Genomic DNA, 104,194 nt, shown 5'->3' with positions numbered 1-104,194 from the left:
ATATATGTACATGTCTATAAAGTGTTTTGATATATTTATGTTTATCTATAAAATAAAACTACTTACCTTGATGTGATCTTGTAGACTTTCAATTATTGCCTTCAAGACCTCGGGTAGCATTGATGAAATAAATTGCTTGGATACTTTGAATAAATACATTAGAGACATAAATGAATCTCCGGTCGCTAAATATCTGAGTGTGATTGCCAATTTGATCTCGGCTGGCACTGCCTCTCTGAAACGAGTATTCTGTTTAGTTATTTTTAGTTCCACCATTCGTAAAAGCTCATAAAAATTTCTTTTAGACATTCGTGTAAAGTTTTTGAACAAAATGTCTTTATTCAACTCTAATTCTTTTAGTATCCCGAAGTTTCGCGATTTTAAATAATCTTTCATCCAAACTTTTCTTCGTTTTGCGCTCCTTTTTTTCACATTTTTTAATATCAGAAACGCGCCACTAATTCCAGCCAAAAGAGCTGCATCTGTTACGTCCATAGCGACTGATTTCTACTGCGAAATGAAGGGTTTTGACGCGCAGGTGAAGACAGAAAAGGCATTTCAACTAACGCATTCATCTCAGGCATCACGAAGTTAGAAAAGTAAAGTGAGAGTTGAAAATGAATTGAAAAGACGAAAGCGCACCAGTGAAGACATAGCTAATATTTAGAGACCGAACTGTACATTTCAATGGGGAAATTGCCAGGCGGGAAGTTTGTTTTGGCCGAGTGACGTGATTTCCTAGCATTTGATGTCGCTGCAGTCGCGGTGGCTGGATGCTCCCTCCTGTAATATAATCTCTGTCGTCTGCTTCTCTCCAGGTCTTGTTTTGGGCGTCTCCTTGTGTCCTGAAAAAATAACTGAACTGGCAGTTCTAACTTCCAGTTCTGTTTGTGAGCTTGACTCGTAGGGAACCGACTTCTTCTCTGTCGTCTGCTCATTAAGAGGCTCTTCGTTTTGGACGTCTCCTTATGCTCAAATAAAATAACCGAACTTTCAGTTTAAATTTCCAGTTCAGTTTACGAGTTTTGTTTATAAGGAACTGAGCGGAATAAAGAATACAGTTTTTTACTTTGAACTTCGTTATCACCACATGAGTCGCTTTTAAATTTGAGACTAGATGGCAGCACATTACTTTAAAGTGGAATGTGGAAAAATTCACTTTTTACGATCTTACCTGACGTCTCCTTGTGTGGAGATTCTTGGTTTTGGATGTCTCCTTTGGTCTTGAAATTACTGAACTGGAAGTTTGATCTTTCAGGTCAGTTTATAAGCTTTGTTTATAAGGAGCAAAGCTGAATGAAGAATTTAGTTTTTTGTATACCTGAGCTTCGTCATCACCACATGAAGCACTTCTAATTTCGAAAGTAGTTAGCAGCACCAACAATATTTTAAAAAATTAATGCCTTAAAGTATACTTGGAGTATAAAATCTATTTTAATTCCCTTAAAACTGTGTTAGTGCCATTGTGAATTCGCTGTAAAAACTGCTTTAGCGGACGGCGTAAAATTTCGAGTCAGCCGGTATATACGGGTTTTGTCATTGCGTAACGCAGTGACAAAACTGTTCATGTGAACATAATAACGATTCATTATCAGTATTTCAAGCCCATCGGATAATATAAATAAAATCAGATTTTCAAATAAGAAAATTATCAGTTTGTTGACTTCAATTCTGTGGTGTTTGGTCAGAACATGATAACTCCAAAATCACAGTTTTGAGAAATTTGCATTTTCATTGTCATTTAAAAATCAAAAATAAAGCATTAACACAAATGCAAATGAAAATATCATACATCAGCATGTTTTTTAGCCGTACGCACGTATTTGTGCATTTATCTCACTTCTAATTAGTTATAATTAGCAAGACTTACTTTTAGATCAAAAAGCCATTTTTTGGAGATATCATGTTCTGACCAAACACCACAGAATTTCGATACGGTGAAAATCTGATATTTCATTGCATGACAAGCTGCCTTCAAGTGGCTTTTTGATTCATAATGTGGCCGCTCTCTCGCAGGCGAATAAAGCAACGTGCGAGTTGGCTTAAACACAACACGATATTTTTCACATAATAGTCTGTACTATATTTAATATACAGGGCGCATAGGTAACGGGGCATATGGCATTTTACTGGCGAACCATTGGTCCTAGAGGCATACTTCCAGTTGGAAAAAGTACCCGAATAATGTGTAGTACTCAGATATTTGATTCATGTTGCCAGGGGTTACATAGTTATTAAAATAAAAATGTTAACTTTTTATGCGGACACACTTTTTCCCGGTCTCCAACAAAAACATTCATCGTTTCTAAATGCAATATTCACTGAAATATTCGAAGAAAGTTGACAAAAAAAAACATCATTAAATGCGAGGAAACCATTCTACCCGCATTTAATGCTGTTTTGCCCCAAATTTCCTCATTTTTTCGAATTCGCATATTTCGGCGAATATTGCTCTTAGAAACCTGAGATTATTTTAGTTGTCATCGGAAAAGATAGAGAAACAACTTCTTAACTGTGTTCTTTGGCACACGGGGACGGTATAAAGAGTTGTTTTTTATTTATTTTATAACTATACAACCCTTTACAACATGAATGACATATCTGAGTTGGACACGTGATTTGGATACTTTTTTCTGGTATGTCTTTAAGACTAACGGCTCGCCAGTAAAGTGCCATACGCCCTGTTACCCATGCAGTCTGCATATACACGTAAAAAAATAGTTTGAGGCGAAATACAGTCGACTCTAGTTTTAACGAATACCGTTATAACGGAAAAAAAATATCGTTTTAACGAAAACTTTTCTAATTCCCCGGATAAGTTTACATAGAAACAATATAAAAATCTGAAATTCCTTTGTAACGAAATTTCTTTATTAATCCGGTCTCTTGGAGTTCATTATATGGGGTTTGATTGTATTCCACCAAAAAAATCTGACATTTTTGCAGTAAAGTAATTGAACTTCGGCAATTTGATCTGAAAACAGTCCTTTTTATAATGATTATGTCCTTTTTACTTTTATAAATTTAGGAAGGAAACAAAAGGAAGAAAGGGTGGAGAGAAAAAAGGAAAAATGGTCAAGAGGAGTTCGGTTGTGCGTAAATGCCTTGAAATTCCACTTGTGCGCAAGGGGATTCGTGCCTCACTCTCAGTTTTATGACAAAATTTCACATTTATGAGACGTTTGACTACGGTCACGATTAATCTCTATATATAGCTTTCAATTTCATTTATACGAAGAACAATTTCAATTATTTGACATTTTCATTCGAACTCCAAATCTTTGGCATTTAGACATCATTTATATCTATCAAATCCACGCAGTTTTTGCAGATTGTGAAAACGCGTCGCTGAATTGGTTTTGCATGCGTATTATCAACACTAAAAACCATAAATTTTAGGTTGACAGATACGCATTGAGCGGGTTATGGACATTCCAAAGTGAAGACTTACGCGAGAATTTATTGCACTTTTCTGAGAAATCAGCAGACGCACTGTCTCAAATAAACGGATTTAAATTGCTTTAAATGTGGTCACATGCCATTTTAGAAATTTTTTTTCTCATATCCACAACATTGTGCTTGTAGGATTACTACTACTACACCAAACACTGGCCATATCGCTATACACTGCCATTAGTGAGATGGGTTGGAAGTGAAGGCGCTGTCGATCGGTGGTCGCCTCGAGTTCGTTAGGGGAAAATATCTTATCTGTATCCTCCCTTGGGTTCGAACCCGGGACCCCAACAACAACCTTCACGATGGTAGACGAACATCTTACCACCATGCCACTCGGGCACTTCTTGCAGGATAGGAAAATTGCATTGACATTATTTGGGATGCTGCAGGCCAGTAGTAGGCCAGCAGCAGGCTTACGTAGTAGGGCAGTTAATAGGAAGCATTACAGTATAGATTTAAAAAACTTTAAAGATGTGGTGTCAATCTTAGAAGAAGTCCCAATACATTATCTGCTTGGATTGCATATAGAAACCAATCAGCACAAACCAAATGACGTTAAGACCGTCTTAAATATGTTTAAAACCCCGTTTTTCCTGCTCAATCTTGTTCCAATGAAACCAACAGTAGTTATCGAAATTGCCTCAATAAAACCGAAACTACCTTGCGCTTGTTTTTACGTAAACGAAAATAATTTCCAGTTGTATTGAAATGGATTCTAGGTTTAGAATTCGTTACTACGTTGAAAAAAAAATTACGTTGGCAGGGTAAAGTAAATTTTTTTTTTCAAACTTATTTGGATGCAACCAAAAAACATGTTTAGATTTTTTTTAATTCAAAGAAATGGGGCTTCCGACGTTGTAAGTGTGAAACTAAGACTAGTTTGATGTGAAATCAAAACCAGCTATGCTTTTGTTCCAATATTTACCTTTGATCTTGATTTAGTGAAACCGAAACTAACTTTGGCCTTGTATTAATGAACCCAAAACTAGCTTTGCTTTTATTTTAGTGAAACCAAACTTATTTTTTATCTTGTTTCAGTGAAACCGAAAATATTTTCCATATTATAGAGGTATTTAACTGATATGATGTTAAACTTGCGAAACATACTGAAATGGAGAACCTTCTTATGCAAACATAAATATTGACTGAACAGATTTTCTATCAGGGTATTTGCCTTTCTCCAGTACCCATTTTGTACCATTCAAAGACCCAATTTTGAAGAAGCTCGTCGTTGTCTGTTATCAAATTCGTTTTGCGTTTTTATGGTTCTTTGCACATTTACCGCATTCCATTTGCTGATAAAATATTGCACGACAAAAACAATCTTGTTTTTTTCACAATTTTGGCCCATGCACAGGGCTCCAGCTCTGGGGCAGAGATGATTCTAATAATTTTTTTTTTGTTTCTTGACACTATAAGTTCACTATAGAGGGTAAAAACTATAAAACTAGTCTCAGTCATAACAAACCTTTTTGTTCATAGTTCCAAAAAAACTAGTACATGAATAAGCGGTTCATCACAAAAAAAAGGCGACGAAAGTGAACAAAAGGGACAGTAAATATATGCTTTTTTGAAAAGTTTCGGTAGAGAAAAATAATCAATATCGAATTTTTTCTATTGCGGTAAAAATGACCGCTGCCGTCGTTCTAGTGTTAAAAAATTCTTGTTTCAACTTTTCAGTAACAATCCAGTCATGTGAACCGCTAGCGTTTTTGCTGTACACAACTCTATGATTAGGAACCAGCAAAACATTTCACATGCCGATTCAGCATTACATTTTTCTTCAGTGAATACTTATCAATAAGACATTGGGCATCTTTTTCTCAATCACCTCGTTGGGCATTCTGCCTGTTGTGGCGTTGTTTTTGTATTTGTATTTGACAGACAAGTAGTCTAAAACCTTAATGTGCTTGCCCATAAGAGCACATGGAATTTTTTCTCAAGGCAGTGACCACAACTGCATAAAACTATTGCCAAAAATAGGTACTTCGTAATTTATAAATAAAAAATGCAGTGTGTGAAACCTCACTAATACGTCATTTCTATACATGAAAACAGCGTGATATAAATATTTTTCACAAAACTTGTTTGGATTGCCTACAGGATAGTCAGATGTCTAATTCTAAGGGATAGTCTATGATGAACCCCCCCCCCCCCCTTTACAACGATATATCTCGACGAAAAACTAATACAAATACATAAACTTATACTGATACATGGTATTCAAATCATATCTTACAGACTGCTCAAGAAATGATTGCAACTGTCCTAATGTAAATAGAGTTTTTTCTTGGAAAAATCCGGTTAGACTCAAATTTGAAATGGAAATCTCACGTTGCTATACTAACCAAAAAGCTGAGATATTTCCTCAACAGGTTCTATCATCTTCATAAAATTGTCCATCCTTCCTTTTTACGAACATTATACTACGCATGGATACAATCTTCATTACAATATAGAATAACAACTTGGGGATGCGATTATAAAACCAATCTACTTCCTATCATAACCTCTGAAAATAGATGTTTTAAACTTTTTTTTAAATCAATCGGTTTTCACTTCTGGTGCTACCGTCAAAGACATCTTTGGTTTGCGACACTTGGTTGTCTACAAATCGATATTGACACTTCATAAAAATAAGAATTTATGCTTTCCTAAAAAATTAATTTCTCTGAGGAGACCTGGTGAAATATTTAAAATCCCTTTACATAGAAAAGAGGTATTTAAAAAAACACTTCTCGTCTATTTACCCAATAGTATAAAAAAGAGAAATTTTTGTAAAGTAAATAATGTATGCATGTAATTCAAATGTGAATGCCCAGCACTGTCAACGGAGGCTCTGTTTTATTGTTCCAGTCGCAGTGCGGGCTCTGTGTGTATTCTGTGTGTGTGTATATATATTGCATGTTCTGTAAGGGGAAGGGCGAGCAGAACTGCTCAGCGCTGTGGACGGAGGCTTTGTTTCTTCGTTTCCCGTCACAGTCGAGGTACTGTATATATGTAATCTGTATGCATTGTGTATTTAGACCATTCTCAAATCTCTCCCACTTCAACATGCCAGCTTCCTTTTTTTTTTTCTTTCTTGCCCACAAGTCTTTTCCACACTTCTTTCGAAATCCCAGGCTGTGGTCTCCGGTCCTTATATGCCGCCGATCTCCCCATTAAAAAGTCTCGCCACAGAGAGCAACAGGCCTACAACGATTAATTATTCAATCATTACACTTCACTCGTATTTAGAAAAACTGGTGGCAGATGGCAGCGCTACACATAACAAGCATTACACAGAAACAAACTTTACGTCAGGTTTCACTACACGTACACACACATTCCCGCATGTACCAATTCGTTAGAGGTTCCGCAGAGGAATATGAACGAGGTACATGTGTAGTTTAGTAGTAGTAGTAGTAGTGGTCCTTATGTACCACTGGGCGCACGTGCAATTTTTCTCCCTAGACATTGGATTCAGTCACCCATTTTTGTCAAATGGCTTGTACGTTGCATCGAGTTGATGGCTGTCTTCATGGGGAGAACGACGCGAGTAATTCGAAACTTGCGAGCACGGGGCAAGAGGAGCCACTACTATAAATCTTTACTAACTTTCCCGACACAACTCTGCCTCTTTTGAGGTTTACGGAAGTAAGGTGCTTTGCATCAGTCCGGGGCTGTTAGTGATTCTATCTATCTCGTCTATTTAGCTCCGAAAATTCCCAATGCCTTGCCATTCGAATTAACAAATATAGCTTCGTATTATAAATTTAAAAAGGAATTATTTAGTTACGTTGCTGTTATCACTAATATCGAAGACTACTTTTAAATGTATATCAAGGGACTATTCGAATACGGTACTTGAATTAAAATTGCCGCTTTATGTTTATGACTATTATTGGCATGTACATGATATATGACTGTGAAAATTGTTATGACTATCATCATTAGTTTCATTGATTGGTTGTCAGTACGGGCATAATTACCCCTTGACAACTCATATATATATTGATACACTTGCATATGTTTAGATAATGTATATCGCATTATACATTATATTGTATTGTGTTTTTGAATGAATTTGATTGAATAAAATTTAAAGTTTGTGATTTTTTTTTTATATTTCATTCATTCAACCATCTTCAATATAGCAAAAATTTGTAAATTCAACACCAGATTTTTTTATGGTGTTTAAAACACCAGTGTTTTGCCATATCTACGTACCTTCCGAAAGTTAAAAATGCCATAATGCTCCTTTTTAAGTAGTAGAAAAACTGCAGTACAGAGTGAAACAAGCAACTCTGCTTTTTATTGATTGACTAATCGATTCGTATTTTTGTTGCAAATAAATATGTACAAATGCATTTTATGATGGTACTAGCGAACGCCAATTCATAAGAGGTGCCAATGTGAACCGTGATTTCCAACGCTTGGATTAAAAAACAATTAACTATAGTATGTTTTACATCATTATATGCTGATTTTTATCCTGTATAGTATTCCAGTCTTCATCTTCAGTCCAAGGGATCCTTCAAGGGCCGAAGCGTGACTTCTTCGGGCCCCCGACGCATATATTTTTGAAGGCCCCCTTAAAAGGGGAAAACAATTATTTAAAAAATATATGTAATGATTTGTGAGGCCCCCATTCCGCTCGGGGCTCCGGTTGCCCCAGCTTAGTTACGGCCCTGGGTTCTTGACCCGCCTAGCCTTCGTCCAATTCGCACAAAGCGTCTGTGGAACACAACGGGTTAATTGGTTTCCTGCTTAAACCTGAGTCAAAACGTGAAGAGTAACTGAAATATACGTTAATACATGCCAAACGAGCAATATGCCCCCTCAAGGTTGAGGCTGAAAGGGCTATTGCTCGTTGCGCCGAGACAATATTCATCATTTTTTGCTTTTTCAGGCTATATATTGACGTGAAGGGCCCCGCAATTTAAAGTTCGACCGGGGACACCCGCGCAGAAAATCCCAGCGTGTGAGCCCTGTTCTAGGATGTGAGTGCCATGACGAGCACCAGTAAATCCCTGACAGATTCTATGGTGAGGTTCCACCATCGCCTTTGGTGACTTATGCCTAAAAAGCTAACTAATAATACTAAAAAATAATAATATCAAATTTATTCAGGCAACTTGAGATTTGCTGGCATGAGATCAACTATAGACATACCTTTTAGCGCCGTATTCACCGACTTTGGTTTAAACCGTAGTTTCCCAACTTTTTTTGTCCCATCGCCTCTTCAGAAATTTTTTTCTCCCATCGCCCCCCCCCCCAAACGCAATCTGGGATCAATCAACCCATAGGATCCTATGTTATACCCGTAGCTTCTACCCCTCCCCCTGGAACATTCCATCACCCCCAGTGGGCGCTAACGCCCACGTTGAGAATCACTGCTGTAAACTGCAGTCACGATTTTTAGATAAGAGATCGACACGTATTGGTTGAATTCAGGTTTTTAACCAATATATGTTGCATGGGCGAAGATACGGGGGCGGGGCTTTGCGTGGGGGGCATTGCCCCCAGCGTCAAAGGTGGAGTCGACTGATCTAATGTATATGTTACCGGCAAAGTATGAAATCCAGGCATTCTATAGAATGCCTAGGCATTGTATAGAATTCCTGGTCGTTTCAGGCAAAGTATGAAATACCGGTTTTATTCTATACTTTGCCTAGGCATTCTATAGAATGACTAGTCATTCTATAGAATGCCTAAACACAATCCAGGCAAAGTATGAAATATCTTCTTCCAACAAATCTCTTTAGGGGGCGGTATAAAATATTACATAAAATTAAAATTTCACAGAATTTTCTTTTTTTCCCGGAAACGTTTCGCTCTCATGAAAAAGGATCTGTTGAGGGGCGGTATAAAATATTACAATTTCTTCGAATTAAAATTTGGCAGAATTTTCGTCATTTTTTCCCGAAAACGTTTCCCTTTTGCTCTCGTGAAAAAGGAGCTGTTGAGGGGCGATATAAAATATTACAATTTCTTCGAATTAAAATTTGGCAGAATTTTCGTCATTTTTTCCCGGAAACGTTTCCCTTTCGCTCTCATGAAAAAGGATCTGTTGAGGGGCGGTATAAAATATTACAATTTCTTCGAATTAAAATTTCGCAGAATTTTCGTCATTTTTTCCCGAAAACGTTTCCCTTTCGCTCTCGTGAAAAAGGATCTGTTGAGGGGCGGTATAAAATATTACATAAAATTAAAATTTCACAGAATTTTCTTTTTTTCCCGGAAACGTTTCGCTCTCATGAAAAAGGATCTGTTGAGGGGCGGTATAAAATATTACAATTTCTTCGAATTAAAATTTCGCAGAATTTTCGTCATTTTTTCCCGAAAACGTTTCCCTTTCGCTCTCGTGAAAAAGGATCTGTTGAGGGGCGGTATAAAATATTACAATTTCTTCGAATTAAAATTTCGCAGAATTTTCGTCATTTTTTCCCGAAAACGTTTCCCTTTCGCTCTCGTGAAAAAGGATCTGTTGAGGGGCGGTATAAAATATTACAATTTCTTCGAATTAAAATTTCGCAGAATTTTCGTCATTTTTTTCCGGAAAAGTTTCCCTTTCGCTCTCGTGAAAAAGGATCTGTTGAGGGGCGGTATAAAATATTACAATTTCTTCGAATTAAAATTTGGCAGAATTTTCGTCATTTTTTCCCGAAAACGTTTCCCTTTCGCTCTCGTGAAAAAGGATCTGTTGAGGGGCGGTATAAAATATTACAATTTCTTCGAATTAAAATTTGGCAGAATTTTCGTCATTTTTTCCCGAAAACGTTTCCCTTTCGCTCTCGTGAAAAAGGATCTGTTGAGGGGCGATATAAAATATTACAATTTCTTCGAATTAAAATTTCGCAGAATTTTCGTCATTTTTTCCCGAAAACGTTTCCCTTTCGCTCTCGTGAAAAAGGATCTGTTGAGGGGCGGTATAAAATATTACAACTTCTTCGAATTAAAATTTCGCAGAATTTTCGTCATTTTTTTCCGGAAAAGTTTCCCTTTCGCTCTCGTGAAAAAGGATCTGTTGAGGGGCGGTATAAAATATTACAATTTCTTCGAATTAAAATTTGGCAGAATTTTCGTCATTTTTTCCCGAAAACCTTTCCCTTTCGCTCTCGTGAAAAAGGATCTGTTGAGGGGCGGTATAAAATATTACAATTTCTTCGAATTAAAATTTGGCAGAATTTTCGTCATTTTTTCCCGAAAACGTTTCCCTTTCGCTCTCGTGAAAAAGGATCTGTTGAGGGGCGATATAAAATATTACAATTTCTTCGAATTAAAATTTCACAGAATTTTCTTTTTTTCCCGGAAACGTTTCGCTCTCATGAAAAAGGATCTGTTGAGGGGCGGTATAAAATATTACAATTTCTTCGAATTAAAATTTGGCAGAATTTTCGTCATTTTTTCCCGAAAACGTTTCCCTTTCGCTCTCGTGAAAAAGGAGCTGTTGAGGGGCGATATAAAATATTACAATTTCTTCGAATTAAAATTTCGCAGAATTTTCGTCATTTTTTCCCGAAAACGTTTCCCTTTCGCTCTCTTGAGAAGGGATCCCTTGAGGGCGGTGTCGTCAAATTAAATTTTCACACGGTTTTCTTCGATTTTTCCGGGAAACCTTAACGTCTGGCTCTCTGGAGAAGGGATCTGTTTATAGGGTCGGTATTCTTATTCATAGTTGTAATTATAGTGATATAATTTATGCGTCGAAAAATAATTTCAATAGTTGATTTTAATAAAGTATAAAACTATAAGCATCTAAAAGTAGGCTTTGTAGATTCTACAATGTAGAACATTCGCGACAAACCACGGCATTCTTGCAAAAAAAGTCGGGACAGCCAAAATAAAGTGAAAATACGGGAATGTCCCGGGAAATGCGTGACATATGTGTCATATGCATAAGGTCACCACAAAACGTTTGCTAAGTAGGCCTATATTTTGCTATTTATCTTTTATTTTCACTGTCCCGAATTTGTTTTTCTAAATGTCCCGTATTTTCGACTAAACTCACTTGACTCGCTGAAACTCGCTCAATCTTGACTGAAAACGTGGAGGAAGATAATTTTAATTTCTTACAAATCACGGTACGATTAATTATGATTGTAAACATAAACGTTCATGTCGTATATATATTTGTGACGTGTTTCTTTTTTACATAACAAAAACAAGACATTTTTAAATAAATATCAATAACATAACATTTATTTCGTGAAATACATTTTTATTTACAGCAATTTATTGTAGTCCTTCTTCGTACTCCTTTTTCACGATCCTTTTTCACGAGAGCGAAAGGAAAACGTTTTCGGGAAAAAATGACGAAAATTCTGCGAAATTTTAATTCGAAGAAATTGTAATATTTTATATCGCCCCTCAACAGATCCTTTTTCACGAGAGCGAAAGGGAAACGTTTTCGGGAAAAAATGACGAAAATTCTGCGAAATTTTAATTCGAAGAAATTGTAATATTTTATATCGCCCCTCAACAGATCCTTTTTCACGAGAGCGAAAGGAAAACGTTTTCGGGAAAAAATGACGAAAATTCTGCGAAATTTTAATTCGAAGAAATTGTAATATTTTATATCGCCCCTCAACAGATCCTTTTTCACGAGAGCGAAAGGGAAACTTTTCCGGAAAAAAATGACGAAAATTCTGCCAAATTTTAATTCGAAGGAATTGTAATATTTTATACCGCCCCTCAACAGATCCTTTTTCACGAGAGCGAAAGGGAAACGTTTTCGGGAAAAAATGACGAAAATTCTGCGAAATTTTAATTCGAAGAAATTGTAATATTTTATATCGCCCCTCAACAGATCCTTTTTCACGAGAGCGAAAGGGAAACGTTTTCGGGAAAAAATGACGAAAATTCTGCCAAATTTTAATTCGAAGAAATTGTAATATTTTATACCGCCCCTCAACAGATCCTTTTTCACGAGAGCGAAAGGGAAACGTTTTCGGGAAAAAATGACGAAAATTCTGCGAAATTTTAATTCGAAGAAATTGTAATATTTTATATCGCCCCTCAACAGATCCTTTTTCACGAGAGCGAAAGGAAAACGTTTTCGGGAAAAAATGACGAAAATTCTGCGAAATTTTAATTCGAAGAAATTGTAATATTTTATATCGCCCCTCAACAGATCCTTTTTCACGAGAGCGAAAGGGAAACTTTTCCGGAAAAAAATGACGAAAATTCTGCGAAATTTTAATTCGAAGAAGTTGTAATATTTTATACCGCCCCTCAACAGATCCTTTTTCACGAGAGCGAAAGGGAAACGTTTTCGGGAAAAAATGACGAAAATTCTGCGAAATTTTAATTCGAAGAAATTGTAATATTTTATATCGCCCCTCAACAGATCCTTTTTCACGAGAGCGAAAGGGAAACGTTTTCGGGAAAAAATGACGAAAATTCTGCCAAATTTTAATTCGAAGGAATTGTAATATTTTATACCGCCCCTCAACAGATCCTTTTTCACGAGAGCGAAAGGGAAACGTTTTCGGGAAAAAATGACGAAAATTCTGCGAAATTTTAATTCGAAGAAATTGTAATATTTTATATCGCCCCTCAACAGATCCTTTTTCACGAGAGCGAAAGGAAAACGTTTTCGGGAAAAAATGACGAAAATTCTGCGAAATTTTAATTCGAAGAAATTGTAATATTTTATATCGCCCCTCAACAGATCCTTTTTCACGAGAGCGAAAGGGAAACTTTTCCGGAAAAAAATGACGAAAATTCTGCGAAATTTTAATTCGAAGAAGTTGTAATATTTTATACCGCCCCTCAACAGATCCTTTTTCACGAGAGCGAAAGGGAAACGTTTTCGGGAAAAAATGACGAAAATTCTGCGAAATTTTAATTCGAAGAAATTGTAATATTTTATACCGCCCCTCAACAGATCCTTTTTCATGAGAGCGAAACGTTTCCGGGAAAAAAAGAAAATTCTGTGAAATTTTAATTTTATGTAATATTTTATACCGCCCCCTAAAGAGATTTGTTGGAAGAAGATATTTCATACTTTGCCTGGATTGTGTTTAGGCATTCTATAGAATGACTAGTCATTCTATAGAATGCCTAGGCAAAGTATAGAATAAAACCGGTATTTCATACTTTGCCTGAAACGACCAGGCATTCTATAGAATGCCTGGATTTCATACTTTGCCGGTAACATATATATCTACACTGGTGTAAGAAATTAAGAGAATTTGCGGAATGGTCGATTATCTCTGGAACTACTGTACCGATTTTAATGAAATTTGATATGTACATACATTAATACAATACAAAACAAATAACCATCCAATAATTGTAATACAAACGCATGAGCGTGCGTAACACTCGTTGAAGTCGGAAGGTATGAAACAGTGGTTGCAGAATAAACAAAAAAATGGGTTAATGGGGGGTATGGTCCCCTCTTACAGATATACAGGTCTCGCAGCGTGATCTACTTGAAATAACGCAGTTTATCATTTCCTGTGGCATTTGGTCCCACTCGTTCAGCAACGCTGTTTTCATTCCCTGGATGGTTTCCGGAGGGGGGGGGGGGTGTGGTTGCGAGTTGCAATTGCCCTCCCCAGAGCGTCCCAGACATGCTCTATAGGGTTAAGGTCTGGAGATCTGGCTGGCAAATCCATCCGGCGAATATCCTCACCCTCTAGAAAATCGTCGAGCAGAAGAGTGGCCTCGCGTTATCGTCCATTAAAATGAACTTAGGGCCAACTGCACCCCTGAAAAGGCGAAAATAGGGCCCCCAAGACCTCATCCCTATACCTCACACCAGTCACAGTGCCTCTTTCAAAGACATGGAGAGGTGTGCGGCCATCCAACATGATGCCTGCCCAGACCATTACACCTCCTCCGCCATAATGGTCGATTTCGCGGACATTGGAGGGTAGGTAGCGGGTCCCTGGTTCTCTCCATATGAACGTACGGCGAGAATCGGTGCTTAGACTGAACCGGGACTCATCAGTGAAGAGAACGGTCGCCCATTGATCCATACTCCAATCTCTAAGCTCTCTGTACCATGATAAACGGATTATCCTGTCCGTAGAAGTGAGCGGGACGCAAACAGCAGGTCTTCTTGTAAACAACTCTCTCTCATGATGTCTTTTGGAAACAGTCACCCTTGATACACGGGCTCCTGTGGCTGCATACAAGTCACGAGAGAGCTGAGAAGCTGTAGCACTCCTGTTACGCCTCGCTATAATCGACAAATGGCGATCTTCTCTGGCCGTCGTGGCTCTTGGACGACCTTGCCCAGGCTTTCTCTCGATGGATCCGGTATCCTGGAACTGTTTCCATAAGTTACACACGACGCTGGGCGTTAAATTGAACTCTCTACAAATCTGGACTTGAGATTAGCCTGCTTCTAGCCTCCCCACAATTCACCACCTCATTCCATCATCTAAACGTTGGTGGTTACTCATTTTTACTGTTACAATTTGAAATTAACCGATTGCTGCGAAATAACACCAAGAAATTCGCCGAGGTGTGCTAGCGAACGAAATGCGTCTTAACTTACACGCGCTTTTAAATCATGTTTCTCTACTGGCTCCGCCTACTCACACGTGTACGCTTACGTTTTTGGCGTACAAGATTTGCATTTTTGTTTAGAAGCAGTGGTTTTACATTCAGTTCAGTTCTTTTCAGGAAATTCGATAAAATATGCAAATTCTCTTAATTTATTTCACCAGTGTATATATGAACTGACATCGTCATCATCATACCCCCCAGCAATAATGACCGTGCCACACAGACTTCCAAGTCTGTCCGCCTATGCTATGTTGATCTCTTAGGCCCTCCGCTCACGAGCGATCGCGGCGAATTTCCAACGATACGGGCGATCATACGATTCATACGATTGGCATCCGCCAATGGGCCGATTTTTCGCCTTGGTACCAGTGCGCTTCTTATTTTCCTGCCACTACTTCCCCCTGCCTTGTGGTATTTTTTTCTTCGTTGTTATTCCGTGTGCTACATTATTTTTTTTTCATATTTTATTTTTCGTTGCGTTAAAATATGGAAAGTTCAAGAGATTAGAAGGCTATCGATATGTTCTATTTCTACAAAAAAAAAGGATTGGATCCATACCACATTGAAAGAAATCTGCATAGCAGGCTGTTTGTAGGAACGAGTGGCAAGAACTGTAGGAAAAGTGATACAACAATTTTAGAATTTTATAGAATGTCCAAAGTAAGTCCGGAAATGGTGGGGGCGGGGGGCGGCAGAAAAATTTAGGGGGGGATGTGGAAAATTTCCGCTGGAAACAAGGAACACTATTATGGAGTTATCAAATTTTAAATTGGCGGGGCGGCAAAAATCTTAGTTACAGCCCTGTCCAAAGAGGCATACAAGGAGCTAATGGAAATTATTTTGCCAGCCATAGAAAAACAAAATTCTAACATGCGAGAATGCGTGGGTCCACAATCACATTTGAGGTTAAGTTTTATACATTAATTCATATAAAATCAAAATTGGAACAATGAATAGAAACCGTAATTTATTCAAACATCAATTTATTAATTTAGGAAAGGACATAAAAAACTTTTTTGGTACATAAAAAAAAAGTAAATATTTCTCCAAAAGGGCAAAAACTATGTTATTAAAATGGTTGTTAAAAGGCACATAAAAATAAATTATATATTACACAAGTAGGAAAAAAATATTGATACATAAAAATTCAATAAAATTCACAAATCGGTATAGACTTTCTCCTAGGAGCAGCTAGATACCTACATTGGGAAATTGCGAAGTGCACAATCTAATATTACACACACAAAATGAAAAACATATGTTGGTCATTATCCTATATCTGGACAAGAACTTATCGAAATTAAATGACCCATATAATGGGGTAAACAGGTCTGAAACACACTGTTTTACAACTAAAGTAAGCATTCCAAAACCTATTGTTGAGGCCCATGAAACTATTGTACTCAACTTCCAACACTTTTTTTTTTTTTTTTTTTGGCTAGCTCTGACAAACTTTTACACTAACCTATCATTCAAGTCTGGTCCTGTTTGGTATATATGCATAATCATGCATGGTCAAGTCAAACAAGCGAATAGAATGTTTGGTTTCATTTTCAAAAGTGTCTCTTCGCGTTCTCCTAAAGTCATTCTTCCATTTTCTGAGGCTTATTTTGTCCTGGACTAGAGAATGCTGCAAGGTTTTGGAGGCCATACCTACAGAGGGACATAGATTTGGTTGAGGGGGTGCAGAGAAGAGCTACAAGTGCTCTTGTTAGCGCCATCAGTATCGTTTAGGGAGGGACAATTCCAGGTCATGGCATAGCAGGGAATTTTTTCCATAATAGGGTTGTCAATAAATGGAATAGTTTAACTCCGGGGATCGTTAATTCCAACACAATTGACACGTTTAAGTAATACGATAACAAGTTGGGATAAATTGAGAAGCTATCCATACTTAGTTAAGACAATCATAATCATCTTTTTTATGGACAGTGTTTTATATATTGGTAAATTTTTTTAGTGATATGTGCTTTTATATTGGATTGTTATGTATTGGTTATATTTAATATCCATATTTTTTGTGGATAAATTTTTTCTGCCACCTCGTTGGGCAATTTGGCTGTTGTGGCCCTCGTATTTTTATAATTTGGTGCCGATTAGTATAAAATTATTTCGAGAATGTACACACAGAGCAGATGAAAAAACCAATGATACATACAGATCATACTACTTTCTAGTATGTCAATTTAAATTTGCTTGATTTGAATCATGAAAAAAATTCATGAATCAAATCAATAGTAAATATAGAACTGTTTTTAAATTGCACTCCTCTGTTTTCTAATTTGAATAATTTTGATTTTTTAGTTGATTATTCTGTTTTGCATACTAATTTTTACCAGCATTTACCAGAATGGGTCATTTTTTGATCGACTCCTTAGTAATTTTTTTCTTTTTTTTTGTACTACGTGATAACAATAAATTTTATTTGATTTGAACGATTCAAATTACCCAATATTTTTTTAAACATCATACATTTGAATCACAAAATTCAAATGTCAATCAATTCAATATCCAGAAATTGTGACTACAGTTTAAATCATGTCGGTGAATACTGTCCTTAGTGTTGTACTGTATCTATAGCTCCGACAGACCAGACACGACCCGGGCTCTGTCCCTCCTGGGCTCCTTTACTGTATCTATAGCTGGCACATGCGGACATCGTAATCTACTTTATTCTTTTCAAATGTTTAATTTATTGCAAAAGCGTCAGCTACCGTTAGAAATTTGAACCACATTCTTCATGTTATTTTCCTATTTAAAAGAAAGTAACATAAAATGAATCATCCATAATTTAAAGCCTAGCAGGAAACGGAAGAAGAAAACTTCATATGCCAATCAAAGTTCATGACGTCAAAAACCAGAAAAAGGAGGAGATAAGGGCAGAAATCGGGATGTTGCAGAAACGTCTGTTTTACCGCCGTAACTGTGAAATTCGATTGCGCAGTATTGTTTTTTGAGACAAGGTGACTTGAGGATGTCTCAACAACGTGATTTACCGGAATCCATGGCATGGCGTGTTATAGGCAGACTGGAATCCGGGCAAACACAACGTAGTGTCGCGGACGCTGTTGGAGTCGCCAGAAGTGTTGTTGCAAGGCTGTGGAATCGATTCCAAGAAACAGGAAATGTTATACGTCGACCAGGGCAAGGTCGGCCACGCGCCACTACAGCAACTGATGACCGGCATGTACGGTTAACAGCCCGTCGAAACAGAACAGAGAATGCTACGCAGCTGCAAAGACGGTTGCTCTTGGCAACAGGACGAAGGGTGTCCAGCCAAACAGTACGTAATCGGCATCATGAGGGAGGGCTCTATGCACGTAGGCCAATGGTCTGCATTCCGTTAACCCCACGCCACCGTGCGGCCCGAAGAAGATGGGCTGCTGAACATCGAGATTGGGAGCAAGATGGCTGGAGCCAAGTGCTGTTTACAGACGAGTCCCGATTCAGTCTGGAGTGTGACACCCGACGTGTTCTGGTATGGAGGGACAGGGGCAGTCGAAATGACCCCGCATTCGTTCGTTAAAGGTCACAATACAGACGAGCTGGTTGGATGGTATGAGTTGGAATCAGCATAGGCGGACGTACGGACCTGCATATCATTCGGAATGGCACTTTGACGGCCCGAAGGTATGCAGACAAGATACTGCGACCTCATGTCATCCCCTACGCTGGAGCCATTGGAGATTCCTTTGTTTTCCAGGATGACAATGCCCGACCGCATAGAGCTCGTCTGGTGGAGAACATGCTTGAAGCTGAAACAATACAGCGTATGGAATGGCCAGCGTGCTCTCCTGACCTGAATCCAAGTATTCCCCAAAGTCTGATCGATAACCTCATCGCATCCGTGGCAAACAGGTGTGCAGCAGTCTTAGCTGTTCGAGGAGACCACACGCCCTATTAAAACTCATGCATCATGTCTAAACAGTACTTTTTTTTATCGTTTACGTGTAACCAAATTGTTGCCCTAAATCATCTTTTCATGTTTTTTCCATATTTTCAAAGAATTAAAGCTTAATTCCAAATTTTTTTACGTCTTTTTTCTGTATTGCGCATTGATACGCGTGTACTATCCATTGTATGCCAATACGTGGCTGCCTCGCACGGTTTTTTTCACTTTTTTGCTTGCTCCCCTAATTGTTTTGAGCAGTGTATATGCAGATTTGATAAAGTTCATATGATTCAACAATCTATGAAGTTTCTGATAATTATATATTAATAGCAAATATAAATTTTCTAAACTGCAATTATCGTAAATGGTTCGATTATTTTAAGTTGAAGTGTGTAGTAATAGTGTTTCCTCCTGTCGAACCGGTATATCGACTTGATATGACATCTGCCCGTTTTGCAGACCCTGCTGTCGCCACAGAAATATAGATGGCGACACTAATTCACGCACAACACTATATATATACTCAGACTGTTAAGTATTCATGCACACTCAAACTTCCGTCACAACATAATCATATAGTAAATTGTCCACGGCCATAGACCGGAGTTGTGCTCAAGTTAGAAAGAAAGAAAGTTTTTTTTTGCAATTTGTGGGAAGTGAGGTTTTACCTGTGCACTTGGTGACCGTGACAGAAAGTTTAGCACAATTATAAATGATAATAATAATGATTACAATAAATGAAAGTTGAGGGGTAGACGGAAAATACTGTACATAAATATTCTATATCATAGGTGCATAAACTTTAGACTTGGAGTCAATTCGGCCCATCTGCTTATCCATCAGGCCCGCAAAACCATTGAAAAAAATATATTCCATTACATGAAAACATGATAAAGGACTTAAATTGAATGCATTTAAAAAAAAAAACGAAATTATATAAACTACAGATATACTAGTCAACATCCGTGGACTAATTGAAAACACATTGAAACTAATTACCACATGAACTTGTGAATTTATATGTTCATACTGATTTTATCCGCATTTTTCACATCTATATTTGGCTTTTAAAGAAGTAATTTAGGTTTATTTATACTAACCGGGACTATTATACAGGAGTATGAGCCGCATTACCTGCAAGTGCTAATGCGGCCTTTATCTCACCAACCGCCCGTCGCAAAGGTATATATTCGATTTGAAAAAAAAAAAAATGTTCTAAACGTGTTCAAAAATTACCCTGTACCGGTTTTGAGAGTGAAAACAAGGTGTGTGCATCGAAGTAAGAAATATAAATTTCATACGGTACCCCTGGTGTTCAGTGATGCAATGCTACACTGATTACGAACTAGAACATAACTAAACTTTAATGATGGTCCAGCAGAGACATATGTTGCCGAGCCGAAATTCGTATGTCATACTGTTGCCATTCCGCGACTCGTTATAATAATAATGATGATAAATTAATAACATAATTAATAACACCTGCACTCTAACTTTATATTAAAATGTTGTTGCCATGTCTCTCCTGCGGCCAACAAAAAAAAAAATCCACGTTTCTAAGTGCAATATCCGCTGAAATGTTCGAATTCAAAAATCGGAGAAAAAGTTGGGAAAGAACAGCATAAATGAATGAAAGGCGCGTTGTCCGTTAGTTTTTGCTGTTCTTTCATAACTCTTCTCTATTTTTTGAATTCAAATATATTAGCGAATATTGCACTTAGAAACGTGGAATTTTCTTCTGGTGTCCTCGGAAGATACAGGGCAACAACTTTCAAATTGGAAGTTAAAGGGAGAGGAAACCGTATGAAAATGTAGATGCTTCATTATGCAACACACTGTATTTTCACTCTCAGAACTGGTACAGCGTAATTTTTGAACGCTTGTTGAGCATTTTTTAAATTGGGATCATATCTCTACGACGGACGGTTTATGAGATAAAGCCCGCATTATCACTTTCAGGACACCCTGTATATGATACGGTAAATGTGATAAATCAGGTTAATATGTATAACTGCCGAGCATTTAAGTAAGTTTGTTAAATTTTCTTCCGCGATTATGCATAGTTCCCAAGCGTCGTTGGTAAATTCGATAAATTTTCCTAAATAAATCGCTTTTACTTTCAATCAGACATACCTGATAACAGAGGCGAACATTTTTTGAGAATTTATCAAATTTACTAATGACGCTTGGGTATCATGCATATTCGCTGGTAAAAGTGACAAATTTATCAAACTTGCTGAACTGATTGGTAATTCCCACGTCATTATGCATAATAACCGATGTATTACATTTACCTTAACTATCATATGCACAACATGGTCTTAAAAAATTATAATACAGTGGAACCTCTCGATAACGAACACGCTTGGGTCCGACAATCTTGTCAGTTAACGGAAATACATTGGAGCACGATGATGTTTCTCTTTTTTAGGAACTAATGAGAGAATAATGAAAAAAAAATTATTTGATGAAAAAGTAGTTACAGAATCCATAAGAAAATTTCAGATTTAATTAGAAGATGAATTCAGAATACACAAGAAAATTTCAAAATTAATGAAGAGATAAATTCAGAATCCACAAAAAGATATTCAATATTAATGAGAATATAATTTCAGAATCCATAAGAAGATTTAAAAATTAATGAAAATGAATATTTTATTCAAAAATAATATCAGACATAATGAAAACTTCTATTTATTGGGAAAAAAATCTCAGTATACATTAAAAATTCATATTTAATGAAAAGATTTGAAAACAATGAAAATTAATATTTGATAAAAAAAACAACTTCAGACTCAATAAAAGAGACAATTTCAGAATCAATTTGAAAATAGTTTCAGAATCAATAAAAACAGTCTTAGAATTTATGGAAACACAGATTTCATGAAATTTCACAATTAATGAAAATTCACATTTGATCAAAAATATTTTCAGAATCCATTAATTTCATATCCATTATCCAATTTCAGAATTAATGAAAATTCGTATTTTATGAAAAAATAATTTCAGAATTAATGGAAATTCATATTTTATGGAAAAAATAATTTCAGAATTAATGGGAATTCATGTTTTATGAAAAAATAATTTCAGAATTAATGGAAATTCATATTTTATGAAAAAATAATTTCAGAATTAATGGAAATTCATATTTTATGAAAAAATAATTTCAGAATTAATGGGAATTCCTTTTAATGGCTGGAAATTCTCAGAATTAATGAAAACTCCTATTCAATGGGGGGGGGGGGGGAATCTCAGAATATATTATTAAAAATTCATATTTAATGAAAAGATTTGAAAACAATGAAATTTAATATTCGATGAAAAAACCATTTCAGAAAATCAATTAAAATAGTCTTAGAATTTATGGTAAAACATATTTCATGAAATTTCACAATTAATAAAAATTCACATTTGATCAGAAAATGACTTCAGAATCCATTAGAAAATTTCAGAATTAATGAAAATTCATATTTTATGAAAAAATACATCCAGAATCCATAAGAAAAATTCAAAATTAATGAAAAGGTGATTCCAGAATCCATAAAGAAATTTCAAAATGAATGAAAATGCATATTTAATGCAAAAATAATATCAGAACTAATGGAAACTCCTACTTAATGGGAAAATCTCAGAATACATTATTAAAAATTCATATTTGATGAAAATATGTTAAAACAATGAAAATTAATATTTGATTGAAAAAGAATTTCATAATCAATAAAAAAATAGTTTCATAATCAATAAAATATAGTTTCATAATCAATAAAAAAATAGTTTCATAATCAATAAAAAAATAGTTTCATAATCAATAAAAAAATAGTTTCATAATCAATAAAAAAATAGTTTCATAATTAATAAAATATAGTCTTAGAATTTATGGAAGCACAGATTTCATGAAATTTCTGAATTAATGAAAATTCATATTTGATGAAAGAACAATTTCATACTCAATAAAAAAATAATTTCAGAATTAAAAAAAAATTAGAATTTAAAGAAACTCATATCTCATGAAATTCCATAACTAATGATAATTCATATTTTCTGGAAAAAATAATTTCAGAATCCATAAGAAAATTTCAGAATTAAGGAAAATTGATGGAGATAAAAATTCTCAAATTCAAAATTTATAGAAAAAAAATTTGTAATACAGTGTAAATTAATATTTGACTAAAATATGATTTCAGAATCAATGAAAATTTATATTTTATAAATAAAAAATAATTTCAGAATGAATTTATTACGAAATATTGCATAATATGAAATAAGTAATTATGAATTAATTATGAATTTGGTTAAAATAGCATTCAAAAGGTATTTTCTTTCGATGCATTAGTATTTTTTTCAACGAAATATGAAGATTTCGGTGAGGCGTACGCCTCAGGCCCTGCATATGAGCGGAACGATAGGATAGAACCAGTCCAGGCCGAATGGGTACAAAACCTGTGCAGCCATGCCAGGTGGACCTGTACGTGAGCCAACGCAGGATTCCGGCCGATCTCATGCGAGCTCTCATGAGCAACGGACTCTGAACATTCATGAATTCGATGTGGCTGGATTCGAGTACATAATTCACGCTGACCCCTTAACATGTCACCCCTCGCAAGAGTCGCCTTACAAAAGTTAAACTCGTGCCCTACACTTACACATCTTCTTCCCCAAATTTTCGCCACATAGAGACAGACCTACAACGATACAATTATTCAGTCATTACTAGGGCGAGGATTTTTATGCTCAAAACACTTCTAAAAAATGCTCTATAAAATATGAATTTATGCTCTTAATAAAACTGTAAATATGCTCTATAAAACGAAAAATATGTCCTGAAATTTTATTCATTCCTATCTCAAATAACATTAGCTTCAGCAAAATGATATGATAATGAGAAGTGTTGATGCTATATAAACTATTTTGAACCCTTACTTATTGCGTGTAAATTCTTCGTTTTACTAACTTTATCCGAGTCAAAATTTCCCTCAAAAATTTCTCATTTATGCAAGTTTTTTACTCCAAATTCAGCACATTAATTTTGAGTAATTAATGTGCTGCCATCTAAAGGTATCTATAGGTAAAAATACCTACCCAAGTGGTATATTTAGCTTTAGAAAAGCACATACAATTAAATAAATAAGTAAATAAGTCTTTTTTATTCAATAAAAACTCAAAATTTCCTACAAACGCTAAAAAATCCCTCCCCCCCAAATCAAGCAATTTTAGCCAATTTCTCCCGCGAGTTACCATCACCGACACCGATTCAGATGATTAATCTATTTACAGCCACACACCAGTGTCTTGAAGGGCTAGTATTTTTATGCTCTAACAACTCAATGTCATTGCTGATTGGTTGAAAAAACTCGAATTTCAGGATTTTCAACGACGTTCCATTTTTTTAGTGCATAAAAATCCTAACCCTCAGAGCTCTCGTCAGAAGCGGGAACCGCAAAAGCCAGTTTGAAGCGGAATTGGAATAACGAGGGAAAAATTTTACTTTATATCGAAAACCATGAAATACGCAAAATATGCCATAAATTTTTGAAAATATGCTCCGAAGCCCTAATCATTACACCTCACTCATAGTCAGAAAAATCGATGGCAGATGGTAGCACACTACACATAGCAAGCATTGCACAGAAACAAACTTTGCGCGAAGGTTCACAACACGAACATTCCACCATGTGTCAATTCGTTAGAAGTTCCGCCAAGGAATATAGACGAGGTGCATTTATGGTTTAGTAGTAGTAGCTTCTTCCCCCATATTGTGTGCCCCTTCCGCGTCTGATATAATTTTGGACTAAGCTTCGCAGGGTTCCGTGATGTTTTATGTACCTAGTTCGATTGTTATCATTTTCTGTTACTTGTTTCTCTATATTTTTCTCGCTTTTCATTTCTCCTGTTCCTTTGATTAACCGGCCGGACTGGCGTTTTTACCGGCACCACCGCGTCCTCCGCGGCGTTAATGCGGCACTCAAGCATTAATGCTTATCGCTAATGCGACAGAGCCTGGTCGCATTCGGTTTGTTCAGTTCAGTTGGCACTTGGGCTTCATGGATTTTTTCTTTTGGTCTGCTATGAGCTCTGAATGATCCCTACCTTATCTCAACAGATAGCGTATGAAGCCATGGCATGGTTTGTTGTTAATCCGATTGAAGTTAACCAGAATCATAATTAGTGTGCTGGGATCCCGATCGCCACTGTAGTAGCGACCCATACCCCCTTCCGTCTGTTTTCGCCATCTGCATAGCGAGTTCGCATGAAGCATTTAACGTTTGTGCACACTGAATTACTTTCCTTTCGAAAGTTGGCGCCCGTTAGGGCATTGCATTTGCATGCCAGTTCATTCTGGTATTCAACGCTTAATCGTTTTATGCCGGATAGCGTGGATAAGCGATTTCCTGTGATCTCTATCGATATTATCAAGTGTTTTTCTCGTGTCCTTGAAATCGAAGCTTTCTCCGTGTCTGACGAACTCAGTAGGTGAAGGGTTGCCCGAGTAGCATGGTGGTAAGATGCTCGTCTAACCACCGTGAAGGTTGTTGTCAGGGTCCCGGGTTCGAACCCAAGGGAGGATATAGATATTTTCCCTAACGAATTCGAGGCGACCACCGATAGACAGCGCCTTCACTTCCAACCCATCTCACTAATAGCAGTAAATTGCGATATGGCCAGAGTTGGTGTTTGGTGAAGGGTGGGGGTTTAAAAACGGAATCTTCCATAGGCCAGCAGTACATTGTACTGTTATCGTGTGTGCAGATTGTATATTACAATTATTATTTATAATCCGATTGAAGTTATAAGTTCCTGTGAGAACTGTTTTGCTTTGAACATTATGTTCAAAACGAAGATTATTGGAGACAAGGTACAAAATAACACGAATTAAAGTTAACAATTTTTTTTAAAAAGTCATACAAATTTAAAAATATGTGTAGTCTTTTAAATTTTATCAGAGAATAGTCGCAGAAGCAGGTGGTATATGCATACGAATTTTGAACAATAATTCGGGTTAAATTTGGCAACGGAAGTTATTTATGTTTATATTTTATTTTGTTTTTAAAGTATCACCGACAGATGACACTTTCTCATCTTGGTTTACATCGTCAAACTACAGTCGAATTCCGTTTTAGCGAATATCATTACAGCGAAAAAATCTCGTTTAAACTGTTTTAATCCCCCAGATAAGTTTACATAGGCCATAGGGACATTTTTAAATAACCTGGAATTCTTTTCTAACGAAATTTCGTTATAACGAAGTGATTTCTACGGTTTCTTTGAGTTCGTTATAACGGGATTCAACTGTATTAGCATATCAGACATGACTTTATGAATCGATTGTACAACATTTTACCTAGAATTTATTTACCTTTCGTTAAATGTCATCAATATTTGAACTGTTTTTGTTTTTGCTAATAATGTAAAATCAGAATTCGGAACGAATTCTTGTCAAAATTTTCAACCTTATTGTACATTTTTTTGGATTTTTACAAATTTGAAGGACAAGACTTTATGAAAATAAAAATATATCGAGACTATTGAATCCAATCAAATGGACAATTTTAAAGTACTTTCAAACTCGGTTATAACGGGATCGAAGATTCTGCGATATTTTGTCGTTATAAACGATGTAGACGTTTTCGAGACATTGTTTTGACCAAAAAATATAATCAGATGTAATCAAATAATGTCCACAAAGCTATTTTTTTGTATTTTATTAATTGTTCCATTATTCTTAGAGGGTTACCATATTTGAACGAGAAACATACGGGATATTCGGATGATAGATAACGTACACCCCTGATTCTTTTCGGAAATGCTGCTGATTGTCAGCGAAGGTGCCAAATATTGCTTATAAGTATCCCTTCACGACAAATATAGTACGTACTGCAATATCCATCTGAAATGAAAGGAAAGCGACCAGTACAACAGTATCAGTAGTAAAATGCCTGGCCATATTTTCTTGATAAAAATATGAAAAATCAGGATGAATATGTGATCATTATCGTCAAAAATTTGTCAAAGTTAACATTTATGGGGGAAAAAATATCAAAGGTAAGTGAATATGTCATTTATAGTCAAACTACGAAAAGTGTGTAAAGTTGCAAATTATAGCCAAAAAGTTGCCAAAGGCAAGTAAAGATAAACTATCGCTAAGATTGCTGAAAAATCGCCAATCGCGGGAAATAGAGGGCTACTGCAAGTCGCAATGGCTCAAAATGTGGTTCCACTCAAAGGTTATGAGTCTGGAAAATATGTGGGATGAGTATATTAATTTATAAAAATTATATTTATAAGAATGATTATAATTGGTGTCATAATTGTCAGAGAATATAATTTATAAGTGACTGAAATAATTTCATTCCGATTTCAGTTAAGAATAAAAAGTAATCTTCCTTTACTGTACGGGACATTTTATTATTTATATTTACAATAATAATAAAAGAATAAATAATTTCAAATCGGGGAGACTAAAATTACGGGAATGTTCTTGAAATACGTGTCATGTGGTATACACATGACGTATACATATCCGGCCCGCGCGAGCTGCAGGTATATCGCATACTCGGCCCTTGGACTGAAAGAACTGTGCACTCCTGATTTGTAATATGCAGGGTGTCCCATCAAGACCGCTCAAAATCTGCAGGAGGAGCCAGATTCCTCGCTTGGAATACATAAAAAATGTCCAAAGAACTGTGCCTGTAACGACCCATAGTTTTCGAGAAAAATGCGAGAGAAAAGTATGACGTCATATCCGGTGGTGGAACGTGTGCAGTCAGCCATTCCACAGCTTCGCGCATGCATGGCTTGATATGGGCGGTGGACATTTTGAACACCTTCCTATGCTAATACCGATGTTCATATTTCGAATAAAGTTTCCTCCCCCCCCCCCTTGCACCGGATATGACGTCATTCTTTCCTTTCGCATTTTTCTCGAAAACTATGGGTCGTACAGGCACAGTTCTCTGAGCATTTTGTATGTATTCTAAGCGAAGAATCTGGCTGTGCCGAATTTTGGCGGTCTTGATGGCACACCCGGTATATTTCACGAAAAATAACTATTGAAACAGGAAAATGTTTGAGATTGATATTTACAGCCGCAATTCACCGAAACACAAATTATAAATCATGCAAATCTCACCTTCGTTTCCATTTGTAGTAAAGATTATGAATTGAAGCAGGCAGGGCCGCAACTAGGGTCTCGTGCCCCGGCCGCTAGACTCAAGGGGGCGCAAATTTTATTCTGAAACCTCTCCTTCAACATTACAAGGGGGCGTCAAAATGCCCGCTTGCCCCGGGTGACGAAGCATCTGGTTGCAGCCCTGGAAGCAGGGATATCTTCAACCTTTTTCAGACGTCGCAGAAAAAATTGAACTTTCCACGAAGGACGCGGGCGGGCCACCAATCTATGGCTGTACGGTTAAACCTTTTTTTTTTTTTTTTTTTTTTTTTTTTTAAGCGAGTGATTGGCGACCGAGATCCCACGGGTCCATCTGCAGATGGATTGGTGGGGATGGAGTGCGGTGTTGGCATGGACGGGCGCGGGCTCCCGGAAGGGGACGGACGTTTGGTTCCGTTCTGTTGCTCCTTTGAGCGATGAGTGGCGGACGGGGGTGTTCTCTCGTGGACTGGGGGAGCCGAGTGCCTCGGAATGTTTTTGCTGGGTCGGAGATCTGGCGGGCGGTCCACCTGTACTCCTTCTTGACCATTGGAGGTTTCCGGGAGCTTCCCGGAGTGTGGCTGCTTGGAATGGAGTGGGGTCCCGGCGGGACGGACCCGGTGGCTTGCGAGTCGGGGGATGTTCGCCGGGCCCGGATGTCAGGAGAGTTCTTCCAGCATGGCCCAGCCGCAAGGTAATCCACTTATATCCCGCAAGGGACAGAGCGGGGGCCATGTTTGGTGTTATGTTATGTTATGTTAAACCTTTTGAGAATCGGCTTGATCTTGAGACTATTGGGTTGGATCAGCACCTCCTAGAGATAGAAGGCCTCTGCGGTCTACTTGTGAAGTCAGTAAATCGTCCATTTTCCCTCGGAATATTCAGGGGAAAAACTCCCTACTCCTGCCAGTATCATCGTTGTGCGGAAAAGGAATGATCACGGGCTCAGAATTGGCGATTTTTATGCCCCACATCCAATCACTATGCGGTATTTGAGAGCCAATCAGGAAGATTCTACGCCAAAATAAGAAGAAACGAAATAGGATGTGTTTCAAAATGTGGCAAACTTGCTAGGTAGTCTAAATGACGTTTATGGCAAACAGTGCATAGGCCTTCTATCTGTAGGAGGTGCTGGTTGGATCGTATGGTATAACTATACTTTGATTGAGTGGCTTCTCAGTAATATTTTTCAAAGTGGTTTTTCTTGCTGGTTTCATGAATTTTCTACTAATTTCGTCAACAATCTTGGTGTTGAACCCCCTGTCTTTAGAAATTGCTCTGATGGTTCAAAGTTCACGGTGTTTCGATCTGAGCAGAAGTTAAATGCTCTCGCGACATAAATACAAAACGCTGAGAGTTTCCGTTGCATCGGATGGCAACCTAAAATGAGGTGGTAGTGAGACCGAGAAAGACTTACGATTGACCGAGGTATGAAAATATGATGTTCGTTTAGTTACTAGTACGTCTAAGAAAGGCAGTTCATTATTCGTTTCAAATTCAGCTGTGAATTGAACATGACGGTCTATATCATTCATAATGAGTACCAATTGCTTCATGTCATGTTTGGAACCGTCCAAAAGCACAAAAGTATCATCCGCATATCTCCTATAAAATGAAAAAAAGCACGACATTCAATAGCTTCCGTTTAAACTCATCTACTATATACGTATGTATCACACAAAATCGGAGAGATGGGATTTCCCATTGCTGGCCATCTGTCTGTATGTAAACCTATCATCAAAACTGAAAGCTGCTTTCAGTAAATTTTGTAATTATGTATACGATTTGGATGCCGAATTTGGCTTCTAGAAATATGTAGCCTAAATGGAATGATAGGTCTCGAAACTGTTTTGACTCAGGGTCCCTCGAATTCGTTACATCGACGTCCCTTTGAATGTACCAACTTCGCAGCATTACAATTGAATCTGGAAAGTATCTGACAGTTCTAATACACCAGTACACAGATTTCATTAGCCAGATCTCTAACGATTTTTTTTTAATGTAAAGTAATTATTTTCGAAAAGTGGTTAGTGGGCCTTAGCTCGGAGGGCCACATTTAGGTTGAAGATCTTCTGAATTATATGTAGTAAGATTTGCTGACGAAACGGGACATTTTCATAAAAAAAAGCGAGGAAAGGAAAAATTTCGGGAAAATACTGGGGAAAGTCGGAAAATACGCGTGATGATTCCAAACTCGGTTATAACGTTACTGAAGATTCCACAAAAAAAGCTTTGTCGTTATAAAGACGATGCCGCTACAACCAAGGTTGACATGACAAAGACACAATCAAATAATTGCCTGAAGTTGTGGTGTCAATGTATTTGGGGGTTGACTATATCTGATCGAGAAGAATATAGGAAAGTAGTTCATAAGAAACGCGACATTGTCAGTTCTTGCAAAAATATTTCCAGCTGTCGTCAAAACTGTCAAATATTTTTTTACAAAATACAAATGATACAAAGGCAACAACAGACAAAACGCTCAAAGTGGTTGAAAAAAAAATCCTATAAAAAATATGGATGTCACATGTATCTAAAACACAGAATCCAAAATAAGAGAAATTATTAATAAATAAACTAATAATTATGATAATATACGGGGTGATTATTTGATTTCTCTGCCGCATTTTACTGGTGAGCAGTTGATCCTGGAGTCATTTTTCCAATTTGGAAAAGGTATCCAAATAACGTGTGCAACTCTGCAACGTCATTCACGTTCTAAAGGGTTGTATGCAGTTACTGCAGTTATGAAGTTATTAAAATAAGAAAATTACCCTTTTATACGGACACGCCTATCCTCAAAAATCCAATTAGAGAGTTATTATCCGAGGATGACGTCACTCTCCGCTATCCATACAAAGGTTTTTAACAGCTGGCTGATGGGAAGATATATTATGGAAAGAGAGAAAAAATTCAACTGTGTGCCCCTGCGGGGAATTGAACCAACACCACCTATAGAACAAGGCCTCCGCACGAAGCTCGTGACGGCACTGCCGACGAAAAGCCAATTCACCTATTGCCATTGGATATAGCAGGCATTAACATTTTTTTGCAGTATATCCAATGGCAATACGAGAAATGGCTTTCTTCATTGACGTCACAAGAGCTTCGTGCGGAGACCTTGTTCTATAGGTGTGGTGTTGGTTCAATTCCCCGCAGGGGCACACAGTTGAATTTTTTTTCTCTTTCCAAAATATATCTTCGCATCAGTCAGCTGTTAAAAAACATTTTATAGAAAGTTGTTTCCCTGTTTCACCTGAGGAAAAATAATAATACCCCCAATCCTAAGTACAATATTCGCAGACATAGTTAAATTTAAATATCGGGGAGAAGTCGGAAAAAAAAAACCAGCTTAAATTGGAGAAAGAAGCATTGCTCGTTAATTTATGCTGTTATTTTCCAAATTCCTTCTATTTTTGGAATTAAAATATCTCAGCAAATCGCAATTGGAAACGTGTATTATTATTATTTTTTTTGGGCTTCAGCAGAGACAGAGCAACAACTTTCCAATAAGGATTTTGGGCCTAGGTTATCCGTAAAAGTAATATTTCAATATTTATACAACTTCTTGGGATATATAAAGACGTATCTGAGGTCCACACGTTGATTTTATATTTTTCCCTGGTTGCAAGTATACGTATGGGATCAGTTGTATTACTGTAAATTTCGGTGCCAACTGTTAGCTATGCACCCTGTACATCATGCAAACACCAAACATGGCCCCCGCTCTGTCCCTTGTGGGATATAAGCAGGCTACCTTGCGGTTGGGCCATGCTGGAAAAAAGAAAAAGCCCCGCCAGCTACCAAGACCACGGGCCGTCCTCCAACCCACGCAATTCATGATGTACGTTCCTGTACATCATGAATGAACACAAAAATTTGGGGGTTCCTGTATGTTCCAAAGCTATGTTAGAGTTGGTATCCACCCCTTTCTCCCGACTCTGTCGAACGGCAGGATAGCAACCAATAATTTGACGTTGAGCTTACCGTGTATATTGCATGGAGAGTTTCCAATTTCTATGAAATATTTTAAAGGTGTACGTTCACAAATGTGACCCCGTGACACCTTAAACAGAGTTTGGAGACGCATTATCAGGACTTTTAATAACATGAGCAACCCGTAGAGGACATTCGACAATCCAAAGAAGTGACCCGGTGAGCGGAGCAACGCGTTATCCAAGTGACCCACTGTACTCATAACACTCTTAGTCCATATTAATATATACAGTCGAACCCCGTTTTAACGAATACCGTTATAGCGAAAATCTCGTTTTAACGAACACTTTTCTAATCCCTCAAATAAGTTCACATGGGAACAATGCAAACAACCTGAAATTCCTTTATAACGAAGTGATTTCACCGGTCTCTTGGAGTTCGTTATAACGGGATTCGACTGTATAAATGTTCGTGAATAAACATCGATCATGAAAGACAAGTCCAACTAAAAAGATTATCGCTTTTGCTTCCATTGTTGACGTTATAGCAGAGGTATCGATACAACCACGATCATTATAACCGAGTTTAACAATGTGTACACTAAACCACTTACTATCGGAAAATCTCTCTTGTTCGTATTCGGGATATGTCAGGGTTCTGCCTGGATATGTCTCGAGACGTACGAATTTGCGTCAAGCTTCGCGACCTCTTGGGCCGAAATGACCTATTTTCTGATTTGCGCGAAATTAATGAACTTCGCTCTTCATGCCTATTGAAATGACTATGCTTTCATAATAAAATCCATGCCTTGCGGGCTGTTATGCCGTGTTCCAGGCTTCTTTGAAGCAGACGTTTCGTCAACTACTGCGGTGGCATCTTCAGTGCAGTTTTCGACAACTAAGGAGACGAAATGATTTCCTTGGATGACCGTTATCAGTGTTGCCAACAGTCAATAATTTTCCAACCTGATTCTTCATTAGAAAGAACTAGAAACCGGGCTTAAACAACCAGAATTAATTTTTAACATTATTTTGATGACCATACGTTCTCCTCTTCCTCCTAACCAGAATATGGCCCCCGTCACACTGTCTCAAAGAAGAGATAGAAGCAGGTTGCCAAAGACCTGGACCATGCTGGAAGATCACCAAACGTATCGTATTTCTCGGGACGTTCCCGTATTTCCCCGTATACTGGTTACGAAATAAAAATAACAACTAGCTGCTGGATGAGTATTTTCCCAACTAAGTCTCGAATAAAAAAATCAAGATCCAGTTTAGAAATAACCAAGTTGGCAACACTGACGCGAAAGGATCAACTTCGCCGTTGTGATGTCGAGCGAGTAATGCGTCGATGTTGGTGGAAGGTGTTAGTTGGAAAAACTACCCATACAGATGCTAGTTGTTGTTTCTAGTCTTTTTCAAAAATTTTCTGTGTATCGGTATTCTATTATTCAATCACGTGAAAATACGGGAATCTCCCGGAAAATACGTGATGTATGGTCATCAAAATAATGACTGAAATTTATTCTGGTTGTTCCAAACCCGGTCTCTAGTTTTTTTTTTATGAAGAATCTGAATTTTTTTGGCATTTGGCAACACTGATCAGTCATCCAAGGAGTTCGTTTTGTCTCCTTGCTTGTCGGAAACTGCACTGAAGATGTCCACCGCAGTAGTAGACGAAACGTCTGCCTCAAAAGCCTGGAACACGGCATATAACAGCCCGAAAGGTATGAAAACTTTAATATAAACGCATAATAACTTCAAATGGACCAAGCGCTTATTAATTTCGCAGAAATCGAATAATAGGTCATTTCGACGCAAGAGGCGACGAAGCTTAACGCAAATTCGTACGTCTCGAGACATATTCCGGCAGATGTCCGTAATCCCACGGTATCAGCATCGTATGGCGGCGGATAGCTCAAACGGTATCTCCATGAAAAGGATTTTGCATTGTCGCACAGATATTATAATATCAATAACAAAAAAAAATAAGATAACATCCTGGGTTTAAATATTATCTACCCGAAGCCAGGCGGTCTTTCTGGACGATAGGCGCGACTACTATAGGTAGTGGGTCCAGAGCAAGTGACCGCGAAACTAATACCACAATAGAATTTAGTCACGAAGACCATGTCAAAAAAACGGGACTGTTTGGTGTTTTTGTTGTTGTACTTCGCTGCGGTCGCCACAGTATGCTTCAGTGCTGTACTCACGGATGACGCCTTGTTAGAGAGTGACGTTGAATACGGACAAGAGAGATTTTCCGATAGTAAGTGGTTTAGTATATATATTGTTGAACCCCTTTATAATGACCGTGATTGTATTGATACCTCTGGTATAATGCCAACAATGGAAGCCAAAGCTATGATTTCTCATTTAAACTTGTCGTTCATGTTCGATGTTTATTGATGAATACTTATGTTCATGCGTGTTCACATTGTTTCAAATTATCTTATGTTTTAAAATCATTTTAAGATTTTAAGGTATATATACTAGCTGTTATCAGCGGTTACGCTCGCGTGGATTTGATAATCTGAAAATTGCTTGGCGATGATTTTTCCACTCTATACCATTAAAATCCCCCCATGACTCCTTTGAGGAATGAATTTTCAGAATTCCCGTTTTAGTGCGTATCCACATTATAAAATGTAATGTTGCCTAAATTTCATATTTATGGCTTTTGCGATTTCGGCTTAGTGATGATTACCTCCACATAGGTGCCAATTCACAGACGTGAAAAATCTGTAGTTTATCACGTGATGCCACATTTCGCATCTAATAAAACAAGTCACACCAATAAAAGGGGAAACCCGGACTTTTAGAATTTCAACGGGTGACCATATATCAATCCCGTTTTTTCCGGGACGCATTTTTTGCTGTCCTAATTTTTTTTAGCAATAATTGGACACTTTGCATGGTTTCGGCATCATATTTGGCGACAATTACCGATTTTTCGCACTTGAATTCTTCATTCCCCATATTCTTCCTCAGAAACCGGGGTTAGCCTGAAATTGTAAGGACCGGAGAGAAGAGTATTTTCTATTCAAACAAAACACAATTTCAGGACATTTAGGGATTTTTCTATGAAGATGCGGATAATCGGAAGAATCCGATTTACGACCGGAAGATTTTAATAAGGCTGAAAAATCGGAATGCTTCCGGGTAAATCGGAAGCATTGGTAGGCCTACCTATGCGCACGTCTGCATAAAAAAACTATTAATTCCCTCCTTGGGGGGGGGGGGTTGAATTTTTAAAATTCCCTTCTCGAGATGCGAGTCTTTACATTAGAATACAAAAACACTGACCAAATTCCATATTTTTAGTTTCAGCGGTTTCGGCTCAGCGTGATTTCTCCATATGCCCCCCCCCCCCACCCCTAGAGATTGAATTTCGAAAAAAAAAACCCTTTCTTAGTGAGTCTTTACGTCATGAAATAAAACTACTGACCAAATTTCACGAATTTTCTTTGATTAAATTCGAATTTCTGATTTACCATTGAACCCCTTAGGAGTTGAATTTGGAACAACGCGTTCTCAGTTAGTTTCTACGTCATGAAATAGAGCTTCTGATAAATTTCATTACTTTCAGTGGTTTCGATTCGGCGTGAATATCATTTTACCTTTGAATCCCTTTATGACCCCCCCCCCCCCCGCTTAATTGGGGAATTTAGAAAAGTTCCCCCTTTTTACTTAGTCTCATGATACAAAACTTCTGACCGAATTTCTTGAATACAGCTTCAGCGGTTTCGGCTAGACGAGATTTCTCTACGTAACTTTTGATCCGTCTTGAGGGTTGAATTTCGAGAGAAAAACAAAACGTTTCTTACATAGTCTTTACGTAATCAAATCTGTGATCAGATGGCAAAATGTCACATGTCACTTTTCCCAAATAATTGAGTTGTTCGCATTCTGGAGTCTCATTCGTGAAAATTATGGAAGGTGACAAAATTTCGTCCGTCTCTTTCGGTTTTTTTGAATAACCAACGGATGCAAATTGCAATAAGTCAAAAAGCCACAGTATCACATTTTTGCAAAATATTGTTTAAAAATTTGCTCTCGTGAAATTTTGAAAAAGTGACTTATTACATTTTGCCATCTGAGTATAGAAATAATATTTCTGACCAACTTCTATGAATATAACTTCAGCGGTTTCGACTCGGCGTGATTTCTCTATTTACCTTTGAACCCCCTTATGAGGGCACCCCTATTAGGGGCCGAATTTCGGAAAACCCTACTAAGTTGGTTTTTAAACTTTAAAACTGGAGTTGTGAAAACTCTGTTGCAAAAAAACCCATTGCTTTTATTGCATGTGACTTCATTCATCTACCAATAATTTCCTAATAATTCCCTAAATAATTTTTCAAATTTTTTTAATCAAAATAGTCTAGACAAAAATAGTCTTTTATTAAGACACAAATTCGAATGGAATTGGGGGATACGTGACTTCGTTTTTTTTTTAATTATATAAAATATTTATAAAAAAATTTTCAATTATATATTAAATTTTTTAAACGCAATTTTCATGATTGAAAACTGAACAGATATGACTGAAATATAATCAGAGAATGAGACTAACATATTAAAATAATGTTTACTAAGTTTTCACAGGCACAAAAAAATTCTGAATTTCCACACCTTGCGGAGATTTTGTCATACGACAGCAGACATAAAGCACGATTGAAAAGACCTAAAAATTTTCTGCACGTGCCTCGACCTGCACTGCCAGGTCTAAGAGCATTGTTTGAGAATTTACTGAATTATATAGCTCGGCTCTTGGAGACGAGATGATACTGCATGTCAGTACATTGTAAATACCATTATCTAACTGTATGCATATCATTTAATGGTGAAAGTCTCACCATGGCCCTGATAAGACTCCTTTTTTGAGAAAAAAAAATCTGATCCGTGCGACTTGACCCTCTTTTTTGGCTTATGTAGAGGATGATGTGATCCTGGTTTTCTTGTTGATGCTGCAAAATTGTAAATACATTTATACTCATTCTCACTACTCGCAATTAGTGGAATTTACTCGTAAATATTGTTTTTGTATAACTCTTTTCGCTGAAGAATGCTTTTTGAACAGAACCTAACTGCACTGGTATCGGCGTAATCTTGTATCAATTGCGAAAAAAAAATACCCCTTGGGTCTCAGGTGAACCTACGTTTTCACCCACCTCACTAGTATCTAACTATCATTGCAAAGCGCACTATTGCAGCAGGAATGGGCAGATTCATGATAAAGGGGGTTTGATGGGTTATGACTACCCATTGGAACCCCGTTTCACCAATTATGGTTTTCGGTCCTTAGTTTACCTTTGGCCCGCATGCTAAGTGCAGTTGAACTTAATTTTGCGAGGACACAGTTTGATTACGCCCTTATTATTATCAATATGACGTAATGTTCTTCTATTACTTTATTACGATATTCAGAAGCCGGTGAGCAACTTCAATCGGAAAATTATAACAGTTTTATTGTTATAAGGTTTTATTGTCGGTAGCAGCAAAAGTTCCAGTAAAATGGTTTTTCTTTGCATATAATACAACTGTAGTTCGCATCCTGATGCCATGTGGCCCGTTTGTGACCCTGGGATACTCTAAAATTGGGGTATAAATACAAAGGGGAGCTAGGAAAAGTGCTGAAAGGAGCAACACACAGAAAGAGGTGAAGAATCAGAGATTTCAAGTGAAATATCTACAGTATATATAGTGTAATAACGCCGTATACAAACATGCGATACGATAATGTATACAAATTAGCTTACTCTAAACAACGAGGGAGAAGAGGACTATCTCGTGTTGGACGATTTACTGACTCCCTGTTGTTTGCATTCTTATTCTTTTTTGTGTGATTTTAAAAAGAACGTATTCAATGACACTTGCTTTTTGCCTCCTTTTTAGGATTTCTCGGAGATGGGAAATTGCATTGTCGTTAGAAAGATTTATTGCTTGCTTTACTGTGCTTCTATTTCATTGGTACTTTTCAACAGAATTTTGCACGGATTCCCACTTTTTACACATCTCTCTAATCACATTTGAAAAGTGAGGGACTTCTCTCTCTCTTCCTCAGAAATAGATACCTTCAATATAAACTATTGCTGTTGCATGCGATGGAGATCCATCAGTTCGTCTAACGGTCAACTCCTGGCCAAGCAGAATTCATATAAAAAAACAAGCGCACATACGCGAGATTACAATGCGACATAGTTTCGTATTGTACTCACACTCAATTTTTCCAGTGAGGCACGCTGACCGGACATTTTTAGGGTAAAATATTACCTACAATTCCACATTACGTGTGCGCACAAAAGCGCAAAATCATCAGCTTCGTTGTGGAAACGTGACAATGAATAAACAAAGCGCAAAATTTTTGCTCGTAATGCGAGTCATCGCACGTTAATCGAATCATTTTTTTTTTTTTCAAAGTTTTTGTTCGCTCGTTATGCGAATTGCTCACTAACCGAACCGCTCGTTGACCGATGTTCCACTGCAATTCGATTTCATATGTATTCAATGTTACGTCCTTCATCGTGTTTTCATATATGATATGGAGTTGCTCTTTTTTTCCCCCCATTGGCTTTCCGGGCCTGATAAATAAATGTATTGGTCGAATCGAACCGCTGGCTTTAAAGTTTTTCCACCTATCGCATAGAAAACTTAAGTACAGTATTTTGTGTCTACCTCCACAACTTTCATTCATTGCAATCATTATTATTATCCTTAATAGTTATGCTAAATTTTCTGTGAAATATACCGGGTGCACAGCTAATACTTCCCTTCTCAAATTAAAGGGGAGTCGTTGATCCTGAAGGCATACTTCCAATTCGAAAAAAAAAAATTGTCCAAATAACGTGTAGAACTTGGATACGCCATTCATGTTGCAAGGGGTTGTATAGTTATTAAAATATGAAGATGAACTATATTTATAACGACAGCCATACTCACGAATACCCATTTAGTAAGTTGCTGCCGTGTCTTTCGTGAAGCCAATAAAAAAGTTCCACTTTTGTAAGTGCAATATTCGCTGAGATATTCCAATGAAAAAGACAGAGAAAAATAGAGATAAAAAAAACCAGCATAGACGTGGTAGAAAAAGTGTTTTCCGTTGGTTTATATATGCTGTTCCCCCCCCCCCCCCAGATTTTTGAATTAGAATGTCTCAGTACATATCGCCTTTAAAAAACGTGAATTTTTTTCGGCCTCCGAAGAGAGAAGGAAACAACTTTATCATGGGGGTTCTTGGAAACAGGGTGTCCGTATAAAAAGTCGATTTCTTTTGTTTTAATAACCATCCATTCCCTTGCAATATAAATGACGTATCCGAGTACTACAAGTCATTTGGATATTTTTTCCTCATTGCATGCATGCCTGTAGGATCAACGGTTCGCCGGTAATTAGCGGTGCGAGGTGCTAGCTATGCATTCACCCTGTATGGTCTATAATATCGTGATTGCCAGTAAAAAGCCAATAGCCGTCTTCTTGGCATCCCCCCCGTTTCTTGTATAATATAATGATGAATAAAAAAAATATATATCAAGTTAAAAAAAAAAAAATCATAATATGTATACTTATTTTTGAAATGTTCACAGAATGCCGATGCAAGAACGGGACGTGCGTTCAAGTCAGTAGGTGGAAATGGGAATGCGTCTGTCCACCAGGATACGGCTTTTACATCAGGGAAGGCATACCAGGTGACGGGATCTGCAAACGTAAGTTTTGGTGTTTTTTTCCATAAAGAAAATAGCAATAGTCTGTTAGGGGGGCCATTCAAGTATGACGTAAGCAGATTTTCAGCCATTTTTGACCCCCCCCCCGTCAGCAAAAATCAGCAAAGCACTGACCTCCCTTCCCCCCCCCCCCCCCCCGCCAGCAAAATTTCGTCAGCAGCTTAGAATATTTGATATCTTCAAAGAGGGGTGGTTGATGATGTAAGAAACCTTAAAACCTCCCCCCCCCCTTGTCATTAAAAGTCAGCAAATCGGAAACCCCTCCCCCCCCCCCTCGATGCGGACGTAGTACTTGAATGACCCCTTAACCCCTCTTCGCTTACAAGAAATTTGGATGATCACTATTTGGTGAATGGGCGATAAATATGGTAACCTTGCCAAACCCAACCGCACGTTAGAAAAACGAGAAGAAGGAGAAAGAAAAAGTAGAAAAAACGGAAGGGGAAAAAAACAGTATTAACCGGTAAGTACAGATAACAGAGATAAAAGATAAAAGAGTAGGTATACGAAGTAGATTTCTGTTCTCACCCACTTACCCTACCTGCTATCGTTCGCTCTTATGTGTATAATCTATATAGTATGAAGATACATCATATTTGGGGGGTGGGGACACAAATAATTGTATAGAAATTGAATGTTACAAAAATTACAAAAGGTTACAGAAATGACGTGAGGTTACAACAAAGCCTCGCGATGATGAGGAGAGAGGAAAGAAAACATAGAGAGAGAGAGAGAGAGCTTGTTTGAATTTATTCCACAGGTGTTTGGACACAATATTACGTTCATGATCGTAAAGTGGTTAAATACAGTAACAGCCCTCTGAACGGTCACCCCTATTTTACGGGCTAAATAATAATAATATAATAAATGTATGCGTTTCAAACCCATGATTAACGGTCACCCATCTTTTAATGATGAATCCCCTTCCCGCGGTGTCAGCAAAAGATTGTTTTACCGTTTTACACAGAATACGCAATAATAACTGTCTAATAACAAATATACGATACAATAAATCATCTCAATGAAATTTAAGACGGCCTTCGCTGATCCTCTGAATATCAAATTATAAAGTTTGCGAACAAATTTATATAAAAAACTTTGCAGTATCGACCGTACTGATGTTGCACTTCACGAGAGTTAGAAAAAGAAATGGTGCCCGGATGCCCGAGAAACTTCATCATCTAGTATGCTGCCATCTATTAACAATATAATCAAACTTTGGAAAAATAATTTTTAACTTGTATATTAAATCACACACAACGCCCCAGCGCATATATAAGGTAAACATACTTAATTATCTTTTTTTTTTAAATGTAAATCACTTATTTGCGATAAAAATGTTCTATATATATATATTTTTTAAATTATTAATTAATTAATTAATCGTCACACACATGAGAAAGGAGGCGTGTAAATTCCTGCAAACAATTCCTACAACACACTACTACATAAAACCGAAACACTCACGGAGACCTTATTTTGAATGCCTTTGCTATAACGACCTCAAGTTTACGAGATCACGCTTTGTTTGATCATTTTTGTCGCACCACGGTCATTTTCTGCACACAAGGGCTAATTAGACCGGGACCTACAATTTATTGCCGATTCCGAACGGCAGGCTTGTTTTTTATACTCATCGAGAGGTTGGTGCGCTAACCCCTCGATGGGGGAACTCCCTGCGGTAGCAATTTTTATCACGCTTTGTGCTAGTGCAATTCTTGTTATCAAAACGCTGATACCGCAATCGCTGCTGTACGCAAATTTGAGACTTTGAAGGGGTTTTGAGAAGGTCCAATGAATGTTAACCGCTTTACGATCAGGGTCGAAATATTGCGTCCAAATGCCAGTGGAATGAATTCAATCCAGCTGACTATTTCTTCAACCCCTTTTTTTTCCTCATCGTGAAGCTTATTCTAACCCTATGAAATAAAGTTGTGTGCTTGTTCACCCCCGTGTTCTCTCGCCAGCTATTTCCCTCCTCGTTCCTTACGGCATTCCCCTCTCTCTATACATTATGTATCTTTCTCAGAACTAATCCTATTATATACTGTACAATGTACAGTGGACATGGAAGTGAGAAAGAAAATATGTAGGTGATTGATGACCACTCACGCCCAAATGAGACAACTTTCTCCCTTGACTTCCTAGGGGGTTGATTCATGTAGAAAATCATCTATTTACTGAACAAACGGAATATGTATATATATATATATATTCTATGGAACAATTCATTAGAGAACATTGAGCACGATACAATCAGGATTTACATAGGATAAAAATGAAAAAGTAATGAAATATGCACCCAGTGACCAAAAAATTAGGAACACCCTGCTGTTATCGTGTGGGACCTCCTCTGGCTTTGATGACAGCAGATATTTTTCTAGGCACGGGTTCTACAAGTTTCGGATACTGTTGAGGAGGAATACTAGCCCATGCTAACGAAATGACAGCTCTTAATCCCCTCACATCAGGTCATGTTTCGGAGCTTCTAACAGACCTTTCAACCTCGTGTTCAATTGGGATGAGATCGGGTGACTGGGGGGGGGGGGGCATTGAAGCAATTGAAACTCTGAATTATATTCCTCAAACTAATCTGAGATAATTCTAACGCCGTGGGAGGGCGCATTGTCCTGCTGGAAATAGCCATCATAATAAGAAAACATTATGACCATAAACGAATGCACGTAGTCAGCAACGATGTGGAGGAAGCCACTGGGATTAGCGATATTTCCAATAGAGATAAGGGACCAAAAATCATGTTCATTACAGGGCATGGCCCTTTTGTTGTCAACTTGCGAAGGTTGAAGGTGGTACCGTCAGGCGGATGCGGCCAGATATGCACGAAAATGCACTACGCAACAGCCCCCGCACCCGCATTTTAACGCACCAGCCGGGAGATGGATCGTAGCTTGGTCAAAGAAAATCCTGGACAAACCGGAGCTGACGAGAAAATTGACAGATCTTGTTACATTCCTGAAGAACAACCCAGAAAAAAGCCAGGTATATGGGTCCAGAGAGACAGAAAGCCGAACAGATGCAACAAGAACCGACACCGCTAAGGCGATCGACGAGACTATCTATCAGTCGCCGATACACGGAGATATCTACCGCCACGTCGGAGTCGACCAGCGAATTTGAAGTTGAGAACCCACGTGAAGAGAAAATCTCGAAAATGGGGAAAGAGGCAGAGGCCCACTAACTGGACCGCAGGGAAAAGAGGGACGGTGCCGATCAGTTAGCCCAATAAAAGAGTTGACAAGCCCACACGACATAAACAGCGAAAGAGTACGAGGCCCCATCGCCAGCTTAAACCACACGGTGAAAAAGGAAAACAGGCTAAAAGCCCACTAGTTGCACAAGAAAAGAGGCCAAGAACTCACAGCTTGCTCGACATTAATATTTTCGTATTTTATTTTCTTATTATTTTATTATTACTTGTTTTTAATTATTATTTTCTCTTCCTACCATTTATTTATTTTTTCTTATTTTATAATTATTATTTTCTTCTCTTTTTGTACTACTATGATTTTCTCTGTTTTTTCTTCTCTTCCTGTTCCCTCGTTTATCCGGCTGGACTGCCAGCTGGAGTTTTTCCCGGCACGACCACGCCCTCCAGTGTACAGAGCTTCTATCGCTGGTATGACAGAGCCTGGTCGTACTCGGTTCGTTTAGTTTGGTTTAGTCAAATTAAAGGTCGCCGGCTGTTAAAACCAATCCGTTTCAAGATCCGTCACGTAGAGCGTACCGATATGCTTTGGGATGATCCTGAGTTGTATTGCGCTGCAATTTGTTGCGTTGTATCTCTTCTGTGGCTGCACACAATGAGTGTCAGTCGCCTGGCACCTATTTCGTTCACAAGCGATTTCCGCTCCAAGTCTTTTGGATTAGCTGCCATTATTTTTGAAGACTCGAGATACCGTTGTACGAGAAAAGCCAAGAAGAAGGTTAGTGGCTTCCGTGATACTGAAACTGCCCCTTTTGGCACCCACAATCACGCCGCTTTCAAAGTCACTCAAATCTGTTGTTTTCCTCCTGAACAGGCAAACAGCAACGTTTACTGGTTACTTTGACCAGGAAGAAAGCGTTTTATCAGCAAATCCGGCTAATCACGTCAGCGCATGTGCTGCACGGACGAGTCAAAGTTTGATTGAAGGGTTTTCCTGATTTTTTGGCCACCGAGTGTATATATATACACACCAAAAAATTAAGATTAAACGCACCAATTTACAGTAATAAACTATGTATATTTTCATCTGGATGCTGTAATTCAGATGTAGAGGGTAGCTCCGAGAGAGGAAAGGCTTCCTGTATAGATTTTCCCTACTTCTGGATTATTGTGATCATTGGATGCTGTATGGAAATTCATGATCTAGATTATGAAGTGGTACATTCGGAGTCATTGGAATCGTCAGTCCTGTTAATTTGACACCTGAATTTTGTTTCGCATGTTTCAAGATGTTTCACAACTTTTATCAAGCGATTTACATTCATGTGTCTTCTGATAATGCGTGGTTTCCAGATTGTCAGCTTGACCTGGTGACAAAAACAAGTAATTTAAAGTGGGAATATGTGGTCTTGAGGCACTTTGAGATGAAATGGAAATTGTTTTCTCTTCTTCGCAGAGAGCGGCTGACACTCCTATTTTGAATCTTGAATCATGCCAGATAGGAAGGGAATAGCCCGTATTCTGTGATGTTTCTGGGCCATGGCAATTAGTGACTACTGTCGAAAACGTCATCTTGCGATTTGTAGCGACTTGGTAGCTGACAATGATGGCCATCATATGGAACATAGTTTTGCTGAAATAAAATTTGTGCCAGTAAAAAGTGTGTCCAAATGTATACTTGATTAATAAAAAGCTCTTTGGTGGCGATATTTGGATTTTTTTTTCCACTAAAAGAAATCCCTTTCTCTTTATTAAATCATCCACAAAATTTCACAATTTTCTGATGATTGGTTTTTGGTTGTAGGCAGCATTGAAATAGGGTTCTCCAAATTATATGCGCCTTGTATATTTGATGATCCGCTTACTGTGACGAAACATATGCGAAGTGGATGTCAACTCACAATTGCACCTCGAAACTTCAACCTACTAGGCTGAGTTGATTAAGGCAGAGTTTCCCCACCTGGAAATGGCGATTATTCAAGGCCGAAAGCGGAGAAGCATTCATCTCTAAATTTTGACAAGGCTGGTTGGTGGCATTTTTCAAACAGAACCACCAACATTCTGGTTGAAGGAAATCGCCTAACATGCTGAGAATACACACATAATAAGAAATCATAGACTTGGTTCCGCGTAATTTTATGGACGTTGAAGCAGCAGATTCGCTCTCTCTCTCTCTCTCTCTCTCTCTCACACACACACACACACACGCACACGCACACGCACACACACACACACACACACACACACACACACACAGGGTTTTCTGTCTCTTCCACATTATGTTAGTGCCATCACGTCTTTACTCATTCCGGACATCTTCGAGGCGGATAGTCAACACGATCAATTCCTTGACATGTTTTCCCCGCACAGGATGTCGCAATACGAAGGTGCCAAATCAGTGGTAAAAAGAAAAGGAAATAATTGCAGAAAAATTTGGAAATATCATTTTGACACTGAAATTTCAACTGTGAAATGTTGTTAGGTTGGAATAAATTTGAGAAGAAACTGCAATTTTTTATTCATGGCATTTAGCTGGGAAAGCAACCAGACAAACTATGAAAAGGTGGGGTTTTTTTATGGCAAAAGGAGAGCTGCATATTCCAGGGTAAACGTTTAACCATTATTTACAAATCTGCGAGTTTTCTAGATCATTTGAATTGTGCGGGTTATACACCGGAGAATCACCCTTGGTGCAGCCTGTGACACTGCAGCAGACCTTTACGTTGACCCTCGAACAGAAACAAGCTCTTCACTCCTGACTTTGATGATTAAATTACGAACAACAGTCTGGATAAATGCCTTACACCAATCAGGGAAAGATTGTAGCTACGGAAAAGTTAAAAGTCACTACACTCATGTCCATAAATTGAGGATAATGCCAGCTCCGGCAAATAAAGGTTCAGAAACAAAACAAACGTTACTTATTCATAAATCCCATTTATTAAACAAAAGATAAAGAACAAAAACGATGGTGTATGTATGATACCATTCATAAAAACTACGATTTTTGCTCCCTGGAGCAATTTTAAAAAAATATCTCCTTTACAAAAACTTACTATTACATGGTTGGTTTGATGATTAATACATTGTATGTCTCCCATGCGATGAAATACAGTCCGTACAACGCCTAGGCATGCTGAGAATCAAACTATCGATCTGATCTTGGGGAAGATCACTCCACTCAGCAAGCAATGCACTCCGGTACACATGTAGGAGGTGGTTGACGGGCTGCAACTCGTCGGCCAAGCATGTCCCACACATGCTCTATCGGATTCAAGTCAGGTGAGAATGCTGGCCATTCCATGCGGGTTATATCCTCAGATTCAAGGCATTCGTTCACGATGTTTGCTCGGTGAGGACGGGCGTTGTCATCCATAAACACAAATTCTGCGCCCATGGCACCCCTAAACAAACGTACATGTTGTTCCAGAATGATGTCCTGATAAATTTGGGCTTTCATGGTTCCGGTTTGAACATGCAGATCTGTTCTGGAACCCAGTATAATTCTACCCCAAACGAGCAATGCTGCACCACCGTAACGGTGTCGTTCAATGATGTTGTCTTGGTGGTAACGGGTACCTGGCGTTCTCCATATGAAAGTCCGACGTGAATCAGACTGCAAGCTAAACCTGGACTCGTCGGAAAACATCACACAAGCCCACTGTGACGATGTCCACATTGCATGTTCTCTACTCCAGGCTAATCGCTGCCAACAGTGAGTTGCCGTGAGCGGAACACATCTGACAGGCCTGCGAGCATATAGACCAATATTTCCCAAACGTCTGTACAGGGTTTGCCTTGAAACTGTGGTACCCGTGGCTGCAGATAGCTGACGAGACAGGTCGGCTGCTGTGCTCCGTCTGCTTCTTTTGGCAGTTACTGCCAAATACCGGTCTTCATTCGGCGTTGTAACTCGGAGGCGACCTGTATTGTAACGTCTACTGACATTTCCGTTATCTTGGAATCGTTGCCAAAGCCTAGAGATGACACTTTGGTCAATTCCAAGTTCCTCGGATACTTCCATCTGAGTATGCCCACATTCCATGCTGCCGATAATTCTACCATGTAAAAAATGATCCGCACGCGTCCTCTGTGCCATAACTGTTCGCTTATGGCACTGAGCGCCTTACAGAACTCTTGTGAACAATTTTACTTTTTCGCCACCATTCCTTATATACCCCCCCCCCCTCCCTTACACTCTCGTCACTGTGACGTACTATCGGCATCATCTGGTGGCTTCCTGAAATTCGCATATCATTCTTGCAGAAGTGTGTGATAATTCTACAGGTGAAATTTTTACTTTAGATTTCGATTTCCGTGTGATTCTGAATTATCTTTAATTTATGGACATGAGTGTAAATTACAATCACCGGATAAGCACTTTGAATGGTTGTCCTGTTTTGATCACTACGTTTTATTTCAAGCTTGTGTCCTTCATGAAAGTCTCATATTTGACGAAAATCAAGCCAAATCGTTGTAGTCAGTTGAACACATTCATCGCACACCACCGCTCTGTTACTTAACCTTCAAACTGCTCCAGTCGCTTTTGGGTGATGTAGGCCTACTTCAAATTACCTCTGATGATTTGTGAATCATTTTTTCTTCAGATTTAATTCTTGAAATGACGTACAGATGGCACATACACGGATTTCAGCTATCCCTCCCGTGAATTGATAAGAGGGAATTTTTTCTCGCCTATGCAAAAATAGAAGCGTATCTTCGGCTGTTTGCGCAATCCAAGAATCAAACGATATCCTCTACTAAATGGACAAGAATGGCAGATTGACTGAACATGCACTTCAACTACTACTAATCAAACAATTCCGTCACGGAAATTATTTGAGTTGTTGCCCGATTCCCCAAATTTTTATTTGTAAAAAAATCATGTATTTTGAGGGAGATCCGTCGAAAATCTTACCTTTCTGGATTCCTTTATCACGGTACCTAGATCATGGTACCCACTATAGTCAACCTAGACTTTGTCATCAAATAAAGGCCCATGATGTAATATATTCACAAGTCCCTTACACAGTCGAATCCCGTTGTAGTGAACTCCAAGAGACCGGAGAAATCACTTCGCTAAAATGAAATTTCGTTATAAAGGAATTCCAGATTTTTATATTGTTCTCATGTAAACATATCTGGGGGATTAGAAAAGTGTTCGTTAAAACGAGAATTTCGCTATAACGGTATTCGTTAAAACGCGGGATTCGTATGTAATTGCAAATCTCGTCCAGGTAGAACCAGCCGATATCAGATACTGGGAGTTGCTATTTGCTAACCAGAACAAACGAATACCGTTACAAAAATGGGTATGACTTTTCGTTGTGATTGGCAACCATAGCGTGGGAAAAAGAAATTAATTCTGTTTTTTTTTCTGGTTTTCTTCTAATGTATAATGATATTAACATATTTTTTTTCCGATCAGCATGTGATTGTGGCGGCAACTACAACTGCACCTTCGATCCGGGCTTCGTCACGAATGGGAAACAGTGCAACTGTCCGCACGGGTACGGTGATAAAGATGGAGTCTGCGTCGGTGAGGAGAAAAAATAATCATTTTATAAAAATAAATAGGAACTATTATTGTTACACGTAAAAACACATAAATATTCTGTCTTTAGTATAATTTTTTTATATACTTTAATATTGATTTAGCGCCACCTAGCGAAAATAGTAGCAAAAACTTAATGAGTGATGCAGCACGGTTTCCGCAGCAAGCACTCGACCACCACTCAATTATTGCGGTTCGTAGAACGAATTCAAGAAGCCAAAATTTATAAAGACACTGCAGCAGTAGCCTTTTTCGATTTAAAGAAATCTTTTGATAAAGTTTGGCACAATGGGCTGCTGTTTAAGATGATTCGCATGGGAATGCCGTATAACATCATCAAATTTGTGAGCAATTATCTCGACTCGCGCTCCTTCCGAGTACAGATATATGACTCAATATCTAATTCTAGACAGATTCGTTCATCAATAGCTCAGGGAAGTGTGTTAGGTCCTATCCTACACAATTTTCATATGAATGACTTCCCAGTTGCCCCTAAGGGTTTCACCGCTCTTTATGCCGACGATAGTGCCCTTTGTTGCACAAATAGGGACCCTGGCAAGGCCCTTTCAAACTTGCAAGAAATGGTAAGATTGGTCGAGCGCTGGTGTGTGCGAACCCGTGTTCAACTGAATGCAGATAAAACCAAATTCATGTGGTTCACTAACAAGTCCTCATTACCACAACAAGCACACATAGAGGTACAAGGAGTTATAATCAACCCAGTCATTCACAATAAATATTTGGGGGTGATAATGGACAAGAGATTCAGTTTCTCCCGGCAGTGTGTTGATACCATCCGTAGGGCGACCGTGGCCTCGGTCATGCTCAACAGACTAAGCCACAGGCACTCAAGTCTTTCAATTCGAAATAAAATTATTCTGTATAAGATGGCAATTAGACCGATTCTTCTGTATGCTGCGCCTGTCTGGTTGTTCTCGAAGAAAATGAATATCATCGCTCTGGAGAGATTTCAGAACAAGACTCTGAGGAGATACACCGGACTACCTTGGTACGTTAGAAACGTTAATATCAGACGTGATTCCGGAGTGGCTGATGTAACGTCATATGCAAAGAAACTGGCAAAGAACTTATTTGATAAATTGAACGATTCTGAATTTCCACACCTTGCGGAGATTTCATCGTACGACAGTAGACGCAAAGCACGATTAAAAAGACCAAAAAATTTTCTACACATGCCTCGACCTGTGTTGCCAGGTCTATGAAGATTTGAAAACTTTTGAAAAAAAAAAAAAAAACCCCTTGGGTCTCAGGTGAACCTACGTCTTCACCCACCTTATTGGAATCTAGCTATCATTGCAAAGCGCACTACTGCACAGGAATTGGCAGAGTCATGATGAAGGGGGTTTGATGGATTATAACTATCCATTGGAACCCCGTTTCACCAATTACGGTTTTTCGGTTTTTTCGGTAACTACAATTTAAAATATTTAATTATTTAAAAGTGAGCCATGTCTGCATGGTATTTGGAATGGAATGTTAAGTGTGTGTGATTATATAATGAAACGCGATAGGTATCTGTAAGCTAAAAGTTATCGAAAACGCCCTCTTGTAATTCCATTGATGTAAATTTCACTATTCTTTTGCCAGATTGCGAGTGTGGAGGCCCTGAATACACCTGTATATTCAAGAAAGGATTGGTTTCACACCTGAAAACCTGCAAGAGTGAGTTTCCAGCTCTCTTTACACGACTATTTTGTGAAAGCATACATCTGAAAATCGTTGTAAAGTGTTTATGATTGAAATTTTAAGAATTTAGTACAATCTATCGCTAAAATAGAACTTATGAATTTGATTTGAACTTATAATTCGGCCAGGACTTCTGGACCACCTTTAAAAGTAGGATCCTAACCCCCGTAAAAAACAAAATTTCCGAGACATTTTTCATAAACTGAATTCGGATTTAAAAATTAGATGAAACCATGTATTATAAAGTCGTTGCCCTGTCTCTGCTAATGCCATCGAAATCAACGTTTCTATGTACATTACTCACTGAGATATTTTGATTTGAAAAACGGAGGAAAGTTTGAAAAAAAAAACCAGCATTACAAGTGGTTTCTTAATTCGAATATCTCAATGAATATTGCACTTTGATACGTGGATTTCTATTTATTTTTTTTTTTTTTTTGCATCAGGAGAGACAGGGCAACGACTTTTTAATTCCGTTTCTGAAGAGCTTAAGGTGTCCGTATAAACAGTTGACATTTTCATTTTAACAACTGTACAAAACCCCTTGCAACATGAATGGCATATCTGAGTTACTGCACGTTATTTGGATATTTCTTCTATTTAGAAGTATGCCTCTAGGATCAACGGTTCACCAGTAAAATGTCATATGCCTTGTTATCTATGCACCCGGTATAATGACATGCGAAAGACATTTTGCCGCGACGAAACAGGTTCATAGAATGTCTGGGACAGTGTTTTAATTAGTGGACGATATCCCCTTCTAGAGGGAGACTAGACAAGTGGTAGAAGCTATAGCAATAATGTCGGATCTTCTAGGAAGAGTTTCTTAGAATTTTTTCACCCATGGCCCCTTTGGACCTTTGAAGACCGGACACACCCCGCTTCCCATCGTCTAAGCCGCAAGTCGTTACAGGAATCGTCATCGAATGAACTAAGATCAGCAGAATTCATTATAGCCAAGTAAATCACACTTAATTCGTTCTTGTCATCAATGACTTAATTTATCCCCTTGCGGGTGAACTTGCTTCTGGTTTCCATTTATTGGTTACTTCTGTTGACGCGGACGTGGTCGAAGATCATATTTCCTCTTAAGATCAATCACGGGGCTCTTGCAACACCTAGAAAGAAATGATCGAGCTCAGAATTGGCGATTTCTATGCCCCACATCCAATCACTATGCGGTATTTGTGAGCCAATCGGGAAGATTCTACGCCAAAACAAGAAGAAATGAAATAGGATGCTGTGTTTCAAAATGTGTCAAACTTGCTAGGTAGTCTGAATGACGTTTGTAGCAACCATTGTGCCTTCTATGTCTAGGAGGTGTTGGCTCTTGCCGGTTTGAACTCCTCATCGCTCCCACCGCTCAGACGCGCACTGCCAGTCTTCTTATTACGTATGTGGTGTAAGTTGTTATCGAGGAGCAATATAATCCACCGCACCTGAGCAAGGCTCATAGGGCTCTTCAAAGCTCTCTTTTTGAAATACAGTCGGCCGTTCTCGGGATAGCACCAAAATGAAATTTTTTTGTATATCTCACCACACAAGCACACTTGGCGTTGTCCGACTTCTTGAAACGTTCTGGACATGTCGGCAATGGGCCGTGCTCAGTTATCATAATCACTTTCTCTCTAGACCAAATGGTACCATTCCAACGGACGCGTTTCTGTATCTTGTAGGCATCTTTATGTGCATTCTTGTGTTATAGCAGTTGCCGCTTTTGTAACAGGTCACTTTTTAGCACCTGTTCGATGTGACTGCTTGGCAGCAAGAATTGTTCTTCCGTTGGGAGATTAAGAACATCTTCGACCAATCTGTCCGCAGTTTCATTCCACGCTATTCCTGCATGACCTTTCACCTATTTGATACTGATAGACGGATGGTTGTATAAATGCTTGCGTATTCGTCGAGTATTTTCATGTGGAGCGCGCTGATCACGAATCGCATTAATACTAGACGCGCTGTCAGTATATATCGTTGTCTGCTGATTTTGCTTAATCGCCCCTTCTACTGCAGCTAGTATGGCCAGAACCTCCGCCTGAAAGATGCTGTTATTTTGACGCAACCGTCGACTCCAAGCGTCTTCAACAGATCCATCTGCATTCATAACTACATATTCACAGGCCGTGGCTGTTTCTGTTTTTGAGCCGTCCGTGAATATACTAATAGCTTCATCCGATGAACATTGTTCCGTACCAGGCAGTGGAGCTTGATTCTGGAACAAGTCCACATTGGGATGATGAAGCCAATTCCTATTGTTCCCTTCGTAGGCATCAAGTGTTATAAGAATTCCGTCCATGCAAAACCTCCCTAACCCGAATGCAGGATTGTAGATCGACGTGCGTCATAATTGAACATATAGGCTGAGTGGAGGGTTTCCCGTAGCAGTATACAGAGCATCATTGGCCGTAGTTCTGTATGCACCAGTTACATACAATAAGAACGGACGTTGGGCAACATCTAGTAATTTATTTACGGAGTCTCTGTGTCGGGTTTTTATACCAGATGGCGCTTGCGTATGAAATTTGCCGTTGTACAACCGATTTGTACAAAATGTTCCTGATATTTTGGTGTATACCCTACTTTGGGCCTGCTATGCGTCTCAATTTTTGCATGGTGTCTTGAAGCTTGTCAATTTGTTTTGCCACATGCGTCGTAAATTTGAACTGATGGTCAATATGCACTCCAAGATATTTCATGCATTTAGGTATTTGCAGTCGAACACCATTGATTCTTATGCAGGTACGCTTTTTCTTCGGGTGTGGCCATCGTAATTTAGTTTTAGTCATCTCCATGCTGAGACGATGATCTTCTAGCCATTTCGACAGTTCGTCAAACGCGGCATCTACAGTGCTGCCAATGTTGTTGGGGATTTTCGCTGGAATCACAAAGACCAGATCATTGGCGAAAGCTTGGACATGGACATCCGGTTTCCAATTCTTTTTCAGCAGTGAGTCACGCACGATAGACCATAGTAGTCTTGAGGACAGCCCATGGCCTGATGATTTTCCGCGTCTCCTCCATCAGTTGGCATCACAACCGTTCGATCTTTTAGCATGTGTTCTCCACTATACAAACGAGGTTGTGAGGAATCGGTAATTTTCGTAAAGTATTTATTATTATCTCGTGGCGGACCGAATCAAAAGCACCGCGAATGCCTATGGAAACTATGGCCGTTACTTGACCTCGTCGATGTCTAGTGGTGATCTCTTCCATCAGTGACGCTACTGCCATAATATAATATCTTCTCATACACCCCCCCCCCCAACTCGTCCCGGACAACCACTGTAGCAAAAACAGTACAAACACTCACACACTTCTGGCGCAACTCAGTAGATAATAATAATGTCTTTATTGTGCATTAGGCCGGAACCCACTGAACACTGATGTATAAAAGATATTTGAATTCACAGAATGTCTGATCTAATTTAATGACGCTCAAAAATCGGTCCGATCTATGCTTGCGACGCTATTCTATACTATACGGTAACGTCATACCAATACCAAATTTTAACCACTGGAAACTGTCTTTCTAACTAGATACTGAACACTGACTTCGCACGCGTTGTCCAGAAGTTATTAAGATTCCAAAGTCTGGCCTAGTTTCTTTAGACTTTTTTATGACGCTCAAAACTCCGGCTGATTTATAAGTCACATTCACGTCACAATATACTCTTCGGATTTTGCTCCAACAGATTTCAGCATATTTCGACCAATCACCTTTGTAATAATCTTTCGCAAAAAGAATCCACACTTACAAGCTTCGCATCCACAATCTCAGCCTTTCACAGCTGTAGACACGTTGAGATAAAATGTTGTGCTAAATGCCGATGGGAAATACGTTGGTCTGTATTTTTGTTGATAAAAAAACTGACAAATGATAGTTTTATAGTTACGACCAGCTACACACACAAAGAATTTTCGTGCTGGTCTCTATGGAAGAAAATATAACTTCATGAATAAATGTAATTATTAATTAACCCTTAAAGCGACATTGATGAGATATCTCGCCTGATTGCAAGCCTCTTATTTTAGTACTGACTAGTCAAGATATTTTGTAAAGTTGATTTCTCTCTCAATAGAAACCTTTTCCCTATACCCCCATTTTTTTTGGAAATCGGCAGAAATCCTAGTTAAAAAATGGTATGACATCTTATACGGGGGTTGTCGGGATTTTTGCTATGCCACTTATATGGTTAATATCAATTAAATGCTAATAAATTATAGTCCCTAATAACTGTAAATACATATATTCGTGAGCTCATCGTACTTTTTTTTTTGTTATCTACCGGCAGAAGTGAATCCTTGCAGACCAAATCCCTGTAAGAATTCCGGAAAGTGTACCAAAGGTGAAGGACTCAAATATACGTGCGAATGCAAATCACCATTCTGGGGAAAAAACTGCGAAGATGGTGAGTATAAAACGAGTTATAGTATTGAACTGCATGACTGATTATTTTATGATACTCGGGATTCTCATCTGCTAGGTCTATAGAAAAAGATGATTTTATGGAATGTCTTATCAAAATGATTTTTAGCTATCTTAGCATGATGCAAATTCTCACTGTAGAACGCGATAATTTCTTATCTTGAATGTTATCAGTCACTGTTATCTTATCAGCAGGACAGATGTTTCAAGTGTCTAATATTTTGATGTCTCTGTGCACAAATGTCTCGTTCGAAAAATGTTTTGAAATTTTTTTTTTCGGAATTAAGTACTCTTTGCATAGTTCATTCATTTATGAAGTCATGTTATACTTCCCAAAGTATTTTAAATGTAAATTATTTGGTATTACACGACTAGAGAAAGAGAGCGGGATCTTCGCAGGGATGACACACCTCTAACAGTGTTTTATATATTTACTAATTAGAGCATCTCGTCCGAAATACCACTACAGTAATACCCGAAGTTATGCGGTAGGAGGGGCTCTAATGATCAACGCGTAAGTCGAATTCGATCATTTCGGGATACAATTTTGCATACAAAGATGTATGGATAATAATTAATTGGGACCAAAATTTAGAAATAAAACACCTGTGTTTGGGTAAAAAATCAGTTACTCTTGCACAACGTACTAAATGAGAAAGTAATTTTCATGATAATACTTTCATTAAATCTAAGTTGGCTTAGAAAGGTCCATATCTCCTGAAATCTATGCAAACGAACGTGCTTAATGTGTAGCACGCTACAAATATTTTCATAAAACCTTGGTTTCGAAGGCAAGAATGAAACTTTCACTCGTGGGTTGGAATTAATTAAAAATCGCAGAAAACCAGTGAATTATCACTGATAATCATCGCATTTAATGAACTTTTCACAGCACACAATAACGTTGGACTTCGGGTACGAAATCGTGACCAGTCTGCAAAAAAGGCGGATGCCATAGAGACCAAGTCTTGAAATAAAATTTCTAAAAATCACGGCAAAGTTTTTATTTTTACCAACTTCCCAAGCTTATACTGCGGTCTCTCAAAAATTAGCGTAGCTTAATACATATGCTGTTCTATGGAATTATTCACGTATTACGTCAGGAGGTTTTTTAGTCATTTTTAACACCCGTGCCAGCAAACTCTTACACACTCCCTCCTTGTCAGTAAAATTTCGCCAGCTTTGCCCCATACCTCCTAACGCATGTTAGGATCACGTGAAGGACCGCGATTCGATCATAAGCGGAAACCACCAGCTTTTCTTTCTGAAGTTCGTCTTGGCATTAATAGGGGTCATAGGGGGCTCTTCCCCCCTCCCCTTACACGATCAAAAAATATTTAAAAATGAATTAAAATTTCGGAAAAAAATGTCTTTATGTTACTATAACCAATTTCTGTTAATTGCAATGTTATTTGAAGGCTAGAGGAATTCAAAATTTATTTTTTAAGAAATTCGGCCCACCTTCTAAACCATATACGCTGAACCCATGGCCCACGGACCACATGTGACCCACCACCTCAAAAATAATTTTGTAAAAATATACTGAGCGACACATTTACAAATCGCTTAAGTGGCCTGCGACACAATTCCAGAACACTTAAGTGATCCGTGGCACATTTAGAGATCTCTTGAGTGACATGTGTGTGGGACAGTTCTGGAACACTTAGTGCAGTTCTACATCACTCAAGTTACCCGCGACACATTCCCAGATTACTTCAGAGATCTGCGGCATAATTACGGATCACTTGAGTGGCGCAAGGTACAGTTCCGCAACGTTGAAGCGGCCCGCGACACATTTCAGATCACTTGAATAATCCGCGGAACGTTTAGAGATCGCTAAAATTGCTCTACAGAGGACTTATTAATGTGTAGAATGTTAGTTCAGTTGCCCACAAACTAGCAAGAGGTTTTTCTTATTTTTGGTACACCGCGTAAGATGTCACTATACAAGAATATTCCATATTTTATATAGGGTGGTTGATGACGTAGGCATTATTCAACTGCCCCCACATCGTCATCAAAAGTCAGCAAACCGGAACCCCCCCACCCCCGACCCCATCGATGCTGACGTAATACTTTAATGACGCCTAAAACCAACCAAAAAATATACTTTAATCATTAGTAATTCGCAATGAAGATGACAATACTGAAAAAATTCATACACATCTCTAGACACGCACTCATACTGTTAGGTATATGCACACACTCCTGACACAATGCACTCGGTTGTAAATTACCCACGGGGATAGACCGCAATAGCCTAGCCCGAGGGGACTGTCTGCCAATTTACAGACTGCCCTTGATGGCTATGAAGGGGGCTATAGATAAGGTTGTGCGTGTTTTTGTGTAGATATAAAGTCAATAGAAAGAAAAACATACGGTCCAGGACTAGAGCTTAGAAATTGTGTACTCTTTACACTTGAGCACATTATCAGCCTATCAGAATCGAGCTACTAAGACGTAATAGAAACATCACTGTAGGCGTAATATGAGAGGAAGCGATTTTTTTCTTGCAAAAAATCCAGCTGATATGTATGGCACCTTATCGCCAAACACCAGGGTCTATTAAAGATTTCGCTTTCAATTTGTCATGACGTCTCGTTGCTCACACGATAATATTACAATGACATAATTTAATGGTACTATAATATTACGATCATAATAATAATGATGTTGACATGCAATATCATTATTATGCAATACAGCGGCTTGCCGCAACGCAAGTTCTATGTTTCGTTTCCTAATGAATCTATTTTCATTATGAACCAATAACAAAGGAATGAGTCGGCACAGCACCTCCTAAAGATAGCAGGCCTCCACAGTCTGCTTGTGACGTCAGTAAGTAGTCCATTTTCCCTCAGAATGTTCAGCGGAAAAAATTTCGCTGCTCGTGCCAGTATCATCGTCGTCGTTAAAAAGTCTCGCCACAGAGACCAAGAGTCCTACAAACAGTACAAATATTCAGCCATTACACTTCACTCACTTCGCTTCTGAGATATAGATGGCAGCACTGAAAAATCATACACGACACTAGATACGCACTCAGACTGCTAGGTACAACACACTTACAATTCCGGCACAACTTACTAGGTAGTATCATCGTTGTGAGGAAAAGAAATGATCGGGCTTGGAATTGGCGATTTCTGTGCCACACATCCAATAACTATGCGGTATTTTTGACCCCACCGGGAAGATTCTACGCCAAAATAAGAAGAAACGAAATAGGATGCTGTGTTTCAAAATGTGGCAAACTTGCTAGGTAGTCTGAATGATGTTTATGGCAAACAGTGCAGAGGTCTTCTACCTGTAGGAGGTGCTGGTCGGCACCCCTATGAATCGCTAAATGATAGCAGCCGTGATTATTGTCAACTTGATGCAACTGAACCACACATTTGGATAAAATCAGAAAAAAATGAAATCATTTTCAGTGATTCAAGAAACGATAACTTATTATACGGTTGCTGTTTCGGAACAACCTCCTCCCCGTGTATCTGTGGTGAATTATAATAAATCACATTTATCCTGTGCAACTGTTAAAAGAAATTAAATGTTATAGGAAATTAATTTTTTCAAACGAAGATGGTAAAGACGAAAAACAAAATTGGAGGGGGTTCGAACTCACAACCTTCGTTTTGTGTATCCCTTGACCTTCCCACTGTACCAATCGTGTTACCGGATTTGAGTAGAATTTAGTATATCCAATATTAAATATCGCTAGGAAACATGGTGACGCCAAACGGATCAAAAGTCACGGTACAGCGTCGCGGTCCACTGTGATGTTTCTATGATGTCACAGTTGCTTCACTCTGATTGGCTGGTAATATGCAAAAGTATAAAGCTCTCACAGTTTCGAAGAGCTAGTCGGTGCCACCATCAGAATATTATATAATTCAGATCTTTTTGCAAAGAAACTCAAGCCCTATACAACCACAAGTTTACAATTAGTCAATCAAGTCATGCAACTGCTCTTCAGGAGAAGGGGGGGGGGGGAAGCACCACGTAAGCTAAATTTACAAATTGTAACGCAAAAAAAAAAAAAACACGTACGTTAAAGATGTAATTTCAGAACAAAATTAAAGTAAAACCAAAAATAAATGTAGGTACATGTATTTAACATGACAAAGAATGAATTTGCTTACTGTATCATTCGTAAAAGTATTCCATCAGTTATCAACTTACACACCTCAATATCTTATGACCTGCATTTACACAATCATTTTTGACAGTGAGAATGATTGTCCACAACTTACATTTGTAGTGATAAAGAAGTAGTAATAATATTTGAAAGTTTTTAATAAATATTGAGTTTAAACTTTATGAACCGTTGCATCATGTGAACTTTATGAAGTCTGCATATAGTGGAAATAGCAGAACACGAAAACAATCGATCCAAAATTCATCAAAATATAAATTATTTTTTCGAAAAACTTTTGAACTTTCTTTCAAATAGCAAAAAACAATAATGTGAAGAATTTAGTTTAAATTTCAAATGTAGATGGCGCTCTTTCAATGAATTATTTAAAAAAACGAAACGTTCGAAGCCAAAGAAATGGATTAAGATCTAGGTATAATATAACACTCTTACGTCTACGGTGCAAGCAAGTCTCTGGTTCCCTGAATAAATTTTGTTACTCTTTTTTATTATTATTTAATTTTTTTGGCATTAGTCCAGCACCTCCTGGAGATAGAAAACCTCCGCACTCTGCTTGTGACGTCAGTAAGTAGTCCATTTTCCCTCAGAATATTCAGGGGAAAAAATTCCCTGCTCGTGCAAGTATCATCGTTGTGAGGAAAAGAAATGATCGGGCTTAGAATTGGTGATTTCTATGTTCCACATCCAATCACTATCCGGTATTTGTGAGCCAATCAGGAAGATTCTACGCCAAAATAAGAAGAAACGAAATAGGATGCTGTGTTTCAAAATGTGGCAAACTTGCTTGGTAGTCTGAATGGCGTTTATGGCAAACAGTGCAGAGGCCTTCTATCTCTAGGAGGTGCTGATTAGTCACGCAACTGATTCGATGGTGGATCCTCACTACGGGAATCCGTGAGGGATTTACTTGTGCTCGTTTCGGCATGTATGACCGTGTTATTTCAGTTAATCTTCGGGTTTTGACTCTTTTAAGCTGGAAGACCTTTCTGTTCCACAGATGCTTTGTGCGAATAGGACGAAGGCCATAGGATGATATACAAAATAATTGTCAGCATATAAAATGATGTAAAACGTAGTTAATTGTTTTTTTAGTCCAAGCTCACACATGGACCCCTGAAACCCCGTCAAGGACACCTTTTCTAAAGGATCCAAAATGTGAAGCGCAATGAACTCATACGTTGTCATCCACATGACTCAGATGAAGCCTCACGTGAGACCCATTTGTCTGAGGCATGATGCGTTTTTCGTGACTTGTGATCCCTTTATAAATTAGTCACTCCAAAATATAGAAGGCGGATGACAGCACAAGTATAGCGCGAAACAAGGCCAACTTCATAACTCCAACAAACATTCCGTATTTCTCGCATCAGCCAGTATGCCACCAAACTCGAAAGGACTCTGGTGCGTTCCCGTCACGTCGGAAAAAGCGAGGTTTGATGTGGATCACATTATGAAAGCCCATCCAGCCAATTCAATGGATTTTTAATAAATATATTTAAGAATTTTCGAGAAAATGTGATTCGAATTTCACAGCATGCTGGGGTCTCTCTCGATGTTTCCCTTCACGTCGGGTAATGCAGGCGAATACGCCATATACAACTGTATATAAGTTAGGCCACGTATACATACACACGTCACGTTCAAGCACGTAACCAATTCATTTAATAGTTTCCAGAAAAATTTTTACGAGATGCATCCACGGTAAAGTAGTAGTGGTAGTTGATGCAGATGCAGTGTTAATTCACCGTTGATGTTCAGATGCAGTGTTAATTCACCGTTGATGTTCAGATGCAGTGTTAATTCACCGTTGATGTTCAGATGCAGTGTTAATTCACCGTTGATGTTCAGATGCAGTGTTTACTCTTTGTTCATGCAGATACAGTTTGTTTCCTGTTCATGCAGATACAGTTTGATCTCTGTTCATGCAGATACAGTTTGTTTCCTGTTCATGCAGATACAGTTTGATCTCTGTTCATGCAGATACAGTTTGATCTCTGTTCATGCAGATACAGTTTGATCTCTGTTCATGCAGATACAGTTTGATCTCTGTTCATGCAGATAAAGTTTGATCTCTGTTCATGCAGATACAGTTCCCTGTTCATGCAAATGCAGTTAGTCCATTGTTCACGCAGATGTAGTGAATTCACTGTTTATGCTAATTGAATAAGTTCACTGTTTATGCAAATTTAATTAGTTTACTGGTCATGCAGACTGAATTATTTCACTGTTCATGCAGATACAGTTAGTTCACTGTTCATGCAGATACAGTTAGTTCACTGTTCACGCAGATACAGTTAGTTCACTGTTCACGCAGATACAGTTAGTTCACTGTTCACGCAGATGCAGTTCATTGTCCATGGATCACTGTCCATGCAAATGTAGTTCACTGTCCACACAGTCTAAATGAATTTACGGATGTTCGGTTAACGAACTTTTGATCACCTTCTCTAGGTTGTCTCAAAACATTGTTCTTAAATAATATTATACGGTGTCCCAGACTTTTTAACTGAACCTCATATCATCCCGAAGCATTGCCTTAGAACCACAGATAACGCGATCAATTCAGAATTTGGTGAGTTGAGTACAAAAAATAAAATCACTAAAAAAACAATACGCATGCTCTGAGATTTTCTCCTCCAATATGTAGTCAAAAGCTATGAATAACATGGGTTACCATTCTGTTTCCATGCGCATAACTCAATTGGACATGCTTCTATTTCTTCCAAAAAAATCTTTCTTCAGAATGTTTCAAATTTCTTACCGATCTGGAATTTGTTTCCGATTTCATGCAGTTTTCTAACGATAATTTCCTATTATGCATACCGATAATTCAGATGAGAGTAGCTGTCTCGTCGTGCCCTGCCATAACGGAGGCCAGTGCAGAAAGATAGGCATGAACTACCACTGCGTGTGTCCTCCAAACTTCGCTGGGAAGCGTTGCCAAGAAGGTAAATATTGAACTTTTTTTATCCAAATCTGTTTCCTATACAGTGTTCCCCGGAAAGATCGCATATACTTGAAACTACAAATATCCTCGCTTGAAAGACGCATATAATGTGTGGTTGAACCATATATCTACAGCCTATACTTCTAGAATAAAAACGGATTTAGAGTAGGATCCGCTACGAAGAAGCTTTTTTGGATTCGTAAGAATTTAAGTGATGTGCACTCGGAGCTAGTTGTCTATCACGGCCTTGGTAATTCTTGGTATTACGTTTTTTAGCAGACGGCACCGGCACACAAAACGTGCTGCATTGACGTGGCTTATTTTAAATTTTAGTTGCTTAATTTAGTGTTTTAAGTGATATATTTCTTGTAGTGTTGTTTTAGATTCGCTGATATCAGCGTGGGGTATTTTTTATAATATTTTTAATCTACACGTTACGAAATGGATCAAATCCAAGAAGTAGTTGGCGAGTAATAATGGATTCTGGTATTAGCATTTAAAGAAATAGTAATAACTTCAAACATAAGTAATAACGAAGTGAACACTACTGTCTCTTGTTGGCTTCAAATCGGCCCAATCAAAATTGACTTACTTACGTGATTCAAATGAAATGGATCCGAGAAAAACGTTCTTAGTGGAAGTTATCTCATAAGCAAATGGAAAATTTCTTATTTTTAAATGTTTAAATTGTTGAATGGAGCAAGTCAATAAATAAACAGATACTAATGGCAATAATCGGAAAGATAACTTTGAAAATACAATAGAATGTCGGCTATCCGGCCTCCGTACTACTCGACTTAGGGCGGTATTCACCGACATGGTTTAAGCTATAGTCACAATTTTTTGGTAAGAGATCGGCACGGATTGGTTAAATTCAGGGTTTTAACCAATCTATGTTGATCTCTTATCCAAAAATTATAACTACAGGTTTAAACCATGTCGGTGAATACGGCCCTTAGTCTCTTGGCGCTATGACGTCGCCAAATCATCGGAGCCGTCACTAAATTTCTCGAAGTTTGTTGCTAATTTCCCGATATTTAGAGAAGAATGCGTTAATTTCCACTTTTACATAACATAATGACTATTTAATGGCGATATAATAAATGATAAATAAGATCTATTAACATAATTTTCGTAACGCTATTTATATTCTTGGATTTCCTTTTTTACTCTAATAAATTTTTAAAACGTACAGTACAGACCAGGCATTCAACATTATGTGCAGGGTGTTCTGTTAATGGACCGACAAACTCAGACGGTTGTTAGTAGATATCAAGAGAAACAAAAATTGCAATGGAACATTGTGTCGCAGACCACGTTGAATGGGTGAAAATCGCGAAAAACGCATGCAGGTTTCGACGTCACGCTGGAAGGACAAAAAGTACAATGATAACTACAAAAAGATTTATTCGATTAATTATTACAAGAGTTCTTGGAAGTGGTGGCCACACTGACGTCATTGAACAGTCTACAACGACGTAAAAACGATTCCCGGACGCGCGCTCGAAGATATCAGGTATGCTTTTGTTGTCTGACGTAGTGACTTCAATCCGCACTATGCGATCTTCCGGTGACGTAAGCGACGCTGCTTACGTCAAACATAGTGAGTGAGCACACGAACGCATTCAGCGATCAACTGGCATCCACCTTTCGTCTCCTCTGGACTCAGAGCCCGCATGCGTTTTTCGCGATATTCACTCTCTCAATGCGACACTATATTCCATTGCATATTTTGTTACTCTAGATGCCTACTAACAACCCCCTGAGTTTGTCGGTCCATTAACAGAACACCTGTACCAATAGGTCGCAAAATATGAATAGGAACGGTTTTTGATATTAAAAAAGTGTTTTGACAGTATGGGGGGTCGGGGATAGGTAGTAAGCATTTACAGTACACCGGCCTATCCGGCTTTTCTGCTATCCGGCCGCCACATTGGGGTGGATGCTGCAGATTCTATTGTAATTCAGTAAAACGAGCACTGAGGGATTGCAAATAATCGTAATTAACAAACTAGAAAGCGGGCGCACCGTTCTCTATTCTGCCAGGGCAATGACGTCACGCATGACGTAAGCTGCTGACCGACGCCAGGGTGTCATGAAACAGCGGATACTATATAGCCCGGATGCTGGACACCAATCTTTATTGTAACTGAGTCATCAAAATTATTGTTTTGCGTCCAACTCAATGATTAAGAGTCATAAGATTTATGACTCCGTGTGTGTTTGAATTTTTTTATGCTATTCTGAATGATGAATCTTTCCTACTGACTTCTAAGCGGTTTCCGGGCTATTGGGCCGTGGTCTAGGATAATATCCCTGAAACCGTTTTCAAGTGATTTAACACCGGCCATGGAAGCCTCCGAGAATACTTTTTTGAGTTTATGCGGTTTTCACGGGACACCAAATATATAAACTCATGTTTTTTCAGTTTGTCATAATTGGTGAAATCCCCATTTGTTATTGCAGCTGTAATGAGCGCAGAAGTCGATGGATGTTCAGGGAATCCATGTAAGCTAGGAGCCACTTGTGAATCACTGGCAAAAGGAGCGTACAAGTGCCACTGTCCATCGCATACCGGTATCGACTGTGAAGAAGGTGAGTAATTATGACACGATGCATTTTGGTGATTTTGCGGTGCTCCTTCAGCAACGAAAGCTCATGCAGGAAAATGTGCTCATCATATGTCTCTATTTATTTTTTAGAGTTGAATAACAGAGGTGTCTGTAACCTTCCTTGCAAGAATGGCGGTTATTGTAAAAGATTATCGAACATCTACTACCAGTGCGTTTGTCCAGCTGGTTTTACCGGAGGCTTATGTGAAACAGGTATAACATTTGATTTTATACACCTATATCAAACGATTATTTACGTGCTATGACGAGTAGCGGGAATTATTTTTTCTGCTTGATTGCAATCCATTCCGCCGTATGCTTTTTTTTTATGGATGAGGAATTAAAGTTTCAAAACTTGGAATTGATTTGTTAGTTCTATATCAAACTTAGCTCGTCCAGCACAATGGTTCACAGCCCGTACCATAATTTGTATAATGCAAGGTCACCGCATTTTAAGAGTTGAATTTAACATGGTATTTATGTTGAAAAACTCGGGCATGTGCTACTTTTTCAATATAAATTTCTCGAAATTTATCACTTTTGCCGGCAATTATGCATAGTAACCAAACGCCATTGGTAAATTCAATAAGCACTAAAAAATTATCACTTTCACCAGCTATTCTGCATAGTATTAAATCGTCGCGTCGTTTGAAAACGTGATAAATCGTACCATATATATGATATGTTATGCGTGATGGAGCAGGCTAATATTGGTTACATTAAGCAGTTTAAGATTAATGATACATGCATTGTATCATTATATCGGGTAGTATCTTAAAATTTGTAATATATATCATTATATCGGGGTCCGTGCATAGTCATCACATATTTGGATATTTTTTAAATTTATCAAATTCACCAATTACACTAGGGTATTATGAATAATCACAGATAAATTGATGAATTTCAAGTATTTATCAAATTTACCAGGAAAATTGGTAAGTATGCTCTATAACAGGTTATTATTATTTAGCAAAAACATTTCCACGTGAAGCAAAAGTAGTAGATCTCTGAGCAATTCCAAAAACTATGCATTAAAATTGTTTAATTCAAAAAAAAATTTTAATTGATGTACTCAAGTACGGATTACTTCAAAATGCATATCCTAGAATGCAATTTTATCTACAAAATTATTTAATCCAAAGATAAGGTACAACCAATGTACACTCAAGTATTCAGGAGAAGTTCAGACCTTGTGTGCGAAAGGCTGTAAACATTTTTTCATTTTTTTATAGATACCATTTATAATATTAGGTTGTTCGGAAAGTAATTTCGTTTTTTTTTAAATGAATAAATAGTGAATAAATATTTTATTGAATTATATATGTGTCCATTCTGGTCCAATACCTTTTGCCATCTTTCTGGCAGCAGCATGAGATTTCACGCTCATAAAATTTTTGTTGTTTGCAGGCAAAAAACTGATCCAGGTGATTTTTGACCTCCTCATTTGAAGTAAAGGTTTTACCGTCTAAAATATTTTGTAGAGACCGGAACAAATAATAATCAGAAGGTGCCTGGAGAATATGGTGGTGTGGCTGTATTATCCCATCCAAGTTGTAAAAGCTTTTGGCGAGTTAACAAACTTGTATGAGGTCTGGCATTATCTTGGTGGAACACTACACCTTTTCTATTGATCAATTCTGGCCTTTTCTGTTTAAGTGAATCATTCAGTTTGTCCAGCTGATGACAGTAAACTTCAGAATTGATCGTTGTGTTGTCCGGTTTGCATCAATTAATGCCTTTATTGTGTCTTCATCAGCTTCAACTGGCCTTCCAGAACGTGGTGCATCTCCAACATCAAAATTGCCGGATCGAAATTTTGCAAACCAGTTTTGGCACTGGCGTTCTGTCAATACATCTTCTCCTTACACATCGGATAATATTTTCTTGCTTGAATAGCATTTTTACCTTTTCTATAGTAAAAAAGTAAAGTATGCCGAAAATGCTGCTTTTCACTTTCCATATTTGAAAGGGCACCAACCAAAAACTTCTGCGTAGAATCAATCGAACTTTTTCATAAGTAAGCCTTGCTATATCAGCTGTCAAAATATATAATTATGCGGCTTAAGTGTGAAGTTAGCTGTGAAAAAACTCAATTGAATTCTCTGTTGTGGAAAAAACAAAATTACTTTCCGAACAACCTAATAGCATGTTATACTGTGATAAGTATGGATTGAATTTTTATGACCTAAAGATTAAACGTCGTTACTGATAGGTTGAAAAACATCAGAATTTCCTGTTTTTCAACCGATCGGCAACGACACAAGTTTCATCTTTAGGTCATAAAAATCCGACTGTCCAGGTGAATGAAAGCAATGATTTTCCTAGGGTCGAAATAAGCATTATTCTTGACTGTGAACCGTTTTTAAAGATTTGACGTTTTGTTCTGTTTCCAGATGTAAACTAATTTTTTCTATCTGTTTTAGGTTGAAATGCACGAGGAACGTTCGTAACACCTTGATGAGTGTTGTGAACTGAGAACAGCGTTTGGTATTTTGGATATTCTTTCCGACAAAAATTCCATTTCCATTGGTGAACATTCCTCTTTCCGAAATCCATTCTCATATCCACAATCGATTTCGTTCCATATCTATGGTATCGGTTTCGCTCGTCAATCGGTATTTTTAATCTCTCTCGTTGGAAACATATTCGAACGCTCACAACATTATACGTCGCGTATTTCTTGATAAGATTAACGTGAAAAATACATTCGCGTCACAAAAGAGTCTATATCGCGAGACTAGGGAGTTATTAGTTATGCTGTTGGAATTTATATTTTACATCATGATATACCAGTCAGAAATTGCGGAACGGCTTTTAAATGCTGATGACTGGGGCTCGGACTTTTATGACCTAAAGATGAAACGTCGTTGCTGATTGGTTAAACAACCCGAAATTCTGGTGTTTTAACCTATCAGCAACGGCGTTTCATCTTTGGCTCACAAAAAGTCCAAGCCCTATACTGATGCCAGTTTCCTCAGTTTCCTTCCAGCACTATGACTGATATCGTTTCATAGGCGAAAAGTCTGGCTGTATTTATCAAATTGCATTAGCAGACCCGTAGTACTTAACAATACATGATCGTATTGACAGAGCCATAAGTGAGCGTATAGGGCGCGAGCTTGAAAATACGCCATTTTACACAGTTGTTGCCATTAGCTTTTATACACGCCATTGTCTTTTTCTGAATGTAAATTCGAGTTTCTTTAGAGATAATAAAATGCCACGTTCACCAGGGAAGCGAGAAATGGTAGCCGAAGTAAACGTGAGTTGCGAAAATGTGAGCTAAAATCAACATTTTTCATCGACCCTTTCTTAATACAACGGTTATACGCGTCCACAACTGCAATATTTGTTACGAATACAGGTATACAGAATCCGTTTCCTCTTTGAAAAAATATGAGTCATCCATGCACTTCATCAATGCTGGGGGAATGATATAAATATAAGGACAGGTTTTATGCTTAAAATATGACCTAGCAGATGTGAATTTTGAAGAACAAGTTGAAATCTGATGATTTCGTGCTTTGATGGTTTCTTGATATGTATCATGTTGTCTTATCATTGTACTTATTCGATTATTCCTGGTAGCAAAGGACGCTTGCACCTCCAAACCATGCAAAAACGGAGGGAAATGCGAAGCTCACAATAGAGCTTCCTACAAATGCCACTGCCCACATTCTTATACCGGAACCAACTGCGAGTCAGGTACTTAGATTCAAAAAACAAAATATCCATGATGTTAATCAACGGTATTGTGACTTTCAACTTTTCTTAATTCATCCATTTTTAGTTGAGACATGTCCTGATGTAAATAATATTGTTAAAGTAAAAATTGATTGAAAGTATAGGAAAGAAATATTATATTGCATCCATGATATCAGGACTGTAATTACTTAATTTGTCATTAAATGACTAAGAATTTTTTTTCATATCTTATACACATACAGGGAGATTATAATTAAAGTTCACAGCAGTCTGAGTAGTTTTTCTCAAAAACCACTCATCCGAATACATCCAAATTTTCATGATATTTTAATGATACCATGAGGAAAATATTTATGGTACTAAAAACATTTTTTGACCACCAAGGTGAACAAGTGGCACTTTTATATAAAATATACTTTTTTTCCATGATCCATACAGCGTATATACCAATAGTAGTAGAGTAGTTTGGCACTGTTCAGACGTATGAAGCGCACGTTCTGATGGAGGTATTCCATCGAAACTTGCATGATCCATGTACGCTATATGGACCATGCAAAAAAAAGAGGAAAATTCAAAAGAGCCACTTATTCACCTGGTGGCAGAAATTGTTTTCTTTTTAATACCATAAATCTCTTTCTCACGGTATCATTAAAATATCTTGAAAATTTGGCTGTATTCGAATGAGTAGTTTTTGAGATAAATGCTATTGAATATATAGTGTTTTGAGGAAAACTACTTAGAGTACGCACGGGAACTTAAACTTTACTATAGCCACCCTGTATACCTATTTAACTATTACTTAACTATCTATTTTTTTCCTCAAGTGGCTGACCCTTGTTCAAACAATCCATGCAAAAATGGTGGAACGTGCAAGCGAGGTAAAGGTTTGGATTATACCTGCAAATGTTCGCACACGTTCACCGGACAAAACTGCGAAACGGGCAAGTTTTCATTTTCAAACTCTAAGAGCTAATGAAATTTTTCTAAAGCCTCCCAATCATGCAGGGTGTCCTAAAATGAAAATGGGCTGATGAATTTCGGAGAACAATACCAGGAAATGATTTCTTTGCTCTTAATATATATAATTCTTCTAACAGACTTCTAAGGTAGGCCACGGAATGTATTTCGTAAGCTGACCCATTGTTATCAGACTTCAAGAAATCCTGCGCTACCACTATGCTATGCATTAGCACCTCGTAACGTCCCCCTTAGGACTTCGTAACGATTTGGTGCATGAAAGTAAGTGTTGTGTATAGCATGCGTGGAGTCCTAATGAGGATATCAGATTTCTGTCTCGTATTTGAGCAGTGCTGCCCTCTCCCCTTTATATTGAGAAAAAGACTGCCAGAGTATTGACTTTGACTGTTTATGTATCGCTTCAAGTATTTGCTTCCACGCTGTCACACAATCAAAAACTATATAATTTTAATTTAAAACGTATAAATGTTCCAAAAATTTCACCGTAAATTTAACTGAAGGGTAATTATTATTATATAAACTCACCCATTATACTATATCATAGTCCCGCAACTATATAAAATAATTAATAAATATTTATTCGTTCACTTATGAACGCGTAAAGAGTGAATTTTTCTGCTAAATGATATCTTTATTGATGCAAGTTCATATTCCGCATGACTTTGTGGCTTTCGTCGAATCATTCGAGGCACATACATGTTAATGCGAGATGGCAAACGGTCGCTCTGGATATATTAAGTTTCCTGGAAAAACAACTCTCCATCATAATGTCGTTTGTATACAACTACTGAACCGTTCATGCACCTCGTCCATATTCCTCTGCATAACTTTTAACGAACTGGTACATGTTGGAATGTAAGTGTAGTGAGCCTCCCGTGAAAGTTATTTCTGCATAACGCTTGTTATTGTGTAGTGCTGCCATCTGCCATAAATTTTTCTAACTATGCTTGAAGTGTAATGATTGAATAACTGTCATGGTAGGTCTGTTGCTCAGTATAGTGAGACCTTTTTAAGGGGGAAATCGGTTCGTATTTGCGCTTCGAAGTTGGGAACCACAGAAAAACAACTTCAGCCGACCACCACTGTGACGTGTCGTTTGTCTACTACTACTAATAAACCATACATGTACCTCGTCCATATTCCTCTGCGGAACCTCTGACGAATTCATACATGTTGGAGTGTACGTGTTGTGAAACCTGACGTGTGTGAAGTTTGTTTCTGTGTAATGCTTGTTATGTGTAGAGCTGCCGTCGTGCCGTTTGTTTGTGTGAAATACCCTTCTCAACTAGTAAAGTCAATGGTCTTCAACGAATGGTCCGCGGGCCAGATTTGGACTTCGCAGCTTTTCATCGTGACCTGATGATCATTTTGAGAAAATGGTTGAAGAAAATCGAAAAACGATTAGTGAGTTAATGAAAGCAATAATTTCGAAATCCGTAAAAGATATGTAGTAAAACCTGTCTTTAACGGAGCCTGTATTAAGTGGAAAACTGTCTTCAACGCAAAAAATTCTTGGTGGTGATTTCAATGCCAAAATACGCATTAAAAAACCTGGATTAAACGGAACGTGTCTAACGCGGAAACGGAAAAGAAGATTCTACCCTTTAACGCAAAATTTCACGCGAACAATGTGAGTGTTTGGCGACCCTAAGGATCATATAAAACGTTTAAGTTCTCCACCGAAATTTTTACGCAATCTTTGCTTGCAAATGTCAGTTCTACATCAATCCTCCCTTAGATTAGCAAAAAACCGTTTCTGTACTTGATGCTGTGGATTTGATAAGTCATGTGTAATAAAGAAGTTGCTTTCTGAAATTGTAACAAAATTTTTCGGAAAAGCAAGTGATTTCTACGGGAGAAATCAGTGAAGTTGAATTTACAAATGATATGCAACTTGCAAAATTTTATGCAAGCTGTGTGCATTCCGTGATCGCAAGGATGAGTAGAGCCGGAATTAATTGGAGAGTTTCAAAAAGGGGACTGTCCTGGCGGAAAAATTTATTGGATGGCAAATTTTAGGTGGGAACAAACATAAAATCATCGAATTTTTACAGTATTAGTGTTGGCAATATCATTTTGCTGTGTATGTGTTTCCCTCACAAAATTCTTAGTTACAGTCCTGATCATGAGGATTACATAAACATAGACGATAATGTACAAACTCAACCTGACACGAGACGGACACTGACACCCTAATTGAAATTTTTTTAAGAAGTTCAAAAGAACAAAATGGCGTTATTGTAGAAGAAAAACAATGTAGATTTGAATTTCATACAGACGCTGTCAGAACCTAAATACAGTATTTAGTAATTATGGACTCATTATTTATTTATTTCATTTATTTTTAAATTATTTACTTAATCTTAAACTGAGTTATTTTTATTTTATTTCTATCACACACGAGATCGTGACATAATTGCACACATTATATCGATTGAACCTTTATCAAACGGAAACCTGTGTTCAACGGAAAAATTTATCGGTTCCTTGCGATTCCGTTGTGGACAGGTTTTACTGTATTTTCAGAATTGATGAAAGAAATAATTTCAGAATTACTGGAAACAATAACTTTTAAATCAATGAGAAAAATGATTTATAAGTTTCTGATAGAAATTATTTCACAATCAAAAACAGAGTAATTTTATAATTATTGAAAAAAAAAATGATTTCAAGATATACTGAGAAGAAATAATTTGTTTCAGATTTGCCAAAATAAATAATTAAAGAATCATTTAAAGTGATTTCAGATTAATCTCAGAATTAACTAACTTAATCACTAAGTCATCTAAATTTTATTTAGAATTTTGGTAAAAAAATTTAATTTAAAAAAAAAAAACTAATCGAAATTGATAATTAGCAAAGAAAATAATTTCAGAATAATTAAAACTCTTCAATTAGTTATTTTTGTTCCTCTTCAACTTAGGGCCCCCATTGGCTCCTTCTATTAGGATGTCACCAAATTACATGAGTTGTTGGCCCATGGGCTTCGTGTGAGATTCAAATTTGGCCGAAAGGTGGAAGAACCCTGGGTTAAGGTATGAAATGGCCTAAAATTCATGTGTTTTTGTTTAGGCCCCCTTGCAGAATTCCGTGCACTTCACGACAACCATCATTCTATGAATTGGTGTATATGTATCCTTGTGACCTCGAACAAGGTTATCTTACTACTTGCGGTTCATCAGAGGTTGTGAAGATGGGAATGGGAGAGGTTGCGTACGTGCGCACGCGTGTGTGGAAAGAAAAACCCCAAAAGGAACGACAAATTTTAAACCAAAATTTAATTATTTTTATCATATACTTTTACTTTTGATTGACAAATTCTAGCTTCTTACTGCTATCTGTTGATGAGACCTCGTTCTGAAAGTAGGACAGTCTCCGGCCTTCCTCGCACATCCACTGCCAGACTTATTTCTTTAACATCATGCGAATATAGTTCCTTATTCCTTATATTGTTTTCTAAAATAAACAAACCATCAGACATTTTCAGGACACCCTGTGAATACATAGTTTTGACAGCATAATTGGATTAGGTGCATTTCGATAAATTATGATTGGCACGCTTGAAAAGAATACATCAAAAACGTTTTCTAAAACCATTTTCAAGTGTGCTCTCCTAGTAAAGACATTCACTTTGATGGGATTTCGATTTCACTTACATGTTCGGATGTGATTTCCACTTCCATTACAGAATTCGGAGAGATTTTTGGTTCAATCAAAATAAGGATGGGAAGATTTTTATTTATTTTATTTATTTATAAAACAAAGCTACAGGTTTAAACCCAATTACAGCTTGCAGTAAAAATAAAAATTTGCACAGATAGTTTTTGTTCCATCGAAATTACAGGCATTTTCATTTAGGGCTCTGAAAGTTTGTGTATCTTTTGTTTTTAAACCACAAAAAAATGGAGAGGAAATTTTTTTTTTTTGGTTTCACTCAAAAAAAAAGGCAAACACGAATTTTGCTTGGTGTAAATATTGGTTTGGGTTTCTTCTGGACAAGTTGAAAGCCACCTTTTGTTAAATCGCGAAAAATTCGAAAAATGTTACCAGTTTCCACTAAAATTAGTTCGAAAACTAGTTTCGATTTCGTTGAAACAACATCAAAGCTAGCTTTGGTTCTAACTGAAACAGCGTCAAATCTAGTTTCGGTTTCGAATAAAAGTATCGAAAACCGTTTCACTTTGACTGAAACAAGTTCAAAGCTAGTAGTTCCGGTTTGAATGAAAAACGATCAAAGATTACTTCGATTTCAACTGAAACAATATCAAGACTAGTTTCGGTTTCAATGGACACAAGATCAAAATAGTTTCTGTTTCAATGGACACAAGATCAAAATAGTTTCTGTTTCAACGGACACGAGATCAAAGTAGTTTCGGTTTTGCTGAAACAAGGACAAAGCTAGTTCGGTTTCAGTTTGACAACATCGACAGCCGCATTCTTTTGAATTAAAACAAAAATTCTAAAGGCATTTTTTGGTTGCATCAAAATAAGTTTGGGAATATATATTTTTTACCCTGTAAAACGTATATTTTGTGTTTTTTTCCCCAAACCAACTATAACGTTAGTTTTTCGTAATAAGTTCCAAAGCTAGAATCAGTTTCCTTACAACACAGTCGAAAGTTAGTTTTGTTACACAAGCCCAAGCTAGTTTCGGTTTGTTTGAAGCAGTTTCGATAAACTAGCGTCGGTTTTATTAGAAGATTAGGAACCTGTTTCTTTTTTAACCTCGAAAAAATTGAAAGCTATTTTTTAGATCAACTCTCGAAAGACTTTGTTAAGTGGCGAAACAATAAATTTAAAACTACTTTGGTTTCCACTGAAACAAGGTATAAAGTTTATTCCGGTTCTTGAAACAAGTTTCCTTCTGAATGCCCTCCAAGAATTCAAAATTCATACATTAAAATTAATATTATAAGATTAGGTGGTTCAAACGAAACATACAAATTGAAAAAAAACAGACTTTGTAGTTCAGGTAAAATGACGTGAGTTCACGAAAATATACCATGATTTCTATTCCGTAGAGGTTGAATATTGTTGGAACAAACCGTGTGAGAATGGCGGAACATGTGTTAAAGGAGACGGATTCAAATTTACCTGTAAATGCCTACCAGGGTTTACTGGTCCCAAATGTGAACACGGTAAGGCAATTATCAAAAATAAAAATAAATTCCCGTTCTTGAAACAGTATACTGAAATAATTAAGACTAACTTAAAACCACCATCTGAAATGCTTTCTTCTATTTGCAGGAATCAATCCTTGTAAAGGCGATCCCTGTAAAAATGGCGGGACGTGTGTTATAGTGAAGAAATTGTATTTTGAGTGTCGTTGTCCCCCTTCGCATAGTGGACCGCGTTGCGAAAAAGAAACAGGCAGGTCTCATGATATTCAAAAGCGTAGGCTTAAGATATGCGGAGAGTTTCAGAAAAGACTCCCTTTAGGGATAGGCGGAATGATGAAACACGAAGTTCTTCTCAATGGGCAGGCTTAAAATTTCAAATACACCGGTTATCAAAACTAATCGTAATATTAATTTATAAATGGCGTCACATTCGTTTAATTTCACGGAATCTTTCTGCGGGATCATTCGGAGGTCGTTGCTTGCAGCAATTATCCTCAAACACTACATCAATATTTCATTCGTGAGGCATACGCATCCATTTCAGAAGATATATTGCGGGAAAGTAGCTTGAAACTGAACTCTTCAATTTCGCTATGTCATTGCTAGTTGATGACCTCTCAACGCGACAATTTTAAATCCATCGTTTTGTAATTTGACCAATGTTTGCAGAGTCCAATACGACCCACTGTATAAGATAAGACCCGAAACTGCTGAGCTTATTTTATCAGCGAAGGTTGTAACCATTTCCAGAACATGGCGATAATTGAAATTCCGGGCCTACTTATTGAATTGAAAAACGTGTTTCATCTTTCCATCCATCAATTTTTTCTAGGGAGTATGCCATTTAAAAGTTAGGAAGTGCTTTCTGAAACACCCTGCAGATGCTTCATATTTCATTATAGCATTTAAGTTTATTAAGTGAGCGTTCGAATTGCGGAAAACGATCCATTTTTTTTTCTTTCGGTGTTTCAATCTGTGTTCAGTAAAGATTTATCAAAGTCCAGTGCTAGGTGATTCGTACGTTTCTTGGAGGTATGAAGAACTTGATGAATGCAACGGATAGAAATCGTTAATGACCAGTCTCCTCCTCCAGACCAACCGTGATCCCTGCTCTGTCCCCCGTAGGGGATATAAGCTGATTCGTCTCAGGAGACGTGGGGCTACGGTAGAAGAAATCCAACGACAATGACATCCAAGACCGGCAAATCGCCCGCTCCAGGCCAGACAGCCAACCAGCAACCCTCCCCAATTTCATTCCCACTCGAACCCACACTTCCCCCATTTAATGTACATAAAACGGCATATCAGTATTTTGAGAGGACACACACCCATACTTCCGGCACCACTCAATCGGTAGCAAATTGCCTAAGGCGATAGACCGGAGTTGTGCTCGGTTCAAATAAACGAATGAATATCAAGTACATAGATATGGGAGAACAATGAGAAGGTGCACAGACGCACATCGCCTACAGGCCACGAGTGAGGCCCAAGGAAAACAAGTTATACAGGTTATTATATGTATATATATACATGTGAGCTTATAGACAAAATGTCAGAAGAAATCTGGGAACATCAATGTACATATTGGGAACATCAATGTACATATGGGAACATCAATAATACATACATAAAATTGCGAATGCAGTTCCGTCCAGAGCACATGTGTAGTGACGTGCACAGCTTATATACCACGTAAGCTTGTAACTATATAATCAGGCATTATGCCATGTTTATTACAGAATTTAAATGCCGCACATGCGTATTTTTCGAAACATACGAATACGTGATACAGCACAGATTCAATACAGCAAAGTGCTTATTAATACGCTTTCAAACATACGCATTATACACATAACATGATACAAACGTATAATACAACTTCAATACCGTCTAGATCACACATCTCCAATCACATTTACAACTTATATACCATGCTAATTTGGCGATATATAATCAAACTTTACACTGCGATCGCCAGGCCAACCATAATAACCATGGCTAATTATAAATGTTTATAATGACCACAAAAAAAAAAAAAAAAAATACGCCAACGCGGCAATGACCCCGAATCATAAGGATCGACACACAGCGGCCGGCCAAAGACTAACGAAAGCTCGAATTCCCAACCGTGCCGGATAGCATATATCTAATGCAGGAGTGTGCACAACCTCCGGCCCATTGCCCAAATGTACCCCGCAAAAGTTGTTCCGGCAGAAATATCAATCCAAACACAACGATGAACACCTAAGCTGACAATATTTCTTTCATAAAAATACAGAATATCGTCAGAAAAAGTTGTCAAAACAAGTAAAGTTGCAATTTTCAGCCAAATAATTTGTCAAAGGCATGTAATGTTGTCATTTACAGTGCCATACGCAACTGAAGTTGCCAATTACAGCTAATAAATACCCAAAGACAAGTAAATTTGCCATCTATCACCAAAACTATGAAAACAAAAATTGACAATCAAAATGCAATATCATCAAATATATATATTTGGGTTTTTTTTGACAAATATGTGGGATAAATATATTCATATGAATATAATTAATATTATGATAGTCAGTCATAACTATTATATATTATAATATAATAAAATACGGGTCATATGGTTACTCTTTCTATACTAGTTTCTGGCTTGCGAGCGGCAGATACGGCAGCTTAAGTTTTTTGCTATGTGCACTCTATGGTCTAAAGGTTGGCGTTTTTGGCCAGTTTGTGGTCCGTTTTGAAAAGGAAAAGGATTCCTCTGATTTTTCATATTTCCTGAAATGTTTTGTTATTGATGCTTTGGAAAACGTATGCAAATCGCTCAGACGGTTCCAATTTTTGATCAAGTTTCATTCATCATCTCGGTTCGTAGGTACTCCTAATAAGACTCTCTTTCTTTACAGTGGAGAAAACATAACCAATCAGGATATTTCGTCTGGCGGAATGAAGTGAATTTTGTTTCACGTTTACGGAATCGTCAAAGCTTAGTAATTATTTCACTCTCATTACAGCAGTTAGTATGTGCCGTCAAAACCCGTGTCTAAACGGTGGAACGTGCATGTTTGTCCCAGGACCGAATCCGTATTATACGTGCAAATGCCCGCCAACACATAACGGAGCCGTATGTCAGTATGGCAAGTTGATTTTAAATCAAATCTTTCCTGGGTGTGGATAAATATGGTTCAATCTTAGATTCATGATTTTATCATTCAGTAAAATCATAATTCATGATTGCATCATTTATAATTCAGGATTTTTATATTTATAATTCAGGATTTTTATATTTATAATTCAGGATTTTTATATTTATAATTCATGATTTTATCATTCATAATTCATGATTTTATCATTCTGCAAGCGGACTAGAATGCGATTCTTGATTCATAATCATGAGTTTTTATTCATGATCATGAGTTTTTATTCATAATCATGAGTTTTTATTCATGATCATGAGTTTTTATTCATAATCATGAGTTTTTATTCATAATCATGAGTTTTTATTCATGATCATGATTTTTTATTCATGAATGATAAATCATAATACATGGTTTCATCATTTATATAATTCATGATTTCATCATTCTCTGGCTAGCGGACTAAAATGTGATTCTTGATTCATGATGCATGAATGATAAAATCATAATTCATGAGTTTATTACAATCATAATTTTACCATTAATTTTTTCCTTTCGTTTCCTGCAGTGATCGATGTTTGTCGTTTGAATCCTTGTCATAATGGAGGTACGTGTAGGAGAGGTTTAGCAAATACATACACCTGTATATGTCCGGGAGTTTTCACTGGACGTAATTGCGAGAATAGTAAGTATCATACTTTTTCTATATCTCTGTAATTATCAGTTGCGTCAGCGGTCATATGTTTCTCTAAATTAGGCATCTTTATCGTACTGTTTTCCAGCAACGTTGAGCTTATTCAATAATTACACTTCTTTCATAGTTAGAAAAACTGGTGGCAGATGGTAGCACACTACACATAACAAGCATTACACGGAAACGAACTTCACGTCAGGTTTCACTACGCGTACACGCACATTCCCGCATGTACCAATTCGTTAGAGGTTCCGGAGAGAGGATATGGACCAGGTGCATGTGTGGTTTAGTAGTAGTAGCAACGTTGAGCTTGTGGACCTGATTGTCTTGCGCAATTTTTATTATGTTTTTTATGTCATTCACTAGTTCTTGTATTGGAGTTCAGTCTGGCTCCAACTGTCCACCGAACACGTCGTAAAAATCTCTTCTCTCTCTCTTCTATTAAATAACTAAAAAAAGAAAGGAGTCATGACTGTATGTTTCCGAAATAACAACCAGATACATCCACCAGCACTAGCATCACCATAAGCTCATCAAAACACCTCAAATCGGGAATGCTGATTTTCAGTCTCATTTGGTCTTTTTGAGTTTGTTAGAGTTATCGCGTATAGGGTGCTTGTATTATGATTGGGGAGGGGGGGGGATACACATGGTGATTGTGACTCAAAAATGATTGTGAATACTGCTATGCTTGGACAAAAAGATAAAGCATGCTTGCTTGTCAAACTTGTAACTACTTGTATAAACTTGTCAAACTTGTAACTACTTGTATAAACTTATCGAACTTGCAACTACTTGTATAAACTTGTCGAACTTGCAACTACTTGTATAAACTTGTCGAACTTGCAACTACTTGTATAAACTTGTCAAACATACAGCCACTTGCCACTTTTCGACACACGTTACAAGAATACAGTACCATGCGCACAATTTTTTCCGGAGGGGTGGGTTCAACTTTTTTGCATCTAAGACTTTTTTTATATATTTAAACTGAAAAAAATACATCACAATCTCGGCTCAAGTGAAGGGGGGTGAACATCCCTTTTCCTTTTGCCTACGCTTAAGGAAGTATGCTTGTGTTCAAAAACCAGTTTATACTTGAAACATATCGGGCTCGAAAAGATGATGCTCTCGCTTTGGCTGCTTTTGTCGTTATGTACGAGAGAAAAACACCAACAATTAATGCCATCACCAAGTTAGAACACAATAAATAGTGAAGACCAGTACAAGCGACCGGCAGTGTACATATGTTCAGTTTCGATTGTGCAAACGCTGCGTGTACAAGGACGCGTAATCAGAATTCATTCAATGTTCAAGCCACTTGTGCAATCACAATTCTTGAGCAAAATTCGCCTACAGACTCTCCAGCATGTTTGACATTCAACATGCGCTCATAACAAGCATTACAGAGAAACAACACAACTTCACGTCAGGTTTCACTACACGTACACGCACATTCCCGCATGTACCGATTCGTTGGGGGGTTCCGCGGGAAGGGGGGGGGGGTGGGCGGAGTGCATGTGTGGTGTAGTAGTAGTAGGTAGGGCCTCCAAAAAATGGCTCGGGGATCCATGATGTTCTTAAGTCAGCCACCTCGTTGGGCAATTTGCCTGTTGTGGCGTTGTATTTGTATTTGTATTTGTCAATCTTGTAGTTACGTGTGCAGAAAGGCAAAAAACATGCTTTTTCCTCCCCCTTTTCTTATCAAACTATGAACAAAAGCTGACTCCACCTACTGCCAGTTGATTGACAGGACTGGGAGGGAGAGAGCAGGAAAGCATGTAATATCAGAAGAAAAACACGTACATAGGGTGCGAGGACTTTCCAATGCCGAAATAAAAGAGTTTTACGTACCCGGGATATTTTTCGGGATTGCCAAAATGAAACAAATCAAGTAGACGAGATATCTAGGGATTGTCGCTCTAAGGGTTAAACCAAGTGATCAACGCTGCATAGCTGTAAGTGTCTCTACTGTTTCTATCGAAATAGGATGCAATATATATATATATATATATATATATTTTTCTCTTCCCTCTTTACGAATGCAGCTATAAATCCCTGCGTCGCCAAACCTTGCAAAAACGGTGGAACGTGCATACCCGGCGAAGTGACGCAAGACGTCGTTTACTTCACTTGTAGGTGTCCGCCGACTCATACTGGTCCCTCCTGTAATATAGGCAAGTATATCGTATAAACTTCGCTTTTGAAAATTCACGTTGAGAAATATTCAGTGCGAGGTCTACATATGCATATTAACTATTATTTTAACCTCCCTTGTTTCTCTAATTGCAGAAGTCCAACCCTGCAGCTCCAACCCTTGCAATAATGGCGGTACTTGCGTAAATGGATGGGACGGAAAATTCACTTGTAAATGTCCATCTACACATACAGGTTCTAGGTGTGAAACAGGTAATATGCTCTCCATTTTTTTTGTTTTTCTCTCAAATCTAGCAAAAAAAAGTGCAGGGTATTTCATGGTTGAAGTTGCCCTGCTCTGAACTCCCTATAGCCGTAACTCCACTGACGGTTCCTATTTTTGATCAAGTTTCATTCTTCTCGGTTCGTAGGTACTCCTAATAAGATTGCCTTTCTTTACAGTGGAGAAAATATATATAACCAATCAGTGTGAACGCAATTCCTGATCAATATTTTTTTTCACATTATGGCATTATCAAAGCTTAGTAAATATTTCACTCTCATTACAGTGCTTGATGCCTGCAGTTCAAACCCGTGTCAAAACGGCGGAACTTGCATGTTTCTGCCAAAAGCTCATCCGTTTTATATTTGCAAATGTCCGCCGACTCATAACGGACCCGATTGTGAGAATGGTAAGTTGATTTAATATCAAATCTTTCCTGGGTGTAGATAAATATGGTTCGACCTTAGATTCATGATTTTATCATTCAGTAAAATCATAATTCATGATAATTCATGATTTTATCATTCAGTAAAATCATAATTCATGACAATTCATGATTTTATCATTCAGTAAAATCATAATTCATGACAATTCATGATTTTATCATTCAGTAAAATCATAATTCATGACAATTCATGATTTTATCATTCAGTAAAATCATAATTCATGACAATTCATGATTTTATCATTCAGTAAAATCATAATTCATGACAATTCATGATTTTATCATTCAGTAAAATCATAATTCATGACAATTCATGATTTTATCATTCAGTAAAATCATAATTCATGACAATTCATGATTTTATCATTCAGTAAAATCATAATTCATGACAATTCATGATTTTATCATTCAGTAAAATCATAATTCATGACAATTCATGATTTTATCATTCAGTAAAATAATAATTCATGATTATCAAAATCATGATTATTCAAATCATATTCTGGCCAGCGAACTGAAATGTGATTCTTGATTTCGTAATTTGATCACTAATGGCCTTAGTATTTTCAATACTACATAAATATTACAATTTAATAATTAACAATACGAATTGCTCTTCCGCTTAAGGAATTCTTACCAATTGAAGAAATATAGTAATTAATGAAATCTCAACCTTTTGCTTCATTTCATGAATTGAACAGTTTCCTTCACTTTTAATCAATTTCTATTCAATTACATTGATGCCATGGTATTTTTAATGAAATTTTTTTTTTGAAAATTTACAAAATATAAAAAACAAGTATCTACGATATGTAAAGCTTTATACCAGAATAGGACAGCGCATACAATCAAAAACATGTGTGAAACATTTGAAATAAATCGATGGTTAAATAGTATTTTTAATGATATTTCTATTAGAGCATAGTTTTCACCACGTTAAAATGTATGAGACCACTCTTTAACGTCTTTATGAGTTACTAGCTATAATACCCGGCGCTGCCCGGGATTTCTTCAATGAGGCTTTTTTGGATCACGTGATATCTCCCTCTCTTTTTCTTGAGGGACATACAAACCGTGTGCAAGTTAATCAATATAGCGACTTCGCGATTCATGAAATAATTAAATCTAGATTTACAGAAACGTAGTAATGAATATATACTTTTCCTTTTTTAAGGGGCGCTAGGTATTTCGATAAACCTCCACCCCCTGAACTTCAAGTTACCCATCTGCCTATTTCAGCTTTCAAAAAATGCTTAATTAAAGCTGTGGAGTTTTTTCGATCCACTTTTTACGGGCTCATAACTAATTTTAAAATATCCTAACCTACACGAATTCATGCAAATAAATATCAAAAGACAATACAGAGACATTAATTTTCATGCTTGAGAAGATATAAATAAAAAGTTGAAATCAATGTTATTGCTCGAATATCCAACTCAAAAGTATAGGTTTGGCTAATTAGTTCATATTTAATCTCCTGGGCTTCGTATATCACTAAGCGAACTGAACATTCCAAAATTCGAGAATTCAATACAATTTTTAAAATTATTGATGGGGCAATTCCGCATTTCTACAGTAATTAAATCGACAATTTTAGCACTGATTTCTATGAGGATCACCCTTTTCCTGACCCTCAAAGCGATGCTGATTATGACGTCTATTCAAAAAGCCTCATTACTGAGAGTATATTGAAAATGTGGCAAACCATTATAAAGGCATAAACTTAACCATTATAAAGGCAATACATATACCAACAGGATTAAAGAAGTGACAAACCGTTGTAAAGGTATATACACGTCTGAAACGCATTGCTAGGGAACCACGGTAACTAAAGTAAACGTTCGGAAAGTGATTGTTGAGGCCCAAAAACCATTGTTGCCGGACAGTTTTTTGCCCATTTGGGGCATTTGCCCTGGGCTGACGAAATTTTAAAGTAGCCTATCGTTCAAGTCGGGTTCCATTTGGTATATATGCAAAATTTGACGACGATCGATCTAAAATTGTCTATTTGTATAGAGAACATACACACACACAGAAAATCAATTTTATATACATAGATCAAATGCGTTATTTTATAAAGGGATTCTTGTTTTGAACTTCACTCAAAATTACTTTACGATGTTATATTATTATGCCAGCTAAAGTTGAATTATTCTGCATCGGGGTATTTCAGCTAGTAGTGATGGAAAAAAGATCATCAAGTGGTGACATTTCTACAAGCTTTCAGATAACATTCAGTGATTCGCATTACTATAAATTATAAGCCAAACTAGTATTTTCATTACCTCATTAGTCGACCAGTACGGATGCTTTCAACTAGCCAAAGCAGGCATGTCTATGTTAGAGTAAACTTGATGTCGCGATTTGACGAAATATTTGCCGTGATTGCGTGATAAAAGTGTCTATAGCGTTACCGGTCATGATTATTTTTGGTATAACTAAAAATATCTCGGCAAACTTTATTTTTCTCAAGTTAATGATATCTGAATAGTATAATGTTTCATTAAATTTAAAATAAATTCGTAAAATTTCAGCAATCTAGACAAATTGGCTCATTGTGGAAATCGAGCGAGAAGACTGGAAATGGCCAAAATGACCGGCCTGGTCTTTCTAGTTATAATTGGCGGCTCCCACAGAAGTAGAAGAGCGTGCGACGTGCGACTTACGTAATTCGATTTCCCAGACATTCACTCTCTTCAATGTCTCTAACTTCACGGACATCAATAGTGCATCAATAGTACTAGCACATTGCACAAAAAGATAATTTATTGCCCAAATTATGACGTAAAACCAGCACAGTGTTAAATTAATTATTGTGCAGCTGTTTTTTTTTTTCAGCTTCATTAATAAATCGCATGAGCCATAAAAATTCTGTGTCATTTCAGTGATCGAACCTTGCGCCAGGCATCCCTGTAAAAATGGTGGCACTTGTTCCAGACTGGATGGGCAGAAATACATCTGTACATGCCCCGATACACACAAAGGAAAAAATTGTGAATTCGGTACCGTATAATATCGTATAAAGCCATTTATTCTAATGTATTTTCGTGCATTTACAGGAATGAGATGGTTTTTCTCAGCTGAATAAATGAAGGAAAGATACTTTTTTTGTGTTATACATGGAAAATCATATTAAAAAAAAATAGTTAAAAATTTAGAATGGATATTGGTACTTACGTATTAAGCCGTCAACCATTTTCGACTTCGATAGAAGAAAAAATGATTTAGTGCCATCGATATAGAAAGGCGATGCGATTTCAGTTATATTTTGTTTGACGGGGCATAATGACCTCGCACACTTCCGTGGATGTCGAGACGCTAACTATCGCTTTGATTACAAGTGAACCTAAATTTGGATACGTGCCAGCATTTAGACTACCGCATACATTCTAAACCTCATTGCCGCAATTTCTGACGGATCAGGCATAAGCGCAAAATTGGTAGTCCAACATCTCAGGAAAATAATCGAGAGGTAAAACTCGGTCGTATAAATACGGTAGACTTTTGATTGTATGGATAATTGGTGATGTTTATGTCATGACAATGTTTAGAACGCGACAATTTTTTTCTATATGTTATTCTGAGGTGGATTCAGAAAAAAAGTTAAATTCCCGGTGGAGACCAACCACGCGTAATATCCAGAAAAGAAGTATCTTTCTTCCATGACTATTTCGTTAACGAACCATTCGTTGCAATCTTATAATTGCGAATGTGAAGACTGTGCGTTCATTTGTCTACTTATATTAATGTAATTAACTTTTTCTTTTCATCACAAGAAATCGATCCATGTTCGACGAGGCCATGTTTGAACGGCGGCACATGTTTAAGGAAGCAGGGGCTCGAATACGAATGCAGGTGTCTTTCTACGCATTCTGGAAAACATTGTGAAACTGGTGAGTTTTTAAACTTGCTTCCGTAATGTTCAGCAAATTAAATGCAGTTGATATTGTGGTACAATTGTATTATGTTTCGTTTTAATGATAACTAGTTCGAGTTTCGATTGGCTCCAGATTTACTTTCCATATTCAAGTTATAGGATCAAATTAACATGGTGACATTTTGTTTTCTTGACAATTTGTTTAAAATACGCACCTCCTCGACATTTCTTCTTCTTTAAATTTCTTCTTAAATCGTAATGCTATTCAAATTTCATATTTCGCAAGATAACTGGAATCAAAGTAGTATTCGATTCAAAGTTTATATTGCAAATTTTTTTGTAGAATTCTCATAGAAGAAAACTGATAGTGAAGATTTCTGCACTAAAATCAGTATTAGATATTTATGAAATTGAGTTTCATAGAATAAAATGAGTAAAACATTTGTCATCGGAATTTGATATCATTCATACTTTCCCCAATATTATGAAAAGTAGAACAACAAGGGAATCATAATGAATGTAAATATAATGATACATAATTGTGTTGTGGTTTATTATATAAGTAGGTCATTTTAGTTCTAATTAAAGACAAAAATGAAAAAATAAATGTGCTTTTTTTGAAAAATAAGTTGGTACCTAGAGTACCTACCTTACTAGAGTACCTACCTTATAGAGTACTATACCTTAAAGTACCTAGTACTTTAAAGTATTAACGGTAGATAAAGCGTTAATTGATTCTATAAAGCAGTAAAATATGAAATATCCGAAGTTATATTTGTAGTTTTGTATAAAAAGCTGAATTTTATGAGTTTGCATAAACAAATGGATTTAAAAAATTGCATTATATCAATATTTATACATATTTTCTACTCTTTAGAGCTGAATCCTTGCTCACCCAACCCTTGCAAGAATGGCGGATTGTGTTATCGTGGCCAGAATTTGGACTACACATGTACTTGTCCATTGGAGTACAAAGGAAAAAATTGCGACGAAGGTTAGTTGAGAATCAGATGTTCATCGCGTAAGCTTTCGGAATAAAGTATTCAGTCGATAACACCATGAAGCATATTTTTTGTTCTTCGGCAGCAATCCGTAATAATCACAATGTTTTAAGACAAAAAAACGTAGTTGATTAGAACGTTGCTTGTGCAATCAACGGAGCAAATTTTTGTTAATTTTATGTTGAAATACCAGAAAAATGGGAGCATGTGAATTATAGGATTCGTATCACGCAAGTATTAGGTGCTGAAAAACTTTTGTGGTCACTTCTACTAAACCTATGAGAGTTATTGTAAACAGACGAAGCAAATATGCATATATCAACGCTCAAAAAACCTTCTCCTTCCATTTGCCCATGCTGCGATCGCTTTCACGTTCAATCCCGAAGTTGTTCCTTATCGCTGAAAAATTACCGATTAAACACTAATTATTTTATGTCATCTGCTTATTTATCTATGTAGCAAAATCCCATTCATACTTTGCTCTAGTTTATACAGAAAAGCGATCTAGTACGCATCCTTGAAAGACTCTACTTGTGACATCCGTGAAATCAGAAAATACTCCACTCACCGTGACTCACGGTGACATATCATGTAGCCATGAATCTATCCAAATCAAGAAGCGACCACGCCATGATTCTACCATATTCATTGTTTAACCCGGTAGAATGATTTTTGAAGATCCTGTTAGGCAGCATTAATATTTCTGCCCCTGTTTAAAGTACACCAAAATATTATCATTCATAATCATTAATAGTAAAGCTCGAAAAAGTCATTATTTGTTTACGTATTCAAAATTTCATTTCAAGTGTATTTCCATTTCATATGAAAAACCCAGAAATCAGACCCATTTTCTAAAAGCTACTTGTACTTTTCCATATATGTTCTTAAAGTGGAATTATTGCTTGTTGCGACAAAAGACTTCTAGGTAAAACAAAAATAGTTTTATTCATGAACATGCGCAACAGCCACACCCATGAACGAATAAGGCGAATTACGAACTTCAATGGACCAAAAATTTGACTCTTGATACATCAGAAGGTTCTTTATGAGCCAGGTTAGCTATAGCGAGTTTTGACTGTACAAATCTAGTAATATAGTGATTGCAAATCAGGCTAAATAGAGACACATTGATGACGAATCATAACCAGGACTAAGGAAAATATTATTCTTTGTGAATTAAGTTTGCAATGATAACAAAATAACAACGATTGCTGTTTAGAAATGCGAATGTTCTTATAGAAAGGTGGATTAATCCATATCCAATCACTTGCTGCGTTTTTTCTTTCAGAGATCGATCCGTGTACTTCGTCTCCTTGCTTCAACGGTGGAACGTGTCAGCGTGGCAAAGGCTTAAACTACGTTTGCATCTGCCGTCAGAGTAATACTGGAAAGAACTGCGAAACTGGTAACTTTTGATTGATACTCTTGTACCCATTTTTACGTTTCGAAATTATTAATCGTTCATAAAGGGCTATTTCTCGCTTGGGCAAGCGAAGCACGCTCTCAGTGCCAAAAAATGACTGGTTTTCCTTGTATTTTAGGCACGTAGCAAATGGTTTTTTTCCCCAGTGTACGCCTCTGCCTCAAAGAAGATTACATATAAGGGCCATCAAAATCCATATTTTCCCAGGGCCTGAATTTTCAGAGCAGGCCCTGCGTTCACACCATGTAAAAATTGGAATATCACACCTAAAACAGGTGAAAACTATTTGGGAGAGGAAGCAGACAACTTTTTTTATCACAGATATTTCTTATTATTTACTTTCGAAAAGTAGCATTTCAAATAGAAGTAAATTAATTGCATCCCAAGTGGTGGCTCCTGTACAAAGTTTTTGCATCCCTACCCTAAAAAAAGGAGTCATTTGATTAGTTCTTTAAATAAATTTGATATCAGATCAATGCCATTGAATTACTTCAAATCAAATGAATTCGATAAAAAAAAGAAAATAAATATTTTTACAAACTCTAATTGATTAATTGAAATATGTACACTTTAAAATATGGGTCATATTTTCACTCTATATGCAGAATGACGCGTGACGGCAAGAGAGAGCCTTCTCTGTTAATACATGGGAAGGTAGAATGTAGGCGGGTTGTGTATGTTAATCAAGTTTATTATATGGTACTTCTGCTCACTCGGAAAAGTGCCCTCAGTTTGTAGTCTCTTCATCATATCTATTGCAAGTCGGAGAAATTATGTCTCTAAGCAAAAGGCTTTAATGGGACATAATAGAAATTACTTTAAATTTTCTAGCGCTCTTTTTCGGCTAGAAGAGAACAATGGATCCAGCGAAGTTAGACCGCGGGGAAGGACCATTCCCCGTACCAGGTATTATATTACCATAGGTTAAGCAAACTAAGAAGTGTGAAGATGATAATCAAGGTGAATAGTATTGAAAAAATTGTGAAAATGAGGTATCGATTAGAAATATGAATAAATACAACCACCTTAAAGGTTGTAGTAATAATAAATAAATAACTTATTAAAATTAACGAAGTAATTTGTTAATCGATTAATGACACATTTTGAAATGTTACAAAAAGCAACAATTCTGTTCTTAAAACAGAATTGCCTAAAACTGATAATTAATTCATGATTAAAAAAAACTATTGCGAATAATTCAATAATTAAAAATGTAATTTTTAAGAAACTCTCAATTGACGTGTGTCGTGGAAGTTAACTTTTACAGAGATCTCTCAGCTTTGTTTTGCCGCCATCTGTCGTGAAAAAGAAGAAACAGAACAGTGGATACAGATTTGAGAAAATGAAAAATGGACATAATTTATCATTGTTTATAATTGTTGAGTGTGTAATGATAATACTAAAATAAAAATCAAGAAAAAAAGAATATTGACTGAATTTAAAGTTAAATTGTTATATAAATATTATTGTCAATTATATAAATATATAAATAAATATATATAAATATGTATCGATAAATATTATAGTATCGTATACTATAATATTTATCGTTAAGTTCAATTGTTATATAAATATTATTGTCAATTGTATATATAACAATTTAACTTTAAATTCAGTCAATCTTCTTTTTTTCTTGATTTTTATTTTAGTATTATCATTACACACTCAACAATTATAAACAATGATAAATTATGTCCATTTTTCATTTTCTCAAATCTGTATCCACTGTTTCTTCTTTTTCACGACAGATGGCGGCAAAACAAAGCTGAGAGATCTCTGTAAAAGTTAACTTCCATGACACGTCAATTGAGAGTTTCTTAAAAATTACATTTTTAATTATTGAATTATTCGCAAATTTTCTGAGCTGTTTCCCTCCATGTGAGGAAAGAGCATCACGTTAATTTCACTAAATCCATTTTTAGTTTCTGCGTCAGGCTTATCAAGTGTGATTCATGAGATGTACTAATACCCGGCTTATTTGTTAAAGATGATCAAAATGTTCCACGGTACAACATGGGTCTTGTGCCTTGAAACATTTGACGTTGTACATTAAAACGGTGAAATTACAAAAAAAAAAAAAAAAATTACGCAAATTTTTTAATCATACATTGAAATAAAAAATATGAAAATAATGAGGCAAGTATGGTTATATATCATAGCTGCCAACTTTTGAAAATGAAAATTCGGGAGATTTTCACGCAAACCCGTATTTTATGCTAAAACCACTCCCTAATAAATACAATAGGGATTTTTCCAAATAAAATAGGGATTTTCCTAACATAAAAGTTAAAGCGTAGGGACTAAAATCCCTACTCAAAAACTGAAGTCAAATTAAAATAAGGATTTTACACACATGGAAGTTAAACCCTTGGGAATAAACTTCCTACGCAAAAAACAAGTGAAATTGGAGGCCAAAACTTCAATGATGTAAAAATAAATATTGTGTTCAATCAGAAACGCTGTGAACAAACATTCTGCGCGAATGACCCCAAAATCATCGGAAGATGAAGGAAAGCACCGTCAATTTTTGAAGAACACAGACTTTTTGTGACGCTTGATGGTTTTTTTTTTCATTTCACGTGAGTGATGATGTCAGTCTTCCCATGACCGATGTTTATGTCTGTAACACAACTTGCACAAAAAGGAAAAGTCGGCCCTCTTCTGGAACGTTTGATGAAAGGAAATTCATCGGAATAAGTATCTTTAAAATTCATTAAATATGTTTTTGCTCATCAGTATTCATGCTTTGTTATATCGCACGTACGTAACTTCAACAAAAGAAATTTTGACGATATGCGCGTCACTATAATCTTCAATTATTATCCAGGACTATTGGCTGCTAAGCCATTTCCCTGCAGGATAAGACAACAACTTTCTTGTTACCATCAGAGGGTTTGTAAAACTTCCTTAAAAAGGGAATTTCCCCATTTACGACGTGTGACGTCATTTCGAAAGGGAAAAAAAAGATGCTTCACGCCCCACAAGAAATTCCTTAGGGATTGTTTTCATAAGCGGGGATTTTTTTTAATGAAGTAGGAAATTTTTAGGGACAATTAGGGATTTTTGTGATTTTTGTAAAAATTCGGGAGATTTAAGAACTTTTCGGGAGGTCGAGCAATGAAGCTAAAATTCGGGAGATTCCCGAAAAATTCGGGAGACTTGGCAGCTATGATATATATACAAAATATTAACTATAATACAGGTAGGAACGTATTTAAATGTAGATGAAATGCATAATTATTCTCCGGGCGCGGTAGCCCAGGTCGTTAAGATACTCGGCTATAGTACCAAAGGATGTTTAGAGGTGTCGCGAGTTCGATACCCGGTTCCTCCTTGTCAGAAAACTTTCCGGACCCAGGAGTACACCAGAAACAGCGAGATGACCGCAGGAAGTCCCCCATCGAGGGGTCAGCGCACCAACCTCTCGGTGAGTATAAAAAAATGCTGCCTTTTGGATTCGGCAATAAATTGTAGGTCCCGGTCTAATTAGCCCTCGTGTGCAGGAAATGATGGTGGTGAGACAAAAATGATCACATGATCTATCAAGGTCACAGAAAAAACCCGATAAAACAGAGAGAGAGTGTGTGTGTGCGTGTTGCGAGGGTATGTATTTCAAATTTCTCTCATTCCATAAACATCGGCTGGAATGCAACGGGCTTACTATTGAAACTTATTCAAGGGTGTTTCAAAGGTTAAATATGATCAAAGAACAACAGCTTCAATAATACAGTATCATAATTCACATTCCTCAGTAATTTTACAAGTTTTGTATGTATTGCATTAAAAACTGAAAGACAATCATAATTGTATGATTCCACACTAATGGATCTGTATTATCTGCTCTTTCTGTTGTAGAAGTCGACCCCTGTTCGAGAGATCCTTGCCAAAATGGAGGTACCTGCAAAAGAGGAAAGGGTCTGACCTATTCCTGCGATTGCCCAGAAACTCACAACGGAATCCATTGCGACATCGGTATGATCAGAAGTTTTTGTAATAATTTCACTACATTCACTTCATTTACCACGACACATCGATTAGACCATTCACCAACCATCTCCTGACTGTGCCTGTTTACGTATGTGTCTGCTTTTTGATCGGGTCATTATTTACGGGGCTTATTAAGTCCTTGATTTTTAATAGGTATCATGTATTGCACTATTTATTCCGAAATGATGGAATAAATAGTGCGGATTTAGGCCGGATAATAATATCCCAGCCTAATGTGGCAGGAGGTTAGGCCAGATAACAGAAAATCTCTCTGAAGTTCTACAAATACTTACTTACTACCCGCGTACCAAGTGTCATTGGATAAGGCTTTTTTTAAAGTCATGCAAAATAAGTTTGCAAACAACTAAGGAGTCTGTAAATTGTCCTAAACGATAGCCCTCGTCTCTCGCGCCGTTTAGAGTAAGTTAATAATTAATAATGTCCGTAAACATTATCGCATTGTATGTTTATTTATAGGCGTTATTTATGTTATGTATATTTTATTGTATTGTATACAGTTGAATCCCGTTTTAACGAATACCGTTATAGCGAAAATCTCATTTTTACCAACACTCTCCTAATCCCTCATATAAGTTAACATAGGAACAACGCTAGGTAACCTGAAATTCCTTTATAACGAAATTTCGTTTTAACGAAGTGATTCCACCGGTCTCTTGGCGTTCGTTATAACGGGATTCGACTGTATTACTACTGTATCTAATTATTGATTGAATGCCGTTTTTATTAGTCGTTTTTATGTGAATGAATAATTGTGGAATGAATTATCTGAGTTTCTATTATTTCCTATGATTTCGTTTGATTCGAATAACGAGCAGAACGAATCAATCTCGTTAACCGAAGTTCCACTGCATTTCAAAATTAATTATTTCGAGTGTGTATAAGCAACAAATAGAAACTCACCAGGAACTTACGGTGATCACTGACGAGGCATTCAACGGTTGAATAGCGAACGTATTCAATTTACTCTTTCGTGTGGTTGAATTCATTTTATTCCTTACTCTTGTAGAGAAAGACCCATGTTCGAGCAATCCATGCAGGAATGGTGGGACTTGTTCCAAGCTGGAAGGGTTGAAATACACGTGCAGCTGTCCACCCACGCACGAAGGAAACAACTGCGAACTCGGTACTTGTTCATTTACATAAATAATAATTATCAACCGGGTTTCGGGTTATTATTTTGTTATGTAACTCCATAATATAAATACTCTTATTTTGTCCAACTAGAAATCAATCCTTGTACATCAGGACCATGTTTCAATGGTGGCACTTGCCAGTGGAAGAAAGGGTTGGAGTATGAATGTACATGTCGTGCTACTCACACCGGAAAACGTTGCGAAACTGGTACGTTTATGGCAAAGAATCTGTTTTTATGCACTTGATGTACATAATAGTTACTGAATCGGTGCCTTTTAATTTAGAGGATTTTCTGAAATGCATTCAACTATCGGATAATTATGGAACTTTTCGAATGTAATTGTTCATAAAATTTCTGATGAATCAAAGGAGTTCGAATTTTCATCACCAGATGATTGTGTTCGGGAAATTCACCGCCACGTAATTCGCCGACACGATAATTCACCGATAAAAAAAATTCAACGACAAACAACTCATCGACAAAGTTACATATTGAGTGAGTGGATGAGCAGGCGAGTGAGGCAGTGTCAAAGTGAATGAGGAAGCAAATGAGTAACTGATTAGGAGCACGAGTGCGTTAGAGAGATCCAAAGAGTATGTGATTGAGCAGGTGAGTATATGAGTGAGTGAGCAAGTGTATAACTGAGTGTCAGGTCAGCGAGTGAGTCACTCATTCACTTTTCACTCCCATGCTCTTCCATAAGGTCACTATCTCACTCATACGATCTTCCATACAGTTTCTCATTTGACCACTCATACGGTCTTCCATAAATCCAAACCCTTCGGGGCAATGTGCTGAAATTACGCAAGTGATAGAGCCTGGTCGTACATATCATTTATTTTCTTCTATACAGTCACTCACATGGTTTTCAATTCGGTCACTCACTCAAGCATTCATATGTAACCCACCCGATCATTCGTACGGTCACTCGCGCATAACGTTATTCGCTCACTCAATAGCTCATTTGTCAACTCATTCGGCCACTCGCTCACTGGTGATGAACTGCCGCTTGTGAATTTTCTTAGCATTGATTTTGTCATCGGCGAGTTTTCCTGTCGGTAAATTGCGTGGCGATGAAATGTCGGTCTCTCATGAATTAATTGATTTAAATTTTCGCCATTTCTATGGATGATCGCATCACAATAGTGAAAACGTATTAGTTTCTGCCAGATACTAAACAAAAAACCGAACGGCATTTCATGTCGGAGAAATCTCTTCTCCATGATCTAAATATCCTTAATAGCAAGTTTGAGAAAAAATCCGCTCAAGTCATGGCCCACGTTCGTATCGAGGCTGGGAGAACGTATTGGGCTCCACCATTGGCAATGACGGTCAAATGTTACAGGCTGGAAGGTATTAGAATGCTGGCCGAGCACCTTCCAGCCTCGAACCTAAGTCAAAGGAGGCGCCATCCTTCCCGATCTTCCAATGTGTCTGGCCACAGAGTCTTCCAATGAGTCTGTAGCCAGCCTATGCCGCTACCGGGCTTCTTCGCATCAGGGAGAGAAAGGCAAATGCACTCATTGCCATAAAAATTTGCGCACCCAGAAGAAATCGTCAAAATGAAACGAAATTTTACACATGTAAGTACTACGTTGATATAAGTAAGTGATTAGAAAATCCAAGAAAAAGGATCATTTATTGCAGAAAAAAGTACAGATGAACAGAAGTTTTAGTACTCTGTTGGACCCCCCTCTAGCGCGAATGCACGATGCGATACGAGCGGGCATTGAGGCATACAAGTTCCGCATGATGTCCTGAGACATCTCGTTCCACAGTTGCTGTAAATGCGCCTCTAGTTCGACCAACCTCGTAGGATGTCCAACTTGCCGTCCCAGATATGCTCGATTGGTGACAAATCTGGGGATAGAGCAGGCCAGGGAAGGGTGGTAATGTGGCGGAGGCAGTCTTGTGTCATCCTTGCTGTGTGTGGCCTAGCATTGTCTTGTTGAAAAATGGCTCCTGGGAGCCCTGCCACGAGTGGCAACACATGTGGCTGAAGGATGTTATGGACGTACCGCTGGGCTGTCATTGCGCCATGGATCAATATTAGGGGTGACCGTGTATCGTAAGCAATGGCACCCCATACCATGGCACCAGCTGTGGGAGCGATGTGTCGCTGTAAAGCGAAGGCAGGATTGAAGCGTTCATCACGGGGCCTCCACACACGAAAACGATTGTCATCACTGCTCAAGTTGAATCTCGATTCGTCGCTGAAGACGACCTGGTTTCATTCCGTTGCAGTCCAATCCCGTCGTGCTCGACACCACTCCAAACGGAGGCGTTGGTGGGTGGGTGTCATTGGCAGCACACGTAATGGGCGCCGCGATACCAGATGTCCTTCAGCCAGACGCCTTGCGATGGTTCGGGAAGACACAGGGGCCCGTAGTGAAGCTGCTGCCTGTGCCTGGATAGCGGCCAATGAGGCAGTTGGCTCTACGTGTGCGTTTCGGATGATGTGACGGTCTTCTCGACGACTGGTCTGTCGAGGGCGTCCTGAACCTGGTCGCCGTGTAAATGACACCTCTTCACAGTAAAATCAGAACGGCCTAGTTGACCAGCTACTCGCCACCCAGCTTCCATCATCCCGATGATTCTTCCCCTATCGAACTCTGACAACTACTCATATGGTCTTCGACGGCGGCGTAACGGCATGTCTACCTCAGCATTTCTTTTGCAAACGATTAAACACACTCCAGCAAGCTCTGCTTACCTGTTTTATACTCCAAAGAGAACGAAGTTCAACGCCCTCTAGTGGCATTACGCAATGCGCAATCACGCTGCATTTCTAATCATTCATTTGCATATCTGCCCGACATGTACCTTCAGGCCAACTTTCGTTTTGATCCCACAATTATTTCTTGGTGCGCAAATTTTTATGGCAATGAGTGTATATTGCAAGTAAAATATTTACGCATGACCACTAGGCCAGCCTTGACACGAGTGCGGCCCTGGCTTTAGTATAACGCTGTTCAGAGGCTTCCAGATATAAGAATACCTAAATAATAAACACTCACAATTTATTGGGAAATACGGGAGACATTTTTGATTTAAGTTTTTGTTTGTATGATTCAGCGTATGTCAGTATCACGCTTGTTTATATTTCCTAGAAATTGACTTCTGCGTACCCAATCCCTGCCGAAATGGCGGTGTCTGCTACCGAGATAATCTGGGATACAAATGCTCGTGTCCTTTAGGATTCACTGGTAAAAATTGTGAAGAAGGTGAGTGTATGTTTTTCAGTTATACTTTCGGAATCATTAAGTGGTAATTAATCGCGCGTTTGTTTCTATGGCGGCCTGTCAACATTTAACCGACTCATTAAAGCAGTTGCAGTCAATTCGCGATAGTTCGAATTCCTAATATCTGTTTAAGCCATGTCTGTTAAGCCACTTTCCAATGCAACTAGGATCACCGATTTGGGAATTCTCATTATTGACCGACTTGGATTTTCTGAACATTGTTCCGTGGTTGTCAGGAAATCAAATAGAATGCTCGGTTTAATTCTCGAAAAGGTTCTAGAGCACATAGTGTCTCGCGGCATTAAAAAAAACTCTTTTTTTACACGCGACACATTTCCACAGCACTTCAGCAATCCGTGACATAGTTATAGAGCACCTGGTGTCCCGCTACACACATTTAAAACAATTGAATTACCCACGACACATTTCCTGATTACGTAAAAGACCCGCGACACAGTTCCATTATCACTAAAGTGACTTACCCCTTTGACGACCAGGCACACCCAGCTTCCCATCTCAGAGAGATATCGAAGCATTCCGGAGGGATAGGTGTGTCCGGAAAGTTTTATTAAAAACAACATAACATGACCACCTCAGACGAAGGCAGCAAAATAAAATAATTTACATAAAAATTGATCGTCAAGTCATATAACAAATAAATAAAATCTAAACAATCAACGCCAATGGGCAATCAAAATTATAATCGGGATTATAAGATGGCGGTGTATAGCCGTCCATCTCATAAGAATATAGTAATCGCCAATGGACCGAATGATTGCCGATAATCTTGGAATATAAAATTTCGAATCACGGTGAATTAGCCGCAGTGATCATCGTCTAGGCCGCAAGACGTTACCGGAATCGTCACTGGAATCGTCATCGGGTGAACAAAGATCACCACAATTCACTATATAGTCGATTAAATCACACTTAATTCGTCCTTGTCATCAATGACTTGATTTATCTCTTCCTTGCAGGTGAACTTGCTTCTGTTTTCCATTTATCGGTTACTTTTGTTGACGCCGACGTGGTCGAAGATCATATTTCCTCTTGAGATCAATCACTGGGGCTCTTGCCGGTTTGAACTCTTCATCGCTCGCACCGCTCAGACGCGCACTTCCAGTCTTCTTAGTATATATGCGGTGTAAGTTGTTATCGATATAACAATATAATCCACCGCACCTGAGCAAGGCCCATAGATCTTCAAAACTCTTTTTTTGAAACACAGTCGACCGTTTTCGGGAATAGCACCAAAATGAAATTTTTTCGTATATGGGCAAGATGTCAGGTAATGCCATAAAGATCCAATCTCACCACAAGCACACATGGCGTTGTCCGACTTCTTGAAACGTGCTAGATAAGTCGGTAATGGGCCGTGCTCAGTTATCGTAATCACTTTCTCTCTAGACCAAATAGTACCATTCCACCGGACGCGTTTCTGTATCTTGTAGGCATCTTTATGTGCATTCTTGTCCCATAGCTGTTGCCACCGCAATCGGAATTTCCGATGCATCGAACTAACGCTAGCTCGAAGTATTTCGCAGCCGCTGCACGTTCGAATATAATCGAGATTTGACTGCATATTGTTGATTAATTATGCGTTTCATTTCAGAGGTGAGTCCTTGCGAGTCCTCTCCTTGCTTCAACGGAGGAACTTGTCGACCTGGACAAGGTTTCGAGTACACTTGTATCTGTCCTGCACACACTACGGGCAAGAACTGCGAGACTGGTATACCTTCGTTATATAACCGTTATGTTACCTTTTTACCGTAATTAATCCTCCCGAAAAATTTTATATTTATCACTGATTATGGACATATTTCAGTAATTACGAAATTATTTTTCATTAATTATACAACTACCTCTCTCCTTTAGTTCTGAAGTGTTTTGGGGAAAAAAGTAGGTTTGAAATGTACAGGGTGTTCTATAAGTGATAATGCGGCCTTTATCAACCGTTCGCCGTAGAGGTATAGTTTCAAGTTAAAAAAAGAATTCTTAGAAGATTAGACCCCCCCCCCCCCTACCAGTTTTGAAAGTGAAAATACAGGGTTTACGTCAAAACCGTGCCGTCAAAACATCGGGAACAAAAACATCGCCCGTAAAAACATCGCTGTCGAAACATCGCTTGTCAGAACATCGCTCTGACAAAAACATCGTTTGTCAGAACATCGCTCTGACAAAAACATCGCTTTTCAGAACATTGCTTGTCAAAACATCGCTTGTCAGAACATCGCTCTGACAAAAACATCGCTTTTCAGAACATTGCTTGTCAAAACATCGCTTTTCAGAACATTGCTTGTCAAAACATCGCTTTTCAGAACATTGCTTGTCAAAACATCGCTTGTCAGAACATCGCTCTGACAAAAACATCGCTTTTCAGAACATTGCTTGTCAAAACATCGCTTTTCAGAACATTGCTTGTCAAAACATCGCTGTCGAAACATCGCTTGTCAAAACATTGGCAAATGGATTTTACATCAAAACAACGCTTGTCAAAACATCGCAGTCAAAAGATCGCATGTCAGAACATCACTCTGACAAAAACATCGCCAAATAGATTCTTCGTCAAAACATCTTATTTTCAAAATGACAGAAAATACAGTGTGCCACAAAATTAAAAAAAAAATTGAATTCTTATACGCGGCCCTCTTCTCTTCTAACTTCCAATTAGAACGTTGTTGCCGTGTGTCTTGAGGCCAACAGAAAAAAAATTACACGTTTCTAAGTACAATATTCGCTAAGATATTTGGATTCAAAAATCGGAGGAAAGTTATACAAAAACTATTCGACAACGCTCATTTATGGTGTTCTTTCCCAACTTTTCTGATTTTGAATTCAATATCTCAGTGAATATTGCACTTAGAAACTTGGATTTTTTCTATTCTTTTTGACATCACGAGAGGCAGGGAAACAACTTTCTAATTGGAAGTTAGAAGAGAAGAAGACCGTATAAAAATTTAGATGTTTTATTTTTTTATATTACACGTTATACATTATATTATTACATGCATAAACACTTGATGCGCGAATGCTCAAACTGTCCCCAAGGATTACATGTGTATAACAATATTTTTTTCTAGTTACCTACAGTATCGTTACATGCAGGTTTTACTGCATATATATTTCTAATCGCTCATATCTTAGAAATATATTGCCCTGTCACTCCCAGTTTTAAGAGCGAACAGAACCTCACAAAATGAAAAAATCCAAATTTTTTTACGCCCCCTTGTCCTCTAACTTACAATTAAAAAGGCTTTGCCCCGTTTCTCCTGAGGCCAAAAAAAAAAAATCCCACATTTCTAAGTGCAATAGCCGCTGAGATATTCGAATTCGGAGGAACGTTGGGAAAGGACGGCTTAAATGAGGGAAAGGAGCGTTTTCCGTTAATTTTCGCTGTTCTTTCGTACCTTTTCTCAGATTTTTTAATTCAAATATCTTAGCGAATATTGCACTTAGAAGCATGGATTTGTTTTTCTTCAAAAAGCCTCGTTACTGGCAGGATTGAAAATGTATCAAACCATTATAAAGGCATAAATAAACTAACTTAATGCATATACTAACAGAATTAAAGAAGCGACAAACCGTTGTAAAGGCATATAGTCACGTCTGAAACGCATTGCTAGGGAACCACGGTAACCAAAGTAAACGTTCGAAAAGTGATTGTTGAGGCCCAGAAACCATTGTTGCCCGACAGTTTTTTGCCCGTTTGGGGCATTTGCCCTACTTTTACGAAATTTTGAAGTAGCCTATCGTTCAAGTCGGGTCCCATTTGGTATATATGCAAACTTTGGCGACGATTGATCTAAAATTGTAGATTTGTATAGAGAACATACATACACACAGACAGAAAATCAATTTTATCATATCATATTTATTAAAATCATATAGATATATATATATATATGTAGATGCTTTTTATGTATTTAGGATTCAAAAAGCAGATATTGGATTCAGAATCGCAATAGGACATTTTTCAAAAGGGATTTATATAATTTGCATGATATTAATTAAAGCCATCTTTTTTCCCCCCTTGTTTTTTTATAGAAAACAACCCATGTGAACCGGACCCATGCCAAAATGGAGGTACTTGCTTCAGTGTTGAAGGTATCGATTATCTTTGTCATTGCCCTGCGAACTACACTGGGAAGCATTGCGAAACAGGTAATATTATTATGCTGAAATCTGAATCGACAATTGAACGGGTGCCTGGAAGAAGAGCTCGAGACCCCCACCCCCCTCTGCACGCACAAATGTGGTGATCGCTTTTGGTCACTGTGTATATTTTTTTTCTTTTGACATCAGGGAGTTAAGCAATGAGGACTTGAAGGATTATGTAGGTTTTCAATTAGAAATATGGTTATATGAAGATACATATACAAGATGTTTTTCATTTTTGACTCAAATGAATGTATATCGTTCCCTATTTCTTTAACATTATGCAGAGCTTCCGTTCGATTATTAAATGGGCTAAATCACAATCTGAAAATACTGATACAACATGGTAATTGATAATTTTTGTGGCACCACGGCCATTTTATGCACACGAGGACTAATTAGACCAAGACCTGCAATTCATCCATTAAAAAAAAGTTTCGAGAGTTTCGAAAAAAATGTAACACGTATGCCCTTCTTCCAGACACCCATTCAATTATGACGACAATCGATTTGATGGATGTATAGCATGGAATTTTACGGAACTTCGTTGCTGTTTAACATTTCAGAAGTGAACCCTTGTGACCCGAACCCGTGCCGTAATGGAGGGATATGCATCAGGGGCCAGTATGCGAACTACACCTGCCAGTGTCCTACCAACACTACGGGAAAGAACTGCGAGACAGGTAAACTATATTTTAGTTTATTTCGATTAAAAATACAGTCGATGCCGCTTATTACAGTACAAATACGAGGCTAGAACGAGCAAAATGCCCATCGAGGTGGCTAGAGAAAAAGATCATGGATAATTTGATCATTCGATCTTGTTATCAGAAAACCAGAGTCCACATTGAGCGGTGTAGACTGTGCAACAAGATGATTGAAATTTCCGTGGAGATTTTTAGGAAGACATAAACAGAAGTGATTGCTTATGCTGATGATTCTTCTGAAGAATTCGCTAACACATAACAGGCATAGCGAGTCTCTACTAAGCTCGTTTTAAGAATTTATTCTTCGTAAAGTAGTCTGTCTTAAGGCCGAAACACACTACACTGATGTGACGTGATTTCACGTAATGTCAGAGACACTAAGAATTCTGATTCGTTTAAATTTTGTGACGTGGGAATTGCACTTATCATAAATCTCACGTCACAAGTTTTCCACGAATCAGAATTCTGAACGGCTCTGACATTATATGATAATCACGTCACGTCAGTGTAGTGTGTTTCAGCCTTTACTCTGAAAGAAATGTCGACGGAGGATGTCGAAAACACCTACGTTCTTTTCCGGAATGCATATTTTTATATGATCGTGACGTCTTTTCATAACTCATTACAGATATCGCCGTTTTCTGCGAACCTAATCCATGCAAAAACAAAGGCGAGTGCACACCATCTCAGCAAGGCTACTCCTGTGAATGCACCAAATGGTACAGCGGCAAGAACTGCACCGAAGACAAGTGGTGCAAGGAAGGATCTGGTCGTTACCTGTGCGGGAACACTACGTGCACGTTCGATCACGACAACGAAGTTGGTTATTGCAACTGCTTCGAGCACAATAGGGTCACGGTGGTGAACGGAATGTTGCTGAGAGTGTCGCAATACAGCTAAGAACTAAATATACCCTGCGTCTGTATCATCCCCAATGTCGACCATATGATTTATATGTATTTCTTTTTTTCGTTTTGGCATTTTATAATGGAATAAAATATTCTGTTGCATTGAATTATTTGTTTTGTGACAACTTGCCGAGTACACGAAATCAAAATGAACGCTCTTTAGGAGAACGTAGTTGGAACGTTCAAGAAAAAACATTCTCTTGCAATGATATGACGTAAGGTAGACTAGAGCTCCTGTAAACCCACAAGTGACTCATCGTCCCCCTCAGAGCTTCAAAACCATTTTTTTTTGTTCGGATTCAGGTCTAGTCGTTAAAAAACGCAGAACTCTGAGCAGTGATTGGTTATAGCGATGGTACTGACGTCACAATTTACATAAAGATCTCCAGCCATAACGTGAATGCAACACCACACCTTCACTTATATACGTAATTTGTCGCTTTCACCAGCTGTTATGAAAACTGAAGGACATATCCGCGTGAGCTTCTCCAACTATTTCGGTGCAAAAATATATCATAATGCAATAAAAGTCCATTATGAAGACGTGCACTTGGAGGTAATGATATTCGATATACGGGTGTTGCATGGAGTAATAAAACCCTCAACGACATTCAAGTAGAAGACGTGGAAGTCCTAAATCTTCTAAGAAATGTATGTGCAAGCAAGGCACCAGGACCAGATGATATCTATCCCAGGGTCCTCATTGAATGTGCTAATGAATTGTTGGGGCCAGTCGCACAGATATACAGGAGTAGTGTTGCTGAGGATATCGTCCCAAGGGATTGGAAACTTGCTATTTTTTTTTCCGATGTTTAAGAAGGGTTGTAGAAAAGCGGCGTCCAATTATCGTCCAGTGAGTTTGACGAGTTCCCTCTCGAAAATTTTGGAGATTATCATCAAAAGGCAGTTTGTGAAGTGGATAGACGAGAATAATGTATTGTCGGATAATCAGCATGGGTTCAGGAAGGGGAAGTCATGTGTAACTAACCTCCTTTGCTTCTATGATCACGTGACTAAGGCTTTGGGTAAGAGCAAAACTGTAGATGTTGTTTACCTTGATTTCCAGAAAGCATTCGATCGTGTCCAACATGGTAAACTCTGGAAGCGTTTACACGAGATTGGAATTGGGGGCAACTTGCTGAATCGGATAGAATCGTGGTTAAGAGATAGGTCGCAACGAGTTATGGTGAACGGGGAATTCTCTGGTTGGACAGACGTCACAAGTGGAGTTCCTCAAGGAAGTGTCCTTGGCTCCATACTTTTTCACTTTTTATCGACAAACTCGATCAGGGTATCGATGGGATTACTAGCAAATTCACAGATGATGTGAAGCTAATGGGGGTAATCGGGAACAAAACGATAGGGAGTTGCTCCAGACCAACTTAAACAGGATTGCAGCATGGGCAAATGAATGGAGCATGACGTTGATAAGCGTTGATAAGTGCATGGTCGCTCATTTTGGTTCGAACAACCCACGGTTCTCTTACGAGTTGAATGGTGTCACTATCCCGGATGCAACTAGGGTCACCGATTTGGTAATTCTCATTGACGAGCGGCTTAGGTTTTCTGAACATTGTTCAGCGGTGGTCAAAAAATCGATTAGAATGCTTGGTCTAATTTTTAAAAAGGTCTCTTCGCGTTCTCCTAAAGTCATTCTTCCGTTATTTCGAGGCTTAGTTTATCCTGGACTGGAGTATGCTACCCGATTACTTAAACTGCCGTATCAGACTCTTCGCAGGTGATTGTGTCGTTTACAAAAACAGTGTCCAATATATCCGACCAAGGATGTCTCCAACACAACCTTAACGTTATTTCCGAATGGAATGAATGGAATAACTGCTCAATCTGGGAATTGCCCCCCAGATCTTCAAAAACAGTTTTTTATGAAAGTTACCCGTAAAAGAATTTCCCACGACTTCCCTTACTGGATGTGAACAATTCTTTGATCTCTGAGGCTTTCCATTATAAATACCCAGGCATCATAACCTCTTCCGATCTCCGTTCGGGCCAAGCATGCACTCGGAACACACATTCCGGCATGCGCTGATTCGTTAGACATTTCGTAGAGGAATGTGTACGAGTTGCATGTACGGTTAAAGTAGTAGTAAGTAGACCTTTCAACACGATTACCGACATAACATGAAAACTCTTCTTTAATACAAAATATGGAACACAGATGGCAACACCAACAAAAACATGGAACAAGCACAACTCTAGCAACATACAGGGCGTTCAAAATTAAAAGACCCTATTTCAAAGTAGTCTACAGGCGAAAGGGGAACCTTCATGAAGTGATGGGAATTTATTTCAGGGGAAAAATTAGTTGCACTTGTCTCCACCAGAGCGCGTTTATTTTTTGGATACCTGTAGTAAACATGTAAATTTATGCGATGTCACGCAGCAGCTGTTATAAAACCTCGAAACATTCGCGGAGATCATGTTTCTCAATGTGTTTGCTGCTCACAATGACGAAAAGTTTACGAGATCGTGCTTTCTTGGTCAAATTTGTTTTACCAAAACAGCAATTCCGCTCTTACTAGCCTACTCTACGGAAATATACTTACCGAAGAGGATTCGAAAAGGTCCAATGAATGTTAAAAACCTTCGGAGTGTGATTACGATATTTGAAACCGCAGGATCGGTGGCTGTTTGTCCTGGAACAGGAAGAAACCCCGTTTCTATAGACGCAGTTTCGCTTCAGGTGGAAAAGGACAGAGCTTCAAATTCTCGTGGTAGCACTAGTGTCAGGCGCGTAGCATAGGCGTTGGATAGGCCACGTTCAACTGTCCATAAGATCATGCGGAATATCCTCCGATATTATACGTACAAACTTTCGCTTGTGCAGCGGCTGCTTCCACATGATAATGACGCTCGACTCCGGTTCTCACTGCAGTTTCTAGCTCGCGTTGAGATCGATTCAGAATGCCCTTGGAATGTTCTTTGGACAGGCGAAGCACGTTTTCACTTGGATGGTGCAGTCAATACTCACAACTGCCGCATTTAGGAACCAGAGAATCCGCACGCTAT

The 104,194-nt window shown here is 37.9% G+C and overlaps 1 protein-coding gene across 4 annotated transcripts; it reads left to right on the top strand.

The window, feature by feature from the left end:
- Window positions 1-33,967: 33,967 nt before the first annotated feature.
- On the top strand, window positions 33,968-101,274 carry LOC149081475 (uncharacterized). 4 transcript variants are annotated; one of them, XM_089238397.1, is made up of 25 exons: window positions 33,968-34,202; window positions 39,520-39,639; window positions 48,252-48,362; window positions 49,986-50,060; window positions 54,377-54,493; window positions 61,498-61,611; window positions 64,077-64,205; window positions 64,313-64,435; window positions 77,031-77,153; window positions 77,722-77,838; window positions 79,896-80,024; window positions 80,140-80,256; window positions 80,553-80,675; window positions 83,597-83,713; window positions 84,488-84,604; window positions 85,466-85,582; window positions 86,878-86,994; window positions 90,868-90,984; window positions 92,027-92,143; window positions 92,245-92,361; window positions 95,266-95,379; window positions 97,010-97,126; window positions 99,442-99,558; window positions 100,119-100,235; window positions 100,888-101,274. In XM_089238397.1, exons 1-25 carry the CDS (start codon window positions 34,064-34,066, stop codon window positions 101,157-101,159), a joined length of 3,093 nt encoding a protein of 1,030 aa, XP_089094523.1. In that variant the 5' UTR covers window positions 33,968-34,063; the 3' UTR covers window positions 101,160-101,274. The 4 variants fall into 4 exon arrangements, with proteins under 4 accessions (XP_089094523.1, XP_089094524.1, XP_089094526.1 ...); XM_089238398.1 differs by lacking the exons at window positions 61,498-61,611; window positions 64,077-64,205; window positions 64,313-64,435; window positions 77,031-77,153 and adding exons at window positions 67,814-67,930; window positions 68,755-68,871; window positions 73,930-74,046; window positions 74,156-74,278 and having other exon boundaries at window positions 33,969-34,202; XM_089238399.1 differs by lacking the exons at window positions 61,498-61,611; window positions 64,077-64,205; window positions 64,313-64,435; window positions 77,031-77,153 and adding exons at window positions 67,814-67,930; window positions 73,930-74,046; window positions 74,156-74,278 and having other exon boundaries at window positions 33,983-34,202.
- Window positions 101,275-104,194: the final 2,920 nt, after the last annotated feature.

This window comes from Pholcus phalangioides, unplaced genomic scaffold (genome assembly GCF_987345545.1).
Source record: "Pholcus phalangioides strain wild (caught in Gottingen) unplaced genomic scaffold, Ppha-v1.0 ptg000010l_1, whole genome shotgun sequence".
NCBI lineage: Eukaryota > Metazoa > Arthropoda > Arachnida > Araneae > Pholcidae > Pholcus > Pholcus phalangioides.
This window is presented reverse-complemented; position numbering and strand designations above follow the sequence as displayed.

What these genes read in the sequence shown, in the direction of transcription:
- LOC149081475 (XM_089238397.1), top strand. Translation starts at nt 34,064, where the DNA reads ATGTCAAAAAAACGGGACTGTTTGGTGTTTTTGTTGTTGTACTTCGCT. An exon ending in CGGTATCGACTGTGAAGAAG is followed by an intron (nt 64,206 to 64,312) that starts GTGAGTAATTAT and finishes TTTATTTTTTAG; the next exon opens with AGTTGAATAACAGAGGTGTC. An exon ending in AGGAAACAACTGCGAACTCG is followed by an intron (nt 92,144 to 92,244) that starts GTACTTGTTCAT and finishes TTGTCCAACTAG; the next exon opens with AAATCAATCCTTGTACATCA.